This window comes from Squalius cephalus, assembly GCF_949319135.1.
Source record: "Squalius cephalus genome assembly, chromosome: 23".
Classification (NCBI taxonomy): Eukaryota; Metazoa; Chordata; class Actinopteri; order Cypriniformes; family Leuciscidae; genus Squalius; species Squalius cephalus.
In genome coordinates, this window is record NC_137144.1 from 161,910 (window position 1) to 306,088 (window position 144,179).

The window sequence follows — 144,179 nt, forward strand, 5'->3', positions numbered from 1 at the left end:
TACAGTACATCCACAGTCTCTGTTATTATTGACTTCAAATACTTTTTGGTTGTTCCCAAAGACTTGTCTTTGTTGAAACTTGTGTGTGATCTATCTTTGAATCTTCTAAATCCCAAATTTGTTAAATAGGATTCAAGTCTGGACTTTGACTTAGCCAACTGTGAATAAAGAGCTTACACATACTGGTGAATTAACCATTAGAGAAACATAAAAATAATCACCAGTACTGTTAGTTTAGGGCAGCCGTGGCACAAACCTTACATTGGATGGTGGTGTAATAAATTTGTTGAGCACTGCATATATATATATATATATATATATATATATATATTTATATACCATGGGCTGTTTAAATACTCGATACTGATTGGCTGGAAGGTGTGCAGTAAAACCGTTTAATGCACAGGTAGTTCCAGTCAGTTTGATTACAGTTCAAAATTAATCCGCTACATTGGTAACCATAGTAACACAGTTACACTCTCAAGCAGAGTGAGAGACACATATGAAAACGTTTATTTAGGTAGGCTAAATGGATGATTTTTGCATATCGTTTAATTTGTATGGTGAATATGGCCATTTTGAGAAATGGGCCCAGGCACAAGACGAAATAGAAGACTTGGAGAAGACGTTGAATGACAAAAAGCAGCACAAAGAATTAACAATAAATAAATGACATGATTAGTTCAAATAAAGATTGCCTTGTCACTGTCAGTGTTGCCTGTCATTCATAAATAATTTTAATAAATCCATTTAGGAATCATTAAGTTAGCAATATGCTTAAGCAAAGAGGGGACTGTAGACTTTAAAGAAGAGACGCACACAGGTAACTCTCGCACGCCTCTCTCTCTCTCTCTCTCTCTCTCTCTCTCTCTCTCTCTCTCTCTCTCTCTCTCTCTCTCTCTCTCTCTCTGTGTGTGTGCGCATGCGTTGAGTGAGTGAGGTGCGTGGATGGAGAGTGCGTGACGGCGTTGTGAGGTACGAGTGTTTGAAAACTCTTTTTCTGCCTTTTTCTACCCTTTTTTATCTTTAGTAATTGTTTTTTGAATTTTATATTGAGGTTTAGGTAATATTGGTGAGGGAGGTGGTTGTTTTTTGGGGGAGTTTTTAGTCCCAGTCGGTGTGCTGGGAAATGGCAGCTCCAGGGGCCTTATGTACAAAGACTTGCGTTGAATTCATACTAAAACATTACGTACGGACAAAGCTGTAAATGTGCGTACGCAGAAAAAAACCCAGATGTATGAATCTCTGCGTACGAAGGATCCCACGCATATTCTCTTTGTACATCCCAGTTAACGTAAAATTGAGCGCACATGCACGAGCACAACGCCCCACCCAGTCTCCTCCCTTAATTAAATTAATTTAAATATGGTAATAAGTCCACTTTGGCAAAAGAAAGCAGTAAGAAAATGGCGGCAAGAAACGAAACTTTACAGAAAGTGAATTGGAGGTGCTACTATTGGAGGTAGAAACGAAAAAAAAAAGTTTTATTTGGAACTTTGTCCTCTGGAATTAATAACAAAAGGAATATGAGTGGGAGAGTTTGGCTGATGCCGTCAATGCGGTGGGATCTGAAAGTCGCGCTGTACAGTAGACTGAGTACAGCTGAGACACTTTTTGCGTTTTGATTTTTCACACAAAAATAGACACTGAAAAGAAGTGAATTTCCACATGACATGCCACATGACATTTCATAGCTTGTATCAATCAATAATACCCACAAGTAGTTTATATTTTCCTCAATTAGCTCATAAAAATAAGCTGCTTTTTGTCTCAACATTGTCTCAACTGTACCCATGTGGTACAGTTGAGACAGTGCATGGTACAGTTGAGACACCCATTTTTAATGATGTGAAGGTAACTAACCATTCATTGTAAATATAAAAAATAAATAAAGAAAATAACAATTGGGCAAACAATTTTTGTTTATTCATCCATTTATATTCATTCATTTTATTTAAATTAGCACTGGTTAAAATGTATCAAGCAGGAACAAGATATGTAACAATATTTATTAATAATACACAGTTTAAATATAACAAATATCAAATTTTATTTTCATTGTCCTATGCTGGCTAATTACGGCGTTTAAACTGTTATCATAACACTGAACAACTAAAAAATGTGTTTCCTATAATAAAACTCTATCGGGGGTACAGTAGACGTGTCTCAACTGTCCCCCGCTGGCCATCTCGCACATTTGTCTAGATTTTGCAATTACCTTGCATGACACAATACCATGAAATATGCCAGTTTTTAGGAACGTACAGAATAACGTTTGTGGTGATACCAGTTACGTTTAACAGTCACATAAGGAAAATAAGCTATTTATTGTGGAGAGTGCATGGTGAAGTGAACGTCATATCTTAGAAAAAAAACCTTTTCCAGATATTTTCGGGAATGCGTCCGTTGTTCAAATTTCCCACGATCAAAGAGGACACTAATACGCACGTGCACAGCAAAAATCACAACTTGTGCTTGCTGCGAATGCAAGTTATTTAAGGTGTCTCAACTGTACACATGACTCAACTGTACACAGTCTACCCTAAATGACCTTAAAAAGAAACGGTCTGATATAAAGGTGGACATTAAACCAAAGTTGTCATTGCCATAGACTATGGGTTGTATCAATTTGCATATGCTTTTATATGTTCTCAATTGCATAATTGATAGAATATTCCCATAAGGCTCGTGTGACAATATATGTCAATTATTTTATAAATTGCAAATAAATAGCAATGCTTCCCACAGGTGGTGGTGCGATAGACTTGTAGAACAATTCATTGTGTAATGTTTGCAACTTCACTTCATTGCCTGTAAGAGTCGCCAACGGACAAAAACAATGAGAAATGTACGTACGCCAGTCATGAAATTGGCGTGGAGGAACGCACATTCTCGTGTTAATTTCACTGTTAGTACATACGACCGTGAGCGTGAAAGCTGGCGTACGCAAAGTTTTTGTGCGTACGCAAGATTGATACATAAGGCCCCAGGTGCGGAGACCTTGGAGTTTCTAACAAGGCGTCATGGTGTGAAAATTGATGTGACTGCAAGTATAGAGGAATGTAGTTTAGCGGTGAGTGCAGTAGTTGGTCATGAGAATGTTTTGTCGGCGTCGCGAATGAACAACGCGATTGTTTTGTTTGTTAAGACGATCGATTTGGAACTTGTTAGTGGAGAGTGGGGTAGAGATTGGTGGTATTTTTACCTCAGTGTTGCCTCTTTCTACGCCGTCTAAGAGAGTAACTTTATCAAATGTGCCGCCGTTTATTAGGAATGAAGTTTTAGTTGGAATGCTCGCTAGGTATGGAAAACTGGTCTCTTCAATTAAAATGATCCCAATTGGAAGCAAGTCATCTTTGTTGAAGCATGTGGTGTCTTTCAGACGTTATGTTTACATTGTATTGAAAGATAACGTTGAGGAACTTGATCTGACTCTTTTCGGCATGAAGAATTTAATTATGTAATATATGCCACTACTAATACAATGAGGTGCTTTGGTTGTGGTGAAAATGGACACCTGATCCGTGCTTGTCCAAAAAGAGAGGATAACACAAATAAAAATGCACCAACTGTTGCTTCAGAAAATGTAACTGAAGTGCAGGGTGAAATAGCCACAGTTGTTGTTGAGGAGGTGCCGGGTCCAAGTAGTGTGTCGGTTGCTCCAACAATGGTGGAGAGTGTCTCTGAGACTATAGAAAAAGAAATTGTTGAAGAAGTCAGTGTAGCTGTAGCTGAGGAAGAAGAGGTCATAAGTTCCCAGAGGAGAGAACAAGCAGAATGTGTTTCAGATGATGATAGTAACAGTGGAGACGAGGCTAGGGTAAACCCAGAGGATGGGGGTTCTGTGTTGGAAGATAAAGAATGTTTTTTTAAAATCCCCCCCAAAAAGGAAGTTGTTGGAATGCCCTGCTGATAAAAAAGCAAAAAGAACAGATGGTATTCACATGAGCCAGACTGACACTGAGAGCGAAAGCGACATGTCAGAATGTAGTGTCAATGTTAGTCTTCCCCAAAGTGGTTTCTCTAGCCGTACATATACTGTTGGAGAAATTAAGTCCTTGAAAAAGGTCAAACTAGAGGAGTATTTTCCTGACATAGTACAGTTTATTGAGAAGGTAAAGGTTTTTAGAAGTGAAAGTTGTTTCACCAATCAAGAGGTTTACCGTCTTAAGAAAATTCTTACGAAATTAAGTAGTCAGTCAGGTGGGCCCAGTGAAACCAGCCAGAATGGATAAATTGATGCATCTATTATGGCTTTATTATTTCTTTTGCTCTCTTTTTTTATCCTTTATGGGGAAAATAAATCTTGCTTCTTTGAATGTTAACGGAGCAAGGGATTTTAAGAAGAGAGCTCAAATATTTGAATTAATGAAACATAAGAGAATTGATGTGTTGTTCATACAAGAGACCCATAGTGATGTATCAAATGCTGTAGAATGGGTTAAAGAATTTGACGGATTAGTGATTTTAAGCCATTATACTTCATTGAGTGGCGGAGTTGCGGTGTTATTTTCTAAAAACTTTACTCCACATTCCTATAATGTAGAGGAAACAATTAAAGGAAAGTTGCTGAAGATCAAAGCTGTATTTGAAAATAGTTCTTTTGTTTTTGTCTGTGTATATGCTCCAACTATGGCATTGGAAAGAATGACTTTTTTGAACACTTTGGATGGTGTTTTAAATGATTGTAAAAATGATGATTTGTTAATGTTGGGAGGGGATTTTAATTGCACTGAAAATGTCATAGACCGGAATCATGTTGAACCACATATGCAGTCAAGAAAGAGGCTAGTTCAAATGAAAAAGTCTCATAGCTTAATTGATATATGGAGAAATTTCCATGGTACACAGAGACAGTACACTTGGGCTCACGCTCACGATAATCAGCTATCGCTGGCAAGGCTTGATAGATTCTATGGTTTTAAGCATCAATTAAGTATGTTTAGAGAATGTTCAATTAGTCCGGTTTGTCTTTCTGATCACAGCTTGATAAAATGTGTTGTAGCAAAAAGTTTTGTGAAATCAAAAATTGCTTTTTGGCATTTTAACAACAATTTATTATGTGACACTTTTTTTAGAGAAGTTTTTAAAGAGTTTTGGACAAATGCTAAATCTATGAAAGCTTCTTTCGTAACTTTGCAGCAGTGGTGGGATTTTGTGAAGATACAAATCAAACAGTTGTGTCAACAATATACTCACAACGCCACAAGAGATATAAATAGCTCAATGAATGTGTTAGAAGAAGAGCTGATGAAGCTACAGGAGCTTGCAGAGTCCACAAAGGAAGCCACATATATAGAGCACATTAAAAAGAAAAAGAATTTGTTAGCCGATATGCTAGGTTGTACAACAAAAGGTGCCATCATTAGATCACGTTTCCAAAGTGCAGAATTAATGGATGCTCCTTCAAAATTCTTTTTCAGTTTAGAAAAAAAGAATGGTCAGAAAAAGTTTATTCATGCCTTGCGGTCAGAAAAAGGTTTTTTATTGACAAATCCCTCTGATATTAGAAAAAGAGCTGTAAATTTTTATGAAGATTTGTACAAAAGTTAAATTTCAGAAGAACAAGATGGTAATTTGGATTTTTTTGAAAATTTACCACAGATAACTAAAAATGCAAATGAGGAAATAAGTAAAACTTTGAGTTTAGTTGAGCTTGAAAATGCCCTTAAAAAAATGGCAAATGGAAAGGCACCAGGTATTGATGGCATTACAACTGAATTTTATAAATCTTTTTGGGTAGAAATAGGTCCAGAATTGGTAACAGTTTTTAATGAGAGTTTGGTAAAAGGACAACTGCCACAAAGCTGCCGGAGGGCAATTATTACTTTATTGCCGAAAAAAGGAGATTTAAATGACATCATAAATTGGAGACCAGTAAGTTTATTATGTAATGACTATAAAATATTGTCCAAAGCTTTAGCAGTCAGATTGGGTGAAGTCATTGGATCTATTGTTCATCCAGATCAGTCATATTGCGTCCCAGGAAGAAGAATCTTTGATAATGTTTCTTTTATTAGAGACATTGTAGACTGTGGAAACATTTTTTTTTTTGTTTAAGTATTTTTATTAGAATTTTACATTTTACAAAAAAGCAAAGCAAAGAAAAACAAAATACATTTAAAAAATGTATACAACTCAATGAATGATAATATCAACAGAAATAAGAATCTAAATAATTATTAATATCATCCACCATTAATGATAATATAAAAAAGGAAAAGAGAAGAAAAAAAAAAAGAGGGGATAAATTAAAAACTAAGAACAATCAGGGCATATGCAGTTTCAGTAATGAAGCACAAGCAAAAAATCAGTAGAGGGCAGAGCAGACAGCATACAATACTCTACATTACTGGTCAGAGTCAGTGTTGAACTGGGTAAGATGATCTAGAAATGGTTGCCATATACTGTAAAATTTCTCAAGGTTACCCATGATTCCATACCGTACTCTCTCCATGTGGAGTATTCCAGTGAGGCAAGTCAACCAGGTCTTGAACTGAGGAACAATATCTGATTTCCAGAGTCTTAGAATGACGCTCTTAGCAATAATCATTCCATAAATAATAGTGCTTTGTACAGAGACATTATGGTCTGACAGGTAAACAGAATATCCAAATAATGCAATCTCTGGATCAGGGTTAAGCACAAAACCATACATGTCAGAGAACCACTTAAATATGTTACACCAAAACTCATAAAGTTTAGGGCACGTCCAAAAGAGATGGGTAAGAGAGCCCTCTGCAGATTTACACCGGTCACATGTAGGAGAAATGGTGGGGAAAATTCTATGTAATTTAGACTTTGAATAGTGCAATCTATGCATCACCTTAAATTGAATTAACTGATGCCTAGAGTTAATAGAACAAGAACGAACCCTGCTAAGGCTCTCCTCCCACACTTCAGCTCCAATCTGTATACCCAATTCCTCCTCCCAAGCATTTTTTAAAGAATGTGTAGAATAACTCATTTCTTCAGAAAACACAATAACAAAATCTGAAATCAAATGTTTGGAATCAGGCGAGCCCAACAATAGTCTATAAATCCTCCTTTCCTCTGGTAGAGATTCAAAATTAGGCACTGCATGGAGCACATAATTTCTTATCTGTAAATGTCGGAAAAAGTGTGTTGTGGGTAGAGAAAACTTCTCTTTTAATTGAGAAAAAGAAGCAAAATGTTTGTTAATATATAAATCCTCCAAGGTAACAATACCATTCAGCCTCCACATGTTGAATGTTGTATCTGAGAGAGAAGGGGGAAATGCATGATTTCTATATACTGGGGCGAAAATAGCAGTGTCAGGTAATCTGCATACCTTCTTAATTTGGTGCCATATTTTCAAACAGTTTGAAACAATAAAATTATCCACCTTAACAGATGTATGCAATACAGGAGTTGAAAAGAGGAGTGCTGGAAGAGAACTATTTTTAACGCCATTTTTTTCAATAGCAACCCAGGGGGGAGTGTCAATAGAAATTTCTGTTTTATAATCCCCCTGCCAATAAACAAGCGCCCTTGCATTCGCTGCCCAATAGTAATGCAAGAAGCAAGGTAACCCTAGCCCACCCTTCTCCCTTGGTTTCTGTAAATGTATTTTTGATATTCTGTGAGCTTTAAAACCCCAGATAAAAGGCAGGATAATTGAATCTAATGTTTTGAAAAAAGACTTAGTCAAAAAAATTTGAATGTTTTGAAAGAGATACAAGAATCTAGGCAGAGAAACCATTTTAACAGCGTTAATACGTCCTATCATGGAAAGAGGAAGAGTTCTCCATTTGCCAATGTCTACCTTTAAATCCTCCAATTTCTGAAGAAAATTTTACTTAAAAATTAATTTAGGGTTTTTGGGCAAAACAACTCCAAGATACTTAAGTCTGTCTGTAATTTTGAAAGGGAGATTGTGTAAGAATTCAGTATCAAGATCAGCACTTAAAGACATGAATTCACTCTTCCGCCAATTAATTGTATATCCAGAGACTGTACCAAACGATTCTATAAGATCTAACAGTAAAGGGACCGACTGCTCAGGATTTGACAAAAAGAGAACAACATCATCTGCGTATAAGGAGATGTGATGATCTACATTTCCCAATCTCACAGGCTCAATAGATGGATTGTTTCTAATACTGATCGCAAGGGGTTCGATCGCAATTGCAAAAAGCAAAGGGCTGAGGGGACATCCTTGACGTGTCCCTCGATGTAATAAAAAAGACTTTGACTTTTCTTGATTTGTGAGTACGGAAGAGGTTGGGCGAGCATATAATGTTGTAATCCATGACACAAAACGACTACCAAACCCACACTCCTCCATAACTCTCACCATTTAAGGCCATTCCACCTGATCAAAAGCCTTTTCTGCGTCTAAGCACAGAGCAGCCACTTTAGAGCCTTTTTTATATTTATGGTACATTATGTTCATTAATCTTCTAACATTAAAAAATGAAAACCTATTGGGAACAAAACCAGTTTGATCCATATGTATAATAGATTAAATATATTTATTTAACCTATTAGCTAATAATTTTGTAAAAAATTTAATGTCAGAGTTAAGTAATGCAATAGGCCGATAAGATGAAGGCTCAGTCTCATCCCTACCCTCTTTTAATATTAGTGAGATATTAGCATCGTATAATGTGTCAGGGAATTTTTGAGTTTCAAGAGAATGAGTCAACATCCTCAGTAAAAGGGGGGCCAGCTTTCCAGAATATTTTTTATATAATTCAATGCCAAAACCATCTGGCCCCGCCACCTTGCCATTAGGAAAAGATTTTATAGAATCAACAATCTCTGGAATAGTAATTTCAGAGTTTAAAGCCTCACAGGCAGCATCACTCAATTTAGGAAGATTCAAATGTCCTAGCCAATTAGAAATGTCCCCTTTTGCTCTTGATGTATATAATTGTTCATAATATTCTCTAAAGCGATCATTTATACCTTTAGGATCCACAAGCATGTTCCCTGCTTTTGATTTAATTTTGTGTATGGCTTTAATTTGCTTGTAAACCCCTCAGCTGTCGCGCCAGCAATTTATGGGGCTTATCACCTAACTCAAAATATTTTTGTCTTATCCTCAACAATTGATCCCATACCTGCCCTGATAAAATAGTATTGTATTCATATTTTAATTTAAGAATATTCTGTAAAGTAGAGGGGCTAGAGGAAATTCTATAGGAGGGTTCCAATTGAGATAATTCCTCTTCTATTTCTGTAAGGCGCCTACGTTTGGCTCGTCTGGCCGAAGACTCAAAAGAGATATGACCCCTAATCACCGCCTTAAAGGAGTCATAATGTTGTTTTAACTTTGGTACCCAATGCTCTATTATAGTCTTTCAGGCACTTCTAAAAAAGAAAAGTGGAAAAAAAATCAACACAGAGCCCCTCAGACCCTTATTTCTAAAGGCATTATTGTCTCGCGAGATCTGATGCGATGTTTTGGCTGTCGTGGACGGTCATTATAATAATGCAAATGAGGGGCGCGTTGATTGGTTGCAGGAAGGAGGGGGGTTGACACCGCAGGTAACTCTTTAGCATATCATTACAAAATGACATCATGGCGCAAACCGCAAAGTATCAATGAACTCGACCCGGCCGCGAACTATGGGATTCAACCGTACATGTTTGAGCCGGACTCTGAACCAGAGCTGGAAAGTGAAGATGTAAAGTCGATGGAAGGACGTCTACATCAAGATGTCTCTGAATGGTAAAGACAATCATTTTGACTGAGACATACACTAACATCAGTAACGAACAAAAACGTGTGTTGCTATTTTCTCCCACATAAATTTACCTTATATTTAATGTAGATTACATTAACGGAGATGTAGTTTGTTAGTTTTTTTATCAGCTTACAGTGGTTTTGAGATTTTTACTATCATGTGGTGTTTTTGCCTTGTTTTACGTTGTGGTTATTTAGACATTCAATATTTTTCTTCTTTAGACATGCAACGTGATGTTATACTTGCATTTAAACAGTTTTAGCCACTGAGCATGGACTCCTGTACCGTCACTACTGTAGCTGCTAGTGTAAAACAAAGTGGAAAGATGTGGCTAGCCTAGCATTCAGAGTCCATTCCCCGTGTTTACCTCAATAGCCGCATTAGCAGTTAGCTGCTATTTGTTAACCACAGTAGAGCAATACAAACACAGTCTTACCTTTTCAATTTCTGGCAAGTCCCTGATGGTTGGGATGGCACCTTTTCCCAAACGGAGCTTCGAGGCCAAGTTCGCCTGATTTTGCTGCAAATTTGTAAATGATTCCGGTGTAAAATGTTTAGCACACACACCTAACGATACGCCACTTGAAAGAGTTGTTGGGACAGCGTCATTAAAAATTAATTTCCTCCACTGTTCCCTGATAGTTTCGTCCGTTTTTGGTAGATAAAACACATTTGCATGTTGTTTGTGGCAGTCACCCACAGAGCATCTCAGGTGTAGGCTACACTCGGTTTCTCCATCTTTCTCGAGTCGACTAAACTGAATCTGAGGGGGAGAGGGGCGGGCTTCCCGCGGCATAGGTTTGCGGTGTCCATATTTGGTATATCCTCCCCCGTCTTGACGTCAAGAAGGGGAAGAAATCAAAATCTCGTTTTTTCGTGCGCGTGCACGTGGCCTATTTTACAAACCCTGAGGTAAACAAACGCTTCACTTTTAAATATCGGCTTCCCGGCCAGTGTACAATCATTATGCAATCATAACATACATTGATTCTCGTGGAAAAGTGAAATTTCTACATTATGACTCCTTTAAAAGATTCCCATAAAGTGGAGTCAGTGACTTCAGAATTATCATTAATATCCAGAAAATCTGAGATTTTTTCAGATATAAATTGGCAAAATGAAACATCAGAAAGTAGAGAAGGATAAAAACGCCAACAATGTGGTTTAGTCTTATGTCCAAGATCAAGAACCACTGAAGTCGGAGAATGATCAGAAATTAAGATGTTGTGATAGTCTGAGGAGATCACGTTTGATATAAGTTTCGAGTCAAGCAAAAAATAATCTATTCTAGAAAAAGACTTGTGCCTTTGTGAAAAAAAAGAATAGTCTCTACCTGTGGGGTGTATCAGTCTCCATATATCAACCAGATTCATAAAGACTGTGGAAACATTTTTGACGTAGATTTTGGTATGATATCCATTGATCAAGAGAAGGCTTTCGACAGAGTCGAGCATATTTATTTATGGAACGTTTTAAAAGCCTTTGGTTTTAGTTCAGAGTTTATTGAAATGATTAAAATGATGTATTGTGGCGTTGAGAGTATATTAAAGATTAATGGTGACTTATGCTCTCCGTTTAGGGTGTATAGGGGTGTCAGACAAGGCTGTGCGCTTTCAGGCATGTTATACACCTTAGCTATTGAACCCCTGTTAAATAAACTAAGAACTGATGTGTGTGGATTGTGCATGCCAAATTGTGTTAATGTTTTTAAGTTATCAGCGTACGCTGATGATGTCGTTGTCATAATCAGTGAACCCAATGATGTCAATGTGATGTTGAAGGTTTTAGATGATTTTAAGACTCTTTCTTCTGCAAAGGTTAACTGGAAAAAAAGTGAAGCCATATTAGTTGGAAAATGGCCAAAAGGTGAACCAAGAGTTCCTGATGGTCTAAAATGGACAAGAGATGGTTTCAAATATCTAGGAGTCTTTTTAGGAAATGAAAATGTTGTAAAAAAGAATTTTGAAGGCACTGTTGAAAAGGTCAAAGGGCGACTGGATAAGTGGAGGTTTTTACTCCCTAAAATTTCCTATAAAGGAAGAATCTTGATCATCAACAATCTGGTTGCCTCTGCACTTCTGCACCACCTGGCCTGTATAGATCCCCCAGTGGATGTGTTGATGAAAATCCAGTCAATGTTAATAGATTTTTTCTGGGACCGAATGCACTGGGTACCAAAAAGTGTTCTGTATTTATCAAAAGACGAAGGAGGACTTGGTTTGATACACTTGCAGAGCCGAACGGCTGCATTTCGTCTGCAATATGTTCAGAGACTTTTACAGTGCTCTTCAGAGTCGAGTTGGATGGGAGCTGCTTGTGCAATCCTTCGGAATATTGAAGGGCTTGGACTGGACAAAACTTTGTTCTGGTTGGACTCTCAAAGATTAAAACTATCTAATTCTCCAGTTTTTTATCGCAACTTATTTAAAGTCTGGTCTCTATTCAAGAAAAATAGGGAAAGCAATGTTGCTTCTCTGTTTTGGTTACTTCAAGAACCATTGGTCTGTGGCTCACGTTTGGACTTATCACGTGAGATTTCGTTCCTCATACCAGAAAGGACTTTGTGTGATGCCAAGTTGACAGTAGTTGATCATTTACATCAAATAGCGGGATCTGCTTTTAAGAATGTGACCGCGATTGCTGAGCATTTGGGACTCAAATCCTGCCGTATAGTAGCAAAAGCTCTTGAAAAATGGAGATCGGCTCTTACTGAGGAAGAGACAGAACTGTTGGATCAATACTCAAAGGGGTTGATATTTCCTGATTGTAGAGACCCTTTTCCGAATTTGGGTATATCTCCCATTTTGGGAGAACACAACAGTATGTTTTTGGATTGTAAAGAAGTATTGATTGTGGGTTCACATGTTGCACTTGGGAAAGAACTGTACAAGGTTTGTGTAAAAGCTTTTAATAAGAATGTTTTAGACAACAAGTGTGATACACCTTGGCGAAATATACTCAATCTTGCTGTCAATGAAAAACCAGAATGGAGAGCCTTGTATAAGTCACCATTAGTCAAAAAAACTGGGGATTTACAGTGGAGAGTGTTACACGGGGCTATTGCAGTAAATGCTTTTGTCTCCTTGATCAATTCTGAAGTGACTGAGGGTTGCCCTTTTTGTTTGGAGAAAGAAACCATTTTTCATGCGTTTATGCACTGTATGAGGTTAAAACCCTTATTTGATATCTTGAGAAATATTTTTGCTTCTTTTGATGTGGTTTTCTCAATGAAAGTGTTTATTTGTGGGTTTAAATATGTGAAGAAAAATCGTCATCTGTGTCAATTGTTAAACTTCTTGTTGGGTCAGGCAAAAATGGCGATTTATGCCACAAGAAAAGAAAAAATTGAGCAAAATGTTTGCAACAGTTTGGCAGCAGTTTTTGTAAAATTAGTCAAATCTAGGATTTTGATTGATTATCATTATTATAGATTAATGCATGATCTTTTATCTTTTGAGGTAATATGGTGTTTAAATAAGATCCTTTGTGAAATTAATGAAGAAGAGTTGTTGTTTTCTTTCTTTTAAGTATTTTGTTTTTAATATTAATGGTGTTGTTTGGTAGTTTAGAAAAGATTGAAACGTCCGCAACACTGCTAACTCCCATATTTTAATTTTAAAAAAAAGCAACGTTTCGACCCTACTGGGTCTTCTTCAGGCAAATGGTAAAGCACATTTGATACAGAGATGTAGGCCTTACAATCAACTGACCCACCCTGTGATTACAATTAGCTTGATTGGGTCTAAACAAGCCTAATGACCCCACTCATTATTGAATTAAGAGAACAATTGCTTAGAAAAACAATCAACATACACAGGAAACAATTCCATATATATATATATATATATAAGTTAACCCAACAACACATATTAACCCCACAAAAAGAATTTTTTTGGAGAAAAACTGGTGCGAAATATTAAACAAATGCTCTTTTGATCTGATGGCCCTCGTTATAAGTGAAATCACTGTTCAATTGGAATCAACAAGGGAAGATTTCAAGCAAACAGAAATTAAATTGAAAGTGCTGTCTGACAAGAAAAAACTTGGGGAAATTAAGAAGGAGCTTGAACGCCATCGTATTGACTGTACCAGCGAAATCAGGAGTGTTAAGAGGACCAAGTTTGCACGGGATGCTGAGGATTACAAGCAGAGCAAAGTCTACTTTTGGAGGGATGGAAAACCAGAATCTCTAGCTAAATCGCAGCACAACCAGGGACAACGAACACGACCTGCACGCCAACGACAACAAGGGAACAGAAAACCATGGTTGTCTTCATCATCGTATGATTCAGGCTCAGATGTGAGTGGTCAATCAGAGCGCGGAGTGTCTTTTTTAGGATACGGCCTGAGAAAACCTCAAAATTCACAACGATGGCGAAGAGCAGACCTGTTTCAAAGAAAAAACGATGCCGAAGAAGTCAGCGAAAAAGGTCACAGGCAACCCCGCATTCAGACCAGCAGGAGAGTACGGTAATTAATCTTTCTGAAAAAACTTTGTCTGAGGCTTGTACGTCAGCCTTAAAGTGTAAGTTGCAGGTTAAAATTTTCACGAAGATAATGCAATGTGTTTATTAAACATAAAGATAAGAACATTGTTTTTTTATACCAAAATGCTGATATAATATGAAAAATTGGCACTTTTAACAGTGGTTTTAACCGCTCCCGCTCCCTTCCACTAGATGGGGCGTGACGTCATAAGAGGAACTCACAAGTAGAGTTACCATAAGCTAGCAGTTATAGATGCCTTACATAACTTCAGAAAAGTTGGTTGTATGTTTTATTTGATTAAAAAAAAATGGATAAAATAACTAAATTGTAAACATACTCGTGTGTGCTGACTTCAAGGGTACCGTGATCATGCCTGAAATGAGAATAAGCTATTCGCAAAACAAACGGGTTCAGGCACGTCAGATCAGCCGGTCGCGGGTCCAGCTGTTCCACTAAACGGCTAAACGCGTTCACCTCACGGCAGCACGTACTCTCCACAGCTGATTCAATTGGGTGGCATAGCCCACACAAACACAGTGATGGGGACATCGATCTCTCTTTTTCTTTTCTGACAATAAACATCGCTAATTAAATCGTGAGAAATTGATAACGCGTGGATTAAGGAAGGGTATTACATGACGTTTGAGGCGTCGATGAGACTAGCGATTGATGCCTGTGCAGTGTGTGCATCTCTAACGTTACAGCTCTGATTTGGACTGACTTACTGTAAGTAAATGTCTTCAGTCGTTGTCCTTCCTTGCTATTCCACATGACGGCAATATTTTGAAAAGACTTGCTTGTTCCGTTATATTATCCGGGTTAAGTTTTTGCACCAGGTTAGACTAGCTCTAACGTGGCCAACCCTCCACTCATTCTCCTCACACCAAGCATTAATAACTATTTGAGTGCCATGGCTCCCCTCTCTCACGCCTGACCGGTTAATTTGATGGTTTCCCATTTCCTCAGTCGTTCTCCAAATAGCCATAATACAGTAGGAATCTAGCAGAGTATGGGTTGCGAGTTCCTCTTGTGACGTCATCACCCAGTAACTGAAAAAACACGCTACCTTCAAAGAAACCCCAATAAATGTTATTTTAACGCATTTTAAGACAGAAATAATTAAATATATACATATATAGCACTTTAATTTACACATTAATTGGCTGTGGTGGTTAACCTGCAACTTACACTTTAAGTAAAGGACTGAGTTTTGTTCCAACTACTCTTACTAATGACTTTGAGACTATTATTGATTTCCAGAAGTTCTTTCGCAATCTTAGATTGAGGGAGTTTTTCCACTCTGATATGAAGGACAGTTCAACCAGGAGTGTTTCCGCTCTGGACCAAGTCCTGCCGCCTGTTACCTCTGCCACTAGTGACTTGTCTCATAGCCGTTTTAAGAAAAGATCGACATTTATTCCTCCTAAGCACCGTAATGCCTCTCTGGATACGTACTGTCGTTTGGTTGAGAATGATGTTAAGGGTCTACTAAAAAATAAAAAAGAATATAAAGTGTACAATAACTTGACTAAAGAGGAAAGAGAAGCTATAATGGATTTGAGTAAGGACAATAGTATTGTGGTACGGCCTGCTGATAAGGGGGGAGCTGTTGTTTTGCAAAATGTTGTTGATTATGAAAAGGAAATTAAAAGACAATTAAGTGATTGTACATTCTATGAGAGATTATCATGTAATCCCACAAACAGGTTGAAGAACGTGGTATATTCCCAATTAGAAGATCACTTTAATAATGGCGAGTTTGAAAAAAGTGCCTTTGAGTTTCTTAAGGTTGAACATCCAGTGATCCCTGTAATTTATACACTCCCCAAAATCCATAAGGGCTTAGATATCCCTCTGAAGGGAAGACCTATTGTCAGCGGGATTGGTAGCCTAACTGAAAATATATCTGCCTTCGTTGATCATTTTATTAAATCAGAAGTGGTTACCCTCCCCTCTTATATACGTGATTCTATTGATTTTATCAATTCGCTAAAAACCTTTGATCTTATTTCTGATGATTGTTTATTGGTCACTTTTGATGTTCAGAGTTTGTACACAAATATTCCGCATGATGGTGGCCTAGAAGCACTTCAGTATTTTCTCTCTCTAAGTAAGGTTGAGCTAAAACCTAGCACTGAGTGCATATTAGACTTGGCTAACATAGTTCTTACTAATAACTTTTTTCGCTTCCAAGATGAGTTTTATATTCAAAAGAAAGGCACTGCCATGGGAAGCAAAATGGCCCCTAATTATGCCTGTTTATATATGGGTCGTTTTGAGAATCAATTTGTGCTGCATCAGAGAAATTCTTTTTACTCTAAGATTTTATTCTACAAGAGATTTATTGACGATATTTTTCTGATTATTGACTGCACAGTGGACGAATTAAATGTTTTTCATGAGTATCTGAATTCTTGTAACGAACATTTGAAATTTACCTTGGAATATGACAGACAATGCATCAGTTTTCTTGATATTCAGATATATAAAGATGGTATGAGTTTAAAAACTGATCTTTTTCGCAAGCCTACGGATCGCAACACTATACTGCATGGGGATAGTTTTCATCCCAGGCCATTGGTCAAAAGTCTACCAATCAGTCAGTTTAGTCGTGCACGCAGAATATGCAGCGATAACACATCTTACTCAAAGCAAGCTGCGGACTTGACAAAAAGATTCCTCAACAGAGGGTACAAACAAGAGTGGGTTAATTCAGCCAAAGCACGCTTTGATCAGATGACGCAAGACGAGTGCCTTCGATCAAATAAACGCACAAAAAACCCAAATAAGTCTCCTTTATGTTGTGTAAAATATTCTCCACTTGTGTCAGAATTTAGAGGATCTGTTTATAAACATTGGTATATTATTGATTCGGACCCTAAATTAAACAAAGTTTTCCCAGAAAAGCCTAAGCTTATTTTTAAGCGTGCTTCTAACTTAAAAGACCATCTAGTTAAGAACGACATACGTCCACAACTTACAACGCCTTTTCCTAGCATGCCAGATGGCAATTATAGATTTGGCAGTTGTGCCCAGTGCTCGTACACGTATAAGTGTAAAAAAAAAATTTTAATCATCCACACACTGGTAAGATATTATCTATTCGCGGCACTATTACATGTAGCACCACACATGTTATTTATTTAATCAGTTGCCCATGTGGGTTATCATATGTTGGTAAAACAACGAGAGCGCTACGTACTAGAATCAGTGAGCACAGAAGCACCATCAGAAAAGGAGATGAACGCAGTCCTGTTGCCGCTCATTTTAAATTAGCTGGGCATAATGTCAGCGCCCTTAGATATATCGGGCTAGAGCGGGTCAATAAACCGTTTAGAGGAGGAGATCACGGAAAAAGGCTTCTCCAACGGGAAACTTTTTGGATTTATTATTTAAACACGATGTCTCCTTATGGCCTGAATGAAGAGTTTGATATAAAACCATTCTTATAATGTATGGCTTTGCCATGTTATATGTCATAATATAATTTGTATTTATGTAGCCTATGTAATTGATTGTGGGTTTATATATATACATGACATGTGGGTTTATATACACTCACCTAAAGGATTATTAGGAACACCTGTTCAATTTCTCATTAATGCAATTATCTAATCAACCAATCACATGGCAGTTGCCTCAATGCATTTAGGGGTGTGGTCCTGGTCAAGACAATCTCCTGAACTCCAAACTGAATGTCAGAATGGGAAAGAAAGGTGATTTAAGCAATTTTGAGCGTGGCATGGTTGTTGGTGCCAGACGGGCCGGTCTGAGTATTTCACAATCTGCTCAGTTACTGGGATTTTCACGCACAACCATTTCTAGGGTTTACAAAGAATGGTGTGAAAAGGGAAAAACATCCAGTATGCGGCAGTCCTGTGGGCGAAAATGCCTTGTTGATGCTAGAGGTCAGAGGAGAATGGGCCGACTGATTCAAGCTGATAGAAGAGCAACTTTGACTGAAAAAACCACTCATTACAACCGAGGTATGCAGCAAAGCATTTGTGAAGCCACAACACGCACAACCTTGAGGCGGATGGGCTACAACAGCAGAAGATCCCACCGGGTACCACTCATCTCCACTACAAATAGGAAAAAGAGGCTACAATTTGCAGGAGCTCACCAAAATTGGACAGTTGAAGACTGGAAAAATGTTGCCTGGTCTGATGAGTCTCGATTTCTGTTGAGACATTCAGATGGTGGAGTCAGAATTTGGCGTAAACAGAATGAGAACATGGATCCATCATGCCTTGTTACCACTGTGCAGGCTGGTGGTGGGGGTGTAATGGTGTGGGGGATGTTTTCTTGGCACACTTTAGGCCCCTTAGTGCCAATTGGGCATCGTTTAAATGCCACGGCCTACCTGAGCATTGTTTCTGACCATGTCCATCCCTTTATGACCACCATGTACCCATCCTCTGATGGCTACTTCCAGCAGGATAATGCACCATGTCACAAAGCTCCAATCATTTCAAATTGGTTTCTTGAACATGACAATGAGTTCACTGTACTAAAATGGCCCCCACAGTCACCAGATCTCAACCCAATAGAGCATCTTTGGGATGTGGTGGAATGGGAGCTTCGTGCCCTGGATGTGCATCCCACAAATCTCCGTCAACTGCAAGATGCTATCCTATCAATATGGGCCAACATTTCTAAAGAATGCTTTCAGCACCTTGTTGAATCAATGCCACGTAGAATTAAAGCAGTTCTGAAGGCGAAAGGGGGTCAAACACAGTATTAGTATGGTGTTCCTAATAATCCTTTAGGTGAGTGTATATACATGACATGTATGTGAGTATTTACTGATTGTTTAGGTAATTTCCTGTTTCTGACTACATTTTAGCAAGTTATATGCATATGTGGGGCTTTTTCTCCCAAAAAATTATTTTTGTGGGGTTAATATGTGTTGTTGGGTTAACTTATATATAAATATGGAATTGTTTCCTGTGTATGTTGATTGTTTTTCTAAGCAATTGTTCTCTTAATTCAATAATGAGTGGGGTCATTAGGCTTGTTTAGACCCAATCAAGCTAATTGTAATCACAGGGTGGGTCAGTTGATTGTAAGGCCTACATATCTCTGTATCAAATGTGCTTTACCATTTGCCTGAAGAAGACCCAGTAGGGTCGAAACGTTGCTTTTTTTTAATTAAAATATGGGAGTTAGCAGTGTTGCGGACATTTCAATCTTTTCTATTCAGTAGTCCTTTTTGTCCAGCACCTGCCAGATGTTGGGATGTGCACACAATAATCTCAACATATGTTGTTTGGTAGTTTGTAATAGTTTTTTGTGATGTAAATTGTAATAAAGTGTAATGTTTTGAAAATCAAAAAATCTCTCTCTCTCCCTCTCTCTCTCTCTCTCTCTCCCTCTCTCTCTCCCTCCCTCTCTCCCTCTCTCTCTCTCTCTCCCTCTCTCTCTCTCCCTCCCTCTCTCTCTCTCTCTCTCTCCCTCTCTCTCTCTCTCTCTCTCTCTCTCTCTCTCCCTCTCTCCCTCTCTCTCTCCCTCCCTCCCTCTCTCCCTCTCTCTCTCTCTCTCTCCCTCTCTCCCTCTCCCTCTCCCTCTCCCTCTCCCTCTCTCTCTCCCTCTCTCTCCCTCTCTCTCCCTCTCTCTCCCTCTCTCTCCCTCTCTCTCCCTCTCTCTCCCTCTCTCTCCCTCTCTCTCCCTCTCTCTCCCTCTCTCTCTCTCAATTCAATTCAATTCAATTCAATTCAAAATTGCTTTATTGGCATGACTGTACATGTTACAATATTGCCAAAGCTTGGAACACATAGAATAATTATAAAGTATAAAATTATAAAGTACAAAATAATAAAATATCATAATATAACTTAAATCTAAATGCACAACTTAAATTAATTGTACAAATTAACAGTGTAACAAATTATAATATCTGTGAACATTTTACACCACAGTGTTTTAACATATACACACACATACGTCACTGAAGGTCACTGTGGTGGACAGTAGGGAAACACACTGAGGTCAGACACACACATCACACACACACATTCACCTGCTGTCTCTCAGGCTGTGGCACACACACACGTATCTGGCAGCGAGTGCTGCTGTCTGGCCCTCTCCTAGCAGGATCTTTATCTGATCTACTTCAGTCATGGCTGTAAAGTTCTGTATTACGTTAGTGAGTTTGCTAAAGTAGAGTTCTCTGACTGAACTGTATTTGTGACAGTGAAGGAGGAAGTGCGTCTCTGTCTCGATCTCTCCTGTGCTACAGTGAACACACACCCTCTGCTCTCGGGGTAACCAGCTCTTCCTGTGTCTGCCGGTCTCGATGGCGAGACTGTGTTCACTCAGCCTGTACCGGCTCAGGATCCGTCTCTGCTTTGTGTCTCTCACACTCTGGAGATATTCTTCCAGTTCATAATTTGATTTCAGATTTCGATAGAATTGTAATTTACTTTGTGTTTTAGTTTCCTGATCCCAATGTTCCAGATATGTACTTTTAGACTGTTTGGTAATTTGGTTTATTCTGATGTTAGTGTGAGAAGCAGTGCTGGTCTGAGACTGGTTAGTGTTAGTAGGGTTAGTCTGGTTAGTGAGTCTCAGAACCAGTTGACTGAGGAGACTCTTTTCGGGGTTCAGTTCTTGGGCTTGTAGTGCTTTAAAATGTAGCGATTCTGTGGGACTTGATTTTAGATGCATCCAGAATTTGAGGGATCTTTTTTGCATATTAATAATCAATGGGAATCGGCCTAATTCTGCCCTACACGCATTATTGGGTGTTTTCCTTTGTAGTTTTAGAATCATTTTGCAGAATTCAGTGTGTAGGGCTTCTGTTGGATGCCTGTCCCATCTAGTGTAGCTCTGATCACTGAGTGGACCCCAAACCTCACTTCCATACAGCGCAATGGGCTGAATTACACTATCAAAGATTTTATCACCAGATTGGAATGGAATTGATAATTCAATGTTTTGGAATTTTTTCTTAATTGCGTATAGAGCTCTTCGAGCTTTATCTTTGAGAGCATTCACTGCCACACTGAAACTCCCCGATGCAGTTATGACCAGGCCGAGGTAAGTGTGTGTGTGTGTGTGTGTGTGAGAGAGAGAGAGAGAGAGAGAGAGAGAGAGAGAGAGAGAGAGAGAGAGAGAGAGAGAGAGAGAGAGAGAGAGAGAGAGAGAGAGAGAGAGAGAGAGAGAGAGAGAGAGAGAGAGAGAGAGAGAGAGAGAGAGAGAGAGAGAGAGAGAGAGAGAGAGAGAGAGAGGCAGAGAGACAATGAAACAGAGAACAAAATAATGTTAGCCTATGCAATATCTTTGTGTAGGCTAGTTGACAGTAACAATAACAGTGTAACACATTCATAACGGAGATACCAACAGTTAAATATTGGGTTAAAATAAATCAAACACATTGTAATGGATTCTCCTTGCAGATAAATACACTCACAGAATAATTGCACTCACTCACATCCATACACGATAAATACCACAGGGCTGTCACGTTCGCGGTCATCAGAGGATGACACGTCTCCAGATTCAAAACAATCACTGACTAGCCTTAGCCACTCTTGATGACCAGCAGCAGAGCTTAGGTTAGAAGCCTCCAGTGAGTTCAACGCTTTTGGCGACTTTGCTCTCTTTTGACAGCAACATTTCTCAAATTTATAATATTTAATCTTTCTAAGGAGATCAGCTAGCTTGTTTACACATAGCGCTGTGAGTCTGACAGGAGGATGGCTGGACCAATCGCGTGCCGGTCAGTCGAAACGGGGCTTCCCATTGACAAATGATCAGCATTTGTGTACATTTCTAAGCTTTTTGATTGGTTCTATACAACGTGAAACACCATATTTGGAGAGCAGAGACGTTTGAGGCGATTCCCGGGAAATGCTCAGAGGTGAGGAGAGGAGTTGAGAAAAGCAATATTCATTTTCAGCGAATTTAGTAAAACTTTGTAAACTTTAATAGTCATTTAAACACCTTTACTCAATTATCTGGACTGCGAAACTTTAGGAGATTATTTTTGAATGTCTGTTCTTTGAAATTTAGCAAAAAAAATTTTTTTGTTTTAAATCTATTATTTCATTGTTTTTCCACATAATCGGCCCATGCGACTTCCGACTCATTTCGCCAGATCGGGTCACATATGATCTAGAATCGAGAATTTTCATAAAAGTGAGTTTGGTTTTAAAACTGTACTTTGTCTCCATCTGCTGGTTATGTTAGGAAATTCAAGAAAAAAGTTTGGAATAAGGACAGAACGACTAGCAACCGCATGTTGCCGGTTAACAATCGTCAATGATCGATGCTCGTTTGAGAGGTGTGTCTTGTCATTATTTGTTCTTTCTTTCTTTCTTTCTTTCTTTCTTTCTTTCTTTCTTTCTTTCTTTCTTTCTTTCTTTCACCTTCTTTTTACACTTCACATGAAATCACGTCCAAATGCTATTTGAGATTTCACAATCCTGAACGCCCGCCCACAGCTCAGCATCTACTTGTAGCCCACTTAACGTCCTAAAGTGAAAGTAGCTAGACTATATCTCCAACTCTTCAGTCTCAGCAAGCTGTAAGAACACTTTCATTAATTCATGAACTCTGGGCAGTAAAGGACAACTCTTAGTCAGACTTATCAAGATGTGATAATATCAAGTTATCAATATATATCATTTTGCTATAGATATTTGTTTTTATACTTACAGTAGAAATTAATGTATTCTTTAAATTTAATCAATTAATCTCAGTTCATTCTTATCCTGAGTATACTTAATAATGTGTATAATGTAATAGAACATGTATGGATGATATTAGGCACACTCTCCTCAATACTTCTATTCTGGAGCTGAATTCAAAGTGAATTGAAAGTGCTAAATCAAAACCAGCACAAAGCACTAACTGCCAAGACCCCCTTGGAGTAGCCTAAGTCTTGACATCATATGTTCTGCTCACCAAGTTCCTAAGAAAAAAACGGGGACGAAAGGCTGCTTTCTTGTGAGCAGCTGCCTGAAACAATAAAATAAAAAAACAGCATCAACTACATGTAACCAAGTTAGCTTAAGACCACAAGCATTTCCTGTTCATTTTAAATAGCTTGCAGAAAACAACTTGTAACTGATTGTAACTCCACATTTCTAGATTAAAATGAGAGATAAAAACTCATGACAAGCTTTTTAATCCATATTTGTTTTGCTGAGGAAGGCAAAATATACCTTTAATAGTTATGATTTTATTTCTCCAGAATGTGTTGTATCTTGTAAAAACACGAAATGACAGCTATTGAGACAACGAGACGTCGCAGATCAATGGGTCTCTTTAACAATATCAAGGTAAGATTCAAAATGTAAATATCCCTAATTACATACAAATATGACTTCTAAAATAAAGGTGTCCAGTGACACAACTTTCCCCACCTCAGGAAAAGATTATATTAACCAGATCAATATGATTTAAAGGGTTAGTTCACCCAAAAAATGTAATTCTGTCAGTAGTTACTCACCCTCATGTTGTCCCAACCCCGTAAGACTTTCGTTCATCTTCTGAACACAAATCAAGATATTTTTGATGAAATCTGAGAGCTGTCTCACTCCTCCATCGGCTGCGAGGTAATTTCATCTGCCAGCCCAGAAAAGTTAGTAAAGAAATTGTTAAAATAGTCCAAGTGACTACAGTGGCTCAACCTTGAGTTTGTCAAGCGACGAGAATACTTTTTGTGCGCAAAAAAATCCCCAAAATAAGACTTTATTAAACTATTCATTTTCTTCTGTGTGGGCCACTGAGTGAGTTCACGAGAGCGTCACGACGCATGCGCGAGAGCTGAGAAGATGATGCAGATGGGTCTCGATGTAGTGTTTAAAATAGTTCTAAAGTGTGCATTTCCTGGATGTCCGAGAAACCAACGAGAAAACGTAAAAGTGCCTTACCAATTTTATAAAAAATATCTTAATTTGTGTTCCGAAGATGAAGTCTTACGGGATTGGGACAACATGACGGTGAATAATTACTGACAGAATTTTCATTTTTGGGTGAACTAACCCTTTAAAGGAAAAAAAGGCTACAGCTTAGTCTACCCACTGACACATCTTTTGATAACTAACATATGATATTTTATTCATGAAGACAACAGCACACTCTAAAAATGCGGCCAAATTAGCATAATTTCAGTGAAATTTGGCAGGCAAAAACGTCCGTTGTCTAATGACTATCGACAATAGTGACAATCAATTAATTTAACATGACGCTGGGCATCTACCTGCACTGTGATATGATTTGCCAGTCTACAGGTTCGGTAGTTTGTTTCTGGAAGTGTTTTAAAAACAATGTAAACACTGTAAGAATTTCAGCAGTATTAGATATTGGAAATGTTAGATGTAGCAATGGAAGCTTCTTTTACAATGCGGTATTTTATTAGAGGCGTAGCTGAGTTAAGTTTCCTGACTTTACTAGTCTCCATAGATTTGGCCTGGACAATATTAATTTCCTTATATTCACTGCACATCCTTATATTGTTCTTTTTTTTTCTTCTTCTTATGTTTATCCCATTACCAAATGCTCTGAAATAGCTGTTCAACAATCAGAGTGATGATTATTAAATGGCTAAAAGTCTTATGAACTTGAACATACACAACCTGACTTTGCAAGAAGACAGCTTGACTTTACTTGAACACGTAAAACCAATTCAAAGATTAAAACAAAAACACCTTCGCAATAAATAATGACATTAACATAGCCAAAAACCTAGATTGATCCTTTGCTTATTGACTCCAAAATGTTTGTGCTGCTCCAGACTGCGACAAAGGCCCTGTCCCAAATGGCGCACTTCATGTGGACTTTCGGTCTCATGGACTTGAATTGCACGTGCTCGCTGAGTCTACGAGTCCGTAGGCCGTTCCATTCAGCATTTTACCGCTCTGAAGTGTGCTCAGCAGTGCTTTGTACCCTTGAAACGGTCTTCCGCGAAGCCCGCATAGATGCAGGCTCCACACACTTTAACTACCCAGGAATCCTTGCGAAAGGCCAATCAGACAACGGATGGGAGGAGATTTCACTCACGGACAATTGTTGACATGGCTGAGAAGAAAATATTAAGTTTTTATGACCTAGATGTGCATTTTACCAGTTGTTACCTACAGTTTATACAAACATTATGGTCATCAACCAGTGGTTGATGTCTCTAACGTAATAATAATAGCGCGTACAATCGCATTATGATTCATTAAATAAATAGAACCGAATGTCAGGGCTTTACTGAGTCATATATAAACACAGAATGAATATTGAAACCTGTAAATTCATCTGCCAAGCAGATGTTGCCGAGCAAACAAAATAAAAGTGGAACAAAAATGAGCTACTCATTTATGCTTCACAGACCGTTTATTAGTTCGGACCAATAATAGACAGCGCAGCGCCCCAAACTTGCCAGTCGCGGGCCGATCTCGATCACGCAACACTGTTACTAGGAGATCCAGTCTCTGGAGATCCAGTGAAGAAATGCATTGAATTCGCCTCAGAATTAATCAACATCATCGCTGCGAGATCCAGTGAGAAACATTCCGATTCTGCGCAGAGTTCCCTGTTCTTAACCATAGTTATTACATGGCTTGGCTGAATTCCAATGTAGGATGCGGTGTGTTATTTCTTGATAACAGACCGCTGCGAAGTATAACAGACCGTTGCCATGAAAAACAGCGCGTTGCTATGGACGCGGAACGGACTATTTTCTTTGGCGGAAGCAATACAATCGTTTTTAAATCAATAAACTCCTTTTTAAATAAATAATTTGTGTCAAATTATTTATTTATTTTGTAGGTAGCCATGTAATAAGCGGAATAATGTATAGTGAGCCGGTTGTTATAGTGAATAACAACCCCTTCAGGCTGATTCAAGCTCCGCTTCGCGTCGGGATCCCGTTCAGCCTGTCGGGGTTGTTATTCACTATAACAACCGGCTCACTATACATTATCCCTTACATATCAGATCAAACAGCGCTGACGTGGAAACCAGGAGAAACACTTATAGCTTATAGGCTTTCAGTCCACAATTCAGCAACATTCACCATGGATTTGGCTAATGTAGTAACTCTAACCATAACTATGGTATTGTGACAGAAATAGTCAAACGCTTACAAGTACTACACATCTTTTTCCAGCACTTCAAAACTATAATATAATAAATGTTATTTTTAATGTGATGACCAACACATTTTTTGTTCATCCTTCAAAGATTGTCCTAAAACTAAAAATTTTAAGATGTAGGAAAACTCTTATTTAAACACTTATTTAAAAAAAAAAGAAAGAAAAGAAAAAGAAAAAAAATCAATTAACATTGTAAACAGTAGGATGCTTATTGGCTATTTTCACTCCCTAATATCATCCATTTTTTCACTCGTTTTGCTTTTTAATTAATATTAAGACATCATGAATGATAATAATTAAAGTTAATTTCATCTACACCCTAAATTAAGCTCAGTGCTTTATTGTCAGCCACAGTGCTACCAGATATTATTTGTAGAACTCAGTGGCTCCAGTGCTGCTGCCCTCAAATGTTAGTCTGGAGCCCTGTTAACTTAAAATAAAACTGGACATTGTAATATCTGTACGTTAAGTCTATTTATTATAAGAGAATTTGTCAGTAAAAAAAGTTAGTCTGGAGCCCTGTATACATATTTACAGAATGCACACCAAAGGAATTTACATTTTTATCACTTTTTTTCCTTTGTGTTTCAGTTTTTTGTACTGTGTCATGGGATGCTACAACTTGCTCAGCTCCTGGTGTCTGGTTATCTGAAGGGCTCCATAACCACTATTGACAGACGATATGGATTTTCCAGTCAGATGTCAGGACTACTAGCAGCCTTCAATGAGGCATGGATAAAATTTTATATTTCAATGGTGCTAACACAATATCATGAATGGCCTGAAGAAGGCAAATACCTTATTTTCAAGTTGTTTCTGACATCTGTTAGCACCTGGTTAGCAATTATTTCATTTTTAAAGGAGAACTTGGTAACTTTTTTAACTTAATAAAACTGTCTAGAAATCATTTGGATGGTTAAACAACCTGTTCCCCGCTCCCCCCAGCGTTCCCAGGCGGAAAACCAACCTTGCAACTTGGCCACTACCGTCCCGGCAAGATAGAAATTGGAAGTCTCGTGAGAAGCGAGAAAGAGAACGAGAACGAGGGCGAAACACGAATTGCTTTACGGCAATTCGACATAAACACACACGCATGTATGATATTACCAGATTACCCACCTCGGTAGCCAGACATAGCTCCACACGATACAGTTGGCTTGCTCCGATCAAAACAAATGCACATGAGCAGCGGTAGAGAAGGGGAGGAGGCCGCCGCAAGTGAGTTTTTACGACCGTGTTGTGAAATATACGCCACATCACAGCTGTAGGGGGAGCTCGTGGGGAAACATGCGACAACAAAAGGGAAAATCAGCGAAGAAGTGACTAGAGTTCGCTAGAGTTGCCGAGTTCTCCTGTAAAGTTACAAGTTCAGACACAAAGTCTTAATATGAAATGGTACTGCATCTGCAAAGACTAATATTATAAGTATAATTATGACCGCCGCTAGCATAGATAGCGAAAGCGGTCATATAGGGATTGTCAAAGTTTTCTTTTAGTTTTTTTTTCGTCACCTACTGAATTTTCCGTCAACGATACCAGGGACACCGAAACACCGGGGAACATGAAATTTGGTGGGCATGTAGCCCCACTAGACTTTTACGGAAAAATTTCGTTTGGTCCCCGGGGGCCACTCCCCCCCGCGCTGGGCCCCCCGAAACCCAAAAAATTCAGTTTTTCCTAAATAACTACCTGAACCGTGGCACCGAGGATGAAGAAATTTTTATGGTATGTAGGGCCCACTCTTAAGGGCCCACATCAACCTAGCCCATAATCACTCATTTGTGATTTGCGCCCCTTCCCATAAAAAATGAAAATGCAATATTATTCTGCTTTAATCGCCCCTATCTTCAGTGGAGATGTTCAGAACTGCACCATATTTCATGTGTATGATTAACTTGACATCCTCTGGGGGTATGCTAAGTTTCGTAGAATTTCATCCATGGGGGGGTATAAAATAAATTCATTTATGTGCACATTTAGTGACTGTACACTCATCGGCCTGTAGATGGTGCTGTTGAGCGAAGGGTTGCTGGTTTAGGATGATACTGTCACACACACACATGCAGGAATACAAACAAACGCAAGCATGCATACACACTGACATCCACACGCACAGACACACACCCATACACACACATACAAATCCACATGCACAGACACACACACACAAACACACACGCGCACACACATGTACGCACGCATACATACACGCACAGACACACACACACACACAGACACACACATACACAAACACAAACACACACACATACACAGACAGACATGCACATACTATTACTTTTTTTAGGTATATACATAAACACGCAATACAGCCAAATTGCTCCACGTCATTTATTTTTGTGGAAAGCCAGTGCAGGCCTGAGCGGCGGTCATATTTTGTACCGCGATGCGGTACATCTAGTTTTGACTATTATATCAGATCATGCAATGTAAGTTTTGTTGATTTTAAGCAAAGGTGGGGAACACGGTTCTCATCGTGTTTGTGAGTTTCTTTGGGAGTCGTGTACATCGGCCGAGATGTATAGGAATTGGAGCAATGATCGCTAGCATGGGGGTGTTCCTTATAGCACTACCTCACTTCATTGGTGGAGAGTACAAGTATACAGGCTTTAATAGCAGTGAGTAAACCTTTTTCTTTTAAATTAGCTATTTTTGTAGTTAACTACTGGATGTACTTAAAGGGGGGGGGTGAAATGCTATTTCATGCATACTGAGTTTTTTACACTGTTAAAGAGTTGGATTCCCATGCTAAACATGGACAAAGTTTAAAAAATTTAGTTTGAAAGAGTATTTCTGTGCGAAAAATACTCCTTCCGGTTTGTCACAAGTTTCTGAAGTTTTTTTCGAGTATGGGCCTGTGTGACGTCAGATGGGGCGGAATTTCCTTATACGGGTCCTAAAGGCACTTCTCCCGGAAGGGCGCGTGCGCACCCATAGACCAGAGCGACGAGCGAGAGAGCAAAAGCAGTACGCCCATCAAAGCGCTGTGCTCGCGATGTTAAAGAAAGAAGTGTGTTTTCGGTTGCCAGGGCAAGACAACCCTGCACAGATTCCTGAAGAACCCAGCGTTAAGGGACCAGTGGATGGAGTTTGTTTTTCCAGAGCATCAACGGAGTTCCCTGTTCCCTGCATTTCGACGATGATTGTTTTATAAACAAGGCCCAGTTCGACGCCGGATTTGCAGATCGTCTAATGCTTTAGAATGGAGCAGTTCCAATGATAAAGGTTAACGGTCGTGCGTTGGAACCGCAGGCGGTGAGTAAAACTGCTTCAAATGTCTGTGTGTTGTTAGCTATCGGCACGTAAGCACAAGAACAGCACTCGTGATTCTTTTCCGGAAAGACTCGGTACTGCCTATCTTTCTTTTATAAATATAATAAAATTAAAGACTTTTTGGAGATATGCAATACTACTCTATAGGTACTCAAGATTAACATGAGATTGACTGAAACTGAGTGTTTCACCCCCCCTTTAATAACGGATTGTATTTAACCTGTTTGTATTTGTTGCACAGACACCAAAGACAACAGCTCGGGTCTTTGCCAATCACAGAACATTTCCCCTGAGGAAGAATCTAATCAGAAATGCTATACAAACATGAATGGCACTGTAGTGTATCCAATATTTCTACTGGGCCAGTTACTGCTGGGCATTGGCGGTGTCCCCACACAACCTTTTGGGATTTCCTACATAGATGATTATGCAGAAAAGAGGAGTTCACCCTTCTACCTTGGTTTGAAAATATTTTTGATTAATAGAGTTTTATTTAATCATCAATTCCCAAAATACAGTGGTTCATTCAAGAAATAATCCAACTTTATCTTTTTTTACAGGCATACTTTTCGCAGTTACTGTGATTGGGCCGGCATTTGGCTACTTGATGTCATCTGTCCTCCTTCGTTTCTTTGTTGATGTTGAGATTTCTTCAGGTGAGTCTAATATGCCATGTCTACATTTCATAAATGTAAAGTCACATTTACACACTTTACTGCGCTTAAACGGCATGAGATGTCATTATAATTAAATACTTTAGCAACTGTACTAAACATGTTTAGACGAGTGCCTTTTGACAAGCTATACTGATTTTAAAAAGAAAGTTTGACCTCAAGATTAAACATCTTTAGCAGTCTTGCTTGATGTATCATAGTATCAATCAATCAATCAATCAATCAATTTATTTATAAAGCTCATATAAGCACAACTTCCGTTGATCCAAAGTGCTGTACAAAGGATAAAAAAAAGACATGACGCAATACACTACAAAGATAACAACAAGACAGTTGCTTCAACATTCAATTTGCATACGACAGATCAAATAGAAATGTCTTTAACCTCACTTTAAAAATGCCCAAAGTTGGCGCAGCTCTGATTTCAGGAGGGAGGCTATTCCAGAGTCTAGGAGCGGCACTAGAAAAAGCCCTGTCTCCTCTAGTCTTAAAGGGGGGGTGAATTGCTCATTTTCACTCAATCTCCTGTTAATCTTGAGTACCTATAGAGTAGTATTGCATCCTTCATATCTCCAAAACGTCTTTAGTTTTATTATATTTTTAATGTAAAGATAGGCTGTACCGAGTCTTTCCGGAAAAAACCGAGCGGCTGGGGGCGGGCCGTGTGGGCGGTGTGCTATAGTGCTAACCGAGCTAACAACAACACAGAGAGACATTTGAAGCACTTTACTCACCGCATGCGACAGCGAACCTTTATCATTGTGACTGCTCGATCCTTAAGCATTAGACGATCTGCACATCCGTCGATATGGGCTTTGTTTATAAAACAATCATCGTCGAAATGCAGGGAACAAACAGTCTACACAACTCCGTTTATGCTCAGGAAAAACAAACTCCATCCACTGTTCCCTTAATGCTGGGTTCTTTGGGAATCTGTGCAGGGTTGTCTTGCCCTGGCAACCAAAAACCCACTTCTTTGGTGACATTGACTTCCCTAAAAGCCGAGCATAGCGCTTTGAGGTAACGTACTGCTTTCGCTCTCTTCTCTCTCTGGTCTACGAGTGCGTGCGCGCCCGCGGAGAAGTGCCCTGAGGACCCATATAAGGAAATTCCGCCCTCTCTTACGTAAGAGAGAGCCATACTCGAAAAAAACCCTCCGAAACTTGTGACAAACCGGAAGGAGTATTTTTGGAACAAAAATACTCCTTCAAATGTACAACTTAACTTTTGAAACTTTGTCCATGTTTAGCAATGGAATCCAACTCTTTAACAGTGTAAAAAACTCAGTATGCATGAAACAGCAATTCACCCCCCCCCCTTTAAGTTTTATTCTTGGAACCACCAGAAGGCCTAGGTTCGCAGACCTAAGAGCTCTTGATGGTTGATAAACAGTCAGTAAGTCCGTGAGGTATGATGGAGCCATCCCATGTAATGACTTAAATAATAATAAAACTTTAAAAGTGATTCTATAGTGCACTGGCAGCCAATGGAGTGACTTAAGGACAGGAGTTATATGATCTCGTTTTCGAGTTCCTGTCAGAACTCTTGCAGCGGCATTCTGGACTATTTGAAGGCGGTTAATGGATGATTCACTGATCCCCACATAAAGCGAATAACAATAGTCCAGCCTGGTAGAGATAAAAGCATGTATGACTTTTTCAAAGTTAGAGAATGAGAGTATAGACTTAATTTTTACCAGAGTTCGTAACTGGTAAAAGCATGATTTTACAACTTGATTGACCTGTCTATCAAGCTTTAGGGCACTTTTAGTACCACTCCCAAGTTCTTAACATATGGCTTCACATATGGTGTCAAGGTACCAAGATTTATATTTGTTGTATCGTGTAGACTGGAAGGTGTAAACACTATAACTTCGGTCTTTTCCTCATTCAAACTTAAAAAGTTTTGCGACATCCATGCTTTCACATCCTCAAGGCAATCAGCCATCTCTTCTAGATTCTTTCCATGGTTAAGAGGAAAATTTACGTACCCCTGTAATATATCATGCTGCGCCGCGTTATCGATTAGGCAGAACAATCCTTCCATCCACCATAGATAATTTTTCAAATTGCTTATCGGATCTGTCTCAGCTGCTCAGTGAACCTAAACAAACAGATGAACTAGAGGAACTAACCAGCACTATGAGCACCATTCTCTCTGGGAAATTGAATATTGTTGCACCTATGAGACTAAAAAAGGTCAGAGAGAAAATTAAAGTACCATGGTACAACAATACTACGCGTGTTCTAAAGAGAGAAACTCGTAATTTAGAGCGTAAATGGAAACAAACTAATTTAGAGGTTTTTAGAATCGCTTGGAAAGACAGTACGTCACGTTATAAAAAGGCCCTAAAAGCGGCCAGGGCTGAGCATCTCCGCAAACTAATAGAAAACAACCAAAACAATCCTAGGTTTTTATTTAACACCGTGGCTAGACTAACAAATAAACAAGCGTCACCTGAACAAAATATTCCGTTACAGTTTAGTAGTAATGATTTCATGAAATTTTTCACTGAGAAAATAGAAAACATCAGAACCACAATTGTAAACGTTCAATCCTCAATCGCGCCTTATAATTCAGCCTCGATTATCACCCCGCAAGAACAAATACAGAGCTTTACAACTATAGAACAAATAGAGTTAAATAAACTTATCACTTCCTCTAAAACAACAACATGTTTATTAGATCCCATACCAACTAAACTACTAAAAGAAGTGTTACCTGTAGTGGAAGAGCCTCTCCTCAATATTATTAACTCATCTTTAACTTTAGGTCATGTTCCAAAAACATTTAAACAGGCAGTTATAAAACCTCTCATTAAGAAACCACAATTAGACCCAAATAATCTAGCAAATTATAGACCCATTTCAAATCTTCCTTTTATGTCCAAAATACTAGAAAAAGTTGTGTCCTCTCAACTGGGCTCTTTCTTACAAGAAAATGACATCTATGAAAAGTTTCAGTCTGGGTTCAGGCCGCATCATAGCACTGAAACTGCGCTCGTTAAAATCACAAATGATTTACTCTTAGCTTCTGACCAAGGCTGTATCTCAATATTAGTTTTACTTGATCTTAGTGCTGCGTTCGATACTATAGATCATACAATACTCTTAGATCGACTACAAAATTATACCGGTGTTCAAGGACAAGCACTAAGCTGGTTCAGATCATACCTATCTGACCGATACCATTTTGTCTATTTAAATGGAGAAAAATCGATCATAACTCCAGTAAACTATGGAGTGCCGCAAGGATCTGTGTTAGGCCCTCTATTATTCTCAATATATATGCTGCCACTTGGAAATATTATAAGGAAACATGGAATTAGTTTCCATTGTTATGCTGATGACACTCAAATATATATTTCATCACGGCCGGATGAAAACGCTAAATTATCCAAATTGACAGAGTGTGTTAAAGATATAAAAGATTGGATGACGCGCAATTTTCTTTTATTGAATCCAGACAAGACAGAGGTAATACTTATCGGTTCAAAAAACCGCCCACAAAACCTCTTACAATACAACTTTAACATAGTAGGATGTCCCGTTACTTTATCATCTACAGTAAAAGACCTGGGTGTTATATTAGATTGTAACCTGTCTTTTGAAAATCATATTTCATATGTTACAAAAACAGCCTTTTTCCACCTCAGAAACATTGCTAAGCTACGTAATATGCTCTCTGTTTCTGATGCAGAAAAGTTAGTTCATGCGTTCATGACCTCGAGATTAGATTACTGTAATGCTTTATTGGCTGGTTGTCCTGCATCCTCAATAAACAAGCTACAGTTAGTCCAAAATGCCGCCGCTAGAGTTCTTACTAGATCAAGAAAATTTGACCATATAACACCAATTTTATCATCACTGCATTGGTTACCTATAAAGTTCCGTATTAATTACAAGGTATTGCTACTGACTTATAAAGCCCTAAACGGCTTAGCTCCAGTCTATTTAACGGATCTTCTATCGCCCTATAATCCATCACGCTCTTTAAGATCACTAAATTCAAGGCTTTTGGTCATACCTAGGATATCCAGATCCACCAAAGGAGGGAGAGCATTTTCACATTTAGCACCAAAACTCTGGAATAGTCTTCCGGATACTGTTTGTTGCTCAGACTCGCTCTCCCAGTTTAAAACTAGATTAAAGACGCATCTCTTCAGCCAGGCATTTATATAATATTTTTAATCTTACAGTAAAATCCGGTCTTTACCTCATAAACGCCAGAGGAGAACTGGCCCCCGACTGAGCCTGGGTTCTCCCAAGGTTTTTTTTTCTCCATTAGGTCACCTGATGGAGTTTTTCGGTTCCTTGCCACTGTTGCCTTTGGCTTGCTCAGTTGGGGATACTTAATTTAATTAATCAATCAACAATACTATTGATCAGCATTATCAAACATGGATGTTTTAAACTAGAAACAAACACTGATGTACTATTTTATTTAATCCTGTGAAGCTGCTTTGATACAATCTGTATTGTGAAAAGCGCTATATAAATAAAGTTGACTTGACTTGACTTGACTGAAAATACATTTGTGTGTCGTCTGCATAACAATGATAACTCAAGTCATATTTTCTAAAAATAGTACTCAAAGGAAGCATATATAAAGAAAACAGCATCGGAGCCACAATGGAAATAAGTCCTGGACTTTATTGTGTTTTTATCCTCGATTGTATCTGATGCCTTTTTGTTTTATGTTTAAGGCTTTCTTGATATAATTAAATAAATCAAATCAAAAATCAAATCAAAAAGCCAGTGTGGAGCCTTGAGGAATTCCACATGTTAACTTTACTGATGAAGATCGGTAGTTACTAATGTTGACTGAAAAACTCCTGTTTGTAAGATACGACTGAAACCAATGTAATACTGGGCCTCTGATGCCCACTATGTGTTCTAGCCGAGATAGCAGGACATTGTGGTCTACCATGTCAAATGCCGCACTTAAATCCAGGAGTATCAATGCTACAGAATCTCCAGAGTCAGTGGCTAAAAAAATGTCATTGAGTACTTTAACAAGTGCCGTTTCCGTAGAGTGAAATTTTTTAAAACCAGATTGAAATATATCAAAGATTTTATTTTCGTTCAAAAAAGTTTCAAGCTGACATAGAACTACTTTATCTAAAATTTTTGTTAGAAATGGGAGGTGCGAAATAGGTCTAAAATTTGATAGATTCGATGAGTCTAAATTTGGCCTCTTCAGTATGGGTTGCACTGACGCATGTTTTAAACGCTCAGGAACAACTCCCAACTCAAGGCATCTATTTACAAAGTGTAGGAGTGTCGTACTCACTACACTGAACACTTTTTTAAATAGTCGTGCTGGGATAGTGTCTAATGGTGATCCTGTCGGTTTTAGCTGCTTCACTGTGTCATTTAGAAAAGTCATAGTGATTGGTGTAAACTTACTCAGTCTGCCGATGTAATTTAACTCAACTGCAGGATTACCAGTGATCAATTGCATGTTGTTTCTAATTCCAGCTATCTTGTCTATAAAAAACTTGCAAAACCGCTCACACATAGCCACTGACTCACTCGGGTAGATAGACACAGCTGGATTTGTAACAGTATTAATAATATTAAAAAGAAGTCTGGGATTATTGTGGTTTTTATCTATAAGGGTAGAAAAATAATTTGATTTGGCCACTCTCAACTCATTTTGATATTTAAAAAGAGAGTCTTTAAGCATCTCATAAGAGATCTGCAGTTTGTCTTTTTTCCATTTCCTCTCGGCCCTTCTACATATCTGTCTGTAAGTTATACACTCTGTAGTAAGTTTGGCTTCATGTCTCTTGTATGTGGGAAATCTATGATGAATCAGCTGTTATTTCCACTTTTCAGATAAAAAATTTTCTCTGAAAAATGATGACCCCAGATGGGTTGGAGCTTGGTGGTTGGGATTCTTGATAGCTGCCACCCTCCTTCTCCTGACTTCTTTGCCATATCTGTTTTTCCCTAAGAAGATATCCAGAGGAGGTGATGTATATAACAAATCCCATCTTTGGCCTTTTTGATTCTGGAAATTATTTAGTAAATTCTGATATAAATCAGATGAATGTGAGTGTTTCTGCTGTAATTTAAGATTCTGGCTTTGTTCATGAAGCCTACTAGGATCTCACAGAACGTGTATAAATATATTTTAAAAAAAAATAACTACAAACAAGGAAAGAAACTTGAGTACAAAAGGAGCTTGTCTCAGCCTGTTCTTGACCCTCTTGCTCAACATGCTAACCTCGCATAAAACACAAAGTGTGTGTTCAACAAGAATGTTCTTGTACTAAATGTTCTTTTTCTGAACTCTGTAAATGAGCATATTCTAATATTGGATGCAAAACCTCAACTTTTAAAATATTGGTATAAAAACAGGCTTCATAAAATCCTAAAAAGGTTAAGATGATTTGCTGGTGTAAACCAGTTTGCAATATGTGCATCGCTACTTCATATTCCAGAGTTTTTCACTACAATCTTGATCATATCAGTTGGTATTTCAAAAACAAATTTAGATTTCAATCTCCTCAGGAAATCGAAGAAACTCCTGCAGAGCCATCAACAGAGAAAATTATGGAAGACAAGAAGCCTGGAACTGACACAAAGGAAGAGGTTTCTCTCACTGAGTTCCTAAAAAGTGTGTTTGCCATTTTACCTGTCAGCGATTTTATTAGTCACAAATTAAGTACTTCCAAGTTCAAATAACAAAAATCAACCTGGGGAAATTAATTTGCGCTTGCTGGTAATGTTGTTTATTTGCATGCTGTCTGCATTATTTTAACAGCCAGTTCAGAGATAATTCCACAAACTCACCCACAAAATCTCATCATATTCAGCATCTGGTCAAACTGGATTCTAAGTGATTAGTAAGTAAGATGCAGGTTTATGGCCTACATTAGAACACGCTAAGTGAAGCAAAGAAACTTTATGCTACGCACTTTGACCTACTTACTCAGAACCAGATGTTAGGAGCCAAATAATGACTTTTGACTTTTTTTTTTTGTCTCAACTACTGTAACATTTTATTTTGATGGTCCCTTTTGAACATTCTGTTAATAAGTAACTTTGCAACTACACATCAACTAATTCTCATTAGAGCATTAGTAGACTGTTTGCTTAATATCTGCTAAATATTTATTGTGATTGTAATGTATTGAAGACAGGAGACCGCATGTGGTTGAACTGAACTCGCTTTACTCGTGTGTTGTTGTTCTAGACAGCTGGTGAAGCAATAGCACCTCACAGTGTTCACACAATTACACTACAACATGTACACATACATGACATCTCCCTTTTTTTTTTTTTTTTTTACATATAACTTGCACACAACATTAAACTTAAGTTACTCTTAGGACTTGATGCTATACTGCATTACTCCCGGTACCTACTAGGCACTCTGATAGGCCGACCAAATCTTGACAGTCTCTCACTACCCACTCCACGAAATGGACTATTTCTCACAGGTGAACTCTTGGCACTCACAGTAGATGAACAACTTGCACTGGCGTTATTGTTCATATTGTTTTCTTGCTCTGAATTCAGCTCAGAATTTGGTGATGGAAGGGGTAAATCATCCTCAACTTCAGTTTGATGTGAAGAAGGACACACTGTCTCCTTTGTTTTCAGCAAATCTCTTCTATTCCTTCTGAAGATGCGACTTTCTGGTGTTTGAACAATGTAAGATCTTGGTTGTTGAAGTTTGTCGAGAACAACTGCAGGTTGCCATTTGTTATCCTGTCTAATTCTCACTCCTTCTCCTTTCTTCAATTCCGGCAGCTTTCTTGTCCCACGATCAAAGTATTGCTTTTGTTTGACTTGTCTGTGACTCAGTCTGTTACGCACCTGTCTGAAAACCTTGGGCATCAGCAGTTTCTTTGATACTGGAATCTTTGACTTCAGTCTTCTTCCCATGAGTAACTGTGCAGGGGAAAGGCCTATTCCACTCAACGGTGTGTTTCTAAACTCCAGGAGAGCAATGTATGGATCTCTGTTACTGTCTTGTGCTTTTTTCAGCAGATTTTTTATTGTTTGCACTGCCCTCTCTGCCTGACCGTTTGACTGCGGAAATCCAGGACTTGAGGTAGTATGAATGAACTCCCAGCTGGCTGCAAACGCTCGCATTTCAGCACTTACAAACTGACTACCATTATCTGAAAAAAGTTCATCTGGCACTCCATGTCTGGCGAACATTGATTTGAGAACCGCAATGACTGACTTGCTTGTCATATCACTTAATTTAGCGATTTCAGGGTACTTGGAAAAGTAGTCCACAACGAGGAGGTAATCCGCATCTCTGAAGTGAAACAAATCCATTCCAAGCTTTGACCATGCTCTTTCTGGGACAGGATGTGACACAAGTGGCTCTCTGGGATTGCTGTTTCTGTGCATATTGCAGATGTCACACTTGCTGACAACATCTTCGATCTGCTTTGCCATCCCTGGCCAGAACAAGACGTCTCTAGCTCTTTCCTTGCACTTTACAATACCCATGTGTGCTTCATGGATCCTCTCAAGCATTTCATCTCGCATTTTGTTTGGGACTACTAGTTTACCGTTTTTGAATAACAGTCCATCTGTGAAACTCAGTTCCTCTCTAAAAGTCCAGTACTGCTGGATAGGTTTTGGTACTTGGCTTCTTGAGTTTGGCCACCCAGACTGAACCGCTTCTCTGACTAATCTCAGTTCTTCATCCTGTAAAGTCGCTGACTGAAACTGTTCTTTTTTCTCCTCTGAAACAGGTAACTGGTGAAGTATAAAACTCACTTCCATCTCGTCCTCTTCTCTGTTGTCCTGATTGCAATGCTCTTGAAGGTAAGCTCTGCTCAATGCATCTGCAATGTGCAACTCCTTTCCTGGAACATATCTCACCATCAGGCTATACTTTTGCAGTCTCATCATCATTTTTTGAAGTCTGGACGGAGCTTTATGGAGTGGCTTTTTGAAAATAATCTCCAACGGCTTGTGGTCGGACTCAACCTGAATGCAGCGTCCATACAGATATTGGTGAAATTTTTCGCAGCCATGCACAATTGCTAAAAGCTCTTTTTCAATTTGTGCATAGTTTTTTTCACAATCTGTTAGTGCTCTTGAGCCGTACGCTACTGGCTGTCCCTCCTGAAGAATCACAGCTCCTAAACCTTCTGAACTGGCATCCACCGACAAGGTAACTGGCTGGCTCACATCATAAAATTTCAACACTGGTGCTGTACTCACTAGCACTTTCAGACGATTGAAACTGTCTTGTTGTTTACTCTCCCAGTGCCAGAGTGTTTTTTCTTCCAGCAGCTTCCTGAGAGGTGCAGTCACTTCTGAAAGATTTGGGATGAACTTTGCTAAGTACTGCAACATGCCTAAGAACCTCTGTAGGGCTGCCTTGTCCGCTGGCTCCGGCATCTCAAGAATAGCTCTCACTTTTTCATTGTCAGGTTTCAGTCCATCTTTACTCAGCACATGACCTATGTAGCTGATTTCACTTAGGCCAATCTTGCATTTGTTTCTATTCAATTTCAGGTTTATGCTTCTCAGTTTTTCAAACAACTCCCTCAGTCTGTAGTCATGTGAGTTTTTGTCTTCTCCCCACACCAGAATGTCATCCATTACGTTAACTACTCCTTCCATTCCTTCCAGATGCTGAGACAAACACCTTTGGAACACCTCTGGAGCGGATGAAATCCCAAAAGGAAGTCTTGTAAAACTGTACCTCCCCAAGGGTGTGTTAAATGTACAGAGTTTAGAACTGTCGTCATCCAGACGGATCTGCCAAAATCCCTGATTTGCATCAACCACAGAGAATACTTTGGCTCTGGGCATTTCTGCGACGACCTCCTCAATTGTTTTAAGAGGATAATGTTCCCTTCGTATTGCTCTGTTTAGGTCTTGGGGGTCAATACAGATCCTAATCTTGTTTGGTTTTACTATTGTCACCATACTATTTACCCATTCTGCAGTCTGTTTTTTGATGACACCCATCTCTTCCATGCGTTTCAGTTCTCTTTCAATGTCCTTTTTCAATGCCACTGGAACTTTCCTGGGTGCATGAATCACTGGCCGGACCTCAGGGTTTGTCTGAATCTGGTAGACCCCTGGAACACAACCCAGCCCCGTAAACAAATCTTCATATTCACTCAGAATATCTTTTGATGTGTCTTTTGTTATTTCGTACATCCTTTTTATCACTCCTAAAGCACTGCATGATTCTCTTCCCAGAATTGCACAGGCATTTTGCTCTATGACTTGAAATTCAAGAGTCTACAGCTTGTCTTTGTACTGACATTCAAGGCATTGCTGACCCAAGGGCGACATCTTGTGGCCTGAATATGTCACTAGACTACATCCTGATTTTCTTATGTCATTTCTGTCAATCTTTAATGCATCCAGGTCTCGCACTGATATGACATTACAGTCTGCACCTGTATCTAACTTTACAATCAGCTTCTGGTTGTTTACCTTGAGTGTTTCAGTCCACTGTTGTACTCCAGTTTGCAGCTCTTTCTTTTTCACTTCATCACTGATTTGATACAGTTCAGTCTCCATCTCAATGGTTCCAAGAAACATTTCCTCGTCTTGATTGATTCCATGAACTCTTCTTTGTTTCTCTGTTTGTACACGAGTCATGCACTTCTTTGCGTAATGATTCTTTTTGTTGCAGGCTTTGCATGTCTGTCCATATGCAGGGCATTTTTTTGGTTCGTGTTTGTATCCACATCTTGTGCATTCTCCTGGTGACTTCTTGGGCTGAATAAACTCTTTTTCCTTTTTCACATTTTTCTGCTTGTGAATTTTGTGCACTGGGATTTCTATTTCTTCTTGCAGTGACTTTAATTGGTTTTGACTCACTTCACTGGCACGGCAAATATCCACTGACCTACGTAGGGTTAAATCGGGTTCCCGTAGCAACCTGCCTCTGATCTGGTCATTTGTAATAGCGCAAACAATTCTGTCCCTTATCAGTGACTCAGTAAGTTCTCCAAATTCACAATCCTTCGCTTTATTCTTTAAATCTGTCACATAAGCATCAATCGACTCCGTTTGGCCTTGTGCTCTAATAAAGAACAAATGTCTCAGGTATGTCAGGTTTTTTCATGGTTCGCAGTATTTGGCAAACAGCTCTTTTAATACCTCGAAGTCGTCAACCTCATCATCAAATGTAAACGTGTTGAATACCTTGATTGCATCGTCTCCTGCGACGTGCAGAAAAGTGGCACACTTTATCTTTTCCGACTTCTCTGAGATTCCACTCGCGATTAGATACAGTTCAAATCGCTGGATCCAACCTCTCCAGTTTTCGGCTAGGTTTCCTTCCAAGCACAAAGCTCCCGGGGGCTTCAGCTGATCCATAATTTATAACTTTTAACCACTTCTGACACCATGTAATGTATTGAAGACAGGAGACCGCATGTGGTTGAACTGAACTCACTTTACTCATGTGTTGTTGTTCTAGACAGCTGGTGAAGCAATAGCACCTCACAGTGTTCACACAATTACACTACAACATGTACACAGACATGACAGTGATGGTCTCATTACAGACATTATACTGACTATAAGTAACTTTGGAAGTACATGTCAACTTATTCTAACCCTACCAGTCTACAGTACTAATACTCTACTGACACTCTAATGAGAGTTAGTAGACATGTAGGTGTAACATTACTTACAGTCAACAGAATGTGTTAAAGAGACCATCAAGTGAAACCTCAACTACAAATTAATAATTCAAATGTTCTGTTCCTGTAACAATTGTATATCATGAATGTAGCACATTTGTTCTCAATGGGTGGGCTGCACACCAAAAAATTATTGTTCCATATGTTTTGTTGTTAAAAGTTGTGCGTCCAATCAAACTCTACAATATTTTGGAACTTGTGTAATATGTCTGAAAATAACTTTCCTGGTAATATTAATAATGTAATTTTAGTGTTTGATTTTTAAGGAGATTACTGTATTATGCTGACTTCACTTGATGTCAAATGTAAAATATGGGTTCTAAAACAAAACCAGCTCGCAACCACTGACTTATCAAAATATTAAAGATCCTTGGATACTGTTTTCATGAAACCATGCTGTTTCATTAATCTACCAAAATATGATGTTCTTGTCTTCATGGATATTCTTTTTGTGCTTTAATGTAGAAATGTTCTTCAGATTCTTTCAAATAGTTTGGTGTCTCTTATCTTTCCTCAGGCTTCCCCAAAATCTTCAGGAGGACTCTGCGGAACCCAATTTATTTGTTGGTTGTGTTGGCTCAGGTGAATCTTGCTGTCATGGTTGCGGGACTTGCCACTTTCATGGGCAAATTAATAGAGAAGCAGTTTGCACAAACTGCCTCCTTTTCTAATATTATGATGTGTAAGTTACTTAAAGAAATTAAGCACGCCTTTTTTTAAGGTGTTTACGCAAGAAAAAATATTTTGCTCCACCCAAAACCATATATCAATATGTGGTGTGTGTTTGAGGCCAGTGAAAGCATAGTTCGAATTACAGGGGGTACCGGGGGGTACTATACCCCCCAATGAAGACTCAGTACCCCCCAAAGGGACAGAAATATCAGTTTTGGGGGGGGTCAGATAATTTTTCTGATATTGTGAAAAAATATAATTACAGTTACAATACAAGTCAACTCCTATTTTCACTGTAGGAACATTTTAATGTAAAGCGATTTCAGACACCCCTATTGTGGACCGTACCATTTTTAACCACCGTGGCTAGAAGCAACGGAGAACTACTTCAACTTCTCAAGCAAGTGTCGACATTGAATGACAAAACGCTAGTTTCATAAAGTATCATTCTTTTCAGCATTCCTTATTTGTATATTCAAAAATATTTAAAATAATCTAATTTAATACAGTTATAATTTTTCAATGTAAATTATTTATTTTTATTTTATTGGTAACAGCCTAGTGTCTTATTATTTTAATTGAATATATTTATCAAATTTAAGAATTTGAAATGAAAGATGGAGCATACATTTAATACAATTAGGGGAAAATGCCCTTTATAAAGGTACAAAAAATTGTGTTTTCAAACAGTGATGTAATGAAACATTGACAATTTAAGATTGAAGGGAGTAAAGCCTCTCTTTAGGCTATTAAAAAAATCAAATTTTTCTAAAAGAAGAACTTTTATTTTAAATAAATGTTCATTTTAAATCAGTCTACTTCAGTGTGATATGTTACCATATTATCATGCTTAACACTAAGAATTTGAATAATTGTAATGTGATGATCAGATGCAGATATCTAAATCAGAGAATATGGGCGGTTTGCGGGTGGATTATTTATTTTTAATAGTGGATTCGGGTGACTCAAAGTGCACCAGATTAATGAATTTATCTTTAAAATATACAAAATTTTCTTCTGGGGGGGCATGCCCCCGGACCCCCCTAGAGATACCAAGCTCCACCAACAAAAAAATGTGCGAATGTTAGACCTTCTATGTGTGTTGCACAACACATGTTGCACTTGCCGATCACGGTGGGGATTGATATGGTAGTGGACCATGATGGTCATAGAAGAAGTGAAGGAGCAGTAGCCCCCAATTATGGTGGGGTAATTCACACTCTGAGTGAAAGCATATCATATTGTTCAAAGGTACAAATTACTCATTCAAAACCTTTACTGCTACTAATCCACACACAATACAGTATGTCGATCTAACATATTCTGATTCAAAGGCAAAGTCCAGGGAAATAAGCAAGGGAATATTGAAGCTTTTTGTCTGAGAGTAACATATTTCACTATTTATTGTTCAGTGGGATTAACCCTCTGGGGTCTGAGCTGTTTTCTGCGGCCTGGAGGTGTTCTGACATGCTCTGACATTTGTGCTTGTTTCTGTTACTTGTGACATTTTCATGGCTAAAGTCTGATTACACTGTATTCAGCACAAACTCTGCTACAATAATATATCAGCAGCATGTGTGTAAAAGTTTGTAGTTTTGAGATAATCACATTTATGCGTGGTTTGTGAAAATACAAAAAAAAAATTGTCACTGAAATAAGGTCATGAAACCCCTACTGATTATTTCTTCACAAGACTTTTGTATCACGTAGCCTAGAATATTTTCTCCAAAACTATGTGAAAATCATCCTGACTGCTCATTCAGAGAAGACAATATATTGATTTAAAATTTCTAAGACGTGTTTTGTGTGAGAAAGCTTTATGCGAAGGGGCGGATCACCTCATTAATATGCAAGCTTTTCACACCTGAGAAAGACAAAGACCCTCCCCTAATGGCCCTATTTTAGGAGCTATCAGGCCCTATCATTCTGAGCAACCTTACACAAAGAATGAGGAGATTTAAAAAAGAATGGCTTTTTGATTGTTTGGATTTATTTACAACACAACATAATCCAAATATACACAACAAATGACAAAAATCACACTATTGAAAACAATAATCCAAAGACAGAGATCTTTGTGCCATTCCTAAAAACATTGTACATACCTTTCATTTCCAAGGTGTTTGATTTTCACTTTACCATGTTCATGTACAGAGACTCATGTGAATGTTGAAGTCAGCAGGACTCAATGGCATCTGGTCCCTGAAAGAAAAAAAAAGTGAACATACTGATATCAAGAGAAACTATAGGGAATATAGTTCTAAAATTTATTGGGAATAAATTTGATTTTTCTGGTTAAAATTGCTTTTTAAAATTCACAGAATACACACACACACAAATGTTTCCAACAATATATAATATAATGAACACCAGGTTTTTTGTGCCTTGTAAGCATAGGCTATGCACAGTGCTGCATAAAATAATAATAACAATAACCTATAGCAGCATATAAATCTTCCAAAGATTTCAGTAACAACTACGCTAGAGAAAAATATATTAATTATCATATGTTACTTCAAATGTTTCCATTCGTTATGATGATATGAAATGAGATAATAGTAAAAACATGAAGCCTTAGTGCGTTTTGCTTTTCAAACGCGATCGTTTCAAACGTGATCGCGATACATTCAAAACCAGAGCTCGCTCCAAAATATGAAACATTTTGGTTACCATATTATACATATCTACATTTGAGCAGATATCCACAAACACAGTAACCGTAAACACGGGTCTAAATCACACGCAATGAACGGATCGTTCGCGAACAAGACACATCACTACATTTCAAACATTTACACCTGTATTCACAAACATCTATGCATAAGGCAGTATTGGAGCGTGTCATAGGCTAACCAAAACCGAACAATTATATAAATAAAATAATATGTAGACAGTAGCCTATCACATATTTTACCGGAGGCTGAAATATATTTGCACTAAATCACATTATATTTGTCTAAGCAGATATTCGCAAACAAGCTACATTACACATAAGGAAGTATTTTAGCATTATAATCAGTGTCATAAGCTAATCAAAACTGAGTGCAATGAAGTATTTACATTTAGCACTGAAAGGTTGCCTACCAGTCTAGTTCACATTTCAACATGTTTCTATTTATAGATACATACATGTACGATATTAGGCTTAGTTCATGTTTTTACTCCAAACTCATTTCATAACATACATTTTAAACTGGTCGTTTAACATGTCTTACCTTAAAAATCTAATCATCATTGATCGCGTTCTTCTGAGGTAAATCCGAGTGAAACAGCACACCACAGCACAAACACAGTCTTCCAAACTCGATGAAAAGCAGAGAGGAGTAAGTTACCGAAGTGTCTGAATCTTTGTTTTGAGGTGATGAGGGCGTTTGCAGGTCTGCTTTTCTCCACATGGATCATTTGCATGTCAATCGCTCGTGCGCGCGTGGGCATGGTCACATTAAAGTTAATTAGGACTCGTTTGAGAAACTGTACATGCCGCTGCTTTCATACGGATTACTTAAAGGGACACTAAGTGGGATTTTCTCCCATCTAGTGGTGAAATTGTATTTTGCAATCAAATGAATAATGCTCTCTAGCGCCTCGCTTTTTCAAATGTGTGTTGCATCTACGGTAGCCATTATGTACCAAAAAGCTATGACAGGATGTCCTCTAATAGCACTTCATCGAGTTTTCCTTCGGGTGAACTGGTTTGTTATTTCAAACAAACTACAACTTGACACAACGAACAAACGAATGTTACAGTTTTGAACAAACAAAACTTACAACCTTGTTTATAGGGCCTTCTCTACTTTACTCAATAGCTGCTATTCATCAAAGAGCCTGTTTAACTTTTAACTATGTTCTACTGTCCATATCAGTGTTTCCCAACCTTTTTTCAGTCAAGGCACCCTTTGAAATTTAAAAAAAAAATGTGTGGCACCCCACACTAGTGTTGTCACGATACTGCTTTGATACTATACCTTGAAATGTGCTGGGGGTTTTTTATTTTATTTTTGATGTGCACAAATAAATGACAGGTACCATAAGATTTTCTTCTTCCTGTTCCTTTTTTTTTTCTTCGTTCATGCATGTTACAAATGAATGAATGAATGAAACATTTATGTATGACTTGAGCAATAAATAAATAAATAAATAAATGTATCAATTTTCAATACCACAGGGAAGAACTTATAGGCCTACTGTCATATAGATATAGATATTTTTATCTTTTATTTTTTTTGTCCATTCATTTAAAATCTAGGAAATCATTACTTTCTTCTGAAGAGATCACTTTACATAATGACATATTCAATTAAGGCTTTTTATTCATATATAAACATTGCTCAATTACCATTGCAAATCTCACCTAAATGTTTGCTCACTCAGTGTATGGGATAATTATTGGGATAATCATTGGGATAATGTGATAATTATTGGGATAATTTTGTTATAATTGCACAAGATAACTTGTTTTTACTATATTTTATGTAGCCTAATAATTTCACAGTAAATCTCCAAATTAATGTAGAAACATCATAAAGACAGTATATTTCAAATAATAATGTTTAATGGCATATTTTTATGAATGAAGAAGAGTTATTTGATTCTGATGTCACTGCTGCACTGTCACATGTGGATCCCACACGCGTCCCATTTTCTCACAACTCTTAACGTTCATTTAAGACTTTATTTAACTAATTTAAGACTGCTCTCATGAGGATACTCAAAGCGAAAGCGCGAAAGAGAAGTCGAGTCTGGCGCGCGTCGTGTCAGCATCACAGACAGCGCATTCTCTTTTGTATTTTCTTGCTTGCATGGTTAGAAGCATTTGCATGAAGAAGAACGTGATTATATAATGTAACGCTAGCCAAAGGATGACAGAAAAAACATGACAGCAGCATGGACATAACCGATGTGTTTATGTGAATACGCGGCAAGACGGACGTTGTGACAATGTTTTCGTGTGTATTTGACTGTAAGCGCATCAATGAAAAATAGGCAGCTTTATGTGGACGCACTGGGAATAAGGCACGGGAATAAAATCACACGCAAGCGCAACCTCCGCAATTCAACGCCGAAAACGTATGATGTGCATTTTTATTATAAATTTGTGCGCATTATTTGTTGTTATTAGAGACTTCCGACGATCTGAGATTGATGGTAAAAAATTGTTTTTTTACACAGCACCCCTGCTCTCGCCAGAAGCACCCCAGGGTGCCTCGTCACCCCGCTGGGAAACGCTGGTCTATATAGGCTAATAAAAAAATAAAAATAAAAAGCCTGTAATTAAGACCGTAACATTGACTTACCTGTCGAGAAGAAAGCAGGCAACTCCAGCGTCTCTTTTGAAAGCTTTCTCCTACATTAGCTATCCCGACATTAACCCTTGTTTTTGTAATCTCCGGTCACGTTTCCTTTTACGGTCTTATTTTGGACTTTTTCGACGAAGAGGACTCGTTATCCTGTGACTTAACCGTGCAGTGCAGCCTTTTAAACTTGCTGCGGCAGTGACAAGCGCCTCTCACTGCTCTGCTCCATTTCTGCTGGTTTCAGTCACGTGACGCGGGCTCTGAACGAAAACGCGTTGTGGAAACGCGTTGGCCTAGTAGTACTTTTTGTCCCTCTCTGCTATTATAGTTTTTCAAGATGGCGGAACTACATGGAAGCCTCCGTGTACCTACCCGTCCCATGTATATAAAGATAATAAATTCTTCGTTTACGAGGATAAGTCAGATCATTGGCAGCAGTGGCGTGCACAGACCTCTTCAGGGGCAGGGGCGGAAGGACCAAAAAGGGCACTTTAAAAAAAAAAAACATTTATTTTTAAAATAAATCATTTAAAGCAGTACCCGTCTATCTGTTGTGTTTTATATATTTTAATGACTTCCTCACAATTATTTGGAATATCTCACTCGATGGAGAGCAGCAGTAGGTCAGAGAGCCTCTCTCGGAAATGATGATAATATAACTAAATATTATTTACTTTACCAAACAAAACAGAGAATCAAGTCGGTTATTATGAGGAATTCATGTTTAGTTATGTTGATGTTATAAATTGTAGGCCTATGTATTCAATAAAGTGTTAGCTATCATGAAATCAGTAACACTTTACAATAAGGTTTCATTAGTTACATTTATTAACATGAACTAATAATGAACTGCACTTCTACACAATTTATTAATCTTAGTTAATATTAATTTCAGCATTTACTAAAACATTATTAAAATCAAAAGTTGTATTTGTTAAGATTAGTTAATGCACTGACTGTGACATAACATGAACAAACAATTAAAAGTTGTATTATTATTAACTAAGATTAACAAATAGGCCTACAGTAGCCTAACAAATGTTTAGTTTAGTTTCAGACACAGTTGAGCTAACAAACAACAGCACAGTCTGAAACAGGTGAAGGCTGAAGCTCTTGCTTATAATGCCTACCTTTTTAAAACATCTCATATTTTAATAAAAAATAAAAATAATTATTGTCTTACATCATTATAATGTTGACAAACAAATATAAACAGAATACAAAAACATTAGTATTTCCTATGCAATACCATTGCACAATCCAAACAACAAAAGCAGCTTGTTCATTTAACATTCTTTAAATGGTTTCATATAGTTTCAGTGCATTATTTTTTAAATAGTTTCTTTAACTTATTAAGTGCCCCACATATTTTTAGTTCCTCATGACAGCTATTCCATAGATTTACACCTTTAACTGAAATACAATGGTACTTTGCATTGGCCCTATGTTCTTTTTGAATTGTACAAGTTCTGCTTAAGTCATGTTGGCATTCTCTTTCTGTGAACAACCCTTGGATACTTTCTGGCAATTGATGATTTTTTACTTTGTACATGATCTGTAATGTTTTTAGTTGTTTTGCATGATTAGTTAATGTTAGTTAATATGAATACTAAACAAATAAACCTCATTGTAAAGCGTACTATGAAATCAAAGATATAAATTCCTTACAATTTAGAGCTGTACATGGACTTTTCCTTGGACATGAAATTTCCTTTCACTAGATGTATTTCCCCAAGCTAAGAACACTTGCTATGGCCTGGACAAAAACGAATGACATTGTCAGACTCAGAATGCGGCTGAAATTGAGTTATACTTTTATGATTGTTAAGCATAACTCACATGCTGCCACAACTTTTACAGTAGCATGGTAGGATAAATGTAACTTTTCCGTATTAGCTTAATGTTACCTGCTGCCGTGCAGTTTGAAGACTCGCGGCGAACTGCTGCGTACATAGCGCTGCAAAAAAAGAACTCCGCCTACTGCAACTTCACCTCCGCCAAATGCTTCCGCCAAAAAATAATAATATTTAATATTTGTTTGTATTATTATTATTATTGTTCGTGGCAATGGTGTATAAGTGTATTGTTATTTATTATAATATTTATTTTAATAATAATTATTATTTACATTTATCAGAGAGGGGCACAATACATTTTGAGACAAAAGGGGCAGGGCTTGAGCCCCCCCGCCCCCCCGTGCACGCCACTGATTGGCAGAGGTATTTGGACACCATTGAGGACATATTTATGAATAAAAATATTGATTTTAGATAATAAAATACCTAAAAAGATACATATTGTCCCTTTAAAAAGAGAATATTTGTTTTTTATATAATATACATACTTTAAAAATAGAGACTCCAAGCGTTGTATAGACATGTGTTTCAAGTCTGTGTGACAAACATTCGCTGAGTTACAGGTCATTTTCTGCCGCGTTTCAGAATGAGTTTCACATTGAGAGAGACGGCAGAACGCGCATCATGTTTATTTTCTTTACTTTTTTACTGTTTATGTTTATTAACACAACATTTTGTTTTTATTATGAGTGTACACAAATAAAAGAAGACATTTAACAGTTTTAAATTATGTACAACACTTGCCTGTATGACAAAAATCGACGGAGTTATTTGAGTCAATAAGAACAAAAGTGAGCTGGTATCGCCGGCAATACCGCCGACCCCAGGGGGTTAACTGAAGTCCTTTTTTTTTTTCATTGCAAAATAAACTGTAAGAATAGTGTCAGTTTCTAAAATACAGAATCTTTTCAATTAAAATGAAGTTGCAAGCACTTAATCAATACTCTGTTTGACCTTTACATCTCTGCAATGACTAATGTGTTCATTTATTTATTTTTTTAAAGGCAGATACATTGCTCATTTATCATGCACCTCTGCCCTTCAGCTATAATATGTCATAGTATCATTCTAGCTACATGTCAACTTGGTAACTACATGTCAACTAACTCTCTTTAGAATATTAGTGTTAGACTGTTAGGTTAGGTTTGGGAAAATTACAACAGCTCCCCAACCTAGAACCCATCTAGAGAAGTTTGAAGTAGGGAGTCAAAGGAAAGGGCAGATTCCAACGCATGACTATATCATACCGCATGTCTAGAAGATTAACCTATCTTAGGCTTTTGAATGTTTTTTTGTCCCGCCCCATTCCTAAATGACCCTGTTACAGCCAGGCAAATGCAAAAGTTCAACTTTTTTTCAATAATTATTGATCTAGAGAGTCCAAAGAATTGTCCTAGACTGGTCTGGTTCCGATTGGGCGAAAAACCAGGGACTAGTTGGCCAAAGTAGGTTTGGAACAAAATTGCCCATACAATTTTTGGCCCCAATGTGAATTTGGAGATATGCATTTTTTCCATCTGGAGCCAGGGATCACAGTGATGCTAAAATTGAGACTCTAGGGCAAACTGTCTAGGAGTTATGAGCAATTTAGTAAATTTGGTCATTATAGAGCCACCTATGGGCCAATCGGGGTCATATTTTGATAACCTCTCCTCAATTTTTGTACTACCATCTGGCAAAGTTTCAAGGTTCCAGCACTTACGGTTTGGGCTGCAAGATGCGTTTTACGGCAGAATAATAATAATAATAATAAAAATCAGTACAATTACAATAGGGTTCCCTTACGAGAACGTTCTCTCGTACTGCGTTGAGAACGCAATGGGAAAACTCCTTTTCTCGAGAATATTGAAGCCTTTATTTTAAAACGCATTGCTGCAGCATAAGCGAGAGCATCAAGCTCGCGCGAGCTAGCTGATAGGCTGTGCTGCAGGCAACTGCACGAACCAATGGCGAGAGAGCAGAGGCGCGCGAACCAATCAGAGAGCTTGGCGCCCTGCCATACTCGAGCGCGCCAAATAGGGCGTGGCAGGAGAGTATAAATATAGAGAAATCTCGCCATAAAACAGATCTAATCTCCTTCAGCTTCGAGACTCACCTCTTCGCTGAAATCTCCAGAGAGAAGCCGCTCGTCGTGGAAAAGCCCTTCAGCGGAACAGCTTCGCATCTTGGCAGATCTTCTTTGCATCGCCGGCTGAGCGTTTCCCTGTGGCATCCGACGAGTATCCTTTTTTTGCTATCTCAAAAAGAGCAAATCGCTGTTTTCACAGCGCGCAAACGGCGTTGATTCAAATGCCTGTTTGTGATTCCTGCGGGGTTTCCCTGCATGTGTCTGATAGACACACACTGTGTGCTGTCTGCCTCGGTCCTGAGCACACCGAGTCAGCGCTCACTAAAGGCGGCTGTCCACACTGTGACAGCATGACCATGGCGGTTCTCCGGTCACGTCTCACCCTCGCTACTTCAGAGGGTGAACCCGCTTCACTTCCGTCTTCGGCGCCCCACGAGCCCCGTAGGAAGAAGCGACGAGATCAGAGGATCCCTGAAAGCGGTGAGGTTGAAGAGCTCACGCCGGGTCTCTCCCCGCGTGCTTCGCCCTCCCCCCCATCTCCGGTTCTGTTCGCGAGGAGCGATCAACGCCCCTCTCTCGAAGCGGCGGGACTCGTTTCCTTTGGCGGATCCGCGGAGGATGATGACGCAGTTTCTGTGGCGGCATCTGAGAGCGAGGAATGGTCGGGCTCTGCGGACCCCACCCCCTCCTCTCTGTGTGATCGTCCTGACGCACGTGCGAGCATTGACGCCGAACTTTTCCGTGTCATGTCTCGCGCTGTCGACGAACTAGGACTCAACTGGCTTTCCCCAGCTGAACCTACGAGAGGCCGCCTCGACGAGTGGTACCTGCCGGGCCGCCAACAGGCCCCCCGTCAGCGCGCCGCCCCTTTTCTGCCGGAGGTTCACGAGGAGCTCACTAAAAGCTGGCGCGCGCCCTTTTCAGCGCGAACGCGCTCTTCAGCTTCTCATACTCTCTCCTCTGTCGACGGCGCTGAAGAGAAGGGCTACGTGTCTCTTCCCCCCATCGAGGAAGCGGTCGCCGTTCATTTGTGCCCTCCCACTGCAGGAAGTTGGAGGTCTAAAATGGCGCTGCCTTCTAAGCCTTGCAGGGCTACCTCAGCTATGGCCGCCCGCGCCTACACCGCCGCTGGCCAGGCTGCTTCGGGGATTCACGCCATGGCTACACTTCAGGCGTTCCAAGCTAAGCTCCTCCGCTCTATGGACGAGTCAGGCCCTTTCCCGGACACCCTGAAAGACCTCCGTAGTGCTTCAGATTTGGCGCTTCGGGCCACAAAGACCACCGCACAAGCCCTCGGCCGCAGCATGGCCAGTTTGATTGTGCTTGAGCGCCACCTGTGGCTCAACTTGACGGAAATCAAGGACGCAGATAGAACCGCCTTCTTGGATTCTCCGATCTCCACTTCTGGTCTCTTCGGCCCATCCGTTAACGGCTTCGCGGAGCGTTTCACTGAAGCACAGAAGGCTTCAAGTGCTATGAAGCACTTTCTTCCTAAACGCTCCAGTTCGGCTTCACGGCGTCCCAAGAGCGCGCCGCGGCCAGAAAAATCAGTGCCTCAGGTTCGCCAGCCCCGCCCAGCGGCTGAAACCGGTCAGCACCTAAAGCCGGCAAAACGGTACCCGTTCCCCAAGCGCCAGGGGCCCAGGCCGAAGCTCACGCTCGACCACGAGCCTAAGAAGCCGTCCTAACCGACAGGAAGAGGGGTTCATGTCCCGCCGCGGCCGGACCAGCCCCGAAGATCGCTCGAACGCTTCTCACAGCCCCCTCTTCAGTTCAGGCGGCTGGAGTGGTTTTAAATGCAGAAATAGGGCCTGTTATTCGTCATGCACCTCTGCACACAAACGCTGTTTTAACAGCGACCCACAAAAAGCACAAATCGAGCAAAATTTCACTTTCATGTCTAGTCGAGCCCCCGTCTCCAGGCGCTCAGTCTTCAGATATGATCATACCTCTGGTTCATCGGGCTCTGGCATGGCAGGCCATACCCGGAGTCTCAGAGTGGGTAATGAACATTATAAAGCGCGGTTACTCGCTTCAGTTCTCCCGCAGACCACCACGCTTTCGAGCTGTTATTCAAACTTCGGTAAGGAGCACATTGTCTCACGTCCTCCGCACCGAAGTACAGGGTCTGCTGGCAAAGGGGGCTATCGAGAGAGTTCCCGCCGCACTAAGCAAGTCAGGGTTTTACAGCCGTTACTTCCTCGTTCCGAAGAAGGACGGCGGCTTAAGACCCATTTTAGATCTCAGACATCTGAACAAAGCCCTCATGTCACGGCCGTTCAGAATGCTTACAACCAAACACATCCTGGCGCAAATTCGCCCAGGCGATTGGTTCTTCTCAGTGGATCTAAAAGACGCGTACTTTCACATCCAAGTGAACCCCCACCACAGGCCATTCTTGAGATTCGCCTTCGAGGGGCAGACATACCAGTACACAGTTCTACCTTTTGGACTGGCACTGGCACCTCGTACGTTCACGAAATGCATGGATGCGGCTCTCTCCCCCCTGAGACAGCGGGGAATGCGCATCCTGAACTACCTCGACGACTGGCTCATTTTGACTCAGTCAGAGGCGGAGTCCAATACTCACAAAGCCTGGCTTCTCAGTCATCTGGAATGCCTGGGGCTCAGAGTGAACTTCTCCAAGAGTATTCTGTCGCCCAGTCAACGTATCACGTTCCTGGGAACAGTTCTAGACTCCATACTTATGAGAGCATGGCCCACATCAACCCGTGCTCTCTCGATTCAGCGGCTCGCCGCATCGTTCACGAAGGGCGCTTATGTACCCCTTCGAACGTATCAGAGGATTTTGGGCCTTATGGCTTCGGCAGCTTCAGTACTCCAACTAGGCCTACTGCGCATGCGTCCTCTTCAGCTGTGGCTAGCACCTCAGGTACCCCCTCACGCTTGGCGTTCAGGTATCTTGAGTATCAGGGTGGACCAGCATTGCATTCTAGCACTGGCCCCCTGGATGAACGCCAGCTGGTATCAGCAGGGCGTAAGCATGGGAGTGGTCTCAGAAAGGAGGGTCATTTCGACAGACGCCTCCAACTCAGGTTGGGGAGCCCTGTACGAGGGCAGGCCTGCCTCCGGCCTCTGGTCGAGCTCGGAGAAACGCCTACACATAAACTGCCTCGAGATGAGAGCAGTTTTTCTAGCCCTAAAATCCTTCCTTCCACACCTGGCAGGACACCATGTCTTGGTCCGGACGGACAACATGTCAGTGGTGTCCTACATAAATCGCCAGGGCGGCCTCAGATCCCGCAATCTGTTCGCCATAGCTACTCAGCTGCTACTTTGGGCTCAGACCAATCTGCGCTCGCTCAGAGCAGCTCACGTGCCGGGCACGTTGAACATAGGAGCAGACATGCTCTCTCGGGGCAACGTTCCCCCAGAGGAATGGTCACTCCACCCCCAGACAGTTCTCCTATTATGGGAAGTCTTCGGGCAGGCAGAGGTAGACCTCTTCGCCTCAGAAGACAACTGTCACTGCCCAATCTTCTTCTCGAAGAAAAAGGACGCGCTGGCCCACGACTGGCCCAATCGTCCCCTTTACGCGTTTCCTCCGGTCTCGATGTTACCTCAGGTCATCGAACGGATCAGGAACACGGGGTGTGCGATCCTCTTGATAGCTCCTCTCTGGCGGTCCCAATCTTGGTTCCCAGAGTTGATGCAGCTGTCTGTTTCAGACCCTTGGCCAATTCCTCTGAGGAGCGACTTATTGGCTCAAGCGAACAGAAGGATCTGGCACCCCCGTCCCGACTTGTGGGCCCTCCATGCTTGGCCACTCAACGGCTACCCCAGGACCTCCCAGAGGGCGTCCTGAATACTATTCTGGAGGCTAGAGCTCCGTCTACTAGACGTCTCTACCACCTTAAATGGTCAGTGTTTTCCAGCTGGTGTCAGGCTCGAAACCTCGACCCGTACACTTGTGAAGTGCCAATGGTTCTTTCATTTCTCCAAGAGATGCTGGACGCGGGACGTTCCCCGTCCACACTCAAAGTATACGTGGCAGCCATCGCGGCTTTTCACGTTTTGGTGGCTGGCTCTTCCTTGGGAAAATGCGACCTTATTGTTCGCTTCCTTAAAGGAGCTAGGAGGCTCAACCCGCCTCGGCCGCCCTCAGTGCCGGCCTGGGATCTTTCACTGGTTCTACGGACTTAAAGTCCCTTTCCCTGAAAACCGCTCTTTTACTGGCACTTGCGTCAGTCAAAAGAGTGGGGGATTTACATGCGCTTTCCATAAGCGCTTCCTGTCTTGAGTTTGGCCCTAACGACTCTAAAGTCCTTTTAAAGCCAAGACACGGTTATGTGCCTAAAGTGCTCTCTACTCCGTTCAGAGCACAGGTAATTTCGCTGTCAGCTCTCCCAGCTTCGGGGGAAGACAGTGATGCTCACACGCTCTGCCCTGTTAGAGCGTTGAGAATTTACTTGGAGCGTTCAGCCTCATTTAGACAGTCTGAACAGCTCTTTGTCTGTTTCGGGGGCCGAACCAAGGGGTTGCCGGTCACGAAACTCACGCTATCCAGATGGATAGTTGATGCTATTGCTCTAGCATACACCTCACTGGGCCTCTCCTGCCCCATAGGTGTCAGGGCTCACTCTACGAGAGGCATCGCCTCCTCGTGGGCTTGGACTAGTGGTGTCCCTATTGAAGACATTTGTGCGGCGGCAGGCTGGTCAGCTCCGTCCACATTTGCAAGATTTTATAACTTAGAGGTCCCTGCTTTACAAGCACGAGTTCTCTCCATCTAACCCTGGCTCTCTGGATCCAGGTTAATTCTCTAAGTTGTAAGGGAACTTTACATAGGCTGGCCTTTTTTGCCCTAGTCTATGTACACAATATATATCTTTAGGCCCGATGTTCTGGTCTGTGGTATTCTGGCTACTTTCCTATCCCGGGATTCCTGGATTAGAGTAGCCACGAGACTTAGCACGGCGTTTTAAAAAGGGTTCCCATTGCGTTTTCAACGCAGTACGAGAGAACGTTCTCGTAAGGGAACGTACTTGGTTACTTACGTAACCTCGGTTCCCTTAGAGATAAGGGAACGAGTACTGCGTTGCCCTGCCGTGCTATTCTCGAACATCAGGTATTTTCGTTCAGTCGATTAGACCTGTTTTATGGCGAGATTTCTCTATATTTATACTCTCCTGCCACGCCCTATTTGGCGCGCTCGAGTATGGCAGGGCGCCAAGCTCTCTGATTGGTTCGCGCGCCTCTGCTCTCTCGCCATTGGTTCGTGCAGTTGCCTGCAGCACAGCCTATCAGCTAGCTCGCGCGAGCTTGATGCTCTCGCTTATGCTGCAGCAATGCGTTTTAAAATAAAGGCTTCAATATTCTCGAGAAAAGGAGTTTTCCCATTGCGTTCTCAACGCAGTACTCGTTCCCTTATCTCTAAGGGAACCGAGGTTACGTAAGTAACCAAGTACGTTTCAGCACTTCGTGCTTGAACCCCTAAAAAAAAAAAAATCAAGATGTTTCCAACTCTAACTTTGAACCAATTCTGTAGACTGGCCCATATAGCCTATTTTAACAGGATTTGTTTCCAGGTATGACTATGTACTAAAAATCTGCTTTTGACTTTCATTTATATTTTGATTTTATATACACACACACACACACGATTTGGTGGAGTTTTAGGACACCATTAGGTCACTTGATGGAGTTTTTCAGTTCCTTGCCACTGTTGCCTTTGGCTTGCTCAGTTGGGGATATTTTGGGGATATTTAATTTAATTTTATCATCAATAAATTCCACTAGAAACAAACCTTGTTGTATTATTTTAATTTAATACTGTGAAGCTGCTTTGATACAATCTGTATTGTGAAAAGCGCTATACAAATATACTTGACTTGACACACACATATATATACAGGTGCTGGTCATAAAATTAGAATATCATCAAAAAGTTGATTTATTTCAAGAATTCAACTTAACAGGTGAAACTAATATATTATATAGACTCATTACATGCAAAGTGAGATATTTCAAGCCTTTATTTGTTATAATTTTAATGATTATGCCTTACAGCTTATGAAACCCACGAAATCAAAATCCCAGAAAATTAGAATATTACATGAAATCACACAGTAATTACACAGTGATACCATGGTCATTGAACCATTTGGTTCTTTTGGCAGTGTGGGCAGGTGCAAATCCTGCTGGAAAATGAAGGAAGCATGACGTGCTCTGAACATGTCCTGGTAGACGGCTGCGTTGAGTGGACAGCACAGTGGACCAACACCAGCCGATGACATGGCTCCCCAAACCAACACAGACTGTGGAAAATTCACACTGGACTTCAATCATCTTGGATTGTGTGCCTCTCTTCCTCCAGACTCTGGGACCTTGGTTTCCAAATGAGATGCAAAATTTGCTCTCATCAGAAAAGAGTCCACTGTGCTTTATTAAATCCAGAGTCAATGCAGCCGTCTACCAGGACATTTCCAGAGCACTTCATGCTTCCTTCAGCAGACAAGCTTTATGGAGATGCTTCCTTCATTTTCCAGCAGGATTTGCACCTGCCCACACTGCCAAAATAACCAAAACCTGGTTCAATGACCATGGTATCACTGTATGATTTCATGTAATATTCTAATTTTCTGTGATTTTGATTTCGTGGGTTTCATAAGCTGTAAGCCATAATCATCAAAATTATAATGTGAGGAGCATTCTTTCTTGTGTGACACACTTGAATGAAAGGCTCATTATGCAGCTCATAATGCAGGTCATTGTCTTCTCAGGTGTGAACCTGATCATTGACGCCCACATGCATATTGCCTTTCCAAACAAAAAGTGTTTTGCAAAATTTAAATCAGCTTTTTTTTATGATTAGGCAGGATGATTTTCAGATCATTTTTAAGCAAAAACTCTAGGCAACAACATCCATTAGTCAAAAGTATTGTGGACACATATTTAGTATGTTTTGTGGCCTTGTTTTTTTCAATAACCATGCATAAACATTATTCTCTCAAAAAAAAAAAAAACATGTTGCTCATATATTATGGTAGCCCTGTTTGTGCTGAATAGAGTGTAATGACACCTTTGCCATTAATATGTTTATATGTCAAAACATCTCAAGGACCCCAAAAACACAGAAGACCCCAGAGGGTTAATACTTGTTAATTTTCAAAGCAGTAAACTGAGAGGAACCATATAAAACATTCTGCAGTTTTCTATAACCTGAGGACAAATACATTTAAAGGTTTGTGACCTGTTATATTCTGCATCCACCACATATGCAGATTCCTACATGATGTATCTTTAATTTGGCCAAAATTAAAAAGATAATTATCCCAAAGCAGAGATTCTGTTGAATTAACTTTTTTTGTGCCATGCACAACTCAATTCATGTTGTTCGTTGACCTTTCATGTGCCTGTCTTGTTACTGAAGAAAACATTGTTTGGAAGATACATGAAATATGTTTAATGTTATTATAGATTAAAGAACATTTTATATTTATATACATCTGAGAAGTCATTGAAAGTAAAAAAAAAAAAAAAAAAAAGCTTCAGTGATCTAATGGAATTAAAACATATATCAGGCAGACCGCAGATCACTAACACTATCAGCTGATCTGTTCCTCCACCTACTCTAGTCAACTACAGTATTTAAGCCTACTCAAAACGCATGCCTCTCAGTGTGTACTCAGACATCTGCACCACCTCCACCCCTTCACCTCCTAACATCTCCATAATAGAGTGTATTTTGACTGGACTACTATTGTTCACTATCTTTATTTGCAATTATTGTATCTCTTTCTGCACTGTGTATGTAGCTCAGAAACATTTGGATATTGTCAGGCTAGGAGGATTTATGTCTCAAGGATGTATCCATCAAACTGTCTAATATGGCAGCTGAGCTCCTTAGATCCTAAACCTTTCGCCAAATCCAATAATTGCCAATAAATGTATTATTCTCAAATGTGGTACTGACTGAAATAATAAAATGATCTTCCAGAATAGAGAACCCCCAGTGAATCTCAGCCATTTCCAGTCCTGTATATGTATACATGTTGCACACACTAATATTTCATTGTACTGCCTTATGCAACATCACAACATTTATTTCCATCAAGAGGTGCATCAATTTTTGTTCAAGATCTTGAATTGACAATGCAAGAGTCGAGCACTCTGTAAAGTCTCCTCCAGAAGACTTTCACTGAGGCTAAGGTCAGGACTCAGTTTTCTTTATGCTCCCTGAACCACTCTTCAAATATTTGAGCCTGATTAATCTTGGCATTGTCATCTGGAAATTTGGCCATGAAACGTCTTCTTATATGGTTGTTTAAGAAATGAAAAGCTCACATCAGTAAGGGTTAAAATAACTGTTGCCAAACATCTAACATGCTAGAAACATAATAATCACTGCAACAATGATAAAATCATAGACACCTAAGTATTTACCTATTTAAATTCAAACAGCAACCTTTTTTTTTAATATGTTTTATACGGACAGTAAATATATTTTGTCTTGGTAGTTTAAAAAAAGTTTAATATAATACATATACATATGTATAATACCACTTTCAAATGTATTTCAAGTTGTCAAGTGAATTATGTACACTACCATTAATTTGCAAATCATATTCTGAAGACAGTAAGATTATGAAAACCATTCTTTTTACAAATATACTGCAAATTCATAACATTTACATATGACATCAAAGTATGTAAAGGCAGCTACATAGGTCAAGAATCTATTGCAATAAAATTCATAACGATGTTTAAAAAAACCATGTTTACATGACACAGACATTTACATTTAAACTGAGGGAGATGTGAACTTAATTAAAAACTTAGTAAAGAACAGTCCAACAGTCTGATCAACAGGAGGAGACATGAATGGTTAGTGGTTTGTCTTAATCTTATTTGATTTTAGTGCAGTTGTCGTTACTAGGAAAAATTGTTTGTTTACTGTGTTCACGTGCTGTAGTCGCGTTTGCTCTCGTTTGTAAACAGCTCCAGTAGTGTGGTGTGGCCAGTTGAATTCAATAACAACATTTTTGTTGGCCAGTATATAATCGATTAGTATACCGCAGCAGCCTTCGTGTGAAGCCCTCATCGTGTGAAGACCGAAGAGTGTAAAGACCGGCGACTCTACCTGCCCGACTCCACCGAGCAAGGACAAGGCTCTTGAGTATTGTTTTCTTTACTTTTATACAGCGTGGTATCATCTGTTTGTATTAGTTACCTGTTTTCACTACGTGCTTCCAAATCCCTACTATTAGGGATTCAGATCACTTCCTCCTTACTCTCAACCTCAACCTGCCTCATAACACAACACACACCCCTCCACGGGTCATCTGCCTCAGAACACAACACACACTCCTCCACGGGTCACCTTTCGGCAAAACCTACGCTCACTCTCACCTATCCTCTCTGGTCTCATCCACACTTCCTCCCCCTGATCAGCTCTCAACACTAGAGACTAACAGTGCAACTGATAATCTTTTCTCCACTTTAACATCCTGCTTGGACAACGTCTGCACCCTTTCCTCCAGGCCAGCCCGCGCGCGCCACACCCTCTGCCCCCTGGTTATCTGATGTTCTCTGTGAACATCTTTAAACTCAGGGGTGCAGAAAGGAAGTGGCGCAAATCGAAAGATCCTACTGACCTTGGTCTTTATAAATCCCTCCTCTCTTCCTTCTCTGCTAATATCTCTACTGCTAAAATGACTTACTATCTTAAAATTAACAATTGTTCTGATTATCGCATGCTTTTCAAAACCTTCTCTCTTTTTAACCGTCCTCCTCCTACTCCATCAACCCTTACAGATGATGACTTTGCCACATTCTTCATAAATAAAACCACCACCTTAAGCGGCCAATTTTCAACACCACAATTTGACATGCACATCTTAACAGCTAACACACACATTCTCGCGACTCTCAGAGGCAGAGGTCTCCAAACTATTTCCAATCACCCTGCTACCTGGCCGCTTGATCCTATCCCCACTCATCTCTTTCAAGCCTTTTCTTCCTCAGTTGTACACGCACTCACTCAGATCATCAACACCCTCTTCACACTGGTACCTTTCCCACAGCATTTTAGCAGGCTCGGGTAATCCCACTGCTTAAGAAACTCCCTCTAAATCCAGCACTTTATGCCTTCTTCCATTCATTGCTAAAAGTCTTGAACGAGTTGTTTTCAACCAAGTCTCTTCCTTTCTTGCACAGAACAACCTCCTGGACAACAACCAGTCTGGTCCCAAAAGCAGACACTCAACTAAGACTGCCCTGCTCTCGGTTATTGAAGTTCTGAGACTGGCAAGGGCAACTTCCAAATCTTCAGTGCTCCTCCTGCTGGATCTGTCTCCTGCTTTTGACACAGTTAACCACCAGATCCTCCTGTCAACCCTCAAGACAAAGGGCATCGCAGGAGCCCCACTCCAGCTACTGGGGTGCCTCAGGGCTCAGTGCTGGGACCACTTCTCCTCTCCATCTACATGTCATCACTAGGATCTGTCATTTAGAAATGTTTTTTAGTTGCTGGTTTTTCCTGTAACTGCTGTGCTGATGACACACAACTCTACCTCTCATTCCAACTAGGGGATCCGACAGTTGCTGCTCACATCTCAGCCTGCCTGACAGACATTTCTTGCTGGATGAAGGACCACCACCTTCAACTAAACCTTGCGAAGACAGAGCTGCTTGTGGTCTCGGCCAACCCAACACTACACCACAATTTCTCCATTCAGCTCGGTTCATCAACCATAGCTCTATCCAGGACACCCAGGAACCTTGGAGTTGTGATCGATGATCAGTTGAACTTCAAAGACCACATTGCTAGAACTGCCCGGTCCTGTAGATTTGCCTTATACAACATTAGGAGGATCAGGCTCTTCCTATCGGAGCATGCTACACAACTACACAAGTCCAAGCTCTTGTTATATCCAGACCAGGCCTATTGTAATGCTCTCTTGGCACGCCTTCCAGCATGTACTGTCAAACTTCTGCAACTGATCCAGTATGCTACAGCAAGAGTGGGTTTTAATGAGTTGAAGAGAGCGTACGTCACGCCTCTCCTCATAAAATTGCACTGGTTGCCAGTTGCCGCTTGCATCAAATTCAAGGCATTGATGTTTGCCTACAGAACAACCACTGGCTCTGCACCTCTATACCTAAACGCATTACCTAGACCTAGGTCCCTTCCAGAAGCTTGCGCTCTGCAAGTGAACGGTGCCTTGTGGTGCCATCTCAAAGAGGCAAAAAATCACTTTCATGGACCGGTGGTGGTGGAATGACCTGTCTAACTCAACCCGTGCTGCTGAGTCTCTAGCAATTATCAAGAAACTGCTAAAGATGCATCTTTTTTGCCAACATTTGACTCAATACTAATCATTTCCTATTACAGATCTATTATGAAAAAAATCCTATTGCATATTGTTGCCCTATTGCTAATTTGATTGCTTCTATTGCTCTCCTCATTTGTAAGTCGCTTTGGGTAAAAGCATCTGCTAAATGATTAAATGTAATCAAAATCTCAGCTTTCAAATTCTGTCAATTTTATCACTAATTAAAAAAAAAAAGTGTGGCTCTTTAATGTGTGGTGACAGATCGCTGTAGTGCAACAATTCAAGCAGCACGTGAACCGATAATGTCTTCCTCTTTACTACTAGTTAAAGCTCCATGATGATGGAGTATTTATATTTATAGCCTGACGTATTTAATATCTGTTAAGTGTAAATATTGTAAAAATCATTCAGTGTGAATTCTCATGTGGTAATTAAGGTTTCTTTGCCGGGTGAAACTTTTTCCACACTTTTGGCAGGTGTAAGGCTTCTCTCCAGTGTGGATTCTCATGTGGACTTTAAGGTGTACATGTTGATAAAAACTATTTCCACACTGAAGGCATGTATAAGGCTTCTCTCCAGTGTGAATTCTCATGTGCCTGTTTAGGATTCCTTTATGATTGAAACTTTTTCCACACTGTTGGCAGGTGAAAGGCTTCTCTCCAGTGTGAATTCTCATGTGGTAATTAAGGTTTCCTTTTTGGTTGAAACTTTTTCCACACTGTTGGCAGGTAAAAGGGCTCTCTCCAGTGTGAATTCTCATGTGGTATTTAAGGTTTCTTTTTCGGGTGAAACTTTTTCCACACTGTTGGCAGGTGTTAGGCTTCTCTCCAGTGTGGATTCTCATGTGGACTTTAAGGTGTACATGTTGATCAAAACTCTTCCCACACTGAGGGCATGTATAAGGCTTCTCTCCAGAGTGGATTCTCATATGCCTGTTAAGGATTCCTTTTTGGTTGAAACCTTTTCCACACCTTAGGCAGGTGAAAGGCTTCTCTCCAGTGTGAATTTTCATGTGGTAATTAAGGTTTCCTTTTCGGGTGAAACTTTTTCCACACTGTTGGCAGGTGTAAGGCTTCTCTCCAGAGTGGATTTTCATGTGGACTTTAAGGTGTACATGTTGATCAAAACTCTTCCCACACTGAGGGCATCTATAAGACTTCTCTCCAGAGTGAATTCTCATATGCCTGTTAAGGATTCCTTTTTGGTTGAAACCTTTTCCACACCTTAGGCAGGTGAAAGGCTTCTCTCCAGTGTGAATTCTCATGTGGTAATTAAGGTTTCCTTTTCGGGTGAAACTTTTTCCACACTGTTGGCAGGTGTTAGGTTTCTCTCCAGTGTGGACTTTAAGGTGTACATGTTGATCAAAACTCTTCCCAAACTGTGGGCAAGTGTAAGGGCTCTCTCCAGCGTTAACTCTCTTGTGAACTTTAAGGTTCCTGTTTTGAGCAGTAGTCTTTCCACACTGAGAGTATGTAAAAGGCTTCTCTCCAGTGTGAATTTTCATGTGCCTGTTAAGGACTCCTTTTTGGTTGAAACTTTTTACACACATTTGGCAAGTGTAAGGTTTCTCTTTATTGTGAATTCTCATGTGCCTGTTAAGGATTCCTTTTTGGTTGAAACTTTTCCCACATTGTTGGCAGGTGAAAGGCTTCTCTCCAGTGTGAATTCTCATGTGGTCTTCAAGGTGTCCTTTTTGATTGAAACACTTTCCACACTGAGGACATGTGTAAGGCTTCTCAGTGTGAATTTTCATGTGGTCTTCAAGGTGTCCTTTTTGATTGAATCTGTTTCCACACAGTTTGTAGCTGAAAGGACTTATAGTCCCTGTCTTTTGCGCTATATTTCGTGAGGAATTTTCTCCAGCAATGAAATAATGATGATTGTTATATTGATCTTTCTCTTCCATTTCCTTCAGTATTTCACTCTCCTCTTTCAGTGCCATCAGGTCTAAGGCGAAAAAAGAGGAAACAAAATAGTTAACCCCAGTTTAATGGCACAAACCAACAGACATCCAATCATTTATACATGTAAAGCATCAAAACCCATTTAACCATCAAAGCCATCTTAAACCCAGTTGGCAGTTGAACCCTTAATTAAAAAATTACAGACTGATCTCAATCTCATACTTTTGTCAGGGAGCACGCAGAATATGTTTGTTAAAATTTTGGAATAACCCATTGCTGCCAAGTGGATTTACAACTCCCCAATCGACCAAACCTGAAACCAAAACACTCACAGATGCAAGCGAGAGACCACAGCAGATCAAAACGAAACAATCTTTGTAATACAATTTAATGTCTAAATATCAGAACAATAGTGTCTTCTGAACCAGAGAAATAGTATTTGTGAAGAATTTCAATCAGGATTAAAGCCCCATCATTGCAAAGAACCTGCTTATTGAAGTTAGAAATTACCTGCTTTTACCATCTGATTGTGTAACAAAGTAAAATAATGACGTCTTTGAAACACAAAAGAATGTTGAGCATGTTGATTTGCACAAAAAAATGCACTGTATTATAGGTGCTTGCATTTTGGGGGGCTGAAGTTGGACATGGTTGTGTATGTAAGCTGTTAAACATTTCACACGCAATTTCATTACAATTTTGTTTTTAAATAATCCATATTAAAGGGATAGTTCACTTTGAAATTAAATTTCTACGGTTTCGTTCCAATGAACTGCAGTAGCCAAGGCGACATCTAGTGTATACATCTATACCCGCCCGCGCCCTCAGATCATTTGGACGCGGCTGTGTTCAAGAGGTAACAACGATATAAATACTGTTCGTTTTCTCACACAAACCGCTCGTTTCGTGTCTTAGGTCATCAATGTGTACTTACGATGGGGAATTGTTTAATTTGGAAGATGGGGAATTGTTTTAATTTCGACTCTGTGCTTGCTCTTTGAGGTGGTGACCATAGACCTGCATTATTTGACTGACAGACAAGAACGGTTTGACCTAAAAATATCAAAATTGAAACTACTGCGGAAAAAAAGACACCTACATCTTGGATGCCCTTGAGGTAAGCTAAAACATACCAAAATTTAATTTCAAAGTGAACTATCCCTTTAACTTGACAGAATTAATTAGCAAAATATTAATTTGTGCAATGATTTATTAATAATATCATATATAATAATATCCAACAGGCAATTTTTAGTCCATTTTATTTCGCTTTTCAAATTCAGTGGTTCAAATTTGGCAGAAAAATCAACATTGCACATCTGGGAACGTCAGCAATAGCAGTAGAGTACCGATGGATAATCTCCATCTGCTGTTAGTCGGCTCACCAGCGGGTGTTGACCAAGACCAGAGCAACAGGTAGAGTCATTCATTCACAAAAACTGATTTACCAAAATGGAGCAAGCTGTAAATGTGTTATTATTTTCAGGGCCAGTTGCCTATATATGCAGAAAAGCTGAAAAAGACACAAAAGCTGTTTTTATATTTAATTCAAAGTCTTTGTGGTTCCCTTTTGAGAGCGGAAACTCAACATTGCGTCAGCTATGACTCCTGAGGGAACTCTTCCCTTCTCCGAATTTGCTGAAATCTTATAGGCTAACGCCAGTGTAAGGGTGGATTTCCTGCAGGGATTTAGACTGCAAGACTGCCGAATGACTAAAGAAATGTTATTAGCAAGATGGTAGAAAACTGTACATTTCTTGTCTATTCCACCCACTGCTACTTATACCAACGACGGAAATAAGCACAGTTACAATAGCTTAATATGTATGGAAGCATATTGGTAGCAATATTCAATTTGAAATGTAATATGCAAAATGACAATGCAATATGTAAAATGGCAATGCATTTCTGTCATTAAATTTTAATTTTCCCATCATTTGTGCAACGTTTGGTGCAAAATGAAAATGAAAATTCAAATATATAATTTACATTTGCCATTTCATACACTAGTTTTAATATGTAAATTGAATACATATTTTAACGCTTTATAAGTTGCAAAATTAAAATGAAAATGTATTACAGAAATGATTAGATATGTTTAACATGTTCAAGCAAAAACTGTAGCAAAATTGTAATTTAAATGTTATTTTTTCTTAATTGCATTTACACTCACAGTTAAGACACTTGCGATTGCATTTCCATTAAGTGTCCCGCAATGAATGTAGCAAAATTCAATGTGCAATTTGAAAATGCATTCTGAGCCGATCACGTGCCCACCCCGCCCCGCCCTGCCCTGTCAATCACTGCGTGAAGTTGGCCCCGCCCCCAACAAAAAATAGGCTCAATCGTTTTTACTTAGTCTGTGCTGTAATTTTTGTTTGTTTGTGCTGCTTCTGTTTTTTAGATAGTAAAAGAATATTTATAGGTAATTCTGTCACCCAGGCCGCCACATGCTCCAAATAAAATAGATCTTGTTCGGTTTGTGATGCTTCAGTTTTTGAAATATTAGACCGAATTATAGACGATGACGTCACCTGCTCAACGTTCACCCAAAATTATCATATGTTTGTGCTAATTTGGGCAGATAAACGTTAATTTTGTGCTGCTTCGGTTTCTTAAATATTAAAATAATATTTATTGTAATAAACCTCATTCTGAGGTCACTCAGCCCCCCTACTGCTCCACATTCACCCAAAATAGTCTCGTTTGTTTGTGCGATCGTTTGCCGGTTAAAGTTTCGTGTGCTGCCTCGTTGTTGAAAATATTAGACACTGAATTATAGGCGATGACGTCACCAGCCCTCGACCTGCTCCACATTCACCCAAAAAAGGCTAGGTCGATGAATTTGACCCGTCAGATTCCGTGACCCTGTGTATTAATACCTTCAATATGCTTTATAAAATAGAAAGGGGATTTGCATGTCTGCCTCATATTTTATGATTATACAGCTGCAAACAAAGATGGTCACACACATCACATTCGTCACTTTATTGAACATTACAGTCAGTTATTAAAGAGCGTTCACGTTTTTCGGTAGCTATTAATACCGAATACCAATGGAGCTTTGTCATATTATGTGATCACAGAGTAACAGTTAATAGGCCAATGCATTTGTAAGGAAAAACTAAAGGATCTCCAACATTATTGGGTATTAAAGTTAATAGTACTAAGAATAGAGATAAGCATGTATCAGACAATGATAATATTTTATACAAAACGAAACCATCAACACAGTCCAGCATCAGACAACAGCAGCTCAGAGTAATGTTGACGCCTGATAAGGCAGAACATTCTCCCAGACCCAGACGGTCCAACATCGTACTGGTTCTTCTATCACCTGCAGACGCGTAATAATCTTCAGAAACACTACCATTTCTCTGTCCACGCTCCACTTCATCTGTTAGTGAATGTAACACTCGTATCAGATCTGCCGCCGCCGTGTTTCCTTCCAACACCTCAAAATATGCACCATAGCCTATGTTTACCTGTTGCCGAGCAACGCAGTGATTGACAGGGCAGGGCGGGGCGGGGCGGGGCGGGGCGGGGCGGGGCGGGGCGGGGCGGGCACGTGATCGGCTCAGAATGCATTTTCAAATTGCACATTGAATTTTGCTACATTCATTGCGGGACACTTAATGGAAATGCAATCGCAAGTGTCTTAACTGTGAGTGTAAATGCAATTAAGAAAAAATAACATTTAAATTACAATTTTGCTACAGTTTTTGCTTGAACATGTTAAACATATCTAATCATTTCTGTAATACATTTTAATTTTAATTTTGCAACTTATAAAGCGTTAAAATATTTATTCAATTTGCATATTAAAACTAGTGTATGAAATGGCAAATGTAAATTATATAATTGAATTTTCATTTTCATTTTGCACCCAAACGTTGCACAAATGTAATGGAAAATTTTAATTTAAATACAGAAATGCATTGCCATTTTACATATTGCATTGTCATTTTGCATATTACATTTCAAATTGAAATTTGCTACCCATATGCTTCCATAAATATGTGGGAGAGCATTGCTATAGAGAGTGACAATATTGTATTGCAATAATGTAGCACTTTAAAGTCAATACCAAATCAAAACTAATTAGCACATTATTTGTAATTGAAAAGGTTTAACGACAAAATATGGTTATGGTTACACTTAAAATAGTTACAAAATAGATGTATGAGATGATGATAACTTGTACCATTAATCTTACCCAGCATGTACAATCTTACCTGAGAGAGAAGGAGAGAGAGAAAGTAAGAGGAAAGAGGAGGTAAAGAGAGAGAGCCCCAAGAAAGGGACCCAGAGAATAAGAAGAGAGCCAGGGTACCGAGAGTCAGAGCATCAGTTACAATCTTGTTTTTTTTCCTTTCTCAGACCATGTGACTAAAACCCAAATGCGAGACATTGAAACTGACCAATCAGATAATTACAACTTCCCCCACCGTACTAAAGGTGTGACAATTCATCGACCCCCAAAGTACACACATCTTGGCCTACAGGTCTTGATCACTATCAGCCCCTCTGTGCCTTTAGGAACTCCAAATGGTCCTTGTGGTAGAAAGAGGGGGTGGAAAACAGTCAAGATTATTTTCAATCCAACACCAGCTTGGAACTGTAACCCTAGCTGACCTGAAGGATGCAGACCGCAAGAGGCTCCTCTCCGGCCTCTTTGGTGACACCGTGGAGTCAGTCGCTGAGCGTTTTTCTGAGGCTAAGAAGAGCGCGAAAGTGATGAGCCACATGATCCCCCGTCACTTGTTCCCCTCCCAGTAAGGCTCTTGCTTACTGCTCCGCGCTTCGCTCTATCGCTTTTACATTTTATCTCCTATATTTTTATATTTTATTTCCTTTTATCACCTAATTTTAACTTCAGCAAACACCACAGTGCTCAGACAACAAAGTTTGGATTACTACAAAAACGCAGAATTCTTTTACCCGACCAGCTTACATTCCGGGAAAGGAAAACACAACTGCCTACATTCATACGGATAAGAGAGAAAATGCCTCTTCAGGTTCAAGAATCTACTTGCTGCACTAACTGCCACAGACTTTTACAAAGGATTGCAGTTCTCGAAACAAAGTTACTTACGGGACCACCAAACCAGACGAAGCACACAACAGAGCTTCGTCATGGACACCCTCAGCATACCGGTGAGTCCCATGAAACTAGTGCTCCTCGACAGGAAGAGAAACAAGCCGATCGACTTACTAATCGATGGCACAAACAGGGAGCGAAACCCAAAGGCACTCGAGACATCAGATTGTCACGAGCATCACATATTGCCGCAGTAGCATCCTCTACCCCAGATACAGCTCTGACAAGGATTGCAAACACCGGTCTTCTACCACCGCCTATACATCTTGAGAACAGATTTGAAGTACTAATGAATGTAAATGAGGAATCCCCAAATGTGATGAATGTGATCGAACACAGACTGAATGGGCCAGTAGCTAACACTGATGCTAACCGGCGCTCAAGGTCGAGCAGACAGCGGCACTCAGCTCAGAGCGCAGCCGAGCCCAGGACTCTGATAGTGGGGGACTCCATAATCAGAAACATTAGCAGCAGGGATACAACTACGTGCTGCCTTCCACAAGCAACAACTTCTGATATAAACAGGGAACTTCAGAACATTCTGATGAAACATAAGACTGCAAATCGACTCATCATTCATGTGGGGAAGAATGATATTCATAAAGAGCAGTCAGAACTCCTTAAGAAGGATTTCAATGAACTTTTTGAAACACTTAAAAGACTGAAAGTTCAAACATTCATCAGTGGACCTCTCCCAGCAAGAGGAACAAACAGGTTTTCACGGTTGCTTGGGCTAAATACATGGCTGCAAAAAACCTGCAATATAAAAGGAGTAAACTTCATTGACAATTTCAATCTTTTCTGGAGTCAGAGACAACTTTTTCATCGGGATGGCCATCACCCAAACAAACTTGGTTCAAGAGTGTTAAAGGACAATTTCTACTTCTCCCTCATACATCCTTCTGCAGTTTGTGCCAATCCAGTCAATCTGAACGGCACACACACACCTGGACACAGTATGAATGACCACGGGACTTCACTTCAGCAGCAAAATGGACATGCGGTTGACATATCACACAAGGACAATGATAACACCACTCCGCCACAACAACCTCTGCTCACGGACACAATCTCAGCTGAGCCCTGCCCACAGAGAGACATATCAGAACTGCTTGAAGATTCAGCACCCAATGACGACTTTCGGGAAAACAGCCAGGGAAGCCAGGACAGCATATCACAACCTCCTATAACACCAGAGCAACAGCCCCTTTCACCAGACACGCTATCTCTCTCTCCAGCATCGCCACTTCTGTGCTTCTCACAGAAAATGGAAGAACTGGTGCATGCTGGAACCAGACTATCCCACTCTTTTGCTGCGAGCCCCCAGATACCAACCAAAAAACGACAGGCACCATTACCACCAAAGCCTGCGGGCCCAGCTCGCCCTCCCCCTCCTGTGAGAGCTCTTCGGCCTCTGCCACAACGCCAGGGCCCACACCCTCCTCCATCTGCTCGAGGTGAACCAAAAACAACTGATACCAGCTCTCAGTGATGTGTTTTGGGTCCCCGCTCTGATAACAGTAACTTTCTCAAATGTTTACAGAACAAGCGGGAACCCAGTGTGCCTGTATCTTTCTCTATTGCTGCTCTATTACAAGATAGAAAATCTAAGGCCTTCAATAGCCGTGCAGCAAACCTAACTAATCTGGTGCCTATTACACGTCAAAGTAAGATTGATGTGGGGACAAAAAGTAAGACTGTTAAGTTAGCACTTTTAAACATTCGTTCACTTAAAAATAAATCACTTCTAGTCAACGATTTAATAACCACAAACAACCTGGATTTTATGCTTCTGAATGAAACTTGGCTAGAGGACAGCTGCAGTGCAACAATCCTCAATGAAACAGCCCCTCCTAACTTTACTTTTATGAGTGTCTGCAGAGCTGTTAAGAGAGGTGGGGGTCTAGCTGCTCTTTTTAAAGATATCTATCAATGTAAGCAAATATCATTTGGGAATTACCCTTCTTTCGAATATCTGGGTATTGTGTTGAAAGGTGCTCCACGCATTTTACTTATCATTATTTACAGGCCTCCAAAATACTCTCCAGCCTTCACTGAGGACTTTACAGAACTGTTATCAACAATTACATCAGAGTTTGACTGTTTTGCCATTGCAGGAGATTTTAACATTCACATAGATTGTGCAGAGAACAATATGGCAGAAGAAATCAAAACTGTTTTAAAAACTTTTGATCTGACTCAGCATATACATGGACCCACACACAATCGTGGACACACTCTAGATTTACTTATCAGTAAGGGTCTAAACATTTCATTAATTGTTATTAAGGATGTAGCACTGTCTGATCATTTCTGTATTTTCTTTGATATATTGATCTCTCCTGCCACTGAAGCTAGATCTGTGTCTGTCAAGAAGAGATGCTTAAATGAGAACACTAGTGTACTATTTATGAAGGCTATATCCTTAACACCAAGCATATCTGCAGACTCTGTTGATTTTCTCCTTGATTCTTTTAACTCAAAAGTTAAAGGTATAATTGATGATATTGCTCCTGTGAAAGTCAGGAAGAAGAGTGGCAGACAAAAAGCACCTTGGAGAAACTCAACAGCAGTGCAAAATATGAAAAGACAATGCAGAAAAGTAGAGCGCATGTGGCGGAAGACTAAACTTGTAGTCCATTATAACATCTACAAAGACAGCCTTCATGCTTTTAATATGGAACTAGGCAAAGCTAGACAGACTTTCTTCTCAAATATTATAAACAGCAATTTAAACAACACACGCACTCTTTTTGCTACTGTAGAGAGACTGACAAACCCTCCAAGCCAGATTCCCAGTGAAATGCTCTCAGACAACAAGTGCAGTGAGTTTGCTTCTTTCTTCTCTGAGAAAATCAGTAATATCAGAAAGGTGATCAGCACATCCTTGAGTTGCACTGAGGTCAGACAGATAAAACCACCTGAGAAATTAGTTGCTATGTCTGATTTCAAAGAAATTGATGGCAAAATTTTGGAAGAAACTGTACAGCACCTTAAAACATCAACCTGTGCTCTTGACACACTTCCCACATCATTTTTCAAAAGTGTGTTAAACAGTTTAGAAGCAGATCTCCTAGAAGTGGTAAATGCCTCACTTCTCTCTGGGAGTTTTCCAAACTCCCTGAAAACTGCAATTGTCAAGCCCCTCCTGAAAAAGAGCAATCTGGATAAGACCATATTAAGCAACTATAGACCGATCTCAAATCTTCCTTTCATAGGCAAGATCATTGAAAAAGTTGTCTTCAATCAGCTGAACAAATTCTTGAGCTTGAATGGATCCTTTGACAATTTTCAGTCTGGTTTCCGACCGCACCACAGCACAGAGACAGCGCTCATAAAGATAATAAACGATATTCGCTTAAATACTGATTCAGGCAAATTATCAGTGCTGGTACTACTTGACCTTAGTGCTGCATTTGACACTGTCGATCATAACATACTTCTTGACAGGCTGGAAAACTGGGTGGGGCTTTCTGGGATAGTCCTAAAATGGTTCAGGTCATACTTAGATGGGAGAGGTTATTATGTGAGTATAGGAGATCATAAGTCTGAGTGGACATCCATGACATGCGGAGTCCCTCAAGGCTCGATTCTTGCGCCACTCCTGTTCAACCTGTATATGCTCCCAATGAGCCAAATAATGAGAAAGAACCAAATTGCTTACCACAGCTATGCAGACGACACACAGATCTACTTAGCCCTATCGCCTAACGATTACAGCCCCATTGACTCCCTGTGCCAATGCATTGACGAAGTCAACAGTTGGATGTGTCAAAACTTTCTTCAGTTAAACAAAGACAAAACTGAAGTCATTGCGTTCGGAAACAAAGATGAAGTTCTCAAGGTGAACGCATACCTTCACTCTAGGGGTCAAACAACTAAAAATCAAGTCAGGAATCTCGGTGTGTCACTAGAGTCAGACCTTAGTTTCAGTAGTCATGTCAAAGCAATAACTAAATCAGCATACTATCATCTGAAAAATATTGCAAGTAGATGCTTTGTTTCCAGACAAGACTTAGAGAAACTTGTGCATGCTTTCATCACCAGCAGGGTGGATTATTGTAATGGACTCCTCACTGGCCTTCCCAAAAAGACCATAAGACAGTTGCAGCTCATACAGAACGCTGCTGCCAGGATTCTGAGCAGAACCAGAAAATATGAACATATCACACCAGTCCTCAGGTCTTTACACTGGCTCCCAGTTAAATTTAGGATTGATTTTAAAGTATTATTACTGGTATATAAATCATTTAATGGCCTAGGACCTCAATACATTGCAGATATGCTCACAGAATATAAACCCAACAGATCACTCAGATCATTAGGATCATATCAGCTAGAAATACCAAGGGTTCACTCTAAGCATGGCGAGTCCGCTTTTAGCTATTATGCCAGCCGCAGCTGGAACCAGCTTCCAGAGGAGATCAGATGTGCTCCTACTGTAGTCACTTTCAAATCCAGACTCAAAACACATCTGTTTAGCTATGCATTTACTGAATGAGCACTGTGCCACTGTTCGTCCGAATGTTTGTACTGTATTTTATTCTATTTTTCTAAACTGTTTTAATTATTCTTATTTCTTTTATTATTTTAATTTCTTCTATGTAAAGCACTTTGAATTGCCATTGTGTATGAAATGTGCTATATAAATAAACTTGCCTTGCCTTGCCTTGCCTCCCGCAAGAGTGTTTAGCCTCGCCGGGGCAAGGCTCCCATCTACACCAGCAATTATAGAATTAATATGGCCGCTGTGTCATTTTCTAGACGCGTGTGAAGGGGGTGGATTGGAATCCACTGCTGCTTCAATGAATATGTAATGAGAGATTATAATCAGGGTTTTAATCAATATTTTTCCTTCTAAATATCACATAAGTTGAATTACTTCTCTGGAGATTTTATTTTGTTATTGACGTTACCAGTGTGATTACTGAAATGTTCTTTTCATGTATTCTTTAATGTCTGTAATCGATATTTGAATGTGGTAACAGTGCTTGCCTATTTATCCCGGAATTATCCTTCCAGAAATTAACCCTCTGAGGTCGGCAAACGCGCCGGCGCGTTTTGCCGTATTTTCTTCACATAGTAGCACTATAAACTTAAATTTCTCCGTCATTTATGGTCATACAGAAAAAAGAAATATAAAAAAATAATCTGTGATATTTTTACTTTTGTAGGTGTCCACTTACAATCAAAACAAATATTCTCTGTTTAAGTAATTTGTATAAAACCAACAAGATGTCCAGCTTCTCAAACGCTTCCTAATTATTTTTTAATTTGAACACGCCCACTCGCGCAAAAGATATTCACATGCAAATCTCCACATGGAACGCGAACGCGCTCGTTACCTCAGAAACAAAACACCAAAACACTTCACAATCTCTGCTTTTCGTCGAGTTTGAAAGACACGCCGTGAGCTTACATTGGAATTACCTCAGAAGAAGAAGAACGCGATTTGAAGACAAGAAAGATGTAAGGTAAGAAATTCTTACATATTAGTTTGTTATTGTTGCATAAATTTCACATTGCAGTTGAACTGTTGCTAGATATATGGTGAATATTATAATATTTAGACCCGTGTTTACTGTTACTGTGTTTGTGGATATCTGCTCAAATGTAGATATGTGTATGTAAGTTAACCATAATGTTTTATATTTGAGCGCGATCGCGTTTGAATGTATCATATTTGGATCGCGATCGCGTTTGAAAAGCACCAAACGGCTTCAAGTTTTTACTATTATCTCATTTCATATCATCATAACGAATGGAAACATTAGAAGTAACATGATAATCAATATATTTTTCTCTAGCTTAGTTGGTACTGAAATATTTTGGAAGATTTATAGGCTGATATGGTTATTGTTATTATTATTTTATGCAGCACTGTGCATAGCCTATGCCTACAAGGCACAACAAACCTGGTGTTCATTATATTATATATTGGAAACATTTATGTGTGTGTGTATGTGTGTATTCTGTGAATTTTAAAAAGCAATTTTAACCAGAAAAATCTAAAATTTATTCCCAAAATCATGCAGGCCTATAGTTTCTCTTGATATCAGTTTGTTAACTTTTTTTTTTTTTTTTTTTTTTCAGGGCCCAGATGCCACTCCTGCTAACTTCAACATTCACATGAGTTTGTACATGAACATGGTAAAGTGAAAATCCAAAACCTTGGAAATGAAAGGTATGTACAATGTTTTTAGGAATGACACAAAGGTCTCTGTCTTTGGATAATTGTTTTCAATGAGTGCTTTTTTGTCATTTGTTTTGTATCTTTGGATTATGTTGTGTTGTAAATAAATCCAAAAAATCAAAAAAATCTAAAAGCCATTCTTTTTTAAATCTCATTCTTTGTGCAAGGTTGCTCAGAATGACAGGGCCTGATAGCTCCTAATAGGGCCGTTAGGGGAGGTTCTTTGTCTTTCTCAGGTGTCAAAAGCTTACATATTAATGAGCTCCCGCATAAAGCTTTTTCACACAAAACACGTCGTAAAATTTTTAAATCAATATATTGTCTTATCTGAATGAGCAGTCAGGGTGATTTTCACATAGTTTTGGAGCAAATATTGTAGGCTACGTCATACAATTTTCAAAAGTCTTGTGAAGAAATAATCAGTATGGGTTTCATGACCTTATTTCAGTGAGAATTTTTTTTTGTATTTTCACAAACCACGCATAAATGTCATTATCTCAAAACTACAAACTTTTACATACATGCTGCTGATATATTATTGTAGCAGAGTTTGTGCTGAATACAGTGTAATTAGACTTTAGCCATGAAAATGTCACAAGTAACAGAAATAAACACAAATGTCAGAGCATGTCAGAACACCTCCAGGACCCAGAAAACAGCTCAGACCTCAGAGGGTTAAATAGGGACTAGTTTTGTGTTTGAGAAAGGTCTCCAATGTGTTAAAACATATAGGGGTCATTGAAGTCTATAGTTTAAGGGACCATTTCTCAGTTAAAGCCTTACTTTCCATTTAGACTAAAGTTTCCTATCCTTGAGAGAAAGAACGCATTATCTTGATGTTTTGAGAGGACTCTCCTGTTTATAGTTAGAGCCTGGCCAAATCCAACCTTGGAGAAGCTTTGTGTCGGTGTGTGTGTTAGTCTTCTTGGTTACAGGTTAGGGAACCACTGGCATTATTGGAGACTGACTGAGTTGTTGTTCTGGACATGCTGGCGCCCAGCGACCCAAATCGGCGACCTGGAAGGTCACGACGTGCCTAACTTCAGGGTCCGAGTTTCAATAGCATAATATATGGAGATTATGGAGATATGCTTCAGCCTATCTGTATATGTGTGGAAAATTACTATGTTTATCAATTTCTTAGCCAATGAGAATCATTCAACCTGTAAGCAATGATGTAGCTTAGACCTTGGAAATGGTATAACTGCTTTGATCTGTGAACTGTAAGGGAACTGATCTGAACTGAAACTGCAAACTATCTTCAGTAAAACTTTTCTTCAATTTATTATAATTCTCTGGGTCTTCTTTCAAATATCTGGTTCTTGGGTCCTAAACTGTTAACCCCTAACACGTGGAGAGCTATCCCAGGCATTTCACCCTGGCAGCTGGGAATATTTCAACACAGGTATTCTCTTCAGTTCAGATGCAGGCTACCCCGCTTCAAAGGCATGGTTCCGTCACTTACATTGCCTCAAAATGCCCCCGTTTTGAGACAAGAATTTGCAGTCTGCTCGCAAAAGGAGCTATAGAGCGTGTCCCTATAGAGCAAGCAGGAGAGTGGTTTTTACAGCCGCTATTTTGTGGTGCCCAAGAGGGATGGAGGGCTCCGTCCGATACTGGACTTGAGACCATCAACTGGGAACATCACAAGCACGCGTTAAGGATGTTCATGGCACAGGTCCATTACGGGGACTGGTTCGCTTCTGTGGATTTAAAGGACACGTACTTCCATATTCACATAGCGAAGTGCCACAGGCGCTTCCTGAGATTTGCTTTCAAAGGCACAGCATTCCAGTATTCACTGAAGGGGCGTTCGGGACCAGCGAACACTTAAAGAACCCTACCCCGGAAGGGGGCGTGTTCGGGACCAGCGAACGCTTAAAGAACCCTACACTGAAGGGGCGTTCAGGACCATTGAACACTTAAAGAACCCTACACTGAAGGGGCGTTCGGGACCAGCGAACACTTAAAGAACCCTACACTGAAGGGCCGTTTGGGACCATGAACGCTTAAAGAACCCTACACTGAAGGGGCGTTTGGGATCAGTGAACGCTTAAAGAACCCTACACTGAAGGGGCGTTCGGGATCAGCGAACGCTTAAAGGGTTACTTCAGGATTTAGCATTAAGCTTTGTATTAATAGAAAACCTGTAGTATTTTCGAATTACCATGCTTTCCCCCCTCATATCCCCCTGAGAGGAGAGATTTATGTATTTTTTGTCTGGAAAAAATCCTCCGATGACGCAAAAATCGTCATTTTGCGTCATCGGAGGATTTTCTGTCCAGAGGCTAAAGACTACAGCCAGTAGATGGCGTTGTTCCGCATGTTTTCAGCCCGCCCATACAGGGTGGGATCTCACTCACAGAATGTACACAGTATCAGCCCTCTTTCTTTGGAAGCTAAGCTAGCATGCTCTTGTTCTGTGGAGAAAGCTGAATAATAGGAGAAAGCTGAGTAAGTAGGGGTTACCATCTTCCTTTTCCCGGACTTGTCCGGCGGGCGAGACTGTTAAAAATGTCCGGGATTCAGCTTTTGCGTTCTGCGGTCGCCATTCATTGTTTACATGCACACCTCTCGTTTCAATCTAACTGAATTAATTCCGATCGGTGAATCTGACTGTAGTGTTTACATGAACGCTAAACAAGTGATCGGTTGATGTGCGTTTTACCCTTGCTAAGAAAATTTCCACTCCTCCGTGAGAGATGCGAGACCCGGCGCGTCTCAGTAATGACACAACCGGCCTCGCGCCGTTCTCCCGCGGCCGTCAGCCTCGTCCTGCTCGCCACAGTAAACATGATGAATGAATGGCGACTGTAGAACGCAAAAGCCGAATCCCGGAAATTTTGGGTCTCTAAATCCCTGGCAAACTCATCACTTACTTAGGCTAGCCTTGTTGTTTTCAACTGTGCTCTCTAACCGGTAGGCGTGGCCTCCTAAGGCAGCGAAGCAAGTGCATTCTGGGAGTTGTTGTCTTTCATCCACATAAGCCAAAAATACATTTTCTGGCTTTTCTCAGTCTAGAAAGCTCCAAATTCAAAAATTTCTCCACATTTCTTCTACTTAAATGACCTATTTTAAATACACCTTCATCTTCCCAGAGGTGAAGTATCCCTTTAAAGAACCCTACACTGAAGGGGCGTTCGGGATCAGCGAACGCTTAAAGAACCCTACACTGAAGGGGCGTTCGGGATCAGCAAACGCTTAAAGAACCCTACACTGAAGGGGCTTCCGGGACCAGCGAACGCTTAAAGAACCCTACACTGAAGGGGCGTTCGGGACCAGCAAACACTTAAAGAACCCTACATTGAAGGGGCGTTCGGGACCACGAACGGTTAAAGAACCCTACACTGAAGGGGCGTTCGGGACCATGAACGCTTAAAGAACCCTACACTGAAGGGCCTTTCGGGACCAGCGAACGCTTAAAGAACCCTACACTGAAGGGGAGTTCGGGATCAGTGAACGCTTAAAGAACCCTACACTGAAGGGGCGTTCGGGACCAGCGAACGCTTAAAGAACCCTACACTGAAGGGGCGTTCGTGACCAGCAAACACTTAAAGAACACGACACTGAAGGGGCGTTCGGGATCAGTGAACGGTTAAAGAACCCTACACTGAAGGGCCGTTCGGGACCAGCGAACGGTTAAAGAACCCTACACTGAAGTGGAGTTCGGGATCAGTGAACGCTTAAAGAACCCTACACTGAAGGGGCGTTCGGGACCAGCGAACGCTTAAAGAACCCTACACTGAAGGGCCGTTCGGGACCAGCAAACACTTAAAGAACACGACACTGAAGGGGCGTTCGGGATCAGTGAACGGTTAAAGAACCCTACACTGAAGGGCCGTTCGGGACCAGCGAACGGTTAAAGAACCCTACACTGAAGTGGAGTTCGGGATCAGTGAACGCTTAAAGAACCCTACACTGAAGGGCCGTTCGGGACCAGCGAACGCTTAAAGAACCCTACACTGAAGGGGAGTTCGGGATCAGTGAACGCTTAAAGAACCCTACACTGAAGGGGCGTTCGGGACCAGCGAACACTTAAAGAACACGACACTGAAGGGCCGTTCGAGACCAGCGAACACTTAAAGAACACGACACTAAAGGGGCGTCCGGGACCACGAACGGTTAAAGAACCCTACACTGAAGGGGCTTTCGGGACCAGCGAACACTGAAGGAACCCTAAACTGAAGGGGCGTTCGGGACCAGCGAACGCTTAAAGAACCCTACACTGAAGGGCCGTTTGGGACCATGAACGCTTAAAGAACACGACACTGAAGGGGCGTTCGGGATCAGCGAACGCTTAAAGAACCCTACACTGAAGGGGCTTTCGGGACCAGCGAACACTGAAGGAACCCTAAACTGAAGGGGCGTTCGGGACCAGCGAACGCTTAAAGAACCCTACACTGAAGGGCCATTCGAGACCAGCGAACACTTAAAGAACCCTACACTGAAGGGGCGTTCGGGATCAGTGAAAGCTTAAAGAACCCTACACTGAAGGGGCGTTCGGGATCAGTGAACGCTTAAAGAACCCTACACTGAAGGGGCGTTCGGGATCAGTGAACGCTTAAAGAACCCTACACTGAAGGGGCGTTCGGGATCAGTGAACGCTTAAAGAACCCTACACTGAAGGGGCGTTCAGGACCAGCGAACACGTAAAGAACACGACACTGAAGGGGCTTTCGGGACCAGCGAACACTGAAGGAACCCTAAACTGAAGGGGCGTTCAGGACCAGCGAACGCTTAAAGAACCCTACACTGAAGGGCCGTTCGGGACCAGCGAACACTTAAAGAACACGACACTGAAGGGCCGTTCGGGACCAGCGAACACTTAAAGAACCCTACACTGAAGGGCCGTTCGGAACCAGCGAACACTTAAAGAACACGACACTGAAGGGGCGTCCGGGACCAGCAAACGCTTAAAGAACCCTACACTGAAGGGGCGTTCGGGACCAGCGAACGCTTAAAGAACCCTACACTGAAGGGGCGTTCGGGATCAGTGAACACTTAAAGAACCCTACACTGAAGGGGCGTTCAGGACCAGCGAGCGCTTAAAGAACCCTACACTGAAAGGCCGTTCAGGATCAGCGAGCGCTTAAAGAACCCTACACTGAAGGGGCGTTCAGGATCAGCGAGCGCTTAAAGAACCCTACACTGAAGGGGCGTTCAGGACCAGCGAACGCTTAAAGAACCCGACACTGAAGGGCCGTTCGGGATCAGCGAACGCTTAAAGAACCCGACACTGAAGGGGCTTCCGGGACCAGCGAACGCTTAAAGAACCCCACACTGAAGGGGCGTTTGGGATCAGTGAACGCTTAAAGAACCCTACACTGAAGGGAAGTTTGGGATCAGTGAACGCTTAAAGAACCATACACTGAAGGGCCGTTTGGGACCAGCGAACACTTAAAGAACCCTACACTGAAGGGGCGTTCGGGACCAGCAAACACTTAAAGAACCCTACACTGAAGGGCCGTTCGGGATCAGTGAACGGTTAAAGAACCCTACACTGAAGTGGAGTTCGGGATCAGTGAACGCTTAAAGAACCCTACACTGAAGGGCCGTTCGGGACCAGCAAACACTTAAAGAACACGACACTGAAGGGGCGTTCGGGATCAGTGAACGGTTAAAGAACCCTACACTGAAGGGCCGTTCGGGACCAGCGAACGGTTAAAGAACCCTACACTGAAGTGGAGTTCGGGATCAGTGAACGCTTAAAGAACCCTACACTGAAGGGGCGTTCGGGACCAGCGAACGCTTAAAGAACCCTACACTGAAGGGCCGTTCGGGACCAGCAAACACTTAAAGAACACGACACTGAAGGGGCGTTCGGGATCAGTGAACGGTTAAAGAACCCTACACTGAAGGGCCGTTCGGGACCAGCGAACGGTTAAAGAACCCTACACTGAAGTGGAGTTCGGGATCAGTGAACGCTTAAAGAACCCTACACTGAAGGGCCGTTCGGGACCAGCGAACGCTTAAAGAACCCTACACTGAAGGGGAGTTCGGGATCAGTGAACGCTTAAAGAACCCTACACTGAAGGGGCGTTCGGGACCAGCGAACACTTAAAGAACACGACACTGAAGGGCCGTTCGAGACCAGCGAACACTTAAAGAACACGACACTGAAGGGGCGTCCGGGACCACGAACGGTTAAAGAACCCTACACTGAAGGGGCTTTCGGGACCAGCGAACACTGAAGGAACCCTAAACTGAAGGGGCGTTCGGGACCAGCGAACGCTTAAAGAACCCTACACTGAAGGGCCGTTTGGGACCATGAACGCTTAAAGAACACGACACTGAAGGGGCGTTCGGGATCAGCGAACGCTTAAAGAACCCTACACTGAAGGGGCTTTCGGGACCAGCGAACACTGAAGGAACCCTAAACTGAAGGGGCGTTCGGGACCAGCGAACGCTTAAAGAACCCTACACTGAAGGGCCATTCGAGACCAGCGAACACTTAAAGAACCCTACACTGAAGGGGCGTTCGGGATCAGTGAAAGCTTAAAGAACCCTACACTGAAGGGGCGTTCGGGATCAGTGAACGCTTAAAGAACCCTACACTGAAGGGGCGTTCGGGATCAGTGAACGCTTAAAGAACCCTACACTGAAGGGGCGTTCGGGATCAGTGAACGCTTAAAGAACCCTACACTGAAGGGGCGTTCAGGACCAGCGAACACGTAAAGAACACGACACTGAAGGGGCTTTCGGGACCAGCGAACACTGAAGGAACCCTAAACTGAAGGGGCGTTCAGGACCAGCGAACGCTTAAAGAACCCTACACTGAAGGGCCGTTCGGGACCAGCGAACACTTAAAGAACACGACACTGAAGGGCCGTTCGGGACCAGCGAACACTTAAAGAACCCTACACTGAAGGGCCGTTCGGAACCAGCGAACACTTAAAGAACACGACACTGAAGGGGCGTCCGGGACCAGCAAACGCTTAAAGAACCCTACACTGAAGGGGCGTTCGGGACCAGCGAACGCTTAAAGAACCCTACACTGAAGGGGCGTTCGGGATCAGTGAACACTTAAAGAACCCTACACTGAAGGGGCGTTCAGGACCAGCGAGCGCTTAAAGAACCCTACACTGAAAGGCCGTTCAGGATCAGCGAGCGCTTAAAGAACCCTACACTGAAGGGGCGTTCAGGATCAGCGAGCGCTTAAAGAACCCTACACTGAAGGGGCGTTCAGGACCAGCGAACGCTTAAAGAACCCGACACTGAAGGGCCGTTCGGGATCAGCGAACGCTTAAAGAACCCGACACTGAAGGGGCTTCCGGGACCAGCGAACGCTTAAAGAACCCCACACTGAAGGGGCGTTTGGGATCAGTGAACGCTTAAAGAACCCTACACTGAAGGGAAGTTTGGGATCAGTGAACGCTTAAAGAACCATACACTGAAGGGCCGTTTGGGACCAGCGAACACTTAAAGAACCCTACACTGAAGGGGCGTTCGGGACCAGCAAACACTTAAAGAACCCTACACTGAAGGGCCGTTCGGGATCAGTGAACGGTTAAAGAACCCTACACTGAAGTGGAGTTCGGGATCAGTGAACGCTTAAAGAACCCTACACTGAAGGGCCGTTCGGGACCAGCAAACACTTAAAGAACACGACACTGAAGGGGCGTTCGGGATCAGTGAACGGTTAAAGAACCCTACACTGAAGGGCCGTTCGGGACCAGCGAACGGTTAAAGAACCCTACACTGAAGTGGAGTTCGGGATCAGTGAACGCTTAAAGAACCCTACACTGAAGGGCCGTTCGGGACCAGCGAACGCTTAAAGAACCCTACACTGAAGGGGAATTCGGGATCAGTGAACGCTTAAAGAACCCTACACTGAAGTGGCGTTCGGGACCAGCGAACGCTTAAAGAACCCTACACTGAAGGGGAGTTCGGGATCAGTGACCGCTTAAAGAACCCTACACTGAAGTGGAGTTCGGGATCAGTGAACGCTTAAAGAACCCTACACTGAAGTGGAGTTCGGGATCAGTGAACGCTTAAAGAACACGACACTGAAGGGGCGTTCGGGATCAGTGAACGCTTAAAGAACCCTACACTGAAGTGGCGTTCGGGACCAGTGAACGCTTAAAGAACCCTACACTGAAGGGGCGTTCGGGACCAGCGAACGCTTAAAGAACCCTACACTGAAGTGGAGTTCGGGATCAGTGAACGCTTAAAGAACCCTACACTGAAGTGGAGTTCGGGATCAGTGAACGCTTAAAGAACACGACACTGAAGGGGCGTTCGGGATCAGTGAACGCTTAAAGAACCCAACACTGAAGGGGCGTTCGGGATCAGTGAACGCTTAAAGAACCCTACACTGAAGGGGAGTTCGGGACCAGCGAACGCTTAAAGAACCCTACACTGAAGGGGCGTTCGGGACCAGCGAACGCTTAAAGAACACGACACTGAAGGGCCGTTCGAGACCAGCGAACACTTAAAGAACACGACACTGAAGGGGCGTCCGGGACCACGAACGGTTAAAGGACCCTACACTGAAGGGGCTTTCGGGACCAGCGAACACTGAAGGAACCCTAAACTGAAGGGGCGTTCGGGACCAGCGAACGCTTAAAGAACCCTACACTGAAGGGCCGTTCGGGACCAGCGAACACTTAAAGAACACGACACTGAAGGGCCGTTCGGGACCAGCGAACACTTAAAGAACCCTACACTGAAGGGCCGTTCGGGACCAGCGAACACTTAAAGAACACGACACTGAAGGGGCGTCCGGGACCAGCGAACGCTTAAAGAACCCTACACTGAAGGGGCGTTCGGGACCAGCGAACACTTAAAGAACCCTACACTGAAGGGGCGTTCGGGATCAGTGAACGCTTAAAGAACACGACACTGAAGGGCCGTTCGAGACCAGCGAACACTTAAAGAACACGACACTGAAGGGGCGTTCGGGACCAGCGAACACTTAAAGAACACGACACTGAAGGGGCGTTCGGGACCAGCGAACGCTTAAAGAACCCTACACTGAAGGGCCGTTCGGGACCAGCGAACACTTAAAGAACACGACACTGAAGGGGTGTCCGGGACCAGCGAACGCTTAAAGAACCCTACACTAAAGGGGCGTTCAGGACCAGCGAGCGCTTAAAGAACCCTACACTGAAGGGGCGTTCGGGATCAGTGAACGCTTAAAGAACCCTACACTGAAGGGGCGTTCAGGATCAGCGAGCGCTTAAAGAACCCTACACTGAAGGGGCGTTCAGGACCAGCGAGCGCTTAAAGAACCCGACACTGAAGGGGCTTCCGGGACCAGCGAACGCTTAAAGAACCCAACACTGAAGGGGCGTTCGGGATCAGTGAACGCTTAAAGAACCCTACACTGAAGGGGCGTTTGGGATCAGTGAACGCTTCAAGAACCCTACACTGAAGGGGCGTTTGGGATCAGTGAACGCTTAAAGAACCCTACACTGAAGGGGCGTTCGGGATCAGCGAACGCTTAAAGAACCCTACACTGAAGGGGCGTTCGGGATCAGCGAACGCTTAAAGAACCCTACACTGAAGGGGCGTTCGGGATCAGCGAACGCTTAAAGAACCCTACACTGAAGTGGAGTTCGGGATCAGCGAACGCTTAAAGAACCCTACACTGAAGGGGCGTTCGGGACCAGCAAACACTTAAAGAACACGACACTGAAGGGGCATTCGGGATCAGTGAACGGTTAAAGAACCCTACACTGAAGGGCCGTTCGGGACCAGCGAACGGTTAAAGAACCCTACACTGAAGTGGAGTTCGGGATCAGTGAACGCTTAAAGAACCCTACACTGAAGGGCCGTTCGAGACCAGCGAACACTTAAAGAACACGACACTGAAGGGGCTTTCGGGACCAGCGAACACTGAAGGAACCCTAAACTGAAGGGGCGTTCGGGACCAGCGAACGCTTAAAGAACCCTACACTGAAGGGCCGTTCGAGACCAGCGAACACTTAAAGAACCCTACACTGAAGGGCCGTTCGAGACCAGCGAACACTTAAAGAACACGACACTGAAGGGGCGTTCGGGACCAGCGAACGCTTAAAGAACCCTACACTGAAGGGCCGTTCGAGACCAGCGAACACTTAAAGAACACGACACTGAAGGGCCGTTCGGGACCAGCGAACACTTAAAGAACACGACACTGAAGGGGTGTCCGGGACCAGCGAACGCTTAAAGAACCCTACACTGAAGGGGCGTTCAGGACCAGCGAGCGCTTAAAGAACCCTACACTGAAGGGGCGTTCAGGACCAGCGAGCGCTTAAAGAACCCTACACTGAAAGGCCGTTCAGGATCAGCGAGCGCTTAAAGAACCCTACACTGAAAGGGCGTTCAGGACCAGCGAGCGCTTAAAGAACCCTACACTGAAAGGCCGTTCAGGATCAGCGAGCGCTTAAAGAACCCTACACTGAAGGGGCGTTCGGGACCAGCGAGCGCTTAAAGAACCCTACACTGAAGGGGCGTTCAGGATCAGCGAGCGCTTAAAGAACCCTACACTGAAGGGGCGTTCAGGACCAGCGAGCGCTTAAAGAACCCGACACTGAAGGGGCTTCCGGGACCAGCGAACGCTTAAAGAACCCAACACTGAAGGGGCGTTCGGGATCAGTGAACGCTTAAAGAACCCTACACTGAAGGGGCGTTCGGGATCAGTGAACGCTTCAAGAACCCTACACTGAAGGGGCGTTTGGGATCAGTGAACGCTTAAAGAACCCTACACTGAAGTGGAGTTCGGGATCAGCGAACGCTTAAAGAACCCTACACTGAAGGGGCGTTCGGGATCAGCGAACGCTTAAAGAACCCTACACTGAAGGGGCGTTCGGGATCAGCGAACGCTTAAAGAACCCAACACTGAAGGGGCGTTCGGGATCAGCGAACGCTTAAAGAACCCAACACTGAAAGGGCGTTCGGGATCAGTGAACGCTTAAAGAACCCTACACTGAAGGGGCGTTCGGGATCAGTGAACGCTTAAAGAACCCTACACTGAAGGGGCGTTCGGGATCAGTGAACGCTTAAAGAACCCTACACTGAAGGGGCGTTCGGGATCAGCGAACGCTTAAAGAACCCTACACTGAAGTGGAGTTCGGGATCAGCGAACGCTTAAAGAACCCTACACTGAAGGGGCGTTCGGGATCAGCGAACGCTTAAAGAACCCTACACTGAAGGGGCGTTCGGGATCAGCGAACGCTTAAAGAACCCAACACTGAAGGGGCGTTCGGGATCAGCGAACGCTTAAAGAACCCAACACTGAAAGGGCGTTCGGGATCAGTGAACGCTTAAAGAACCCTACACTGAAGGGGCGTTCGGGATCAGTGAACGCTTAAAGAACCCTACACTGAAGGGGCGTTCGGGACCAGCGAACGCTTAAAGAACCCTACACTGAAGGGGCGTTCGGGACCAGCGAGCGCTTAAAGAACCCTACACTGAAGGGGCGTTCGGGATCAGCGAACGCTTAAAGAACCCAACACTGAAGGGGCGTTCGGGATCAGCGAACGCTTAAAGAACCCAACACTGAAAGGGCGTTCGGGATCAGCGAACGCTTAAAGAACCCTACACTGAAGGGGCGTTCGGGATCAGTGAACGCTTAAAGAACCCTACACTGAAGGGGCGTTCGGGATCAGTGAACGCTTAAAGAACCCTACACTGAAGGGGCGTTCGGGACCAGCGAACGCTTAAAGAACCCTACACTGAAGGGGCGTTCGGGACCAGCGAGCGCTTAAAGAACCCTACACTGAAGGGGCGTTCGGGATCAGCGAACGCTTAAAGAACCCTACACTGAAGGGGCGTTCGGGATCAGCGAACGCTTAAAGAACCCAACACTGAAGGGGCGTTCGGGATCAGCGAACGCTTAAAGAACCCAACACTGAAAGGGCGTTCGGGATCAGTGAACGCTTAAAGAACCCTACACTGAAGGGGCGTTCGGGATCAGTGAACGCTTAAAGAACCCTACACTGAAGGGGCGTTCGGGACCAGCGAACGCTTAAAGAACCCTACACTGAAGGGGCGTTCGGGACCAGCGAACACTTAAAGAACCCTACACTGAAGGGGCGTTCGGGACCAGCGAACACTTAAAGAACACGACACTGAAGGGCCGTTCGGGACCAGCGAACACTTAAAGAACCCTACACTGAAGGGCCGTTCGGGATCAGTGAACGCTTAAAGAACCCTACACTGAAGGGGCGTTCAGGATCAGTGAACGCTTAAAGGTGCCATGTGTCATGTCTGGCAAAAAAAAATCATGTCATACTCCACATTCCATACCAGATGGGGGCAGTATACCTCCAGAAAGTGAATTGGTCTATGCTCCGCCCCTACCTTCTTAGCTGCACATATACAAGTTAAAATAGGGACAACATCTATTTAGAGTGTTACGCTGCCCGCCTGAAGCTAATTTAGCAGCATATGTCAAGTTTGATTTTCATTAGCAATACCACTTCTAGCTAAGTTATCATTAGTCACCAAAAAACATTCGGTCTCATTACACCTTGCAATGTTTTCCGTTACGTTTCGTGCGTCCAGGGTGTGTAAAGCAGAAGCAGCCTGGCCAGCAGCGGAGTATGCGCGATCCGTGAGTGCTGAAGACGTTCTGCACGGCTTTGATGGGTGCGCAGGAGGACACAAATGGGCGGCGACAGCTTCTTCCAGTGGCGGGAGCTTTTTCCTCAGCGCCGTCAACAGATAGAGCGTTACTAAAACTGTATACACCGCCGCCGACTTGAGCTGCAAAGAAGCTCTGGCAGCCCTGTCAAGGACGCTTGTCAAAAAGTACGGGGAAACTTGACCGCTCTGAATATAGTGAGTGAGTGCGCGCGCGCGCGGCCGGGGCTCGCTCTCGCTCTCTGCTAGATCTTAGAGGCAGAAGAGCGCGTGCGCGCTTAAAATGTCATATTTTGGTATGATCGTTCACCCGCCAGTGTGGCGGATAGCCTTTTGAGATTTTATTTGTGCTTCAGAGCGCGGTTTTTTCCCTGCAGCGGGTGGTGGTAGGGGTCTCTTGCCAAGGGCTTCAGCCATCCTTCCGCTCTCTTCCCTGAACTGAAATGTAGTAGTGGGCTGTACTTTCCACATCAGGTTCAAGTACGCCCACAAGCCGTGCGAGTTATTCGTGTATTGCATGTTTGGCTGGTGGTTATGTTGCCCGTATACCGCTTCCCATGGCCGAAACTGGTATTACGACACCTGTCGGGCCGTGGCTAGTAATGCTAATGCTAATTCAGGTTGATATCTCTGCAGCACTATAACTTGACATTTTTTTAATGACATCATCGCCCTTATTTCTTCTCATTCTTTTGATGTGTGTAGCTCATTTTTGGGATATTTTTACCTCAATTTTTACATATGGCACCTTTAAAGAACCCTACACTGAAGGGGCGTTCGGGATCAGCGAATGCTTAAAGAACCCAACACTGAAGGGGCGTTCGGGACCAGCGAACACTTAAAGAACACGACACTGAAGGGCCGTTCGGGACCAGCGAACACTTAAAGAACCCTACACTGAAGGTGCGTTCGGGATCAGCGAACGCTTAAAGAACCCAACACTGAAGGGGCGTTCGGGATCAGCGAACGCTTAAAGAACCCAACACTGAAAGGGCGTTCGGGATCAGTGAACGCTTAAAGAACCCTACACTGAAGGGGCGTTCGGGATCAGTGAACGCTTAAAGAACCCTACACTGAAGGGGCGTTCGGGATCAGTGAACGCTTAAAGAACCCTACACTGAAGGGGCGTTCGGGACCAGCGAACGCTTTAAGAACCCTACACTGAAGGGGCGTTCGGGACCAGCGAGCGCTTAAAGAACCCTACACTGAAGGGGCGTTCGGGATCAGCGAACGCTTAAAGAACCCTACACTGAAGGGGCGTTCGGGATCAGCGAACGCTTAAAGAACCCAACACTGAAGGGGCGTTCGGGATCAGCGAACGCTTAAAGAACCCAACACTGAAAGGGCGTTCGGGATCAGTGAACGCTTAAAGAACCCTACACTGAAGGGGCGTTCGGGATCAGTGAACGCTTAAAGAACCCTACACTGAAGGGGCGTTCGGGATCAGTGAACGCTTAAAGAACCCTACACTGAAGGGGCGTTCGGGACCAGCGAACGCTTAAAGAACCCTACACTGAAGGGGCGTTCGGGACCAGCGAACACTTAAAGAACCCTACACTGAAGGGGCGTTCGGGACCAGCGAACACTTAAAGAACACGACACTGAAGGGCCGTTCGGGACCAGCGAACACTTAAAGAACCCTACACTGAAGGGGCGTTCGGGACCAGCGGACACTTAAAGAACACGACACTGAAGGGGCGTCCGGGATCAGTGAACGCTTAAAGAACCCTACACTGAAGGGGCGTTCGGGACCAGTGAACGCTTAAAGAACCCTACACTGAAGGGGCGTTCGGGACCAGCGAACACTTAAAGAACCCTACACTGAAGGGCCGTTCGGGACCAGCGAACACTTAAAGAACCCTACACTGAAGGGGCGTTCGGGACCAGCGGACACTTAAAGAACACGACACTGAAGGGGCGTTCGGGATCAGTGAACGCTTAAAGAACCCTACACTGAAGGGGCGTTCGGGATCAGTGAACGCTTAAAGAACCCTACACTGAAGGGGCGTTCGGGATCAGTGAACGCTTAAAGAACCGTACACTGAAGGGGCGTTCGGGACCAGCGAACGCTTAAAGAACCCTACACTGAAGGGGCGTTCGGGACCAGCGAACACTTAAAGAACCCTACACTGAAGGGGCGTTCGGGACCAGCGAACACTTAAAGAACACGACACTGAAGGGCCGTTCGGGACCAGCGAACACTTAAAGAACCCTACACTGAAGGGCCGTTCGGGACCAGCGGACACTTAAAGAACACGACACTGAAGGGGCGTCCGGGACCAGCGAACGCTTAAAGAACCCTACACTGAAGGGGCGTTCGGGACCAGCGAACGCTTAAAGAACCCTACACTGAAGGGGCGTTCGGGATCAGCGAACGCTTAAAGAACCCTACACTGAAGGGGCGTTCAGGACCAGCGAGCGCTTAAAGAACCCTACACTGAAAGGCCGTTCAGGATCAGCGAGCGCTTAAAGAACCCTACACTGAAGGGGCGTTCAGGACCAGCGAGCGCTTAAAGAACTCGACACTGAAGGGGCTTCCGGGACCAGCGAACCCAACACTGAAGGGGCGTTCGGGATCAGTGAACGCTTAAAGAACCCTACACTGAAGGGGCGTTCGGGATCAGTGAACGCTTCAAGAACCCTACACTGAAGGGGCGTTCAGGATCAGCGAGCGCTTAAAGAACCCAACACTGAAGGGGCTTCCGGGACCAGCGAACGCTTAAAGAACCCTACACTGAAGGGGCGTTCGGGATCAGTGAAAGCTTAAAGAACCCTACACTGAAGGGGCGTTCGGGATCAGTGAACGCTTAAAGAACCCTACACTGAAGGGGAGTTCGGGATCAGTGAACGCTTAAAGAACCCTACACTGAAGGGGAGTTCGGGATCAGTGAACGCTTAAAGAACCCTACACTGAAGGGGAGTTCGGGATCAGTGAACGCTTAAAGAACCCTACACTGAAGGGGCGTTCGGGATCAGTGAAAGCTTAAAGAACCCTACACTGAAGGGGAGTTCGGGATCAGTGAACGCTTAAAGAACCCTACACTGAAGGGGCGTTCAGGATCAGTGAACGCTTAAAGGTGCCATGTGTCATGTCTGGCAAAAAAAAATCATGTCATACTCCACATTCCATACCAGATGGGGGCAGTATACCTCCAGAAAGTGAATTGGTCTATGCTCCGCCCCTACCTTCTTAGCTGCACATATACAAGTTAAAATAGGGACAACATCTATTTAGAGTGTTACGCTGCCCGCCTGAAGCTAATTTAGCAGCATATGTCAAGTTTGATTTTCATTAGCAATACCACTTCTAGCTAAGTTATCATTAGTCACCAAAAAACATTCGGTCTCATTACACCTTGCAATGTTTTCCGTTACGTTTCGTGCGTCCAGGGTGTGTAAAGCAGAAGCAGCCTGGCCAGCAGCGGAGTATGCGCGATCCGTGAGTGCTGAAGACGTTCTGCACGGCTTTGATGGGTGCGCAGGAGGACACAAATGGGCGGCGACAGCTTCTTCCAGTGGCGGGAGCTTTTTCCTCAGCGCCGTCAACAGATAGAGCGTTACTAAAACTGTATACACCGCCGCCGACTTGAGCTGCAAAGAAGCTCTGGCCGCCCTGTCAAGGACGCTTGTCAAAAAGTACGGGGAAACTTGACCGCTCTGAATATAGTGAGTGAGTGCGCGCGCGCGCGGCCGGGGCTCGCTCTCGCTCTCTGCTAGATCTTAGAGGCAGAAGAGCGCGTGCGCGCTTAAAATGTCATATTTTGGTATGATCGTTCACCCGCCAGTGTGGCGGATAGCCTTTTGAGATTTTATTTGTGCTTCAGAGCGCGGTTTTTTCCCTGCAGCGGGTGGTGGTAGGGGTCTCTTGCCAAGGGCTTCAGCCATCCTTCCGCTCTCTTCCCTGAACTGAAATGTAGTAGTGGGCTGTACTTTCCACATCAGGTTCAAGTACGCCCACAAGCCGTGCGAGTTATTCGTGTATTGCATGTTTGGCTGGTGGTTATGTTGCCCGTATACCGCTTCCCATGGCCGAAACTGGTATTACGACACCTGTCGGGCCGTGGCTAGTAATGCTAATGCTAATTCAGGTTGATATCTCTGCAGCACTATAACTTGACATTTTTTTAATGACATCATCGCCCTTATTTCTTCTCATTCTTTTGATGTGTGTAGCTCATTTTTGGGATATTTTTACCTCAATTTTTACATATGGCACCTTTAAAGAACCCTACACTGAAGGGGCGTTCGGGATCAGCGAATGCTTAAAGAACCCAACACTGAAGGGGCGTTCGGGATCAGTGAACGGTTAAAGAACCCTACACTGAAGTGGAGTTCGGGATCAGTGAACGCTTAAAGAACCCTACACTGAAGGGGCGTTCGGGACCAGCGAACGCTTAAAGAACCCTAAACATGTTATTGCCTATATATTTACTCCACAAACTAACTCTACGAACATGAAAAACTGGGATAGTTGAAGCTCCTAACCTTCACACTGAGGAGAAAACCCAACGCAACTTTGAGACTGAAAGAAACATGATTATGTATTTCTGCTCAGCAACACTAGATATAAACCACACGCTAATAACTTTTTATTACTGTCTACTTTCTATATATAACAGTTTTATCTAATAACGTATTAGACAGGACTGTTAGGCATCGCTCACACTGCAGGCCTTGATGCCCAATTCTGATTGGTTACCTTTATCCGATTTTTTTGACCGTCCGTTTACACGTTCTTTCAACTGTGACCCATATCCGACTCATGCGTTTACACTTGCTACACTATCTGAAACATTGCGCATGCTTCAAGGGGGTTCTTGCACAGACGGACGAACGTGAAATATGCTTGATGCTAGCTTTGTGATATAGCCTATGCGAAGTTCGCCAAACATCACCATGACTTTTTGGTCCTAAACTTTAGGATGAGCAAGCCAACCTTTGATATGTTGTGTCAACGTTTGTCCACGTTTCGTCGGGCCGTCCATCCCTTTGCAGAAGCACGTCGGGGTTTCTCTCGTCATTAAACCGCTGAGACGTTGATAATGCCTCAGAAAATCCGATCTGCCTATTTACATGAGTTGCATAGGCACATCTCTGATTTATTTCCACATATGAACGAGGCCTGAAACCGATCTGGAAATATCCGAATGCATGCGTGTTTTTCCTGTTATACTGTCATAGAACACATCCCATCTGTGTCACATATGAGCGAAAAATCGGAATTGGGTCACATTTCACTGACAGTGTAAACGAGGCCTTAGACAGACCGTAAACTAATGAACATGGAGAATCAGAGCGCTGTGAGCTCAGGCGTTCTCGACCACATCACTATAAAGGTCTGCCACGCTGTCAAAATAAAAGTCACAACGACAAACGCGGCAATTGGGGAACCATTAGTTCTTGGGGAACCGCCCTGGTTAAAGTGGGCCGGAACGGTCCGGAACTGTGTTCCGGCACCTCAGATAAATTAAGATTCAAATCAAATCATTCTCATCAAATTCAATGATTCTCATCATTCATCAAATCTAAACGTAATATCACCCCCTGGCCCCGCCTTCACAAACACGCTTTCCGACGTTCTCAGTCACGGTTCTCCTGTCTGCTTTGAGTGCATCTGCACCGGTTCACACCTCCCCTCCCAGCTGAACGCCAGCGATTACTAATGCGTGAATGCACTCACGGATGTTGAGCGCGCTACAGTTAGTTTTAGGTTCGATATTCGCGCGACATTTGTTTTCCCTTGTAATATATTTTATTATTTATCATTATATTATATTTATACCTGAGAGAATGCTTTGACGCATTTCCACAGCGCATGATGCCTAAGGGAACGTCTGCCAATTACACCAACTGCGGTAAACGTAGACTATCATTTGTATTATTTAAAATTACTTTTAACATTTAAAAACAGACGTTTTCAAATTACACAGCTTGTAGAAGGTTCCTATTGGCAATACTGACTTAGGCTACATATGGTAGCCTTGAGTAAATTAACTTGTCTCAGAAAATGATTCATAAAACATAAATATCAGTTGAGCCTATGTTTACTTTCTTCACTGACACAGACGAAAATGAAAAGACTATCAGTCAAAGTTCAGCTTTAGGAGGGGAAGAAACAGGGCAGGATAAGGAGACTGAGAGAATAAGAAAGATGAAGATGAGGAGAGAGCAGGTGTTGACACATATCTAATGACAAAGTTTTAAAGCTATTTCTTACTTTTTATTTTTTGGCCTTCAAAAGCCCTAAATTGCACATTTGTAGGTCAAAGAAATCCACATTTCCCCCCCAACCCCCCTAACTACCGCACATTTGAGTCAGTTTTGACTTCCCATTATTATGTTTAAATTTACATTGTGAAAAACAAGGTTGTGTTCCATATCGTGGTGTTCAGCAATTTTAACATAGTACCTTCATCATATCAGTGTAGATGTAGGTGGACCAAAATAAAAACATTAAAATAAGTATTAAATAAGTATTGTGCCACAGTGACAATCTTGTCCCAAAACGTATTGCTATACCACAATCCTCAATATGTTGTCCCACGTGAGTCATTTTCCCTGTTGCACCTACACAAAACTTTAAAGGGACACTTCACCCATTTGCATCAAGCCTTGTCTCGTTAGAAACCCAGTCATATTTTTGAATGGTCGTGTATTAATCCCCTTATTCTCCCATGAGACGGGAGAAATTAGGATTTTAGCGTTACAGTTCCTGCTTACAATGATGTAAAAATCGTCATTTTGCGTCATTCTAAGCAGGAAGTCCCATATCTTTGTAGAGGGGTTGAGACTACAAACACTCGTTCCTCATCTTTCCCAGGGGGCGGGACCCACTCACGCTACAGACCTATCACAGATCAGGGGGCGGGACCCACTCACGCTACAGACCTATCACAGATCAGTGGAACTGAAACTGAAAGCAATATCCTCCATCTTGTTTGGAAGCTAAGCTAACAGGCGCTGTGGAGCCAGATGTGAAGTTACGACAATGGTAGGGCTGTCGCGATAACCGCAATATTGTAATACCGCTCTATTGACAAGCAAACCGCAGAGGAAGGATAGCAACCGGAGAAACCGCGGCAACTGCAGTGTTCAGGTTTTTTTTTTTTTTTTTTTTTTTCATGAGGCTGTGGCCTTCTTGTTTTACAATTTGTCACTGTGCATTCAATGTTAAATAAATTAATGATACAATATGGTTACGGCTGTTATTTTCCCGCGAACCGTTGTAGCTGTTTCGTTTGTTTGGAATAGACCTGCTGAAACGATGGCAGACGCTCTCGTCCCAAAACCCAATGTCACGTCGCCAGTTTGGGAACATTTCGGCTTTCAACCCAATGAAAAGGGCGAGCCAGCGAATTTAGATGAGCCGATATGCAAAATTTGCGGCAAAAAGGTTCCTGTGACACGCGGCAATACATCTAATTTGAGGTGTCATCTCGCTAACTGTCATCCAGCCATTGAAGCGCAGCTGCCCCCTCAAGCATCAGGTCGCGGAGCAACATCAAAAAGAACAGCTGAGACCGGTACCGGCCGACGGCTAGGAGTAGCTGAAGCCTTCGCGAAATCTGTAAAACACAGCCGTGAAAGTAACAGGCATAAATGCCTTACAGCCGCTGTAACGCAGTATCTAGTTCAGGAGATGGTTCCATTCAACACGGTGGAGAAACCTGCATTCAAGTCAATGCTTCAAACATTTGACAAGCAGTACGAGTTGCCGGGCAAAACTTACTTTTCAGAAACTGCTGTGCCGAAAATGTACAGCAGGGTAAAGACATCGATCAAAAGCGAGCTTATGAATGTTGATTACTTTTCTGCCACAACCGATATGTGGTCAAGTGTCAATATGACTCCTTATATGAGTCTAACGGTTCATTATCTCAGCATGGAATGGATTCTGAAATCACGGTGCCTCGAAACAGTGTTTATGCCCGAAAACCACACGTCCGACAATATTTCGGATGCTCTCCGGCACGCATTTGAAGAGTGGTCCCTGGATGAGAAGAAGCTGGCCTGTATCACTACAGACAACGGGTCCAACATCGTTGCAGCAGTCAAAAAGTTGAACTGGCCAGGGCTGAACTGCTTTGGTCACAATTTACATTTGGCAGTTACTACCACAACGGCGAGCGTCGAGGACCGCACAGCCCGAGCAGTGGGCCTGTGTCACACATTGGTCAGGACATTTTCTCAGAGCTGGTTGAAGAGAAGAGGCGAAAGCACAAGCGGAACTTCACATTCCTCAGCATGGCCTCATACTGGTAAGTTATAAATGTAAACTATTTGCTAACTTTTTGATCATGTTATTAGGCAATAAATAAAAATAAAATTATAAAAATTAAACAATATAGCCTACTGTTACAATAGCATACTTGTCTGTTGCTTGCTGGGTTTAATGTATTTTTCGTTTAAAATAAATATTTTGAAACGAAAATTATTTCAAAAGGTAGGCTAAGATATATTGAAGAAAAAACATTTAGGCTAAGCTTCAGCTCATTTTAACGTCAATATAGGCCTATCTGTCTGTGCACATTTAGCCTAATAGGCATTATTTTGCAGTCGGGGTAATTTAAATGTATTTTTTGTTTAGAAAAAATATATTGAAACGAATAAATAATTTAAGATGTAGCCTAGTTTGCCTACTTAAGAATTCTTTCGTTTTTCAAATTACAAAAAGCCGTTTTCTTATTGCTTGTTTTCATGTGATACTTTAGAACTTTTATTTTTTAAATGGGAAAAAGCATATTCTTGTTGCTGTTTGGCATTTAACAATAAACAAAAATGTATCATAAAACGTGTCTCTCTGTCAGTTAAAAAGCAACAATATCAACAAAAAGCAACAAATAAGGGTTTTATGCAGTAAAATAAGGATAAATTAGGTTTGTAAAAAAAAAAAAATTTAAATAAAAAAAACGGCGGTAATACCGCATATCGCGCTATTGAGCCACCCAAAATAACCGCGACAGCCCGAGACAATGGCGGAAGGTACTCAATCTGATATAGAAGAAGAGGATTTCGTAAGTCTGATGCTCGAATCAGGTGTTCGTGGCTATCTTTACGAGCCGCATTATAGCGAAGAGCAGCCGAGGCTGATGGAGGAGCAGGAGGCAGAAGACCTGTGGCGGACGAGGAGCCTGGCTCGAGCTGGGGCGGACTGGTGCGTTCTGGCTCGAGCTGGGGCGGACTGGTGCGTTCTGGCTCGAGCTGGGGCGGACTGGTGCGTTCTGACTCGAGCTGGGGCGGACTGGTGCGTTCTGGCTCGAGCTGGGGCGGATCGACTTGAGCTGGGGCGGACTGGTGCGTTCTGGCTCGAGCTGGGGCGGATCGACTCGAGCTGGGGCGGACTGGTGCATTCTGGCTCGAGCTGGGGCGGATCGACTCGAGCTGGGGCGGACTGGTGCGTTCTGGCTCGAGCTGGGGCGGACTGGTGCGTTCTGGCTCGAGCTGGGGCGGACTTGTGCGTTCTGGCTCGAGCTGGGGCGGATCGACTCGAGCTGGGGCGGACTGGTGCGTTCTGGCTCGAGCTGGGGCGGATCGACTCGAGCTGGGGCGGACTGGTGCGTTCTGGCTCGAGCTGGGGCGGACTGGTGCGTTCTGGCTCGAGCTGGGGCGGACTGGTGCGTTCTGGCTCGAGCTGGGGCGGACTGGTGCGTTCTGGCTCGAGCTGGGGCGGATCGACTCGAGCTGGGGCGGACTGGTGCGTTCTGGCTCGAGCTGGGGCGGATCGACTCGAGCTGGGGCGGACTGGTGCGTTCTGGCTCGAGCTGGGGCGGATCGACTCGAGCTGGGGCGGACTGGTGCGTTCTGGCTCGAGCTGGGGCGGATCGACTCGAGCTGGGGCGGACTGGTGCGTTCTGGCTCGAGCTGGGGCGGATCGACTCGAGCTGGGGCGGACTGGTGCGTTCTGGCTCGAGCTGGGGCGGATCGACTCGAGCTGGGGCGGACTGGTGCGTTCTGGCTCGAGCTGGGGCGGATCGACTCGAGCTGGGGCGGACTGGTGCGTTCTGGCTCGAGCTGGGGCGGATCGACTCGAGCTGGGGCGGACTGGTGCGTTCTGGCTCGAGCTGGGGCGGATCGACTCGAGCTGGGGCGGACTGGTGCGTTCTGGCTCGAGCTGGGGCGGATCGACTCGAGCTGGGGCGGACTGGTGCGTTCTGGCTCGAGCTGGGGCGGATCGACTCGAGCTGGGGCGGACTGGTGCGTTCTGGCTCGAGCTGGGGCGGACTGGAGGCGCCGGTGCTCTCACTGTGCGAATACGGACACAGAGATAGAGTCCGTCTGCTGCAAAGAATTTCAACGATGCCAGTTTCTCCTGGACGAACTCTCTGAATCAGACGAGGACACTCCTAGTTTCGCACCGCATATGTTCTGACTGAACATCCCAGTACCGTGCAATAATTCACCATTTCGAAAGAAATACAAATGAGGAGTAATTCACTAATGAGTTCGCCAACTAACTAGACCCTAGGGGTGTAAATCGGACAGTTCATCACGATACGATACGATATCGATTCTCTCAGCCAGCGATTCGATATTTTCCGATACTTCAAAAAATTCCACGATACGATTCGATTCGATTCAGGGCTATATCGATCGATTAATCGATATTTAGATATTATGTTCACACAACCAGTTACGTTTTTATTAACTCACAAATGCAATCAAAATATATAACATGAACGTTTAATTAAACTCTTTGAAAATTGCACACCCTCTCCCAATTGGGACATTTATAACAGAAGTGGTCATTTGCAAGTACTCCGTTCTTGTTCATTTTCATAAATCATGTTTTTTATTATTATTGTGCATCCAAGTAATATCAATCAAACTGCAGCTGGGTTGTTTTGATTAATAATAATAATAACTTAAAAAATAGGCCTACAGGTAAATTACAAAATTAAAGTTAATTGAAAGTATGCTTTAATATGTTAAAAGTTTTTTTTTTTTTTTTTTTTAGCAGAGCAGATACATTCACATTTCATCTTTCTGAGTCAAACAAAACCAAGTAATTGCTATGATAAATAATACAACACTCGGTTTATCTTCATGACGTTAATCTCCTCAGCTGACATAGACGCCTAACAAACTTTGTTGTTGTGAGAACGTACAGTACAGTGAGCTTTTCCCTCACCACTAAACGAGCTGCTTTAGTAAGGTTCCGTGAAAATGTTTCAGGTTTTATTTCCCTTTTACGCCCTGAAGAAGATATCACGAGTTCATTGAAATTATCCATCCTCGATCACTTTTAGTCAGCTTTGACGAAACTCCTCTTAGCCAGCGCGTCTTTTCAAAGTGACATCTGACCTGAATACTGCGCGCTGAGTCGCTAAAACGGACTTGCCGTGTTGTGTTCACCAACAAGGGTGCGAGTGCTTGTCTGTTTCTGCTGTAAAACATGAACTCGCGATGCCTTGACAGCGGACAATACCGGCTTTTGTGAAAAAAACTTGTTTAGGGTTTAGTCAGTCTTGTCAGGCGTCTTTTTCAGATGAGGAGATTAACGTTACACACCGGCAGGCGGTTGGTGAGTAAACGAAAATGTGCGCATTGGCGGAAGGATGTTACGTGAGAATGTGGAGAGTGTCAAAATAAAGGTGCATATCGATATTTTAAGTGTGGAATCGATGCATCGTATCGTTAGACGTTATATCGATGCATCGATCCATATCGATGTATCGTTACACCCCTACTAGACACTAAGGGCCCTATTTTAACAATCTGAAACGCAAGTGTCAAAACACAAGTAACTTTGTGGGCGGGTCTCGGACGCAAATCTAAAATGTGTTGGTCTGAAGTCGCTTCATTACTCATAGGTGTGGTTTGGGCGTAATGTGAAATAAACCAATCAGAGCATCATCTCACATTCCCTTTAAGAGCAGGCGCGCTTGTTCCATGGCGGATTGCTATTATAACGGCGGATTTGCCAGGAGCGGTTCACAGCCGAGGAGACCGGCGTTCTCGTCAGGGCCGTAAAACACAGAAAGTGACATTGGGGATGGAGAAACACACCCATATTAGCTTCGCTTAAACAGGCGTATGATAATGTGGGTAAATGTGTAAGCTAGATGTATGCTTTTATAATAAATTATCTATCTATCTATCTATCTATCTATCTATCGTTTGTAATAATATGATTTGCAAAAATGAAAACTGCTGCTTCTGTGTAGATTAGAGAATCAAAGTGTATGCGCGTTGTGCACGCTGTACATTATGGTCAAGCATGCGCCCTTAAAGGGGAAATGAAGCAGTCAATCAAGTTTACATGATTTACAAGATGGATTTCCACTATAATCAACAATTATATAAGAAACATGACAAATGTAAACATATAAAAGAAAAAAAAGAAAAACCGTTATATCTTCCGCGGCCAGGGCGCCGCCATTGTGCAGAACTCTAACGTGTGACGTCACGGGGTTGGTTGGCTTTAATAAACCTGGCTGAATATAGGGATATCCCGACATCAAACTGTCTACACCACGGTGTTTCGACCGCGAACAACTAACGTTAGGTACAGTCATTATTAGCTAACAGCTGTAAGCATGAACTAGCTAACGCTAACTTAGTGTTTAGCTCACTTAGTGAAGTTTATTAGTACCAGACAAAAAGACGACGTCTAACGTTATACAGATGTGGCCTTTAAAAATGCGCGTCTCAGAGAAAAGAATGCCACAAGCACTTCCGAAATTCTGCGGGATCGTGCAGAAGGGGGATTAGGTGTTGGACGCAGGAAATACTAAAACCTGTAGATGGCAGTCGTGTTTCATGTGGCCATACTGAGTTGACGAAGTATGACGAATACAATGTTTTCTTTTGCCAGTTACATAAACAGTCACATATTCTTCATAAAAATCCGACTCAAACGCGCATCATTTGTCTTATTTTTTTTTTCCTGTGTACTTACAGTAGAAGAGACGTGATGTAGGCTATGATAACTGAGTCTTATAACACAATAATTTGCGAAGACCTTTAAAGAGACCGAGATCATTTGCGCAATATCATTATCTAATTTTACATTTAGTTCATTTTTGCATCTTAACGTTTTAAATAGTTTTAACATGGTTGTAATGCGCTTTTCTGCATTACACACAGTACTTTTTATCATGTTTCCCTTATAGGCGTCGATTTCGGTGGGGACGGTGGGTACGCACCCACCAGATTTCGTCATGAGTCATTTTGTACCCACCACTTTTAACTTCAGTCCATATTAATTTGACTTTTGGTTCAATTTTTTTTTTACCGTTTTCAGTGGTTATGAGGAGCTTAATTAATTTAACCTGAGATGTGCGTTATATCGCTTTTTGATCATTCTTTGTTTTGTCGAATTTTGACACAGTTTCATTATTTGTTCATAATAATTTGATTCATAATTATGTCATTTTTTTCTAAAAGTAAAAAAAACAAAGTTTTTTCTAAAAGCAATATTCTAAAGAGATACAAAGACATTGTACGTGTACCCACCAGATTTCGTCATGAGTCATTTTGTACCCACCACTTTTAACTTCCGTTGACCGTTTTCAGTGGTTATGAGGAGCAATATGAGAGAAAATTTTTGTAATCATTGTCTGACACAACAAAAAAATATATAATATTCATTTTATTTTAATTTTCGTGTTCGCATTTATGAGGGAAAAAACAACGTGTCAGTTTACGGTTATGGACGTGAGCGCTCTAAAAGCGGCAATAAAAGTCTGCTTTAAAACTTTCACAGAGACCTCAAACAGAACAGCTGCCTTTCTTTAAATCGAATTTCGTTTTGTATTAATTATGTCTTAATTTTAATCAATGTTTCGTGAACCAATTGCCTGGATTTAAGAAGTAAATATAGCAGACAATCACGACATTGGAGGCGCCGGGCGATATCTCATAAATGAACCGAAACTCAGCGTGTAATGAACATTCACATTTACAGTGTATTTAGACACATTTAGACGCATTCATAATCATTACTTTTACCGGTTCTTTGTGGCAAGCTTTATGCGTGCGGTCGTGCGCTTGAGTGCGGCTATATTACGTAAACGCTCATGATCCATAAGTAGGCTAATTAAATTAATATAAAGGGGCGATTTGTCCACGAATTACTTAAATGAACAACTAGCCTAGTATACTAGTCGACTACAAAAAAAACAAAACTTTTAGTCGAAAGCAGCCCGTATTCCACATATTTTCGAACCAGGCAACAGGACATCTGTGTTGAGCGAGGCCGTGGACCCTGAGCGGAATGAACGAGCGGAGCGGAATATTCAGAAATGCGCTCTCCACTCACGAGCTCTGATCGGAACAAACCCGAACCTCACTGTCTGCTGAACTTGCAGAATCATCAAAATATAATATTTTCTAAAGAAGAATTTTAAAACTTTATTGGTGGTAGTTGAGAAGAATTCCTCTTTCCATATCTAAATCATTTCGAGTGCAATATAAATGTATCATATTGTTATTCTTATTATATAAGAATAATACGTATTTTTTACAACATTTTTAACATATAGAGAATACAAGTTTAGCGTGTTGTGCAGTATTTCCTAATTATAAGCTTTTGGTGAAATTGCAACAAAACTAAAAGAGTAAAAGTGCATAAAAACATAAAAACATGGCGTCGTCTCAAGAAATATCTGCATACACACTAAACCACTGAAACCGACTCAAAACGATGTAGCCTAGTAGGCTATACATACCAGACCAGGCACTGTAATTCTGCCACAGTATACTAAAAACGGAGAAGACTTAAAGCATGCGCATAAACCTTGCGCGCTATACAACAATAATATTAGGCACAGTAGCTTCTTTTTTTTCTTTTCTTTTTTTATCAAGAACTTTGTTGAACAATATGAACAACCATAAATGGTCTGGTACAAAATATGAGTCACGATATTCGATAGTTAACGGATGCATAAAGCTTGCCACAAAGAACTGGCAAAAGTAATCATGTGTCAAATATAGCAAGGAGACATTTTAATTGTTTACTAATCAACTAGTGTTTTATGTGTCAGTCAAAGATGTTGACAATGCTGACTCGTCATCTTCGCAGATATTGTGAACGTGCCTATAGAGAGAAATGCACACTTACAAAAGAGAGTTGTCTGTTTCTTTTCGTTTTGAATTGTTTTGTTTAAAAGTGGACATTTCAAGCTTTCTAGATACATTTCTGAGTTTCGGTTCATTTATGAGACGAGCTCAGTTCACGAGCAATGCAAGTTATATCGCGCCGGTGCCTCCATTTCCTGATTAAATCGTCTTAAATGCGTCTCCGTGTGGACAGAAACCAATGTAATCTTCCTGATTTAATCACGTAAAACACAAGTCTAAACACAAGCACCACTCTTCTGAATGATGGTAACCACAAACCTCCAAGAGTTTGTAAACCAATTGTTTGTAAAACATATTTAATATTTACAAATTCAAAAAAAAAAAAAAAAAAAATGTTTTACAGTGTATAAATAAAACGACATGAAGAAAGTTATTTCCAAAATGTAATTAATTGCACAGTCTTTGTTTTAGCTGCTTGTTTTAGCTGCTACCAATTGCACAGAGTCAAGAAATTACAACCACCCACCCCCCAGGTCTGCCGATTCAACCCCCAATGCTAATCGATCTCCTCTCAGGGAATCAAAAGAAAACCGGTTTTTCCAGTTTTCACCAGCGTGTGGGCGGGGTTTTAATCCCTTGCAGTTCCTTTGTTTAAATGCTATTTAAGCAAATATACTATACATACGCTTTAAGTTATTTCAAATTAATGTTTATAGCTTAATTTGTTGATATCGCGTAACTTAATTTGACATATGTTGATATAACCAACTGACATTGTACATTCCATTGCATGCCAGGAAGAGGCTTATGCTTTGTTTTAAGTAATGAGCATTTACTATAATATAGCCGCACTCAAGCGCACGACCGCACGCATAAAGCTTGCCACAAAGAACCGGTAAAAGTAATGATTATGAATGCGTCTAAATGTGTCTAAATACACTGTAAATGTGAATGTTCATTACACGCTGAGTTTCGGTTAATTTATGAGATATCGCCCGGCGCCTCCAATGTCGTGATTGTCTGCTATATTTACTTCTTAAATCCAGGCAATTGGTTCACGAAACATTGATTAAAATTAAGACATAATTAATACAAAACGAAATTCGATTTAAAGAAAGGCAGCTGTTCTGTTTGAGGTCTCTGTGAAAGTTTTAAAGCAGACTTTTATTGCCGCTTTTAGAGCGCTCACGTCCATAACCGTAAACTGACACGTTGTTTTTTCCCTCATAAATGCGAACACGAAAATTAAAATAAAATGAATATTATATATTTTTTTGTTGTGTCAGACAATGATTACAAAATTTTTCTCTCATATTGCTCCTCATAACCACTGAAAACGGTCAACGGAAGTTAAAAGTGGTGGGTACAAAATGACTCATGACGAAATCTGGTGGGTACACGTACACTGTCTTTGTATCTCTTTAGAATATTGCTTTTAGAAAAACTTTTAGTTTTTTTACTTTTACTTTTAGAAAAAAACCGACATAATTATGAATCAAATTATTATGAACAAGTAATGAAACTGTGTCAAAATTCGACAACACAAATAATGATCAAAAAGCGATATAACGCACATCTCAGATTAAATTAATTATATAAAAAACAGGGAACATTTTGTAAAAGCAAAACTGAACAAAATGCATACTTAAAATAATTGTATTAGGCTATGTGTTACCGAATATTTAATACCACTTCCCCATAATGTTGTAATTATTTTTTTAAAACAACATCTGTCAAACTGTCAATCAGATACCTCTTATCTGGTCATTTTTATTTTATTTTAGAAGTCATAACTGTTGATCACCCTTTGTATGGAATTTGTGAATATGAATATTTAGAAGATTTACAAACTGTCGGCAAGACCTCAAACCAACCCCGGACATTCTGAGACTAACGTGGAAAAATCTTTATGCTTAATGCATTAAGACAGTTCAATTAAAATATTTATTAATAATGTAATGGCAAATCAGATGCGCCCAAAATATAAATGCTACGCGTTGTGCTGCAACATTACCTCACAAGAAATATCTGCACAAGAACAATCACACAAGAAATATTTTCACGAATTAAGAATCTGGGTAAGTCGCATTATTTAATTGCATTATGTTAGGATGATTTTGTGTATATATATAAAAAATACTGCTGGGTTTTTACAGGCAGAGTCACGTGTATTATGCTCACACTAAATTCTCTGTTGCACTTATATAAATGCGCATTGCATGCACAATCATCTTAATAGTTGTACAAAAAAGTTATACGCTACTGGCAAGAACGTCACTTTGCTGTTTTAATAAAAGCAATGTTAAATATTCTGCATGCACTCATCTCCTGGAAACCACAGCAATGACAAAGCATATAAAAATTCGTAAACGTTGTCCAATACCCCTTCTTGTCTTAATGAACCTTTTGCATTTACAAATATTTTCAAATGTCTGTATTATACAGTAGCCTACTGTAAATATTTGTGTCTATTACTATTTATAATTTATATTTTATTGTGGATGTTTTCTCACAATCGTGACGTAATGAAGTAAAAGAAAACATCTAATGTAAAGTTGTTTTTTATGCGCCACCTGGTGGATATTCTGTGAAGCGAAACACATTGAGGGAATTTGTAAGTAGCGCCCCCCGAAAGCACTTGCAGAATTCTGCGAGACTCTACGAGACGAATTGCCGAATGCCGCGGGAGAAAACGCGCGTTTTTAAAGGCCAGATCTGTATGTTAACAAACTGCACATGGAAACATTGTTCGTGATGTCTGCCATCATATTCCTGTCTCTTGTCAACACCCTGTAAGTTAGCATGTATTAATATATGCATTTGAGCCGATACGGCGTGGGAAGGAGCAGTGGTAAGTCGTTATGTCGAACAGCCGGTGGTGGTTTGGGGCGAAGAGCGGGTTGCGCAACGCTAAGTTACCTGGTGTTACCACCGTGTCAGAGTCATAGACAGTATATGGTCAGAGTCCATCTGCTGTATAACGTTAGACGTCGTTAGTTGTTCGCGGTCGAAACACCGTGGTGTAGACAGTGTGATGTCGGGATATCCCTACATTCAGCCAGGTTTATTAAAGCCAACCAACCCCGTGACGTCACACGTTAGAGTTCTGCACAATGGCGGCGCCCTGGCCGCGGAAGATATAACGGTTTTTCTTTTTTTTCTTTTATATGTTTACATTTGTCATGTTTCTTATATAATTGTTGATTATAGTGGAAATCCATCTTGTAAATCATGTAAACTTGATTGACTGCTTCATTTCCCCCTTAAAATAGCATAATGAACAACGCGCCGCTGACTTTAGACAAGGTTTCTCCTGGCCAGTGGCGCAGTTGTTTTATGGAACAGTAAAATAGCACCAGGGATTGTTTGCGCCGGATCACGCCTCCTCTTTTGCACTGAACCGCCCAGGGAGCGCAAGTTCATTCCCTAGTTTAGCGGCGTGCTTCTGTGGAGGGAAAAGCGCGCTGTGCACGGGTGCAGAATAGGAATGAAACATGCGTCGGTGTGCAAAGTCAATTGCGCTGGGTGCAAGATAGGGCCCAGTGTGTGAAGTGAATTTCAAGCTCTGGCGGTAGCTAGCCTTGTAGATGGAGGAGTGGTTTCTCTGGGCGTGGGCGTGGCTTGCGGAGCTGTGCATTGTGGGAGTTGTTGTCTTTCATACAAATGCGTCCTGAAGTTACTTTCTCTTTCCTCGGTCAAGAAGGCACCAAATTAAAAATGTATTTTACATTTCGACTACATATATGACCCACTTTCAATAATGTAAAGTAATCAATGTTCCCACGGGTGAAATGCCCCTTTAACCACTGCCTATAGCTGAGCTGCCCGGTGCGAAGCCCCTAAAGACGACCAGGGGACATTTGTTTGTCAGCTGGGAACACGTCTGTCCACATGAGGCGACCCGCTCCATGTCAAATAAATCCGGTTTTATTAGGACACTCAATGACATTCTTCAAAAACATCTTTCATTTCTGTAGAGCGGGACATTTTAATAAGGGTCAAGCGACTGAGTTCAGCTCTGAGAACGAAACCAACCTGTTTGTTCCTCCGTTTCTTCATGTTTCACTCTGAATGTTTCTTCAATCTTTATGTCTTCAATCTCCTCTTTAATAAACACCATCTTTGTAATAGTGTGTCACGTGGATCTCAGTCGCTTCACCAGGAGATGCTCTGTGTTTGTCCTGTTTAAGATGTGAACAATTAACAGAGAGTGAGTCAGAGTGAGAGTTAATTACCTGATTAAAGAAATACAAATAATACAGAAAGTTCATATATTTATGATTTATGTCATATTCAAGTATGTAACATTTAATAGATAACACATGTGCAGTTAGCTTGTAAAAGTTGTCATCACACATTAATGTTTGTTGTTCTCGTTACGCTGTTTTGAGCAGCTGGTGACGTCAGCGCACGGAGATTCGATTCACTGAATCATTTCACGAAACATTTGATTCAATTGACTCGGAGTTTCAACAAGCTCAGTTTCTCTCATCGCCTCTTTCCACTACATGAATATGTGTGTGTGTGGGGGGGGGGGGGGCAACTTGCATCACAATAAGTGTAATTATGACTGTCAAAACATTTGGTAACTAAACAGAATTTTGTTAAGACAACATGTTACATGCATACGGCGTAAACCCACTTATAAATCCCCTCTGATGTGCGTGTGAAAGCACCCAGTCAGAACGACAAAAATAATCAGTTTGATCAAAGACAGTGGAAACTATAAGCTCAATTTAACAACACAAGCACCCTATTAAATATATTGCCATTATTATTATAAATATAATGTATTCGTATAACATCACCTCGAATGTGTTTGAATACTTCTCACTGTTTGTATTTCTCCGCTTCTCTGTGTTTGCGCAACTTACATCATTAACCCAGAAGGTGACGACACGTGACTGTCCCATGTCATCCAAGATGTCCATGTCTTTCTTTCTTTCTTCAGTCGAACAGAAATGAAGGTTTTTGATGAAAACATTCCAGGATTTTCTCCCATATAATGGACTCCAATGGGCCCCAAACGGTTCAAGGTCCAAATGACAGTTTCAGTGCCGCTTCAAAGGGCTTTAAACGATACCAGGCGATGAATAAGGGTCTTATCTAGCGAAACGATACCAGGCGATGAATAAGGGTCTTATCTAGCGAAACGATACCAGACGATGAATAAGGGTCTTATCTAGCGAAACAATACCAGACGACGAATAAGGGTCTTATCTAGCGAAACGATACCAGACGGTGAATAAGAGTCTTAATACGCAATTACATTGAAAAGGTCAAGCTTGACGTGTTTACAAATGTGCGGAAGGAGGACCATATACACATATTCAAATATATATCCTGGGTGCTTTAATATTAAAAAGCCTAAAAGAACATTTTCTTCAGGACAGAAATTTTTCAAGCGTGACCTTTTCAACGTAATTGCGTATTACGAGACGTCACGAACGCGCATCACAGAACAGAGCAAGGCGAGCATTTGTGCTTATAAAACGTAAACTTTTTTATTTATTTTTGAAATGACCGATCGTTTCGCTAGATAAGACCCTTATTCATCGGCTGGTATCGTTTCGCTAGATAAGAATCTTATTCATCGTCTGGTATCGTTTCGCTAGATAAGACCCTTATTCATCGTCTGGTATCGTTTCGCTAGATAAGACTCTTATTCATCGCCTGGTATCGTTTCGCTAGATAAGACCCTTATTCATCGGCTGGTATCGTTTCGCTAGATAAGACTCTTATTCATCGCCTGGTATCGTTTCGCTAGATAAGACCCTTATTCATCGCCTGGTATCGTTTCGCTAGATAAGACTCTTATTCATCGCCTGGTATCGTTTCGCTAGATAAGACCCTTATTCATCGTCTGGTATCGTTTCGCTAGATAAGACTCTTATTCATCGGCTGGTATCGTTTTGCTAGATAAGACCCTTATTCATCGTCTGGTATCGTTTCGCTAGATAAGACCCTTATTCATCGTCTGGTATCGTTTCGCTAGATAAGACTCTTATTCATCGTCTGGTATCGTTTCGCTAGATAAGACCCTTATTCATCGTCTGGTATCGTTTCGCTAGATAAGACCCTTATTCATCGTCTGGTATCGTTTCGCTAGATAAGACTCTTATTCATCGCCTGGTATCGTTTCGCTAGATAAGACCCTTATTCATCGTCTGGTATCGTTTCGCTAGATAAGACCCTTATTCATCGCCTGGTATCGTTTCGCTAGATAAGACCCTTATTCATCGTCTGGTATCGTTTCGCTAGATAAGACCCTTATTCATCGTCTGGTATCGTTTCGCTAGATAAGACTCTTATTCATCGTCTGGTATCGTTTCGCTAGATAAGACCCTTATTCATCGTCTGGTATCGTTTCGCTAGATAAGACCCTTATTCATCGTCTGGTATCGTTTCGCTAGATAAGACTCTTATTCATCGCCTGGTATCGTTTCGCTAGATAAGACTCTTATTCATCGTCTGGTATCGTTTCGCTAGATAAGACCCTTATTCATCGTCTGGTATCGTTTCGCTAGATAAGACTCTTATTCATCGCCTGGTATCGTTTCGCTAGATAAGACCCTTATTCGTCGTCTGGTATTGTTTCGCTAGATAAGACCCTTATTCATCGTCTGGTATCGTTTCGCTAGATAAGACCCTTATTCATCGTCTGGTATCGTTTCGCTAGATAAGACCCTTATTCATCGTCTGGTATCGTTTCGCTAGATAAGACTCTTATTCATCGCCTGGTATCGTTTCGCTAGATAAGACCCTTATTCGTCGTCTGGTATTGTTTCGCTAGATAAGACCCTTATTCATCGCCTGGTATCGTTTCGCTAGATAAGACTCTTATTCATCGTCTGGTATCGTTTCGCTAGATAAGACCCTTATTCATCGTCTGGTATCGTTTCGCTAGATAAGACCCTTATTCATCGCCTGGTATCGTTTCGCTAGATAAGACTCTTATTCATCGTCTGGTATCGTTTCGCTAGATAAGACCCTTATTCATCGTCTGGTATCGTTTCGCTAGATAAGACCCTTATTCATCGCCTGGTATCGTTTCGCTAGATAAGACTCTTATTCATCGTCTGGTATCGTTTCGCTAGATAAGACCCTTATTCATCGTCTGGTATCGTTTCGCTAGATAAGACCCTTATTCATCGCCTGGTATCGTTTCGCTAGATAAGACTCTTATTCATCGTCTGGTATCGTTTCGCTAGATAAGACCCTTATTCATCGTCTGGTATCGTTTCGCTAGATAAGACCTTTATTCATCGCCTGGTATCGTTTCGCTAGATAAGACTCTTATTCATCGTCTGGTATCGTTTCGCTAGATAAGACCCTTATTCATCGTCTGGTATCGTTTCGCTAGATAAGACTCTTATTCATCGCCTGGTATCGTTTCGCTAGATAAGACTCTTATTCATCGTCTGGTATCGTTTCGCTAGATAAGACCCTTATTCATCGTCTGGTATCGTTTCGCTAGATAAGACCCTTATTCATCGTCTGGTATCGTTTCGCTAGATAAGACTCTTATTCATCGCCTGGTATCGTTTCGCTAGATAAGACCCTTATTCGTCGTCTGGTATTGTTTCGCTAGATAAGACCCTTATTCATCGTCTGGTATCGTTTCGCTAGATAAGACCCTTATTCATCGTCTGGTATCGTTTCGCTAGATAAGACCCTTATTCATCGTCTGGTATCGTTTCGCTAGATAAGACTCTTATTCATCGCCTGGTATCGTTTCGCTAGATAAGACCCTTATTCGTCGTCTGGTATTGTTTCGCTAGATAAGACCCTTATTCATCGCCTGGTATCGTTTCGCTAGATAAGACTCTTATTCATCGTCTGGTATCGTTTCGCTAGATAAGACCCTTATTCATCGTCTGGTATCGTTTCGCTAGATAAGACCCTTATTCATCGCCTGGTATCGTTTCGCTAGATAAGACTCTTATTCATCGTCTGGTATCGTTTCGCTAGATAAGACCCTTATTCATCGTCTGGTATCGTTTCGCTAGATAAGACCCTTATTCATCGCCTGGTATCGTTTCGCTAGATAAGACCCTTATTCATCGTCTGGTATCGTTTAAAGCCCTTTGAAGCTGCACTGAAACTGTCATTTGGACCTTGAACCGTTTGGGGCCCATTGGAGTCCATTATATGGGAGAAATCCTGGAATGTTTTCATCAAAAACCTTAATATCTTTTCGACTGAAGAAAGAAAGACATGGACATCTTGGATGACATGGGGGTGAGTAAATTATCAGCAAAGGTTTTTTTAAAAGTGAACTAATCCTTTAAATGAACAGATTAGTCCAAAAACATTGATTAATTTAGGAAAGAAAAAGTGTCTGATCTTTGATGCTCAGACTAATGGCTCATATGCCTCTGGACACAGAAGGATCGCATTGGCGTTTGTTTGAAATGTAACATCTATGCAAAATAATCCTTGAATCATTTCTTATTTAAAGCCATTCCCGTTTCGAATATGGGATTGTGTATTGTCAAATATAAGCATAAACATTCTGCATTTCCATTTTGTAGTGTGGATCATTCATTGCGGCATTTAAACTGATGCTCATGTTTAAAAATATCTGATAAATACTTCATGCTACTGCCCACTGACATGCTTTTAAAGCTACTGTTGTCCATTGTTTTAGCCTTCGAAACCCCTTAAATGCACATGTGGAGATCAGGAAAGGGGGGGTATGCCCCCCCAGCAGGATCATGTTTGGGACCTCTGCGTTTATAAACCCTGTGTACGGCCCTGACCCAGTAATGCAGTGATCCCTTCAATAGCTGTCCAATTTTCATGTGTGGATGGACTAAGGAATAGTCACTCAAAATTCATATTTATTTACTATTAATAAATAATTAAAAGCCAGTATTAATTGCAAAAACTGCACCTCTTCTGTGGCTAATATTAATTTCATAATGATCCTTTCTCCGTGAAGTCAAGCAGCAAAAGTTAAGTGATGATGTGCAAATACTACTGCCCCATTGTGGGGTGAACTAATATGCAAGACTAGTTTTACATATCAGTGTTCACACAGAGCGTTCATCCTTTGCTGTGACGCTTAAAAAACACTGGGGTTATAAATTAAGAGTATAGCCATTCTCCAGGCAGCACTGCAGCACTGCAGAGTGAATCTGTTACTGAGGCGCTCCTCTCTGTTACTCGCGATTCACTCCAAACAAATAACATTCACTAATGTTAAATAAAGCATTGCAACTTAACTTTCAAGAATGGTTAATTTATTGTAAAAAACGATTGAATTGACTGAACATTCTGCATTGATTGAGACACTTTAAATGCTTAAAACAAACCTTTCTTCGGCAGAATCACAACAGACGCAGGAGCGGCGCATCCTTATGACGTCACCGCACCAGACCAAAATAAAAGTCCCGTTCACTAACTGCTGTATTTTATATGACATACTGTACATTTGATGCAAATGTGGTTTACAAGTTACCAATACATCGTAAAAAAGTGTATGAAAAAGTGAATGACTTAATAAAACAGAGTTCATAGGATGTTTGCACATGACGTCACTGTGGCGCGAAATGCAGATTTTTTTTTTTTTATTTATTTATTTATTTATTTATGTACATTTATTAGAGGATCAACCCCATGAGATGAAACATCTCGTTTTCATGGGGGTCCTCAGGATCATGTCCAAACAACAAAAAACAGCAAAACAACAGAGTAGATACAATCAAATAAGACAAAAAAGTCATAACAATAATAAAATAATAATACAACAACAACAAAAAAAAAATAAAAAAAAAATAAAATAAAATAAAAAAAATAAAAAAAATAAACACACGCACTCACACACTTTCACACGCACCACACGGACACACACGCCCGCCCGCACTCACACACACACAAGCTCTCACTATCCCCACCCATCACAGATAGACATTCATATACTGAATAAAAACATACATAACATGACAATATCAATGCTAAATCTGAAATGCTAGAAACATAGACAAATATTCTGAAGATGTGTTAACAAAGCAGTTCGGAACATAGGAAAAGAAGTAAGCGAACGAATGGATGCAGGAAGGCTGTTCCAGTCACGAGGGGCTCTAAAACAGAAAGCATATTTCCCAATTTCTCTCTTAACTCTAGGGACAGTAAAGAAGATCTGTTCGTTGTGACGAAGGCTATAATGTGAACTGTAAGGCACTAAATATTGTGATAAATAATATGGATATTGAAAGTAAATACATTTAAAAAATACATTTAAATGCATTTTCAAAATTACAGAATTCAATATCAAGTTCTTGACACATTTCTTTAACACATTTTCACATTTTGTAAGTATAACTTGAAACACAACAAAAAAGAAAAGAAAAAGAAGCTTAAAAATAAAGGGCATCACATGTTAAATTCATTTAGCAGAGATGAGCGAAGCGATTTTATACATTCTACAAACTCAAAATGCCTGTTTAGCATTGTTTATTGTAGCTCAAATCGAGAAACCACAAGGAGCTTTTATCGTTTACGTAAAATTTATCACTTTTTAACATTAAAAGTTGTCGCCTTTAATGGCGTTGTGAGTCTGCTTACTGAACTTAATACTGATGCCTGCTTACCGTTTGTTTTGCTTTTGACTTGGTTAAATATCCACATTCTTCTTGGTATCGTTTGCATCAGAGAAGATCATGTGTCGCATTGCATGTTCATGTTATGTTTTCACTGAAGTTTTGTAGAATTGCGTTCACAATGTTGATCTGGTTACCGTGGAAACAGTTGATCTGGTTACCGTGGAAACAGTGTCAGGTGCTGTGCATCATATAGTGTAAATGTCATAGTAAAGATATGTTCAAGCTGACAGAAGTCAATCTATTTCTTTGTTGTCATTGTAAATATTCCCTTTCCCACACGGAGGAGAATCGGAGAGGGTCACACACAACGACACGCTGTGTTTTTTTGTTTATATTTCAACAAATGAAATGACAACCAAAATCAATTCCACTGAAGCTCGTGAACAGTTCTGAAGTGGCAAGTTCTGCTAATTCATAAACCGATCGAGAGTCATACTCACAATGTTAATTATTTAAACCAAACAAAATACAGAACCTTCAAAAACACTGAGCAATGTAATTATTTTATCGAGTGATAGGCAGTGGGTTTAATCCGTGACATTATTGCTAGATCTGCTTTTCCACGTCACCTCCTCAACCAATGTTATTACTCGGAGAAAAGGCGGAGAAGTGTATTATTGTCCAGTTTTCTCCCTGAACGATGATGAGAGTTCCCGTGGCACAATGACCCACAGTCGTCAGTTTCCTTAACCTGTGGGAATACTGAAAGAGGTCATAATCGAGTGTGATTGGCTCATCTTTCAGGAAGGTCAAAGGTCATCGAAAAGATCAGTGTTTCCCAACCGGGGTGCCAGGCAAAAATCCTTCAAACATTTCTAAAATGTGTATAAAAGATTTCATATGATAAATATCTGATGTCTGAAATAATAAATAAGACACACACACACGCATACTAGAAAACCGCCAGTGTGCGTAACGGATGCATGTGTTATATCCTTAATCATCAGTGTGTAGTGCAGCAGAATCTGGACAGATTTCTGGAGCGTCAACTTCATCCTCGTGTAGAAGAAGAGAAGACGTCGACATGCACTGGTTACATAGCTTAGCCTTCATCGAGATCCATCATGTCCTGGGACAAATTGACGAATTAAGCAATGGTTCATTTTCCAAGACTCTAAGAACTGAGGGAAGAGTTCAAACATGTTCCCCAACCAGGAAAATTGAAGATATGCAGAGTTCATCACAAAACTCGCCAATGTTTTTAAGCATCTTTTAAGCAGGAGACTGTCTAGCGCTAGTGTTTGTATAGGGAAATGCTGGTGTAGATCACATGGCTCGCTCATGAAGCTTGTGAGTGTTTGACATCCTCTATGGACACATTACACTTCATCATTTACTCTCTTTGCTCTGATGAAAGTGAAGTATATTAATATACTGAATTAGATGTATTCAATCAGCTGAACAAATTCTTATGCTCGAATGGATACGTTGACAATTTTCAATCTGGTTTCCGACCACACCACAGCACAGAGACAGCGCTCATAAAGATAATAAACGATATTCGCTTAAATACGGATTCAGGCAAATTATCAGTGCTGGTACTACTCGACCTCAGTGCTGCATTTGACACTGTCGATCATAACATACTTCTTGACAGGCTGGAAAACTGGGTGGGGCTTTCTGGGATAGTCCTAAAATGGTTCAGGTCATACTTAGATGGGAGAGGTTATTATGTGAGTATAGGAGACCATAAGTCTGAGTGGACATCCATGACATGCGGAGTCCCTCAAGGCTCGATTCTTGCGCCACTCCTGTTTAGGGATGGGTACCGAAACCCGGTATTAAACGGGCCCCGGTGCTGAATTTTGAAATACCGCTGGATCGATAAGCTCGAACGTTATCGGTTCTGCTGTCGGTACTGGAGAAATTAAGAAAGTGCTATTGCTATTAAGAAATTATTATCTTGCTAATTTAATCTCGCCAGCCACTTCTATATATAATAATATTTAACCATTTGACTGTGATGCATTTTTGCTAAAGAGAGAGAGAGAGAGAGAGATATTTAACGCGGAGCGACGGCGCGCACAACACAACAGCCCTGCTTAATGAGTGACGATGAGGACAGAACTAAACATTCAAACGGTTAGGCTACACTTTAGATCTTTGATATTAAACTAATTTTATTTTAGATTTAGATTGTGGCTTCCAATGATTATAAAAAAGATATTTGATGTATAACCATTAAAAACTAAAGCCGCATTCTCTCCAGCGCAACTTCGTCCCTTCATAGCGGTGCGCTGTCATTTCTCCCTAAATCCCAAACGTAACTTCAGAATCTGCATGATCGGTGACTGTTGTAAAATGTAGTCTATACTGTTGCTAAACTGCGGGACGCGTTTGATAATAAAAGGCTATTAAAAGTACCAAAATTGAGCAATAGACGCTGTTCCAAATGCGGCGCGCGCTCCGAAACACACCGCAACGAGACAAGCAACATATATTTTGGGCTTTGTGCGGATCTAAACGATCAAATATACACAAAAATATGTCAAAATTGCCGTCTTGGAGATTCGCTTAAACAGTTTATTCACTTAAACACAGTTTGTCTTAAATGGGCGTAAATAGTTGGGAGAAAATATGATGTGTAATAATGATTAGATCTGCATTTGGTCTTAAAGAGGCAGCAATAATAATAAGCCTGCTGACGATTGCTCCATTAATGTGAATCAAACAACAAAAGGCAAAGAGAAAATCAGTCGCAGCTCTTGAATAAATAATTTTGGCTTTCATAAGCTTTAATCTATCTATGATAAACTATGCAGTGTTATTTTAAATCTGACTTTATTAGATGTCTTTTTAGCCCATATTACTCCTGAACAGTAATATCAGACATTACTGAAATTAAAACACTGGGTATATAATTTGTATATTTGTTTTATTGTATACTTTTTTTTGTTTGACCATGTGTTTGTACTTTGTTTTTGGTGTCCTATGTCTTAATATAAATATATAAAACACAAAAGCCTGCACCCTTCTGCATAACATACATGTTTTATTTATTTTGTTAAAGCATTGCTTTTTCTTTTGCTATAGATATTTATTTTACATTTCAAAATATAAAGCAATATTAATTATGTTCTAAATTATTTTTTTCCTTTTTTTAATATAACAAAAAGAACCGATAAGAATACCGTTAAAGATCGATAAGGAGTATCGGTAAGAGTAGTAATACCGTTAAAACCTTAACGATACCCATCCCTACTCCTGTTCAACCTGTATATGCTCCCAATGAGCCGTTGGGAACTTTTTCCTTCTTCAAAGCAGAACAGGAGACGTTGGGATCGCGTTCAAACATAAGTTCTTCTTTATTGAGTGTGGCTGCAGTCCAACAATCTAAATCTAATACAGTATGCATTGTAGTTATATACATTCCAAGGGGGAGGGATTACATAGAGGTGGAGACTCTGAACAAAGCATGCAAATGAAGTAGGAAAACACCCTACTCTAAGAGCACTACCAGTCCAATTGAATCTGCATAACTATTCAAATGCTGATACTGGCCAGGAACTCCGGTTCCAAGAGCCATCCCAGAGAAAAGGTGAAAGTCTCCCCTACAGCTAATCCAATCAACCTAACGATTCAACATCTAGGCTGAAAGGTGAGAATCTCAGTGATCTGACTCATTTAAAATACAATAGAGAAAAACAGGACTAGCAGGAAAGGAGACTCTTGCTGGAGACTCAATAATCATCTGAAATCAGTCTACTAAACTTTATCGGTTTATATACTATTGCAGTGGAAAAACTAAATTAAAATTTGTAATCCTACAGAGCCAAATAATGAGAAAGAACCAAATTGCTTACCACAGCTCTGCAGACGACACACAGATCTACTTAGCCCTATCGCCTAACGATTACAGCCCCATTGACTCCAATGCATTGATGAAGTCAACAGTTGGATGTGTCAAAACTTTCTTCAGTTAAACAAAGACAAAACTGAAGTCATTGCATTTGGAAACAAAGATGAAGTTCTCAAGGTGAACGCATACCTTCACTCTAGGGGTCAAACAACTAAAAATCAAGTCAGGAATCTTGGTGTGACACTATATCAGGGCTAAGAGAAATACATAAATATACTTCATTTTACCAATGTGAGGAAGACATTGAACGTTAGATAATGTGTAAAATATGTATAGGGATGATTTAATTGGTTTCAGGCCCTAGTTGAATTTCTCTGGCTGCGTCCGAAACCGCATACTTCCCTACTATATAGTATGGAAAAAGCAGTAGGCGAGCGAATAAGTATGTCCGAATCCTTAGTATCCATAAAAGAGTAGGCGAGAATTACTAGAGTGACGTACTAATTATCGCGAGATTCGGGCGTACATATACTTATAGTGCGTCCGAATATTCCTACTTTCCTACTATATAGTAGGGGAAAACAGTACGTGAACGGAGTAGTATGTCCGAAACCTCAGTACTCATAAAAGAGTAGGCGAGAAGTTCCCGGATGGCTTACTGCTTCAACCCAGATTTTGAAGAGCTCGAAGATGAATACTTTTCTATCCCAGGAGGCCACGCGAGAGGATACGTCATTATCAAACATCGCAGAGATCGGCGACGCGGGTGCTTTCAAATGTGAGTAAACACGGGTCCTTGTGTTAAAATTGCATGTGTTGAACTACTGTAGAGTAAACTGTTGAATTGTTGAAGGTGTAAAGACGTTACACAGTATAGTATAGTTGTGATTTTGCTGTAAAAACACGTTTTATTATGTATAACGTTAGCTAACAGGGGAGCTCCAGTAAGGACACGTAAGTTACGTCTCTAAAGTGGATTTACATAAACCATATACATCTTAAAGATGCTTATTTTAAATGTACATTTACATCTGACAGGAAAATCTTCAGTAAGTATTGCAGAAGAGCACATCACAACATGAAATAGACATCTGAGTGATGAATGTGTGCTATTATGTAGAACAAATCTATAAAGTAACTAAACATAAGTTATCTATTTTATTTGTCCATTAGTACTGTTGATAAATTGAGGAACATTTATGTTGGATAAAAAGTTAAAACAAGCTCATAAATCACAGAGGTAATGTGAATCTTGTCTGGATGTTACAGGGACAGATGAACAGATGTGTGTTTATCCGGTGCAGAGTGGCTCATGAAGCTGAATGCTGCCATCAAAGGCTTTGAGTGAGTATACCACAGAAATGAATAACAACAACTAATTATTGTAATTTCAAACAGAGCTATTACAGCACTTTTCTGATTCTTGATTTCTGTGCATTTGCTGCACAGCTTTTGTGGTGGAGCAGGACCTGCAAGGGAAGATGATGGCGGCATTTGTGAAAAAAAGTGGTTTTGTCTTCTAAATAATACTGAAATCAAATGACATTGTGTGGTTAAAATGACTGCTTTTGTGTTATGTTTGTGCATTTTGTAGAATCTGAAATGTCAGCAGGCTGGTGTGAGTGCTGAGGATGAGGAGCCCAGAGCTGAATCCTGGAGATGGTGCCATGGACGAGTCCCTCCATCACTCCACCTGCCCTTACGAGACCAGCCCTTACGAGTCCCTCCATCACTCCACCTGCCCTTATTGCCTCAGATTGTGAAGCACAACACAACACGCAACAACCTCAGCGCCTTCAGCCTACATACATGATTGTAGTTTGAATAAAGCTTTGTTTCATGTGTTGACTTGTATATGCATTTGTGTATTGTGTGATGGTGACTTTCATTCATTCTTTTACTAATTTATTAATATTTCTCATTGTTGTCAGTAAATACAATATAATTATTTAATTAATGCTTTATTTAATTGTTTGAATGCAAATGTAGATATGTTACACTATATACACATCTAGAGTGTATTCAGTCCTGCATAGCTATGTATGACATACATTACATTTTGTTTGTTTTATTGAATTGAATATTTTAAGTAAAAAGTAATATAATTAAGTATTGGTCAGCATTTATCATTGTTATTATTGTATGTTTTGGGGTGGGATATCAATGCAATTCATTCTGGGGTAATATTAATTTTTAATATTAATGATACTTAATTTTTTTTGAGTATAAAATCAACAGTTTTCTCCAAAGGCAAATCTTTGTGCAGACATTACAAACGCTGAGGAAACCCATTCTAGGTAGGGCTGTTGAGTTACTGATGTTATGAGGTGTATGTATATATATATATATATATATATATATATATATATTTATTACATGGCTTGGCTGAATTCCAATGTAGAATGCGGTCTGTTATTTCTTGATAACAGACCGCTGCGGAGTATAACAGACCGTTGCCATGAAAAACAGCGCGTTGCTATGGACGCGGAACGGACTATTTTCTTTGGCGGAAGCAATACAATCGTTTTTAAATCAATAAACTCCTTTTTAAATCAATAATTCGAGTCAAATTATTTATTTATTTTGTAGGTAGCCATGTAATAAGCGGGATAATGTATAGAGAGGCGGTCGTTATAGCGAATAACAAGCCCTTCAGGCTGATTCAAGACCCCTCCGCTTCGCGTCGGGGTCTCGTTCAGCCTGTCGGGCTTGTTATTCGCTATAACAACCGCCTCTCTATACATTATCCCTTACATATATCATGGGTTTGCATACATAATAGCCTATGAGATTTTTTACACAGGAAAAAAGAACCTAGTACAAGGTTGAATATTTTAATATTTTTTTTCTTAAATAATTAATTATAATACATTTAAAATATATATATATATTTATAGGCCTAGGCCTGAGGGATGAAACGAGAGTTAAATTCAACAAGAAAAAGGAAAACATAAAGCAGTTAGCCACTTTTGCTTGTGGATAAAAATGTTTGGATATAAAATAAAGAAATTAACAACATTCAAGAGATGACCATTTTGGGATTTCGTAATAAAAATAAATAATATTGTAAGGATAAAACGGTGGGTCACATTAGTAGGGTTAAATATAAGAACTTTAATCAACCCTAAATGTATTCACAAAATAAATGGGCAGCAGTTTCTTCAAAATGAGCAAGTTTAATCAATATCAATATTTACAGATAGATGAATTAAACGTGTCGTTCAAATCTTTTAAGTTGTTGCGCGTGTGATAATGCGTCGTAGGTCACATGATAACGTCAACATGGCAGATGTCCGGCTCGCATTCATACTCAACGAGATTTGGCTATAAAGTACCTACTCTTTTAGCGCTCGTTAAGTAAGTACTCATTGAAATTAAGTACCTACTCATTGAGTACGCGGTTTCGGACGCAGCCTCTGTCTTTTTTTGTATGTGGGACTTTTATGTTTGGTGGTGAAACATCCTGTAGTAGGCAAAATGGACTTTTATTTTGACAGGAGAGCACCTAGGGGGAGGAAGGCCTGCTTTAAGAAAGATGGCCAAGCAAGTTGAGAGAGGGGGCATGTGGGTTGATCCTGTTTGAATCAAACGGATTGGTGTTTTTTTAGCCTTATCCTTTGAAATCGCTTATGGATTAATTACCCATCGAGATTCAAGAGAAGACTTGTTTTTTGGGGGTGTTTTTGCTATTTCATCACGTTTGGAGGATTATTATTATTTTTTGGATATTTTTTATTCGTTTTTTGGGGCTCCAGGACTAAGGATTCACACATAAGGACAATACTTCTCAAGCATGGACTATTTGATCAAGGACTCTCGGATAAGTGTCATTTCTTCTGATTTGACTATTGAGTTATCAATATACTTTGTTGGTTAACCTGCTTATGCCTATCTTTGTCTGATTACAAGTGTTGATTCAGTTATTCCCCTTATTCATTAATGCCTTGTGAGTACCCTGAACTTTTAAGTGACTACTGGTTTAGTTAAATTGCAAGTCCAGTTTGTTACAGTTTCAGTAGTCATGTCAAAGCAATAACTAAATCAGCATACTATCATCTGAAAAATATTGCAAGACTAAGATGCTTTGTTTCCAGTGTAAGGCCCGTTATATTGGTCCAATCTGCCGGTCCGCCAATACACGGGGAAGGTTATCACGTGCTCTGTCCTAACTCATGCAGAGTATTGGTTGGTTAAATTTACAATACATTTAGTTATGTATTCTCTCGTTTATTTCATCTGACTCCATAAATGAAAGGGTTAATAATATCTGTGCCTCACTAAAAGTGAGTGAACGTTTGACTATTCCGTTTAACTCTTCAATGAAAATAATATCAAAGTCAGTTAGAATAATCAACAATGTAACAATTTATTATGTCAGGTAAATGTATCATGCCAATTCCATAATCAATTCAAAGATAATCGATACAAAACATCAAATGCTCTGGAATAGAGTTAAGATGCAAACCCAACATTTAAGAAATACGTTAGGCTGAGAGATCTACATCTCCCACCCTAACGGACCCATCTGAAATACAGAAAAAGGCCCCGATCTCCCTGCTGCAATTCCTTAAATAGACAAACCTTTTACCTGGAAACATGTGCTAACAATAGTCAATTTGCATTTGGAGGTACACTGTAGCACCTCTTGGGGGGGTGTGACCATTTGCTTGAGAGACCAACCCCTCCTTGTATGCTAGTTATCCATAAACCTTCAAAACCCTTATTACCTTGTGTTTTACTTATTCTGAGATGAGAGAATTGTACCAGTCGCACTGTGACATTTTAAACGATACCAAACATGAATATACTCTGTGATAATCATTCACATTAAACTATACATTTTCCTGGGTGAAATCAGGTAGTCACCTGAGCATGAGAGAGAGGGGGTGAAGAGAGAGGGAAGGAGATGTAGATTAGATGACTCGGGGGTGAGACTTTCGTCTCGATGGTGCATGAGAGCCAGTTCAAATGCTAATCTCCAGAGAGGTCCTTTTGTTCTCTCAGGGCCTGGTCACCCCCAAAACAGACTGTCTGAAATTTCCTAATTTATCAATTCTTACACCAGACAAGACTTAGAGAAACTTGTGCATGCTTTCATCACCAGCAGGGTGGATTATTGTAATGGACTCCTCACTGGCCTTCCCAAAAACACCATAAAACAGTTGCAGCTCATACAGAACGCTGCCGCCAGGATTCTGAGCAGAACCAGAACATATGAACATATCACACCAGTCCTCAGGTCTTTACACTGGCTCCCAGTTACATTTAGGATTGATTTTAAAGTATTATTACTGGTATATAAATCATTCAATGGCCTAGGACCTCAATACATTGCAGATATGCTCACTGAATATAAAACCAACAGATCACTCAGATCACTAGGATCATATCAGCTAGAAACACCAAGGGTTCACTCTAAGCATGGCGAGTCCGCTTTTAGCTATTATGCTGGAACCAGCTTCCAGAGGAGATCAGATGTGCTCCTACTGTAGTCACATTCAAATCCAGACTCAAAACACTTCTGTTTAGCTGTGCATTTACTGAATGAGCACTGTGCCACTGTACGTCCGACTGATTACACTGTATTTTATTTTGCATCCTCTTTTTGATTCTAAACTGAACTCAAATGGCACTGATTGATAATTGATGTTTTGTGAAGGGTATTGTGGTGGAGTTTGAGAGGGATTGATTCATGACGGGACAAGGGAACACTGTGGTGACTAGTACAGATTACTAATCTGGTAGGCACAGACAATCCATGGTATATGAAAATCCACAGAAGAATACTGAATCATACACTTAGACACCGCTTCGGGCCACCTTCGGGCCTTCCGAGCTGAGTCCCCGTCCTCTACCTCGCTGCCTCACCCCGGGTACGTCTGTGGTACCTTTGGTCCCCCTGGGCCGGTTCGTAGAAGCCTAGAAAGTCCCAACCGATCCAGCTGGCTCCTCCGTACCAGCAGACTCGGCTATTCGATTCAATTCAGCCGCCGTTTGCCCATGCTCAGCCCTATTTGTTACACTTCAGTGTTCAGCGAATGTGCGTCTGTCATGTGCGTGGTCATCGCACTCCTACTGACGAAGGATGCGATTGAGCCAGTCCCTCCAGCCGATATGAAGACCGGCTTCTACAGCCCGTACTTCATTGTACTCAAGAAAGGTAGTGAGTTATGGCCAATATTGGACCTGCGTCTCTTGAGTCGAGCCCTTTACAAGCTTCCGTTTAAGCTGCAAACGCATTTTCTAATGCTCTGTCCCCGATATTTGTCTGCAGAGTTCAACCTGAAGGACGCATACTTCAGATCTCTACCCTTCCGCAATGCAGGCCATGCCTGTGTTCTTGCGTTCGAGGGGTCAAAGTCTCGTTACAAAGTCCCACCCTTTGAGTGCTACATAGCCAGTTGGGTCTTCAGGTCAACTGGGAAAAGAGTAAACTCGTCCGCGGACTGTGGATCTCTTTTTCCAGTATAGAGACGGACTCAGTCCAACACGTCTCTCAAGAGGAACGTGTCCGGTCGGTGCTATGCAGAAGTGAGAAAGGATCCCACTGAAACTTTTCAGAGGCTCCTGGGGCATATGGCAGACGAAGCCACAATAGAACTGCTTCCTCCATGTGAAGACCGGTTCAGCACTGGCTACATGGCCGAGTCCCTAGGTGGCCGCGGGCGAGCAGCACGCTCCATGTGACAATCACCCTGGCCTGCTGCCAAACCCTCAGCCCATGATCAGACCTTTTGTTTCTCTGGGCCAGCCGCCCCTAGAACAAGTGTCCACCAACATCGGCTGAGGGGCCACGTTAACGGGCATGCTGTAATGGGGGTCTGGGTGAGCCTCCAACTGCATTGGCATCCATTGCCTCGAGTTGCTAGCACCTTGCTTGATGCTGCTGCTCAGCAAGCCTGTACTGGTCAGTACAGCGACTGTTGCGCTACATTTCCCTCGCATGTCACAACTCGCCCGCCACCTCCTCCTATGGAGTCAGAAGCTTCTGAGGTTGGTTCATCCACTTCAAATTCCGACCTGCTCAATCGTGCCACCAACGAGGCCTCACGACAGCCTGTGGCCTAGGGAGAGTGGAGACTCCATCCCCAGGCAGTCCAGCTGTTCTGGGATAACTTCGGGGCCACACAGTTACATCTGTTTGCCTCTCCAAACTCGTCCCTTTACTAGTTGTTTACTCCCCGACCGTGCGGAAGACCCTCGGCACGGAGACACTGGCACACAGCTGGCCTCGGGGCCTACTCAAAGATGCGTTTCCCCAGTGAGCCTTCTTACACAACACTGTGCTCTGTCAGGAAGGAGAAGGAGCAGGTCTTCCAAGTTGCCCCTTAACCCTCTGGGGTCTGGGCTGTTTTTGGGGCCCTTGAGATGTTCTGACATGCCCTGACATTTGTGCTTTTTTCAGTTGCTTATAAACATATTAATGGCAAAGGTGTATATTCACTCTATAAAGCACAAACAGGGCTACCATAATATGTGAGCCACGTGTATGTACATGTTTTCATTTTTGTGAGAATAATGTTTATGCATGATTATTGAAAAAACTAAAAACTAAAATTTCTGAAATAAGGCCACAAAACACATTTTTTCTTCAAAATTATGTGAAAATAGTCTTGCTTTATTGTTCACATAAAACCATACATTGATTTAAATTGATGTAAAACAGGTTTTGCTTGGAAAGCCAATATGCGAGGGGGCGTGAACAAGGAGTGGTTTACACCTTAGAATACAATGTCCCACCCACTCTGCATAATGACTCTGCATAATTAGCCATGCATTCATTCAGGTGTGACACTGACTGAGCCACAATGCAAGGACAAAAGATATATTTAGAAGACTTATATTGACCATTTAAGATTTTGCTTACATCTATCTTGTAAATATGTTTTGCTATTTTATTAAAAAGGTTACAATTACAACAATAATTACAATTTCAACAATATTTCAAGTGTACTCTTTCTTTGTAAAAAAAAAAATTATTATAGGCCTACATTTTATCTATGTATTCATTACTTTCATATTTCGCCTGACTGTAACGTTGTTTTCATGAAATATTAGGGCATATTGTTAATTTGCAGTTTAATACGTTGCTTATACAAATAGCCTACATTTTATTTCAACATATTTCAGTCGATTTTTACTCAGCTCAGTATAGCAATACAGTTTGCTAAAACATCATCATTCATTCACACACGCGATTTAAATTTAAACTGTCTTTGCCAGCTGTGGTAAACAGCGCGCATCTCTGCTGTTCATTCATTCATAAACAGAAACCCACGTGAAGAAATTCACGTGAGAAGGAAAAAACTTACTAGTATTCCTCAGCTCGCTCCTCGATATACCCGCACTTCTGAGGGACATTTTCCATTATTATTATTCCTCACAGCGCTGCAAGACGGTGTAAACAAGTAATGATCTGAATAAACTTGTGTGTTTTCTCGAGCTGATATGGGGGCGTTCACAGGATTGCGCGGATTGCCTCAGCCATTTGCGTTTGAATAGCGTGCGCTCTCCGTGGGTGGAGTCACATTACATCTGAATCAGCTGTAATGAGCTCGACTGGAATCGCTCTCTTTTAATACAGATTTCACAAGATGAGAATATTTGTTTTTTATATAAATTACTTCATTTAAAAGAAGAGAATTCAAGCTTCATGCCTGTGTGTCTGTATGCCTGATTGACTGAGTATTCGCTGAGTTATTGTTCATTTTCGGACGCGTTTCAGAATGGACTACACTGACAGAGAGAAGGCAGAACTCGCCTCGTGTTTATTTTTCTTTATTTGGCAAAAAGCACAACACTTTGTTTTTATTGTGAGTATACACAAAAATAATACACATTTAACAGAATCGATTGATGTATGAAACTTGTTTTGTAAAATCAAAGTCAAAAGAGTATTTCGGGTCTCAATTCAACTCATAAGGAAAAAAGCGAGCAGATCACGCCGGCGTGATTGCCGACCTCTGAGGGTTAATGGCCCACCTGGACCTAGTTCCCCCGAACTTATGCTACTCTCGACAGCCCCTTCCTGACCCATTCCTCTTAGACATCTCAGGGACGGGGCACCGTTGGCACCCACACCAGACCTATGGAAACTCCATGTCTGGTTCCGAAGCGGAGATTCTAGGTGATCTACCTCAAAATGATTGTAGATACCATCACTTCTGCAAGAGCACCCTCTAAAGAAATTAGTCTTGCTTACGCCTGAAGTAGAACCTGTTCGTTGAGTGGTGTTCTTCTCCGTGAAGACCCCTGAAGGTGTTCGATCACTTCTGTGCTTTCTTTCCTGCAAGATGGGTCGGAGCGAGGGCTGTCTCCCTCCGCTGCGGGGTGGAGCGTGTGATGCAGTTCATGCACGCCAATCTGCATTGGCTTGTTTCAACAATACTCAAAGATGACAGGCTCTCCAAGCGTGATCCCAATCAGTCGACACGTCGACTACGTCTCCGTTCCCCCCTTCAGGAAACGAGGGTTACATACGTAACCAAAACGTCATCACTGTAAAGCTGCGTTGAAACAATCTGTAATGTAAAAAGCGCTATATAAATAAAGATGACTTGACTTGATTAACAGTGTCAGCAAATTTATTAAATGAACTAAGCGATAAATCAGCATGTTGAAAACATAAACATTGCAAATATTAATGTATCCACTTAAAGAAGTACTTCAACAAAAATTATAGATGACTTATTTCCCCCAGTGAAACAATTATTATTATTTTTTTCTTAAACTTCAAACTGTAATGAACGAATCCAGGACCATTTGTCGATGTTGTGCATTAAAAGTGGTAATGTTAACCCTCTGGGGTCTGGGGTGTTTTTGGGGTCCTTGAGATGTTCTGACATGCCCTGACATTTGTGCTTTTTTCAGTTGCTTATAAACATATTAATGGCAAAAAAAAATTACACACTATTTAGCACAAACAGGACTACCATAATATGTGAGCAACAAGAATGTACATGTCTGCATTTTTGAGAGAATAATGTTTATGCGTGGTTATTGAAAAAACTAAAAACTAAAGTTTCTGAAATAAGGCCACAAAACACATACTAAATATGTGGCAATAAGACTTTTGACTAATGGATTTCATCGCCTAGTGTTTTTTCTTCAAAATGATATGAAAATCATCCTGCCTAATCATCCACAAAAAAACGATACATTGATTTTAGTTTTGTGAAACACTTTTAGTTTGGAAAGCCAATATGCGGATGGGGCGTAAACGCTCCAACACCATCATGCATATGTAGTAGTTCACACCTGGTGAGACTACGTCCCTGCATACTTAATGAGCCATTCATTCAGGTGACGTGTCACCTATAGCTAACTTAAATATACAAGCTTCATAAAAATGATCATTCTAGGAGAAAATTTCAGATGGCATTTAGAGGCTTTTGCATCTGAACTCTTCATATATACACACACACATATATATATGCATGCACATACATACTTTATAATCTTTTCAAAACTAGTCAACGTCTTTCAAAACTAAAGTATACATTTTATCATACGTATTTCAAAGTAAAGGATTTGTCACGGTGTGACAAATGAGGGCGGAACTAAAGTTCGCCGCAATTGTGTCCCCTCCGGTACAATAATAAGGAAACACTACCCCCCCGTGTAAGTGTATATCTGTTGCCCTGCCAACCGGGATGAGGAAATTGACACCAGGTGTGAGCAATTAATTTGGAGCCATGACAAAGCCATGTGGGCATTGAGAAGGATATAAAAAGCCAGTGAAGAGAGACTGTTGGGTGGTTCTCTCCCGTGAGAAGTCGTTCTATTTGAGTGTTGCAGAGAAGAATTGTGGTGTGCAAAGGGAAGTGCTGCTGGAGGGGACTCGAGGAGTGTGGAAGAGTTGTGAAAACACACCGTTTGCCTGGAAGGGAGAGAGATAAGTAATCGACCATCGTATCTCGTACCTGCATGTTTCAACACTGAATTTGAGGTGGATTGGAGTGCTTTGATTGTGCTATCTAAACGTCACTGAGTGAATTATACTGATTCATGTTCGATCTCTTACCCTCTTCCCCCGTGTTGGAACGGTGATGTGAATCCTGTCTATGTCTGTGGAGGAAAACCCCGAAACCTCTTTTTCCCAGCATTGAAGCTCGTTGCTTGTGGCACGGAGACCCCTGGGTGAGTGCTGGCCTTATCTGCACTTATTTGAAGTGGATTGCAGTGCCTAAATTGACGTTTCCCTCCCTCACGTTGCATGTTTGGAGTGAAATTGCCGTGTGTGTGTGGAAGATTTATTTTCTCTTGCCGTGCACTCTCCTCGTGCCATGCTGGTCTACTGTCAGTAACTGGAGCTTCATAATGTCGATCGGTTCCATCTGTTGAGGACTAGAAGGAACAGCATCTGTAAGTCAAACTAACCTCTCTGTTTTGAAGTAGTGGTTCTGACTGTCTTAGAAGAAGCTCCGCTCAGCCTGTTGACTTGGAGCCTGCTACAGCCCTAAGCCCACCTGTACAGTGTGAAGTTATCTGCCCCCTGCAACACACGTGAGAATTGTATACTGCTGTTGAAGTTGATTCTGTCTGTCCAGGAGAAGCTCCGCTCGGCCTGCGACTTTGAGTCTGCTATAGCCCCCGGCCCATCTGTATGGTGTGAAGTTATCTGTTCCCGGCAACACACGTGAGAACTGTATACTGCTGTTGAAGTTGATTCTGTCTGTTCTAGAGCAGCTCTGCTCAGCTGCGACTTTGAGTCTGCTACAACCCCAAGTCCATCTACATGGTGTGAAGTTAGCTGTCCCCTGCAACACACGTGAGAGTTGTATATTGCTGTTGAAGTTGATTCTGTCTGTCCAGGAGAAGCTCCGCTCGGCCTGCGCCTTTGAGTCTGCTATAGCCCCCGGCCCATCTGCATGGTGTGAAGTCACCTGTCCCCGGCAGCACACGTGAGGCCTATATACTGCTGTTGAAGCTGACTCTGTCTGTCCTAACTGTCTGTCCTAGAGAAGCTCCGTTTGGCCTGTCGACTCGAGTCTGCTGCAGCCCCAGAGCCCCAACTGTCTACTCACCTGTGGAAACTCACCTGTCCGTCGTAGGCCTCTGCGAACCTTGCATCAGTGTGAGAAGAGGACCAGCCCTGACTGTATACTCACCTGTGGAAACTCACCTGTCCGTCGTTGGTCCCTGTGAACTCTGCCTCGGTGTGAGAAGAGGAAGAGCCCTGGCCATTTACTCACTGGTGGAAACTCACCTGCCTACCGCATCCCATTGTGAACCCTACAGCGGCGTGGGAAGAGGAAGGGCCCCGACTGTCTACTCACCTGTGGAAACTCACCTGTCTGTCGTCGGCCCCTGTGGACCCTGCATCAGTGTGGGAAGAGGAACAGCCTCGACTGTCTACTCACCTGTGGAAACTCACCTGTCCGTCGTAGGTCCCTGCGGACCCTGCATCAGTGTGGGAAGAGGGACAGCCCCGACCGCATACTCATCTGTGGAAATTCATCGATCCATCACAGGCCATTGCGAACCTTGTACCGGCGTGGGAGTGGGCCCCGGAGACTGCTGCATTGCCTCGATTCCGGGGAAGAAGAGGAAAGGAAGATTTTAGCTTAGGTTATTCAAATTACTTTTAACTTTAATAAAAAGAACTGTTATTCCCTTTAATTCTGTTTCCGTCTCGTCTCTGACACGTTCCTCAGGGTGGTCCTGGTTCAGGGGTGGGCGCAGTCCGGCTTGGCCCATCCCGACCTGTGACAGATTCATTTTGATGACTTTATTTTTGACAAAACACATACAGTATATATTCCTCATCTCAGTATAGCAATAGAGTTTGCTAAAAGCTGTTCATTCAATACAGCAGTATTTGAAAATCGATCATATTTTGTAAAATTACATTTATATTTGCATTTATGTCAAAACCTAGACACTTTTAAACATCAAAAGGACATTTATTAATATGTATTCGTGTCAAAATGACAAATAAACAGATTTTCCTATTCAATTTTGCATGGAAACGCTTCCAAGACGCTTGCGTGTCGCGTGAAAAATAGGCGTCGGTTCTATTTCTAGAATGCACGCGTTTTCCACGCGGCTCGTGCCGCGCCTGAGACGCGCGTCTCACACAGGCAGTGTGCAAACTCTAAACTGTTAACATGGATGGGAGCCGAAATAAAAACGGACACGCCACGCAGCTGAGACGCTTACGCCACGCATCCAGTGTTTCACCGGCCTTATCCAGCGGATGTGGGCGTTTCACAGGTTTGTATGGATCGCCTCACATTTGCGTTTGAATAGCGCGGTCTCCATAGGCGGAGTCACATTAAAACTTAATTAGCTGAGATGAGAACGACTGACATCTCTCTCTTTACATACATATTATATAAACTGTGAATATTTGTTTTTTTATAAAAATTACTTCATTTGAAAGAAGATAATTCAAGCGTCATGCCTGTGTGACTGTATGCCTGTTTGACTGAGTATTCGCTGAGTTAGTTCATTTTCGGACGCGTTTCAGAATTGACTTCACTGACGGAGAGTAGGCAGAACTCGCATCATGTTTATTTTTCTTTATTTGGCGAAAAGCACAACACTTTGTTTTTATTATGAGCATACACAAAAAAAAAACACACTAAACAGGATCGATTGATGTATAACACAAGCATATAAGATAAAAATTAAAATTTTTTTTTTTTTTTTTTTTTTGCACTCATACGGAAAAAAAACGAGCCTATCGCGCCGGCGCGATAGCCGACCTCAGGGGGTTAATGTACAAATTGTACATTACATTGTAATGAGAACTCAATGAATTATAAAAAAAACACAGCTCATTTTCTTCCCTAATATACTAATATTCATTCTCAAAATGCTACTAATTGTTGTCTTGAATTATATGAATCACCAAAAAAACACAAAACGTTTGTACTAAAGTAAAAAAAGTAATTGAATTGCAAGTCGGTAAATAAATTGCCAGCATATTTGTCATTTTGAGTGAACCATCCCATTGACATTCATAAAAAAACATGCTCAGTACGTTTTTACTGCTTCTCACATTTCAGTTGGCATCCAACAAATGATCACTTTCTGTGCACATTCAGCAAACCAATTCTCCATCTCAACTGATTCAGCTTCTCCAAGCAAACTGTGTGCATCTTGGCCGGCTGTCTGCTACAGCCTTTGCATCCTCCTCCACCTTTGCTCAGAGCAATAATGGTGTTTTTCTGCATTTAGAAACTACACAACGCAACTTCAAACAAGTGCTCTTCAATATTCTGTAAATCGGATAGCAACTCTTCCTCTTCCTCCAGATGATGCTTCAAGACTGAATTGGACATCTTCGCCAAAGTCACCTGACAGGGTGTCTTAATCAGTCATTGAAGTAGTTGAGTCATTAATTCATTTGATTTGTTCAAAACACTAATTTATTAGGAATTAAATAAATGACTCTTTACAAATAAACCACTGATCACTGGTTAACACAATTCATTCTCAACACAGAAAAATTAGAAATGAATCACCACAGTGTGTTCCTTTGACACAGCAGTTCCACTGTTGCTTTATACAAAATAATTTAATTGGCAAAACTGAGAATAAACAGCCAATATTGTGTCTAAAATACAATACAATAACTTCTTTACTGAAGTTGTAATGCTGAGGTTGAAGCAGAGGCCGAAACCAGATCCACATGCAGCATACTTTATTAAATAAACTAAAAAATTAACAGACAAGACTCTGGACCAGGAACAGAAGAACATACAAAGTCAAGAACCCACAAACTCTGGCCTTGTCCACACAGACACGGGTATTTTTATAACCGTGACTTTTTTTACGCGGTTCGGCCGTTTGTCCACACGGAAGCGCAGTACCAGGTCACTGAAACCGAACATTTTTGAAAACCCCTGCCAGGGTGAGGATTTTTAGAAACGCCGGTTGCAGTGTTGTCGTGTAGACAGTGAAACCGGGGTTTTTGTGGTACTATACGGTTATTCAGACCACATGTGATGACCTACCCCAACCCCGCTCCTAAACCTACCCGTCACTGGGGTTACGACCAACCAAGAGCGGTTGTGGTCAGGTGTGGTCAGGTGTGGTCCGGATAACCGTATAGTAACGTTTTTGTTTCTGATTCAGGCTTCTGATTGGCCAACGTGGCTTTACGATTAGGGTTATATCGCCGCCTGCTGGTGTGGCATGCTCTTGACAGCACGTGATAGCGCGTTTTTGCGTTTTCATGTAGACGGAGGTTTCTTTTAAACCGAGCATGTGTGGACGGGATTTTTTTTTAAACGCAGGAGGAAAAACTCTGGTTATAAAAATACCCATGTCCGTGTGGACTAGGCCTCTGACATTAGACACAGGGTTTAAGTACAGAGGCAGACAAGCTTAACTAGATAACAAGAGGGCATGGGTAATAGGAAACACCTGGGGAGACTAATAGACATTAAACATGACGGGGAACTTCCAAACATGGAGAAAAACAGGGGAACACAGACAGGAATCATGACAACCATAACCATATATATGTGCACAGGCGTGTAGTCCTTCTTTACAAATCAACCCTCAATAAACTACTTATCTAGCCTTAAAAATGTATAATACAGAAATGGTTGCGTCTGCGTAACCATGCGAACCGGAATTATCCCGACAACATTTTATCTGTACTGAGGTAAAGGGATGAGAAGGAGGCCTTCACAGTGGATGAACTGGTTAACACAGCACTGCGTTGTCATCGCGTCCATTTAGTGCTTTGTAAGTAATCAGCAATATTTTAAAATGTATACAATGTTTAATAGGGAGCCAATGCAGTGTTGACAGAACTGGGCTAATATGGTCATACTTCCTGGTTCTGGTAAGAACTCGAACTGCTGTGTTTTGGACCAGCTGTAGTTTGTTTATTAAGCGTGCAGGGCAACCACGCAGTAGAGCATTACAATAATCTAGCCTTGAGGTCATGAACGCATTAACTAATTGTTCCGCATTTGTCATTGAGAGCATATGACGTAATTTAGATATATTTTTAAGATGAAAAAATTGGGTTTTAGAGATGCTAGATACGTGACTTTCAAATTAAAGATTGGTATCAATAAAGCTGGAATCTCTTTGAAAAATTCCAGTCAGGTTTCCGCTCCGCCCACAGTACAGAGACTGCCCTCGTTAGAGTCACAAACGACCTCCTCATATCATCTGATGCTGGCTCTCCCTCCCTCCTCATCCTCCTTGACCTTTCTGCTGCATTTTATACTGTTGACCATGGCATTCTTTTAAACCGGCTACACATCACTACTGGACTAAATGACACTGCCCTCAGTTGGTTCAGATCATACCTCACAAACCGGACAGAATACATCTCCCTAGGCCACTCCAAATCAAATCCACACACAGTTACTTGTGGTGTCCCCCAGGGGTCAGTCCTTGGCCCCATCCTCTTCATTCTCTACCTCACCCCCCTTGGCCAAATCATCAGCCGTCACAAAATCTCATTCCACTGCTATGCCGATGACATACAGCTTTATGTACATGCCACAGCTGAAACCCCACCCTCACAGTCATCCCCATCGAAATTCAGCACCTGTCTGGAGGAGATAAAGGTATGGATGGAGCACAACGTCCTTCAACTCAATAGCTCCAAAACCGAAGCCATCCTGGTTGGCACTCCTCACCAGATCAAATCATCATCCATAACCAGAATCACCTTTCAAAAAAAATTCAAAAAAGCTTTGTCTATCCCCACAGGGGTAGAAAATTGTCTTTAGACAAGAGGCTCAACAAACAATATACAACTAACAATACACAGCTAACAACAATACAATACAACAGACAACCACATAATTTAAGATAAACCCCTCCCCTATTTCCTATTTAAAATATCAACGGCCGTCGGGATAAAAGACTTCTTATATTTGACCTTTTTCGCCAAAGGTACTTTAAATCGTCTACCAGACGGAAGTAAGTCAAATGAGCTGTGCAGAGGATGGGCAGAGTCTGACACAATAGCAGATGCTTTCCTTTTTACTGCCACAATGTAAAGATCAGACAGGGTAGCTTGTTTCTCACCAATAATTTTACCAGCTATATTTATAATCCTTAGAAGTCTATTTTTGCATTTAACGGAAAGAGAGTTATACCAGGATACAATGTTGAAAGTAAGCACAGATTCGATAAGGGATTTATACACCACAATCAGAATATCTTTTTCCACATTAAAGCTCCTCAATTTCCTCAATATGCCTAGACGTTGATATGCCTTCTTAAAGACACTTTCTGAGTGCTTGTCAAATTTAAACTGGGAGTCAATTTCTTTACCCAGATATTTAAAAGATCCCACCTGCTCAACTTCCTCTCCATTAATTATCAAGGGTTTAAAAAATGTGCGTGCATTAATTACCCCGGAACACATTTCTTTGGTTTTGTCAATATTAAGCAATAGAGAACTCTCCTTTGTCCAGGCTATGATAGAGTTGACAAAATCAAAATAGATATCCAGTGATTGGGTATCTCTCATACATCCCACCAGTGCCATGTCATCTGCATATTTTATCAGCATCAGATTCTCATTATTACAGGTGATCTCATTTGTATAGATAGAAAAAAGAATCGGGGATAGAACACATCCCTGTGGTAGACCAGATTTTAAAACTACATTCTCTGACTTTTTACCATTTACTATCACGTGTTGAGGACGGTCCCGTAAAAAATTGTTAATCCATAAAATAAAGGTTTGATGCACATGAAGCTCCTCTAAACGCCTCAAAAGTGTATTTATGTTCACTGTATTAAAAGCAGACGAAAAGTCCATAAATAAAATCCTAATGTACGAGTTTGCCATGTCCAAATGCTTAACTGCCCTATCCAGCAAAGTGAGGGTGGCATCTTCAACTCCGCGCCCAGCCCTATAAGCAAATTGTAGAGGGTCAAGTTTATCGGTCATTGCCTGGGAGAGTTGCTGACAAACTACTCTCTCCATGCACTTGCAGAGCACTGATGTCAAAGCTACTGGTCTGTAGTCCTCAAACGCCTTAGCATGAGCTTTTTTCGGTAACGGAATGATGGTACTTTCCTTCCATGTCTGTGGTACAAAATTAAAATCAAGAGACAGCTGAAAAAGTTGTCAACACACCCTTCAGCTGAGATGCACATTCCCTCAGTACCTTGCCCTTTATTCCATCTGGCCCTGATGCCTTTTGGGGTTTGACGTTCATTAAAACCTTTCCCACATTTTGTTCCTCAATTCTTATGGGGAGAAAGTCAGAGTGCTCTATAGGAGTCCAGTACTCATTTACATAGTTATCATTAAAACGGGCATAAAACTGATTCAGTTCAGTAGCAAAGCTGGCAGAGTCAGGGCATTGGATATTGTGTTGCTTCTGATTTCTTCCCATCATAGTATTTAGGCCCTGCCATGCCATCCGTGCATTCCCCATTGTAAACTTTTCCTCTACCTTGCGTTTATATTGCTGTTTGGCCTGCTTAATTTTTAGCTTCAAATCTTTCCGTAATTTGTTGAAACCATATATATCTCCATTTAAAAAGGCTATTTTTTTTAGATTTAAAAAATGTTTCAGATCCTTTGTAACCCAAGGCTTATTGTTAGGGTAACACCTCACATTTTTTACAGGAATGACACTGTCAACACAAAAATCTACGTACCCAGATATGGAAGCATTAAGCATATCTACATCATTTCCACAATCCTTAACAAATACATCCCAATCTGTTACTTCAAAACATCCTCTTAGTTTTTCAGTGGATTCAAAGTCCCATACCTGCACAGTCCTAGTTTGCACTTTCTCAGTTTTTAATTTTTGCTTATATCGAGGTAGAAGCAAAACAGCATTATGATCGGAACGACCAAGAGGCGGACGTGCCTTGGAGATGTAAGCACTTGGTATATTTCCATAGCACAAGTCCAATGTTTTTTCCAGCCTAGTAACACACGTGACATATTGCTCCAGGTGCGGCAGGTGTGTAGCAATGTCACATCGATTGAAATCTCCGAGCAAAAACACCGGCTGATCTCCAACTCTGTTTACAATATTATTAAAAATGTCTGCAATGCATTCAGCAGCTAATGTAAAATCAGGACCCGGGACGTACACCAGTATCACTGTTATTTGAGTAAATTCTCGAGGGAGATAATGTGGTCGGAAGGAAACCACCATGATTTCATAATGTTTTGAGCAGTCGGTTTCCCTCAGCGTAAAGTTTGTTGCCCATCTGTTATTCACAGCCATACACAGGCCCCCACCGACAGTTTTCTGAGTTTTAAAGGTATCTCGATCAAACCGAATCAAAGTAAATCCATCAAGGTAAAAATCCGCTGTTTCCTGGGAGAGCCATGTCTCAGTAAAACAGAAAAGGCTCGTGCGACGATAATCCCCATCATATTTGATCAACGCAGAAAGTTCGTCAGTTTTATTTCTCAGGGATCTTTTCTGGCGCCAACATTCCCCTCTCATCAACAGTCACTAATCTTGGTGTAAAAATGGACTCCCAACTAACTTTTGAAGCTCATATAAATCACCTATGCAAGACCTCTTTCTACCACCTCCGTAACATCTCCAAACTCCGCCCCATTCTCACCCTCTCAGATGCCGAAAAGCTGTTTCATGCCTTTGTCTCCTCCAGACTGGACTACTGCAATGCACTTCTCATTGGGATTTCTAAATAGAGTCTGCAGAGGCTTCAGTACATCCAAAACTCTGCAGCTAGGATCCTGATGAGAGTGCGGAAACACGAGCACATTACCCCCATTCTTCACTCACTCCACTGGCTTCCAATCTCCACCAGGATTGAGTACAAGGTTTCCCTCCTCACACATCAATGCATCCATGGAAATGCACCCCCCTACCTCAAAGAACTTATCAGCCCACAAAACACAACCCGTTCCCTCCGCTCCACTCACTCAAACCTCCTCCACATACCCAGAACCAGACTCAGGACAATGGGAGGTAGGGCCTTTTGTACTGCTGCCCCACATCTGTGGAATGCCCTCCCTGACTCCCTGAGGGCACCTCAATCCACTGACTGTTTTAAAAAAGGCCTTAAGACATTTCTTTTTAGCAAAGCTTTTGGTCCCCTCTAGAAGTATTTATTTATTTATTTTTTAGTTTTTTTTAGTTTTTTTGAACTGCTTATCTTTTTTGTTTTTAACCTGTAGCACTTTGAGATCTCTGATGAAAAGTGCTTTATAAATAAAATGCATTATTATTATTATTTATTATTATCAAAGAGCACACACACACACACACACACACACACACACACAGGTTCCTAACCGACGAAGAAGACTTAAGAGAGCAGCCATCAAGTGTTAGACAGTATTCTAGATTATTACGTGTGGGAGTTTTTTGTCCAATAATTAGAATCTCTGTTTTTTCAGAATAAAGTAATTGGAAATTGCTAGTAAACAGCAACGGTCCTAGTACTGAGCCTTGTGGTACGCCATACTGAACTTGTGATCGATAAGACATCTCTTCATTTACTGCTACAAACTGATAACGGTCAGATAAGTATGATTTAAACCATGCTAGTGCAATTCCACTATTGCCAACATAGTTTTCTAGTCTATTTAAAAGAATGTTGTGGTCGATAGTATCAAATCCAGCTCTAAGATCGAGTAACACTAATAGAGAGACACAACCACGATCGGATGATAAGAGCAAATCATTTGTGATTCTAATGAGAGCTGTCTCAGTACTAGGTATTGGGCCATTTTGGGCCATTTCGCTTTATTGCCTTAATTGCTCGCCGAGACAGCAACTGGAAAAAGATATAAATAGAGAGGAGTTTCAGATCACAGCCGGGACAAGCCGGGAGCACGCAAGTGGTTTTATTAAATACACCAGTTCTGCTGTTATTCACTGTACTACTTGACTCAAGGTAAGACTATCTTCGATTCTCTGCTTATTTTTCATTTTTACCTTCTCACAAATCTGTATTTTATCTATACGCGTTAATACTCTAAATAACAGCTGCGAGTGGAAATTATTATTGCAGTTTAATTGCACTTAAGTATTGGCTTCTAGCAGGATAGTTTCGATTTGGGCCATTTTCGCTTTATTGCCTTAATTGCTCGCCGAGTCAGCTGTCCTCACTCAAGCGGTGACAGCACTATATCTCTGTAGTCTGCGCGCTGTCGCGTAAGCGACATTTTTTCATTTCTAACAATTGGAAATACTCAGCACTCTCTATGCAACAACAACTCATTTGAATATCATGCTATTACACTTACAACTCCCAATAAGATCCATATCGTAGTCATTTATCGCCCCCCAGCTGGGAAGCTTTGTAGAGGAGCTGGATGTGCTGCTGTCCTCTTTCCCTGAGGACGACACCCCACTTGTAGTCTATGGTGACTTCAACATTCATCTCGAAAAGCCGCATGCAACAGACTTCATCTCTCTCCTAGCCTCTTTCGATCTCAAACGACTCATCACCTCAGGTACTCACAAATCAGGCAACCAACTGGACCTGGTTTACACACGCAACTGCATCACAAACAACATTCTGGTGAGACCTCTCCATGTTTCAGACCATTTCCTCATAACTTTCAGTCTACAACTCTCTACCCCTACACCACCAACCCCCCCACAAGTCACTTTCAAACCTGCGCTCACTTTCTCCCGCCCATCTTTCCTCTGCCGTGTCATCTTCTCTTCCCCCACCCTCACAACTCTCATCTCTGGATGTGAATGCCGCAACGGATACCTTATGCTCCACTCTAACCTCTTCTCTAGACAATATCTGCCCTCTCTCCTCCAGGCCAGCACGCGCTACTCCCTCTAACCCCTGGTTATCTGAGGTTCTTCGTGAACACCGGACTGAACTCAGGGCAGCGGAGAGGAAATGGCGCAAATCAAAAGACACATCTGACCTGAGTATGTATAAATCTCTCCTCTCTTCCTTTTCTGTTGATGTTCATGCTGCAAAATCTTCCTACTTCCACAACAAGATCAACAGCTCCTCCAACACACGATCACTCTTCAAGACATTCAGCTCTCTCCTCTGTCCACCTCCACCACCACCCACCTCCTCTTTAACTGCTGATGAGTTTGCTAACTTCTTCGCCAACAAAACAACAACTATCAGCAGTCAGTTCTCAGCTCCACACACACAGGAACCCAGACTGACCCCTTCCACAGCCAATAACCCTCTATCCTCCTTTTCTCCGCTAACCGAGGAAGAAGTGTCTACACTTCTGCTCTCCAGCCATCCTACCACCTGCCCTCTAGACCCCATCCCCTCTAGACCCCATCCCCTCACACCTTCTACAAGCGATCTCTCCCACACTTCTACCAGCACTCACACACATCATCAACTCATCCCTCCAAACTGGCACTTTCCCTATAGCATTCAAGCAGGCTCGGGTTACTCCACTGCTGAAAAAAACAGCACACATCACTTGCAGAGAATTACAGACCTATCTCTCTACTACCATTCATTGCGAAAACACTTGAAAGAGCTGTTTTCAACCAAGTGACATCCTTCTTGTCTCTGAACAACCAGCTGGATGTCAACCAATCCGGCTTCAAGAAAGGGCATTCAACTGAGACTGCATTACTGTCGGTCACAGAAGCCCTACGGATTGCAAAAGCTGCTTCCAAATCCTCAGTTCTCATTCTCCTGGATCTGCTGCCTTCGACACTGTGAATCATAAGATCCTTCTGTCCAGCCTCTCATCACTGGGCATCGCAGGAACTCCTCTCCACTGGTTTGAGTCCTATCTCACAGGTAGGTCCTTCAGGGTTGCATGGAGTGGTGAGGTATCCAGAGCACATCAACTGACCACAGGGGTTCCTCAGGGTTCAGTTCTTGGACCCCTGCTCTTCTCCATCTACACTACATCACTGGGACACATCATACTGGGTATACTGTATACTGTCACCGATTGCTGCGTTCATACCAGCTACACCTGGCTCTTTTGCTTCTCTACCTGACCTTGCTGTGTGAGCCAGAATGTGGATCAGCAAGTCGGCGATACTCATGTGGACTGCTGTGCTTCTCCTGACAAGTTCCTCGTCGGCCCTGCTTCAATACTCGGCTGCTGAGCTTCTCAAACTTTGCTTCAATCCAACTGTCTCAGCAGTTCTACACAGGGTTCGAAATGACTTAGGACTCTTGGGGGGTCCCCTAAAATTTAATTATTAAATTATTAAAAATTCTGAAGACTACCTTGCTACACTATATACTGTAGGCAAAATTATATGGACCAATGTTGAAGGTGGGATAATGGTCTTGGGATGTTTTTCATGGTTTGGGCTAGGCCCAGTATTGTAGTGGTGTCTGGAGAAGTGGCTATAATCTAACAGGTAAACCTCTAACTCTGGAGCAACAAAGTTACAAGTTCTTTTTCTCTCCATGATGCAGGATTCTAAATTAAGAAAAATAATATTAGCTTCCTAGATAGCTTACCAAGCTCTCATGTATACTCATTCATGCTCAAATCACATTCACTTTAATCAACTCACAGACCTGGTTATCTTTCGTAATCACTGACTGGAAAAGTAGGTTGTTATGCTAGCTTTGAATAACTAGTCTAGCTGATAGGTCTGCTATGGAAGCTTGTTTCCGCCACAGAATAAAACATTTTAAAAGAAAATTGCGACTTTTTATCTCACAATTGCAAATTTACATCTCGCAATTCTGACTTTATTTCTCAGAATTGCGAGATATAGTCAGAATTGCGTGAAATAAAGTCGCAATTGCGTGTTATAAAGTCAGAATTGCGAGATATAAAGTCAGAATTGCGTGAAATAAAGTCGCAATTGCGTGTTATAAAGTCAGAATTGCGTGAAATAAAGTCGCAATTGCGTCTTATAAAGTAAGAATTCCGACTTTTTTTCTCGTAATTGCGACTTTAGGCTATATCACGCAATTCTGACTTTATAACACATAATGGCGAGTTTATATCTCGCAATTCTGACATCGTTTCTCAGAATTGTGAGATATAAACTAACAATTGTGATATATAAAGTCCAATTCTAAGGAAAAAAAGACAGACTTTTTTTATTTTATTTTTTTTTACCTCAGAATAGTTTATATCTCACAATTCTGACTTTATAACACGCAATTGCGACTTGTAACAACATTGGCTATCGAATCATTCGTCGTTGGTTTGAATTAACAAATTCAAATACTCTGTGTTGCTAAAAACATTTCTTCCTGAATACAAAAGCTGGTGCACTTTGAACTCGTGAGTGCAAATCATGCTTCGGCTCCAGCTAGTCGGCGACAAATTGACTTTTACGACACTAATTTCACCTCAGAGACATTCCAAACCCCCTTCCCCTCTCTGGACAGAGAGATAACGAAAATTTCTAGAGACATTCCAAACACACAACAACTTACCTTGCATTTAATTCAGAATGATTCAGAACCTAAGATGATGTATTAAGGCCTGCATGGGTAGCCTTTTCATGCCATAGTCACGATTTTCTGCATTTGTAACTTGGAAGTGTTTCTCATAAGTAATGTTCTCAAATAGAAACATGGTCTAGGTAACCTGACCCCTCCTGCTATAGGATAACACTTTACAACACCCCCTGGGAGACTGAGGAGTCATCCCACACACATACATGCATACACACCCACACACACACACACACACCTTTGTCTTAGAACTTAGAAATATCATGTTCATATAAGTACAATGCCATTATGCATTTGTGATTAGTTTTGTGTTATTCTATAGTGTGATTCTCTAGTGTGTAGTTTTGAATTCTAAGTGGGTATTTTAAGAATGATACACTATATTTGTCTTGTACCCTACCTCCCACCAGACCATAAAATTTTATGGCCCATCGGAATGTCAGCCAGTCAGGAATCTCACTAAGATTCTGGCAGAATTGAAGTGTTCATCCTGGATATTTTATATGTATAACCATTGAAGAAATATGTAAACCTGAATGTAATTTCTGTTTTTCCACGATTGTTCTTCTCTGTGATGGGTTTTTGTATTCTTGTAAACCTTAAAGGAATAATGTTTCAGATGTGCACCCTGTTGCAATCATAGATATGCCATGTGGATCTTTTTAAAAGTCCAATTTTCATTTCCATTTGTAAATGTACATCACATTTTGGGTTAATCTTATTCCTAGATTGTTAGTAGAACTCTTAATGCTTATTTTACAGAATAAGAAGTCATTTCTATGCCGTAGCTTTTAAACATACCAAATGTGGTCTTGAATTGAACCTCCATATACCCGTAGGAAAGATATGGGTACCAAATTATGATAAAATGCATTTTACTGCAGTTATAATTGTTTAAAGTAGAAATGGCATGATCCTAAGACTGTCATAAAACATGCAAATCGAACTCCTAAGTGAGACAAAGGAAATTTCTCCCGCCTGGAATTTCGCGTTCCAATTGGCCCAAGCGCCAGGGAGGAGGGAAATTTCGGTACCCTAGAAAAGCGGAACGCTCCGCGTTCCGTTCAGTTCAGTTCTATATTTTCTTTCGTCTTGTTTTGTTCCTGCTTTTTCGAACCCTCCTCATCAGGGAGACCATTCATGGCTCCCGTTTAGGGGGCTTTATATTTTCTTTAAGTCTTTTAGTTTTGTTTCGTCTTCGGACTTCAGTCGATAACCTTCGACAACTTCAACTTTAAAGAGACTTGAACATCCCGCGATCGCGCTTGCCAGGAAGAGACGAAAGAGCATGCCCCGCTCTTAAGGAAACCCACGCGCAACTCCGCGTCACTCCCGACCTATCTGTTCTTTCCTTTACTAAGTTTGATTTTCATATTCGCCTCTCCACAAAGGGAGACGAACTCTGAATCATGTTTCTGGCAACTTCACGTTTCAGTGAACCTTTAAACTGCGCGTGAGTCTGCTCGCCCCGAAGACACGAGGAAACACGCCCAGCTCTTAAAGGAGCTCTTCTTCAGCAAATACAAAGAGAACCATACGCAAGTATTTTGATTTGTGATTTGATGAATCTG

The 144,179-nt window shown here is 41.4% G+C and overlaps 2 protein-coding genes across 3 annotated transcripts; one reads left to right on the top strand and one right to left on the bottom strand.

Annotated features, from left to right (window-relative positions):
* Positions 1-22,661: 22,661 nt before the first annotated feature.
* On the top strand, positions 22,662-51,925 carry LOC307151292 (solute carrier organic anion transporter family member 2B1-like; the record flags this gene model as incomplete). Its single annotated transcript, XM_079859244.1, has 10 exons — positions 22,662-22,728; positions 23,398-23,485; positions 26,882-27,019; positions 28,764-28,926; positions 29,823-30,041; positions 30,142-30,237; positions 36,096-36,235; positions 36,774-36,879; positions 42,426-42,590; positions 51,813-51,925. The coding sequence occupies exons 2-10, from the start codon at positions 23,426-23,428 to the stop codon at positions 51,923-51,925; spliced, it is 1,200 nt and encodes a 399-aa protein (XP_079715370.1). The 5' UTR covers positions 22,662-22,728; positions 23,398-23,425.
* A 6,481-nt stretch (positions 51,926-58,406) lies between these two features.
* Positions 58,407-113,264, bottom strand: LOC307151141 (uncharacterized protein). Of its 2 annotated transcripts, none has more exons than XM_079858998.1 (3): positions 113,199-113,264; positions 107,917-108,062; positions 58,407-65,042 (listed from the first exon to the last, which is right to left on the bottom strand). In XM_079858998.1, the coding sequence occupies exons 2-3, from the start codon at positions 107,999-108,001 to the stop codon at positions 63,499-63,501; spliced, it is 1,629 nt and encodes a 542-aa protein (XP_079715124.1). In that variant the 5' UTR covers positions 108,002-108,062; positions 113,199-113,264; the 3' UTR covers positions 58,407-63,498. The 2 variants fall into 2 exon arrangements, with proteins under 2 accessions (XP_079715124.1, XP_079715125.1); XM_079858999.1 differs by lacking the exon at positions 113,199-113,264 and adding an exon at positions 108,262-108,321.
* Between the last annotated feature and the right edge of the window lie 30,915 nt (positions 113,265-144,179).

What these genes read in the sequence shown, in the direction of transcription:
- LOC307151141 (XM_079858998.1), bottom strand. Translation starts at nt 108,001, where the DNA reads ATGGTGTTTATTAAAGAGGAGATTGAAGACATAAAGATTGAAGAAACA. An exon ending in AGAAACGGAGGAACAAACAG is followed by an intron (nt 65,043 to 107,916) that starts GTTGGTTTCGTT and finishes TTTTCGCCTTAG; the next exon opens with ACCTGATGGCACTGAAAGAG.